The sequence below is a fragment of the Camarhynchus parvulus genome, chromosome 9 (assembly GCF_901933205.1).
Source record: "Camarhynchus parvulus chromosome 9, STF_HiC, whole genome shotgun sequence".
Classification (NCBI taxonomy): Eukaryota; Metazoa; Chordata; class Aves; order Passeriformes; family Thraupidae; genus Camarhynchus; species Camarhynchus parvulus.
Window position 1 is genome coordinate 10,948,650 of NC_044579.1, and position 141,982 is coordinate 11,090,631.

Genomic DNA, 141,982 nt, shown 5'->3' on the forward strand with positions numbered 1-141,982 from the left:
CTCTGAGCATTTGGTATGAGCAGGACCGACACCAGTGGCATTGCCCAGGAGTGTCTGTGTGCAGCCAGACACGGCAGCACCCAGGGCAGGGGTTCTGCCCCATGGGAGGAGCAGAGATGAGTAACCTGTGGCAGCGTGCCAGGTCTGTCACTCCTTCAGTAGCAGCCTTAGTAGCCTTGTGGTATTTATCATGTACTTTTATTATATCTTATTTTATTGCAGATCTTGCAAAAAAGATCAACCACTTCCTCGATGTTTACCTTAAGCACATCTGATGTTCAAAGCTTCCATACTCTCCCAATGCCATTTTTTTCTCAAAGACATCCAGGCTTTGCTGTGGCAAGGCTGGGCTGTGCAAATGTAGATGCTTCAGCTCCCAGAAGGATCCTCTTATAATGCAACATCCCAGCTTGTGTTACATGACTTAGTTCAGTACCCAGCTCCAGATCCTCTGACTAGTCACTGCAGTTGTGTGCCTGATGGCAATGTGCTTGATTTGGGGCTGTGAGACAGGGATTGGGGTGCTTAGTCAGCGTTACCTGTTCCATCTCACTCCTCTGGTTGGTTAGTTCCAAATGTATTTTGGATACCTATTAATTCCAAAATAAATGTCTAGAAGAACATCAGGAACCCGTCCTAAGTATATAAATGACTATGTTCATGAGACTGAGCTCCTGTGGCTGAGATTGCAAATCATTTTCAGATGCCATCAGCATCTTTTTTTTTGTGCTTTGTCTCTGTCCTCCCGTGACCATTGCTTGGAGAGCTGGGTATACACTCAAAGGAGTTGCTTTGAGGGGAGGGCTCAAATATCAAAGTGGAAAAAAAGCATTCAAACTTAAAAGCTGACCATAAAGCCCAGCACATCATTTTCAGGAGCAGAACATTATTGTTACTCTGCTGACAAACTCCTTTTGAGGGCAGCAGCACGGTCCAGCACCATTTCAGAGTTGTCTCGAAGCCGCACGTAACCAAAACAAATATATGGTTACATAAGGAACTATATTATATTGCTGCTCCCTGCTTCCAAGTGTAATTGTAAAGTAAGCACAAATGCAGTGTGCCTGCCTTTGTGGAGGTAGAGGGCAAACCTCCTTCCACACACAATTCCGTGGATTAACACCCGGGATTAATTAATGAGGCAAGCAAGTGCAGGGGAGGTGGGTTTGTCCCCTCTTCTCAGGTCCTTGTAAAAGATGTGGAGGTCTCCTGTGGAGAAGACAAGGGACAGGTAGGGAGAGGCACCAAGCAGGCTCCAGGGAGCAGCCACGTTGCAGGGAGGGCAGAGCGTGGCTTTGGGACACTGCCCAGCTTGGTGTGAGTAACAGAAGCCCAGAGGATTCCACAGCTCACATGAATCTCTGGTGATTTATGCAGCTGGTTCACATGGTTTACTGTGGCAGTGGCTGAAAAATGAACAGGCTGCCCAGAGAGGTTGTGGAGAGCACTGGCAAAAAGCTGCTTTTGTTGACCCTTCTCTGAGGAGGGGTGTTGGACAAACCAATCTCCAGAGGTCCCTGCCAAGCTCCACCATGCTGTGATTCTGTAACAGAACATAGCTCTCCTGAATCCCAGAGTAATGCTTGAACTGTAATGTTCACTGGATCCTGCTCTATTTTGATTAAATACTGCCGACAGCAGTGTGTGATCAGGCTGCACATGCACAGGTGGTGTGTGCACATGCATGGGTACCTGCAGAGTCCCTCCATATGCAGGAAAACCAGCACATCCAGCCAGCCTGTCAGAAGAAAATGTAAAAGATTGCTAAATTCCAACTAGACAGAATTTCCAGCTGGAAAAAAAAAGAGGAAGGATGTGTCTGGGGCAACCTGGCCATGTGCTATTTCTGCCTCCAGGATCTTATGTTAAATCTCTGTACAGAGCAGTTTCTCCTTAAGACTCACCTAATCAAAGAGGGCCTTTGCCCACCAGGAGCAGTAGATTCATCACTTGATTTTGTGGTAGGTTACTTGCTATTCATGACTCTTTGTATTCTTCTCTTTAAAGCTCCCAAGCTATTCCAGACAAGGGGAAGTGAGTGTGTAGCTGTACAGAAGGGCTTGCTGCTTTTCTCATGCAGCACATCCAGCTCATGTGGGCACACTCAATTCTTGCAGCTGTGCCACTGGTTTAGTTTATACACATTGCTTGTGAAAAAAAATAAGCTGTAACAAGAGTTTAGTCTGGCAGTTACTTGTACTGCTTTTTACCGTAGCTGTGTGTTAACGGTTCTCTGTGCGTCTCTCCTCTCTGCGTGGCGCAATGCAAAATGCACGAAGGGGAAACGCTGCCAGCGGGGTGAGCTCGGAGCCGGACAGGGAAGGAGTAAGGGAGGAGCTGGGAATCAGGGCTCAGTCCTTTGTACCTGTAGGAATACCTGGGTCTATTCAAACCGGCCAACACCTCCCTCCTGCTGCTGCCGGGGCTGAGGGATGGCTCGGGGGCAGCGCAGCCGCAGGCACGGCCGCCCCTAGAGGGCGGTGACCGACTGGAGAACGCTCTGCTGGACCGGAGGGATCCTGGCACATCCCGGGCCGATCCAGCTGCTCCGGGAGTGCAGCTCGCCTGCAGCAAGGTGCAGAGTCAGGTCTCTGTCCAGCTGGAGTGATAGAGCAGCTGAAGTGGACAAGTAATGTACCAGAATTTGGCTCAAGTGTTAGGACGAATTTACAAACCGTTGTGAGACGGGTAATTCTGAGAAATACCACAGACCTTCATTTCTGTAATGAAGGTTTGCTATTTCCCTTGTTTGCTGGTTCCCTTGAAAGAACCAATCCATAGGCACATTTATACTAGAGCAAAGCAGGAAAAAAAAATCAAATCAGCCAGCACGAATTGCTCTGAACTCCTGGGTTGACACTAACAGCATGCTGTGTTTGGATTCCAGCACAGCATAGTCCCATCCCAGGGGTGGACTTACCAAGAATGAGAGGACAGAACGTTCCTTATCAATACCATTTGGTGCAGGAACTGTTTCCATGGAGAAACAGCTTCCCAGCCTCACCTTTCACATGAATTCCTTTACCTGCATGCCAGGTAGGAAGCAGGTGGTGGGATTTCCTGCAGCATCCTGTGATGCTGTGAGTGGTCCACATGGCTCTGCCCAGCTTCCACGCCTCTGCATCTGACTGGAGAATATCTATCCTTCCTCTTTTTCCCCAGTCTGTTGGGATCATTTTGCTGGTTAGCTGCTTTCTTTGCTTCTTCTGCACCTCTCGTCCTGGTGCCAATAAACAAAACTCTGCTGCACTTCTCAATTCTGCAAGAAAATGATGAAAAGTTGTTTGAAATAATGTTTGAGGTGAGGACAGCTTCAGGGCAGACACATTTTTTCTTCTTTGAGCACATCTAAACCTGAGCTGCTGCAGCACATTCAGGGCTGTGCTGCATGGCCCCATTTGTAGCTGGCTCTGGAGCTGCAGTGTGTGCTGTGCAGGTGCACACTTTGCTGTCCTGTGCTTTGTGTGCTGTGGCACCAGGGTTCACGGGCCACAAAGAGCTTGTTTCAGAGGCAGGGCATCAGCACACGTGTCTTTGACAAAGCAGGCAGTGAAACATCAACACTTTTGCCTCCTAGCACAGAGAGATGAGGCTGGTTCCCAGTTTGTTATCTTAATATTTAGCATTGACTCCAAGGAGCATAGGTATAAGGGATGGAAATACAATCTACTAATTTTCATTTCTGTGTTGCCAGTTGAGTCAGGACCAGGCTGACACTGTCCCAGAACTATTACTGTTTCTTTGGTACATTGAGACGTGTGTGTGTTTTTGTTAGCCCTTGTCCATTAGCTCATGGACCACTATGTCCATAGCACAAAAGGTCCTGTTGCTTTTCTTGGCCATCTTCCCTCCTCACGTCCATCTCGGGCTGGGAGCCAATGGCGTGGGCACCAGAGATAAAACATCTTTTATTTCCAAACACAACCTTCTGCATCAGAGCTTGCCTTGCCTTTCAAGAAGCTGTCCTTTTGGGGACTTTTGCTTTGTTTTTTGGGAGCTTTTCATTGATTCATACATGTCCTGACCCAGCACCTATGGCAAGCACATGATTCCAGCAAAAGGACTTAAAAAAAGTACATATATAGAAACTTCTGGTAAGAAGCCTAACATTCCTAAAAAATGTTACTGTCTTCAGTGCTATTTTCTACCTTCACTTGGTGGGTTTTGTTTCTCCAACTTTATCTAGCTGCAAGGATTCATCTTAAATGGAAGTGACACAGCAAAGCCTACTTTGATAGTTTGCAGATTTAAAAATAGCTGTCTTAACATAGGTTTTCCTTCCAAGGTAGAATGTACCTTCTATTGGAAAACATTCATGCACATTGTTAATGCAGGGTCTCTTTTCCATAGTCTGGCTTACAGTGAGTCATCTGCTCTCTGGCTCTCTGTATCAACATGCAAATAAGTGGGAATTAGCTTGGTTTCTGAAATTCTCTCTTTTGTATTGACTAAAAATCTGGGGTGGTTATTTTTAAATATTTCCCTTTCTCCAGACAAGATATGAATGTAAATGCAACAAAAGTAATCTTGGATGTTCTCCCTGTACCAACAATGTAGCTGTAAAATGCTGTGTTTTTATTAATCTGGTGGAATGCTATTCCTTTTTTAGACTGGTGTCAGAATTGGGCCAATTTTATCTGAAGAGTTTATTGTCTCAAGAAGTAAAAATAAATTGAAGTCACTGTAATTTGGAATATCTCAGTTTTTTATCTCAGAGCTGTATGAATCAGTATCAGCTGAGCACCTGGCTCATGAAAATCAGCTCTTTATTTTAAAGAATATAGTTTTTAATTTGAAAAGGAAAAAAAGCACTTGGATTCTTGCTTAGAATCTTGGGGCAAACCTTGCACATCTGGAAAAGTGTCCGCTTCTGCTAACTTCAGTGTGGTGTTGTTTTTCCACGTTAAACTGAGAACTGGACTGTTCCTGATGACACACTCAGTGCTCAGTGAAAATATGTATAATATGTATGATCATAAGTAATCAGAATGCCTCAGGTCACAAGCCTTTACTCCATGCCAGATCAATCCAAAATTCCTGAGGACAGGTCTTTTGCTTTGGCCATAGCACCTGCTGGACCCTCACTGTTCACACTGATTTATGGGCTGTGATGTTGTGTGAGGAACCAGTGGCTGCTGGAAAGGGTTGCACCCTCTGAAGAGGCTGGAAGGTGAAATTCCCATGGGACAACTCAGTGACAGAACAAGGAGACGCCTGTGGCTCAGATCCCAGGGATGTAACAGCACTGCTGCACGTTTTAGTGGGAAAGGGAAGCACTGAAAATGCAGGAATATCAAGCATTGTATTCATGTGCCATTCCCACGCCTTTACAGACAAGGCCTGACAACCCCAAATATAGTTTCCACAGGCAAGGGTGCTGAAGAGCCAGATTGCTCAACACTTACACAAGTGAGCCCCTGCTAACTCCTGCTCTCTGAATCAGAGCTTGGCTACTTAAGGAAAACAGCCAGCTCAACTGATTTGCAAGCCAGTGTTGAAAGATTTATGGAAATTCTTGTGGGACTGTGAGGGCAGTAGGGAGGTTAGTTTGTCTTTCTCTTGGATGGTAACAAAAAGAGCTTCATGTCTTGTGTCCTTACCTCCTCCAATTTTCCTTTTTTTTTGGTCTTCATAGTTGAGAAAAACCACATTATATTTGTTTATTCATTTATTGTTAAGACAATAATGAGTCCTTCCAAACTCTTGGTTGCCCTAACTTAATTATATTGTAAGTATAATTAAACCACAGTGTTGCTGAGGATATCTGTTCCTTAGATGCTCTGCCAGCAGAGTAACCACCAAATACCTTTTTCATTTTCTGGGAAGCTTCCTTGGCAGTCTTCACTAGAAGGTGTCAAAAAAGTGTTAATAAATCACAGTCAATTTAGAGCAGGAAATTAAATGTTAACACTCTAACATGCTATTCACTTTTATTAGTAGTATTTCTTCTTTTGTTTTGTTTGTTTGCTTCTTGCTTGCTTTGTTTGTTGGTTGGTTTGTTGGAGTTTCTTTTTCCCCAGAGAGAAAACCCACATGTGTGCTGGTAGAATATGTTATGCTAAGGTCAGAAGCAGCCCATAAAGATGACAAATTACCTGGATCTGAGTCTTTCACACCTCCTAGTTGGAGTTGATGATAATTGTGTGTATCAGCAAACACTTCTGAAATCTTTTAGATTTTGTAGGAAGGATACAGCAATAAATTGTGAAATAGAAAATAACTTTTCTTAAAGGAAGACCCTCAACCTCAGACTAGGGCCATCACTGAGCCATTGAGAGGATAAAAGAAAATTTTGTTGCCAGTTCTTAGACATCCTCTTGGAGCCAAAGGAGGTGACACTATGGGTGCACTTCTCCTGCTGTTTTTTCTGCAGTCCTCCCTCCTCTCCCTCACTCTTGTGAGGTGCTGAGTTGTGGATGGCTGAGTCTCAGCTGTTCTCCAGACTTTCCCCTGTGTTGTGAAACACCAAAATGCCTTCACTGCCAGCACTCAGCTCTCTGTCATCAGCTTAGTCCCAGTGTCGCAGCCCAGTTCTCCTTCTCCACATCAACACCAAGCATGGTGGCAGAATGCAGTCCTGCAGAGATTCTGCTTGAAGACCAGGAGATAGACTCTGTAAGAACTCCCAAGAGGAGTAAATGAGTGAGTGCCACCTTGTGTCCTCCCAACAGAAGAAAGAAACCGTGCCTGGAGACACAGTAGCTGGTCAGCAGCACCTTGTGGTCATATGTCACTAAAGTAGCCCATAAAATAATACCTCATTGTTGGATTGTCATGATCTTTATTATTTTTTTCCCCTGAGATTCTGCTTGCTTGTTTTAGACACATTGTCAAGTACCACTGTGTCCTTGGACTTCCAGCAGCAAACCACCGCCTAAAAGCAGTAAAATGGACCTCAGTCCAGGTCTCTTTGTGCAGCAGCATTTTCAGCTGTGTTTCAGCAGTCTGGTGGTGTTTGGCTCTGCTCTTTTGATCCTCTTGCTCCTCCAGTACCCACAGAGCCCATTTGGACTTCTGCAGCTGCCATCACTGCTCTGTTGGACCCTGCAGTGGAGAAGAGTCTAAACCTGCCTGACCCCGGTGTGGCTGCTCCTGTGGCCAGCTCATCTGTGTGTTTCTGCAGGATTTCTGCAGATCTGCTCTAGGCCACGTTCCCATATTGGTCTGTACTGAGAGATGCTGTAGAAACACAGAACACCTTGGGTTGGAAGGGACCTTAAATATCACCTAGTGCCAACCCCCTGCCGTGGCAGGGACACCTTCCTCTAGACCAGGGTGCTCAGAGCCCCATCCAGCCTGGCCTGGAACATGTCCAGATATGGGGCAGGAGTCCTTGCTTTGCCTCAATATAACCAATACTTCACTTCGATCAAGAAAAATGAAATCAAAGTCTTTGCTTCCTGGCTGGCAATTTTTTCCCACATACTGCAAATTTCCTTTCACTGTCCATGGCTTGTAGGAACAGCTTTTGGCAAGTCAGAGTAAAAACTAATTTCAGAGTACTGTGCCTTTCTATTTAGGGAATAAAATTACTGTGAATTAACTCTTAAGGAGCCTGCACTGGTTAGAATTCTATACCCCGAAACAGGTATAAAATGCTCTGTGAATCTATTAAAATCTGAGATTTTTAAAAAGAGGCAAAAAGGAAGATAGAGTTATTCTAGGGAGCCAAACAGGGAAAGAAATAAGTCCTCTGGTACTGCCTAGGAAAGATAGGCATCTTCACAGCTCATGCTTTACAATTCAATAACTTAACAGTTCAATAACAGAAATGAAGAGTCTGAAAGACTTAAGTTCTTTTCACTTGCTTTACAAAGCACAATCCTTTTCTAATGCTTAACTTACAGCGGTGTTTGGTCTACTAAAAACATGGTAATTTCTTTCTGAAGCCAATACAGTTCTTCTGATGTCCCCAAGAAACAAAGTTTAAAAAAACCCACCCTGAGTAATGACTCAGGACATTGTGTTTCTGTACTTCAGTTTAAAAATGTGAGAGTTCAGAGGAATAGTGATGCTGCTGAAAGTCTTTCTACTCCCATGACTGTCTGAATCTTGAAATTAAATGAAAAAAGGGAAAAAAACAGAACAAACCCCTAGACCTTTAATCATAACCTAATCATTTTGATCACAGCAATAAATATAACAAATGCGAGGCAAGTATGTGTGTGAGAGTGCAGGACAGAGAAAGGTTTAGGGCAAGGATCAGTGGAAAATCTTTAGAAATGATGTAAGAGAAAGCAAAGGCAGTGATTGGAGTTTGTAGCCTACACCAGACACTATAAAAACTCTGAAAGAAAGCTGAACATTAAGGATAAGTTAAGGAGGAAGAACATAGCAGGACCATTAAGGTTGGAATTGCTTGCATCCAATGCAAGGTAAGAGGAGTGAGGGCAGAATGTGTTGGGGATGTTTTGTGTCTTCTGCTCTCTTTACAGAAGCATTCTGCCCTTCTGTGTTTTCCTCTTTTTGATATTTTCTTTTTTTTTTTTTTTTAATTAACAGACATGTAAAAGGTATAAAGATCTGATGGGAAAAGCATAAGTACTTTTTCCAGTACTTTTTACTTTGGAATTAAGATAATAAGGTGCCTATCACCTGGGATTTTTGGTAGTAAAACTGAGCTACAAATATTCAGTGGAAACTTATTTCCTTCAGTTAATCAGCCAATATTTAAACAGAATGTGTCAGTGCATTTTGCAACAGTGACAAATTACTTTTATGCTGTTGCAGTGCTTTGCAGTAAACTGCTGTCTTTGTATATTGTTATGGATTTTCCTTTTGTGTAAGTTATTGCCAAATGCATATTACTTCTTAAAATAAGCTGAAGAGCTGTGACAGAATAATTCTTTTGCATTACTAAATATCTTATGCGGTAGACAAGTTTGCTACATCTAATATATTGGAAAACATGAGATAAATTATTTAGGAAAAGGCTTTAATTTATGGATCTGCAAAAGGTTTTTACTATATCCCATATTAGACAAATGTTGATCCAGATTCTGCTGCATTCCTGCAAAAATAGAATAACTGCAAAAGCATTCCTACACTAACAGAGTAATTATAATTATCCAGTGATCTGGCTAGTTCAGTTTTGTATCCCTGTAACTGAAGGCAGACTCTGATTCTGTAAGAGTCACTGTAATTTCTCCATTCTGAGTTCAAAACTATTTCAGTGTTTTTTTTTTTTTTTTCCTCCCACACTGAAGTTGTACAAGTAAATACATGCAAATAACCTTTGGTTTAGATGCCCAGAGGCTACAATAAAGTTCAGAATCCACTAATTTTTGAAGCACTGGCATGCAGTGCCCTTAGCTTTCCTTACTTGGTCTTTCAATTTGCAATGATTGTTCTCTCGTGGGGAGTGCAGAGCTGAAACCTGAGGAGCTGAGAGGACATTTTGTGCCTCTGCCAACTGCTTAACTCAAGAAACCTCTTTATTGCATATATCTGTCTCTGTTCACCTGTATTCAAAATGCAGCTCAACCTACTTCTCCTGTAAAATACTTTGAATATTATGAGGAATAACAGGCAAAACTCCCCAGCTCAAACCAAGCAAATCTATGGTGTAAATGATGAGAAGACGGCAAAATATATCTGACTGGACCAGGCGTTCTTCATTTTTTATAAATACCTGCCAATCTGATTTCAGGAGATTAGGACTTTGTTTTCACTCTTGGAATGAATGACAAGTGCCTTTCTGGGCTTCTTGAATAGCCAATTAAAACACACAGCAGTTGTAGGAGCTCTGTTATTAGACTCTGACAAAGATTGCAAGCACTTGCAGCTTTCCTTCTCACTTAACTCAGAGAGATGGGTTGCTCTCTAATTTACATTTGCCATGCATCTCCCCCAAGACTTTTCTTCTTCACATAATAATACCCTTGATCAGAATGTTTAAGTGTTTTTCGAGTAAATCAGTATCAGTGTTTGAATCTTGTTCAGAAATTCCAATGCCATTCTTCTCTCTGAAAAGCTTATCTTGAGGGATATTTTTATTATACTTTAAATGGTCTGTTTTTCTATTGATAACCTATTTTGCTAATATGCTCTTTATACCTGGTGTGAAGATCTTCTACTTATCACTTCAATGCTGTTAGGAAAAAAATGATTTTCTAATATAGAAAACCACAATCTATTTCTTGATTTTTCTTGATGGAAAGATTTCTTATTTTTGCTTCAAATTCTGAAGATGGCACTCTAACAATGAAAAGTTTTTGGCTCTTGTGGAAAAGAAAGAAGAAAGCTGAACGCCAAACTGTTCTAAATGTTAAGAAAAGTTGGCATGTTTAGTCAGTACGTATATAAACAGTGAAGGGTTGAGAGTTTGTTGGCAATGAAGAACAGTCTAATAATGTTTTGTATTCCTTTGTACATACCAGGAATACTGCAGCTCAATCAATTATCTTTTGAGGAAAGGTGCAAATAGGTTTTTCCCAATAAGAGATATTTTTTAACACTTCATAGCATCCCTCTTTTTTAATAGCCCCTGAGCTTCTAGATGGGCCTCCTCACTTCTGTTTGTCTGTTGCTTCATGGTCTCCTACTTTTATGGTATATATGTGAGTTTGGGGTTTTTAACTTTTGAAATCTGTTGCTAAAAATGGATTGATTGAAAGTGTAATAGTGTAAATGTGTAGCCAGCTTTGCAGGATGTCCAACCTGTGTCCTTCCTGCCCATTCTAAAGAAATTTGTCCTCATTTTTTTCTGTATGGCCATTTGGTTTCATGCCCTGTTTGCAAAGGAAGAGATGAGAACCATGACTGTATTTTCACAAGTGTTTGCCCACCTCTGCCAGTTAATTTGTTCCTGAATCATGCTTGTGTCTGTTCAGCCAAGGTGCCCTGGCAGGGCAGTGTTCATTTACCCCCTTCTTGGGCTCCTCACGGGAATTAGAGGGTCACCTTCCATCCTTTCTTCATGTGATGTCAGTGCTGCTCCCACAGACGTTGTGTCCTGTGTGGGCAGGGTTCAGGTGAGCTCTGCAGCAGCTAAACCATGACTGAAACCATGGCATAAAACTCTGTTTTATCTGAATAAAAGTGCTAGGAACAGCTGTGCGTTCCAGAAACTTCTGCGGCAAAGCACAGCTGTCAAACAGGCAAAGGTGACTAACATGGTGATATGAGAACATGTCAGGACTGAACACCAGAAATCATGGAACAGGGAATGCAGTTACTGAAATCAAGGCTTTAGAAATCAGTCAAAAAATCTTGACTACCTTGAGAAACCTTGAAGGAACTTCATTTTCAGGAAGTGGAGCATGCTTGGCCTTGAAATACTGTCTGACAAAAAGATTCTTTTGGGACACAAAAATGCCTAGTTATCTCAAAATAACTAATCATAAGCCTCTTGCATAAGTCTATGAATTTCAAGCTCTCTCTGGTTCCACTGGATGAAACCTGCCTGCCTCTATATATCTATATAGTCATGAAACTGAAAATAGAAGGAAAAATACATTGTAGAAGTTGTCAGTGTCTGTACCATGTATAACAAAATATATGGCATTGTTTAAAAATCTATGCCTACTCCAGAAAACACATTATTAATAACATAAAGAGCCTGACACTGGCAGCTTACATTTCATTTTATCACTAAAGCCCCAAGTTTCAATGTGTGGCTTCAGTATCTTTTAGAAAGCAATATGTGAGAAATGCTCCATATCTCTGTGGGATGACAACAGGAACACCACTCTAATCTATTTTTGAGATCTGCTTTTTTTCTGAGGGTGGGATTTGTTTTGATTTTTATCCTTTTTCCTTGACATTTACATAACTACAAGATTGCACCTGAGACACACAGGGTCCTTCAGCAGTTCTGAAATCACTAGCACTGGTGGTAGGGGCAGTATTTTTGGCTTTGTGGTGATATATATGATCAGAGGATACCTTTTACAACTTTTAAAAGTAAGGAAAATTTGTTCCAGCAGAAGCAGACTTCTTAGAGCTTCACAAAAGCCATTTTAAGTTGTTCTTTTGGTAAGATAATCATCCATCATAATTTTTTTGGCCAAGGTACATTCCTATTGGGTCTGCAATGTAAGCATAGCAAGGTCAGTGTGAGTACTCAATTTGATTAATTAATTCCATTAAGAGAGGTAGCAGCAGTTAATATTCTATTTTGTGGTGCTGGAGCAGTAACAAAATAGCTCAGTAACTGGTTTGCAGACCTGATTTCCCCAGCTGGCCAGAATGTGCACAGTCCCAGACACCTTCCTGGCTAGCAGGTGATGAAGTTCATCACTTCCCAGTGCTGTCCCAGTGTTATAGAAGGAGCACTGGAGGCCAAAGAGGCACTGCCAGGAGCTTCCCAATGCCTGTGGACAGCCAAGCCTTGGCTCTGCACCGGGTCATTCTGGTGGCATCCAGGCAAAACCTCTAGGCTTGGCCACAAGGTGCTCATTGCAAGAGCAAGGTCCTGGTTTGCAGGTGACTGGGGCATGTTCCGTGCTGGAGTCACAGCCAAGAGCAGAGCACAGCACTGGAGTGAAGGATTGCAGAGCAAGGCATGATGTCTTGCCTCGGTTCTCTTGCTAACAGGCCAGTAAGAAAAATAAGTCCCTTGTGATTTATGCTTGCAGAGTAATCTCCACAGTAATGTGAAATATCGTGGTTCAAATGGGTAAGAACAATGATGGCTGTTACCGTTTTTGACAGGCAATGGGTTTGGAGCTTGGTGATGGATTGCATTCTGTCTGAGGTTTGTTCAGCCCACTTATCTTCAGGGTGTCATTTTGGGTTTTGTTTTTTTGTCTGTAAGAAAAACATCTTTTAAGTCCTCTGGTTTGATGTTGGAGACTTAACAGTTTCTGTTCAGTAAAGCGTTTTGCTTTCTTGTGATATTTTCTTGGAAAATGGCTCTGCACTGGTTCCTAAGTAAAAGTTTTGTATGTTTATCCTGCTTTGATAAGGTAGAATACTGTTCTTTCTTTTATCTTTAATTTTATTTTAATTGGACCTGCAACAAAGATACCTAATTATATAAGGAATTTTAGTTTTGACACATTTCAAGGTAAAGTATCACTAAGACACATAAATATGTCTGAATTTCAGACTTGCAATTACATTTAGAGAAGGGAAAACCATATTTTATGTCAGATAACACCAGACCCTGAGATAGTACAGACATGGAATTATACACCAATCCCTTGACCTAGCTCTGTGAAGTTGGTGGTGAAGAATTTTCTGGAAGGATACAATTTCAATACAATGAATTTCAAATTCAATTAAGGGTGCATCTTGAAAAGTTTGTCAGGGCTTTGCTTATTCTCCTTCAAGGACAAATACTGTCCAGCCTCTCTTAAAGCCTGTCTTGGAATGTGTCAAGGTAAAATATGGATGGGGTGAAGCAATAGCCAGTGCATGGCTGGGAAAATCCCTTTTTGGCCAGAGGGCTCTGCTTGGCCAGTTGCAACAAATAAGCTCAAGGAGAAATACCAATAACTTCTTTTAATAACTAAGGTCCTTTGACATGGCTGAAGGTGGTAAAACTAAATCCCAGACTGGCAAAAAAAAGTGTGATTTTAACTGTATTTACATAATCCTCACTGCATTATTAGTTTTGCAATTGCTTTTCTAAAGCCAAACCGTTCCACTACAATAACTCTGCTTTTTTCTCCTGCCTTGGTCCCATTGCTGCATGAAAATCAGTACAACAGGGTCTTGCTGGACTCAAGTTTTGCTCCCTTTTCAGCCAGTGACACCACCTCTTTAGATGCTTATTTCTTTGGGAAGTAGAGCCAAGCTTTAAGTCCTTAAAATTTCCTCCGCTTCTAATTTCACTGGCATCGAGTTCTGACCAGTTAATCAAATGTCTTTAGTGCTGCAGGTGCCTCACTGTTTATTTTCATTAGTGTACCAGTAGCTATTTTTAGCTCTTTAGTCTTTGGCTTGAATGAATACCAGCACAGATCTTAAACCATAATAAACATATGTTTTTAACCTTGCCCTTTATTTTTACATCTCTGTATCCAAATAATCAGGATGTGGTTATCTGTGAAGGTAGTAGACTGCTACTTCAAATTTCAATGCACACCCACATACAAAAATATACATTGTGGAGGGTTCCAGCTTTAAAAACACCCAGGCAGAACTCTGTGTTTATGTCAAGCAATGGCTGTTGCTGTAGGGCTCAGAGACAGTGGCACCAGGTGGCTTAGTGCTTTGACTTTGTCCTTTAAATCCAGTGAACTGTCTGCCTCACCCCTGCAGAGAAACTAGCAGCTTTCTTCCTAACTGCCCATCCCCTGTGGACAATAATAATAATAATAATTTATGTGCGTGTATATATATATATATTCATATACTCTTTGTGTTTCTGCTCTGCCAAGTGGAGACTCAGCAAAGAATGGCAGAATCAGACTTGAATTATACTCTGGGGCAGGATCTGGAGACAGAGAACACAGCAAATTAACAGATGCCTTTTGCAAAAGGCCCCAGCCCAGCTCTTCCTGACATCATCTGAAACACTCCCACCTGGGGAATTGAAGGCACATCAGGTTTTAAGATCTGGATCCAAACAAGGACTTAAACAATGTAGGCTAAACCTGTGTCCAGAGGTAACCAAGCACCTTCCCCATCCTGAGCCTCCCCAAACTCCCTGCACTATTTAAAGGCTTGGTGGGCACCTACAGTTCTGCAACTGTGGTCAGACCACCACCAGTCTCAGCAACACATCCCTCTGCAAGCTTATTGTGAATAAATTTATTGCAGGATGCCGTTGGAGGTTGTGGCTCCCACTAAATCATGTTGGAAACTAGCAAAATTCAGCCTTGCCTTCAAAATACTGCTGGAGGGGTACATGACTTCTGTCACAGCTTTAAGCACCTCTCCAGCATGTGGGGAGATCAGGGGCAGCCAAAGTCTCCCTGCTTACAAGAGAGCATGCAGTTCATCTGGTTTTGAGGCAGGTTTGCATTCCTCTCTGCTGCTGCTGCAAGGATTGCACCTCTGTGCAGAAGGGAATCAAAAGATTGGCAGGGCTGTGTAGGAAAGAGCAGAGGAGGGAGCTGATGCTGCATGCAAGGGAGAAGAGCATTCAGCTGGCATTATCTTTATGCAGTAACTCTGACAGATAAAACTTATTAACAGCTATGGGGAGAGTCTCCCTTTGGTTTTACTTCTTTAAGACCTATGGAGCAAGACTCCTCAGGGGATGCAGCTGTGGAGTAATTTATAGATTGTTCTCCTTTGCAGATGCTGCACTTCCAGCTGGTGGTGGTGCATTTGGCCCTGGTGATTGCCCTGCTGTGGTGGAACTCCAGCTCTGTGCTCCTTGCACAGGCAGCTCCAGAGGTAGGTGAAGGTTTCTGGTGGTTGTCCCATAACTGCTCTTCCTTGGGCATTCTTAGCCACAGAGCAGGAAACTGGAGTACCCAAACACTGTTGGAACGTGTAGGATCAGAATTGACTCTGTAAGGGCCAAGGAGGAGCCTCAAGAAGAGAGAGATGCAAATTGCATGGCTCTAGGGGAGCAGACTGAATGAGGCCTCACCCAAACTCTCACAGCCTCTCCCAAACACCTGGGGATTTCCTGTGTGTTAAAACATTGTCCAGTGGATAGAGAACTTCCTGAAGAGGGGAAGGAGGTGATGGAAAGGGGGAAAGCAAACTTCTCTAACACTGGAGGGAAAGTTCAATTCTTCTTCTTGCAGACAAATAATAGCATGAGAAAGCTGAAGCTTTCAGAAGCCATAAGGAGATCCATGGGAGAAGATCATCTGCACAAAAATTACAAATTAAAGGAGATGGACTAGGCCAGGAGGGGGAGGGAGCAAAGTCACCTGCCTAAGCTTGCAAAAGAAAGCAGCAGATGAAATGGATGAATTGTCTCATGTTTCACCCAGGATGATATGTAGGGGTTGCCCCTGAAAATACTTCTACTGCATTCCCTATTTTTATGTCATCTTAACATAAGGCAGATTTGGCAGAAAAGGTATTTATGTAATGGCTTCATGCTATAAAAAAAAAAAAGAAGTCAAATATCTAAAAGTTAACTCAAAGTAGCACTTTGCCTCTAGGGTTTTTACATAGGTTTTAAGACCAACTTAAACATTGGAGGCTACTGAAGAATACTGATGGATCCCTCTGCCTTGCTCTCTGTCTTCACACAAGCATGACCTGATTCTCCAAAAGTGCTGCAGCAGCTGCTGTTCTGGTGCCACAGACACCTGTATCCTGCCTCCATCAGTGATAGATTTTTGTGAGAAGAATATAAGAAGAGAAAATCTTTGCAGACTTCTAGATCTAGAGACCTGCACAGGACCAGGGCATGTTTTAGCTGCTGATGGGCCAGAATCTGTCTTTGAACCAGTTTAAAATCTCAGTATCCACAACTTTCTTTGCCAGTGCATTCCCTTCATCTGTGTGCTGTGTTTGAAAAGTAACTCTTTATTTTAAATCCACCATCTGGTAACTTCACTGGGTGGACTGGGAAGCTCTTTCTCTTGAGGAAAAAAATTACTAGTTTTTATTCATTTCATTGCTGTTCCTAAGTTTGCAAACCCTCCACTATACCACCTACACCCACTTGTCTCTGCTCATCTGTGAAATTGTACTTTTTTCAGTGGTTTACCAGAAGGAAACTGTTTTCTACTTCTGATTATCATTTTAGCTGTCACTTTACTTCTTACAATTCCATTATATCTTTTGAAGACAAAGTAAGTGGAGTTGCAAGGTATTCAAGAGCAGGGCCTCTTTTTGCCCTTCTAGTTTCAACTGTTATTGTAGATATTTATCCCCACTAACCAGAAGGAAGGGGTCAGTCTTTTTTGAAGGCATCATTCGGTTGCAAACCTCTATGAAATTTTTATAACCCTAAAAGAGAACAGAAAGGACTGTTCTGTGTACTTGGGGCTTACAAAAAGCAGAGTCAGGGGTCAATGTGAGATCCTTTATAAAGGTTTCACACCATTGGTGTGATCATTGTGGCCATGTGCTCCTCCCCATATGAAGGTCACAGTTTTATGTACTCCATCACTGCCTGGCACCCATCAGCAGTGGGGAACATCCCCCCCACAACTGGAGAAGACAAGGATAGTGCATCATCCATGTGCTGCCCTCCTTCACACGTGTACTAAACCCACTGTGCACGAATAACCACAAGAGTGGTGTGCTTCTAAAGAGAAAAAACCTGTTTGATGCTGTAAGCTGTAATGTTTCTGTCTAATTCTGTGAAGATCAAGTGAACAAGAACGTGCATTTCATTCAGAGAGACGATGATCTGAGTTTGCTTTTGTAGACTAACTGCTGCCCTGTATTTTTCTGTCACATGCAAAGCAACTATTTCACTTTGATTTATTTCATTTCTTTCTCGATAGACCCCAGTATTCTCAGCTATTCTTATAGCAAAGTTTGGTTTTGAAATGGTGTTAAGCCTAATGTTGGAATTAAGGTTCAAACTGCTGTGTCAATTCAAGAGCATTTTCTTTCCTTTTCTCCTCCCCATGTAGTGTTACTGCATAATTTCTTTCAATGCCAGGGCTGAGCAAGTTTTTTTGGGGGGCATTTTTTGCTTAACAATTAATTAATTTGTCAGATATGGATGGAAACTTCTGTAGAAGTTTTCATTACTACTTATGAGCATTCATTTTAAAAACAAAAATCAGTTTCTTGAAAATTATCAGAATGGATATTGGAGTTGGGCAATGGTGATTGTATTTTTCAGAATGATTAAATTAGTCGTGCTATAAATGTTACTAATCACAGTGCTGAGATAAGAATAGTGGGATGGCCTGCAGAAATAGGCTTTGTGAAGTAACAAATTTTAATATTTCTTGCAATAATAATGAAAGCAAGTTCAGTTCTATAAAAAAAAATTCCACACTTTGACAGCAAAATCCTGTCGATAGAAACAGGCCACATTTCAGAGAAGGAACTTTGTTTTAAAACATTGTCCCAATTTCAGTGAGTGTCCTGGTAGTTCTGTATTTACAGGACTACTCCTATGACACTGGTTGAATTTTGTTTTTCCTGGGACTTGAGCAGCCAGCAAACTGAGATTTTCCTGCTTTCTTCTGCAGCCTCTGGAGCCTCCTGCTGCTCTGGGTGTGGGAGACCATCCCATTGCCAGTGAAGAGAAGTCAGCCACCAACCTGGCAGCCAGACTGTTCCTTCTGGATGACTTGGTGTCTCTGGAGAACGAGGTGACTGAGACCAAGAAGAAAAGAAGCTTCCCAGGATTTGGCTCCCCCATTGACAGAATTTCTTCATCCTCTGTGGATGCTAAAGGCAAACAGAGGTAAACTCTTAGATGTTCCTGCCAGTGATAAAGTTGGAGGAAGGCTGTTGCTAGGTGCTCTGGACACTGATGGGTTATCTTTAAAATGTAGTTTAAAACTACATTTCTGACCATGAGCTTTGCTAAAGCAAGAAATGTGCCTGAGGTTCACAAGCAGAGGGGCAGGGCTGGGTGCTCCTGAGACTGGGAAGGAAAGAAGGTGCGGTGGAGTGGATGTTTTGAACAGAAAGATGAAGGACACATCATGAAAATGGGCAGGCAGAGAGCAGAATGAGCTTCAAGACCTCCATTAGCTTTGGATAAGTCAGGGTTTAAACAATGCAGCAATGTGTGTTTGAAGATAAACTTGTTTATAACAGGGCTGAGCAAAGAATGATGCTCGATGTGGCTGGGGAGAGACAGAGTTTGGGGCACAGCTTTGGGGGCTGTTCCCTGTGTCTGACAGAGCTTGCCTGTCTTGTTCTGCTCTTCTGGTAACTGTCTTCTCTCGGATGGAATCCCTAATGCCACAAAGTATTTAATAACAGGCTTAAAGCTTAATCTGGAAATGGAAAGTATTCATGAGAGCCAGTCAATATTACAAGTATTTTTTCAAACAAAGTTTTGCAATATTTTCTTGTTGTTTTTCCATTTATCCACCCAGTCTGCCACTAGGACTGTTTGGCTGCAGCCAAAAGTGATAAAATACAAAATTCTTAAAACCTTAAGTAGAATTATTCTGTTCTGTCTGCCTCTTCAAGATATCAAAATCATCTCACTCTTCATTTGCTTTTTAGCATGTTTTCCCTTTCCAGGCAAAGAAAAAAAAGGTAATTTTTGAAGCTGTAATTTTTTGCAAAGGTACATGATGTTCTCAATTTTTCTCTTTTTTTTTTTTTGATGGAAATCTTTCATTCTATATGCAATAAAAGGGAAAAAGTAAACAAAGAGACAAACAAAAAAATCCTCAAAACAACAGCAAAAAGCAAAGTACTGACCACCCTGTCACAGCAGCTCAGCCAGCAGATCACAGCTCATTCCTGTACCAGCTGAACCAGTCACCTTTGGAGATCAGGAAATTAATTTGTGAGAGCTGATAAACAGATTGAGCCCCCTGAATCAATGCAGTGTGTGCAGTGCCTGGCGCAAAGCAGATCAAATGTTTGTCCATTCATAGCTTGTCCTGACACCCACCGATGAACGGAGAGCCCAGATCCTGGTCTGGCATCAGCACCGGTTTGTAGCGCTTTGGAAAGCACGGGGAAAAGCGTGCAGGAGGCAGGAGAGAGAGAAAGATCCACAGGCAGACTGAGAGAAAACCTGCGGGGATCCTAGACAAGGCTGTTTTAAGCAGAAAAAGCCACTTTGTCCCTGGTACGCCACGGCACGGGGACACTGCGAGCGGAGCGCGGCGCGGCTGCGGTGGCGCGGGGCGGCCGCAAGAGGGGACAATGGGCTGCGCTGGGAAAAGCTCCGCATCCCTGCCCTGAGCACTGCCACAGCTCCGCATCCCTGCTCTGAGCACTGCCACAGCTCCGCATCCCTGCTCTGAGCACTGCTACAGCTCCGCATCCCTGCTCTGAGCACTGCCACAGCTCCGCATCCCTGCTCTGAGCACTGCTACAGCTCCGCATCCCTGCTCTGAGCACTGCCACAGCTCCGCATCCCTGCTCTGAGCACTGCCACAGCTCCGCATCCCTGCTCTGAGCACAGCGTGGCACTGCTACAGCTCCGCATCCCTGCTCTGAGCACTGCTACAGCTCCGCATCCCTGCTCTGAGCACTGCTACAGCTCCTCATCCCTGCTCTGAACACAGCATGGCACTGCTACAGCCCCTCATCCCTGCCCTGAGCACGGACCCCGCTCCCCATCCCTGCTCTGAGCACCGAGCAAGGCGCTGGCGCCGCTCACGGGCAGAAACACCGCCCCGCCCCACCTTCGCCGTCCCCTTCCATTCCGGGGAGTTCACTCCCCTTTTCTCCAGGCAGGCTCGGCATGGTTCTGACAGCCCAAGGGTCCCGCCTGTGCCTCGCCACCCGCGGGAAAGCAGCTCTTCCCTCGAGGTGACAGGCTGAGCATCCTGGCTTTCCTTCCCTTCGCCGTCCCTGGGGCTCGGGGCAGCAGTGCTGGATGCCTGAGGAAGGCACAGGCCAAACAAAAGCTCCCCTTCCTTTGGGATGTTCTCTAGCTGCTCCAGCACTGATGTGGTTCTCCCCTCATAGGGGATACAACACCAATTCCCAGTCCCTGCGCTGATGTGGAAAGCAGCTGGGACAGAGCCAGCAGGGCTGTGGATGCTGGAATGGTGCATGGGGCTGGAATGGTGCATGGGGCTGGAATGGTGCATTGGATGCAGGCCCTGCCCCAGAGGTGTGAGGAAGGAGCCTGCCCAGTGAGCCCCAGGGCTGCACAGCTCTGGGTGGGCTGTGCACAGCCCCAAAGCCCCAGGGTGAGGCAGCTCAACAGTGCTGGCACCAAGTTAGCCTCGAGTGCACCACAGCATTCTCTCCTGTGTGTTACTTTGCAGTTGCCAGCTTACAGAACAAAATTTATTTTTATTTATCTTCCTCAACAAGGACCGATAAAGAATGAATCTTCCAGGGCTTCTCTTGGACTTGCATTTCACTGACAAGTATTTCTGAGGGCAAAAGTTGAGGTTGTTCTCAGCTGCAGGAATTCTTGCCATTTCCACAACTAATTAAAATAAAACTTCTGCTGGTGGAAAAAATGCTCCAAAAATGCTGAATTAAGATGGGAAAACGTATTATTTTATATAAAAAAACCTGCAAAATAATGTTGCTCTGTATAAGTTCTTTCACACATTCCTCATGCACTAATTCATCAAATTGTCAGGACATTTACCATATACAGGAAAAAAAAATCAACCCCTAAATCTTCCCATTTTCAGTCTCATCAAAGGATTGCTGCTATACAATTTTGATGAACACTACCTTGCCAAAGAACCTATAGAAAAACCTTGTTAGACCATCTCTGACTTGTCCCCTCTATTACAGCGCAAAACTTTCTATCTCCTTGCTAATCTTAGCCCCAGCTGGCCCTGGAGCTTTCAGAGACCCAGGTGATGGGTCACTGCAGTGTGTGCTACTGTGCAGGAAACAATTCCCCTTTATAAATGCAGTGTATCACCTTTCTTTTATGAATAGCAGTTAACCTGTGAAGTTAGTTTGCTGCCAAATAAAAATAGGGGTAGTGGATCAAGCTCAGCCAGTCTGTAAAACAGCTGCAACGGCAGCCTTTTGTAAAGCAAGTGCAGCATCTTATTTTTAAACCCTCACATCTTTGGCTGCTCCTGCACACTGTTGTTCTGTCTGAACAATAAGGTGTTAGTGGGATGAATGCAGGAATCAAACATGTAGTAACACCTTGATTATTCATAAATGTCTTTTCCCATTTGTTTCCCTCCCTCTCTGATCGTTTTCCTCATGCAGGAAAGTGCTGGAGCTGCCTAAGAGAAGGTTTGGAGTTCCTCTGGACCGGATTGGAGTGAGCCACCTCGGTGACACCAGGGGTTAGCAGCTCCCACAGGTAAACCAAAGCATCCCAGCTGTGGACAGCTTGGAGAACCCAGGCGTCCTCTGCTGCTGGAGGTACTCAGTCATGTCAGCAGGCTCAGGGAATGATGGCTTCTAATAACATGGAACACCCTAATTTCCCACTGAGTACCTCTCTACAAGCAAATTTTCCTAACATTTTAATCTCCTCCACTCTACCTTACAGACTGTTTGCCCAAGACTTGCATTTCTGACATTGGAAAATGTAATGTTTACTGCTTTTTTTTTTTTTTTGCCTACAGATGCTTCTATTCTGAATGAGTGATGCTGAATTGGAAACATTACGGAGTTTTGGAAGATGTCTCACAGCGTGTCTTGTCTTTGCCTAATGATACAGCACTCAAGGAATTGACCTCCTGCAAAATCTGTTTCAAGTTGCATTTTACAAATGTTGCATTTAGAAATAATAACATGTTTAGTTCATCAGGTCAGAATGCTCTCACAGTTGTGCACAGTGCCACTGGTAGGAGGGAACAGAGAAAATGTATATATTTTTATTGCATGGCATTAATCTGTTAAACTTGCAGAATTTTATTATCCCAGGCCAGACTGAGATTTTTTGGATTGAAAATAAAACTTCCAAAGATGCCAACAGCAGCCCATGAAAAGCAGAGAGTTTGTTTTGCACATTTCTTTCTGGAGGGGAGCTGATCAGTAGATGAAGGGAGGATATAGCAGTTATGGGACAAAGCTAGAATGCTTTTGATCTGCTGTTTGGGAGATGTTTCCTGCCCTCACTAGGAGTTAGTCTGAATAAGAAGAGTGACAAGACCTCAGTATTTGTCCTGCTGTTTTGAGTAGTCTCTCTCTTATCTCTGCACCATATTTAGACATGTTTTCATCCTATGGCAGATCCTGAAATGTGGTGAGACTTTTAGTTGATGAATACATTTCTCTCCTCCCTATGCATAACATAGGATAGTGTCCAAATATGAGGTCATCCCTTTTCAAGGCCATCTGCATCTTATACCTTATTTTAGCCTCTTGATGTGTGCACCGGGCATGGTCAGAATCCAGCTCTAAAAGTTCAAGTATTTCTCACTCTGGTAAAATGTAAACATGTCCTCTCCACTTCATTTCAGGGTAAAACAGGTTATCTTAAATCCTCTTTCATCCTTTTCACTTCTTTCCAGATTATAAAATACAGCTGAGAAGAGCTCTCTGCTGGCATCTCAATGCTCAGATTCCTTGCTGATGTTTTCTAAACTTCACACTCTCTCTCCTTCTTGGACTTCAGTCCATATCAGCTAAATTCCTCAGATTGTTATTCTGGAGTATAAATCATCCTTAGCATTGCAAAAGAAGATCCATTAAGAAAGGGATTATGCAGGATTAAGAAAAAAAATGTTATTCTTGCCAAACACCCTGAGTTAGGCAGGAAGCAATGCTGGAAATGCGAATTAAGTGTTAATTTCCTGATCTTGTATGAGGCACTAAGCACCTGGCCATAAGCTATCAAAAACAAAATACATATATATACTTAAAATGTTGTGAGGATTGGGAGTTTTGGACAGTTGCCCTGGTTCAGCCATGGTGAGAGATGAGGCTTCCATTCTCCCATTCAGAAGGGCAGGTAACATCTAATTCGTGTGCTCAGACACAGCAGGGGCCTTTTCCATTTTCCTCCTTGCCTACAGCCCTGCCCAGAGACCAAGACTGGCCCAGAAAATTTGCAAGAAACGTCACTTTTGTTGATATTTCTAATATAGGCTGATGCTGCTGAGAGCAGCAGCACAAACCAGTGACTCACATCCAGAGGTGTCCCTGTCTTTGCCATCTGCCAGAGCACTGCAGCTGAGTTAGGAGATATTCCCCCTTTGGTGGCTGAGCTGTCCATGCTTGTGTGTGAGCTGAAGCACTGCAGATGCTTTCCAGACCAAGCTCTCAAAGGCCAGAGAGAAAAAGAAGGCCTGTAAGTCCATATGTGATGATCTTGGGTTTTTGCTTCCTGCTTTTCTCCTGGTCATGCTGCTAATTTTCTGCCTTTAAGCCTCCAGGTGAAGGGTCTGAGAGCTGGGCTTGGTGGGTGCACGTAGACTGACCGACTCAAGAGTTTCAGCCCATGCTAGGAGCAAGCCAGCAAATGCAGTGCCAGGCAGCCAGTCCTCTGCAGTGCATTGCCAGCATCCATCCTCAGCCTGCCTTGCAGTTTAGGGAGTATTTATCTTCTTGCACTGAGCTCATCCAGACAGGCTGCAGATAATCTGCTTGCAGGGCAGCCATATGTATGGGCATGGGCAGATTATGGAAGTGGTGACCTGACCACTCAAACAGCTGCCAGTCAAAAGAGCCATGGACAGAGTCAGTGCCTGACATGTTTTTGGAGTCTGAGAGCAGAGGAATCTAGTGCAAATACAGCAGCTTTGCAAAGACACTGCTGGATCATAGAAGTATTTAATAATTGGCAGGTATTAGCTGGGGCTTCCAAAAAAAAGCAGAGTTTTAAAGGCTGAAAGTTGTGTGCAGAAATGGCTTCATCTGAGGGGAAATGTGAAAGCAAAGCAGGACAGAGGGGTCTCTGGCAGTGTTGGTAGAACTGAGAGCTGGAAGCTTCGGTCCTGCTCCCACCCACTGTGTGGATTACCTGGGAGAAAGCAACAGTCCTTCTGTTCTTCTGCCTTGTCCATCACTGAGCACACTGAGACTTCCTATGGCTCAAGAAGCACTGTTTAAAATCTCTAAATTGGCAAGTGCTGTTTCAAATACGATCGTGTCTGAAAGGCCAAACACCACAATTTGGTTTTCTAGACAATGTTGGATGGCTCCAGCCCTAGTGCACATCATGGAGATCAGGAAATGTGAAATAAGGATTAATTGCAGCATCCATTGCACACTAGACTTGCCCTGTACTGCCTGGATTTGCAAATCTATTCAGATGTCTGTGAGGATTTTCTCCTAATAAATCCACATGATCTACTGGAATGTCTCAGGGAAATCCCTTTAATTATTGCCTGTGGGTCATTAACTTTAGCAAGAGTGACTGCCCAAGCATGGGTAGGGTGTGAGCAGCCACTCTGTGGAGGATAAGGGTTTCTGCTCTGTGTGTTCAGGAGAAAGGACAGGACCCTCACACTGCCATGCAGAGGGTAAGCCTGGGGGAACAACACCACCTCTGCTTCTAATTAGTTAATAAATTGCATTCAATACATGCTGATGTCTGCAGCACAAGCAGCTAATACAGCAGCATAGAGTGCCTGTCAGGAAATAGGGGATAGTTTGAGTACCATGAGCACTTAAATAACCACACTGATAGGATGTAGCAGAAAATCACTACTAAGCAGCATGATGCATTGCACTCCAGGGAACTCCTGTCCAGGGTCAGAGCAAGCTGTTAAATATCTGCAGACACAGTATTCATTTTTCTGACTTGCTGTTGAGCTGTCACACTGGCTCAGGAAGGCATGGCTACAGCAAGCAGGTGGCAGATGGAGCCTGCTGCTCTGGCCTTTCCTCACACTGGGATTTCCTGCAAGCTGAAATCACCTGAGCTCAACACCACCTTGGGGCACTCAGTGCAACTCTTGGAACACACCTGCCTTTCAGCTGGAGCACCAAACTTTTAAAGAAAGAGAGAGACTATTCCTGTCCATAGGTTATAATTTTTTCCTGGATTTGGTGCCAGTGTGAGGGTATGTGAAAGTGTGTTCCCACATACCTTTTCACTCACACAAAAGTAACAAAGAACAAATGGGAAATGGGTTCTGAATCACCAGTAAAGAAATAAAAAAACAACTAATGGTAACAGGAAACTGTATTTTGCATGTCATTAGACTTCACTGATATAATCAAGCAAGCTGGCCCAATTCCCTAGATGCTGGCTTTATCCTGCAACAGGATGAATAGGTCTCCATTTAATGAAGTGCATGCAAGGTACTGCTGTGGTAAGCGTGTGCTTCTTGCCAGAGCCCAAGGCAACGAGTGTAGGATGGCAATTACAGCTTTGGGAGAGGTAGTTTTGGAAGAATATGTAATATGCAAGCTGCAGTTAAATCACATGGCTCAACAGAGCTGGAGAGACAGTTCAATGCTAGTCAAAATCATTCCACACATTCACAGTGGCTACCAGATCCTGCTCTCATTTAGGTTGTTGGAAAACTCAAAGTTAACATTGGGATTTATTTTGAATTTACATTTTCAGGAATGAGGTCCTTTGCTTCTGCAAATAAATGTGGGTAATGTGACTTGAGATTAATATATGTAGGAATCACTAATGGATTGTGATCTTTCCTTTTGAACAGGGCCAGATATAATTCTGTGGTAGAAAAGGCCAGCTAGCACCTGCATTGACCAGCCAGATTAACCAAAAATCTCTGCTCAAAACATCTCTTTGGGGTGAGTAGGTAGAGACCATTGGGTCTGGTCCAGTCCAATGAGGACAGTATCCCATAAATAGCTATGAAAAAGACCCAGCTCTCATTCCTGATCCTGGCCAAAAGGAAGTGTCTGTTTCTCAGGCCCATTAAACCCCTAGGTGTTTAATGGGAGCCTTTCTTCCATTGTGAACTCCACATGAACCATTAAGGTAACAGGAGCCAACATCAAGGCAAATGTGCTGCACTTTGGGTCCCTGCAGGGGCTGAGAAAGCAAACACTGAGAAACACATGCTTCTGTGCAACAGAAAATCTTTATTGGAATGGTATCCAAAGGATCCAGAGCTCACTGCCTGCCCTTCCCTGTGCACACTGTGGGACACGGCGAGGAGCAGCCCTGGCTCAGCAACCCAGCCCTGAGCCCCCCACATCACACCCAGCCTGCCTTCATGTCCCAGCAGCGGCCACCCGGGCAGCACAGAGCTGCTCAGGAGGGGACAGGAAACCCAGACACCGCTGAGAGCAGCGTCTGCAGGTGTGGTAGAGCCCCAAGCCCGGGAAGCTGAGTTAATGCTCAGTGCCTCAGGGGACCTGGTGAGGAGGGGGAGAGTACAGTGACAGCAGCCTGAATGGCACACACAGGACAGCACAGAAAGTTGGGAAGCATCTTCTGAGTAGAAGATCATGGCAGGTTAAACCTGGAAGAAAGGAACAGCAGCGAGTGGCAGTGGGCTGCCAGCTCCTGCCACGGCCCCTGGTGGACTTGGCTGTGGGGCAGTCACGGAGGATGGCTTCCAGAGTAGCAGCACGATGAGGGAACAGAACAAACTCTTAACGTGTTAATACCCAGCAAGGCAGTTTGGGGAAGGGCTCATCTTCATCCTCCAGTCCCTGACAAGCCTTCAGATGCAGTATTTCCAAAAGCAGGCTGTGAAGGGATACGAAAGGAAGATGTCAGCACACAAGGGACTTTTTCCAGCTTCCCACTCTAGCCCTGGAGAAAGTCAATAACATCTCAATAACCAGCTCTGAGTTCATATAACACTTTTAGAAGGTGTTTCTTTTAGCTGCTCATAGTGTAAACGTGGGGTCTAAAAATTGTCTTCATGTTGCTTGATTTGAAAGGTTTCCTTTTCTCGTACTTCAGCAATGTCAGGAACTAGCTTTTTCTTTCCTGTCTGCTGGTCAGCAGTTTTGCTGCTTCAGAGGTGTGTGCAGGGCTTTGCACCTGTGGCTGACTGGAAGAACAGGATACTGACTTGGACAGATTAGATCTGGTTCTTAATTTTTTAAAACCCAGTCACTACCACTCTGTTATCAGCCATCTTACAAACAACACGGATTTCTGTAGAATCTTCTAAGAAGACTAAATTAGGTAAGGATGTATATTTTGGTGATGGAAAAAGTAACTGTATCACAACCAGCATGAATCCCATGTGAGTTTCCTGTTTCACCAAGAATGAGAAAAGATTTACACCTGGTTTTTGAAAGCAGGATCTTGGAAGAAAACTCCTACTGAATCAACAGTGCTCATGCTGAGACATGAGCTCCTCCCAGACTGGAAGGACTTTAGATGAAGGCAAAGATTCCCTGCTTTCATTTCTGTCAGAATCTGATTTAAACCTGGCACCGGGAAGTAGCTTTATCTACACTAAACCTTCCAGACTGGTGGGGGCATGAATTACATTAGCCAAATTAATTACAGCCTCCAGGGGTGCTTACAAATTGCATGTTGCCTAAGGATCACCTAAGCATCTAAGCAAGCCTTGCACAAAGGGATTTTCTCTTGGCTCTCTGGCAGCTCTCAGCTTCCACGTGCACAGAGCACGTGGGCTAAGGGCAGAACCAGCTCTTTTGGTTTTAGGCCAGATCTGCCATCAGTGACTTCTGGTTCACAGCTGCTACAGCTTTGTGGAGGAATCCATTGAAAGCCAGCATGAGCCGCATTGTCCATGTGCTTGTCAGGGGCAGCTTCACAGGAGTACTCGTGCAAAATTCTCCCGAGCCACTGGATACAGACCGGACAAACAAAGCTGGGAGACCAACTGAGGGACATACCAGATCTTAGTTCCCTGCATTCTTGGTTGATTTCCACATCCTTTTTAGCTGTTTTTCAGCAGCAGACAAGCGCTCCTTTTTTCTCTGTGGGGAGGCACTGACCTTGGCAGAGGGAATGCCTGCAGTCCACATGCCTCATTATGCCTCCCCCAGCAGTTGATTTGAGGCCAGAGCAAAGGAGGGGTGCACTGTGGGGACGTGTTCATGCAGAACTGCCCCCCTCCAGGGCAGGCACTCGTGGCTCATATAACCCCACAGTCCTCTGTGAAAAGCAGGATGTGACACTGCCTGCCTCCATGAGGTCCTGGGTGTGCAGACCTGGTGTATCTGCCTCCACAGCAGACAGGGCTGGGGGACACAATCCTCCTCAGCAGCTGCTAAACCAGCCAGCCATAAGAGAGGGCCAGGACTGCTTGAAAAGCTGCCAGCCAGCTGCTTTTCTGCATATTTGGGGCATGTTTACTGTGACTGCCTTTGTTGCCCAAAGGAAGCCCTGGAAATGAGGGTGGACAGGATGGCTGCAAGGCTCAAACTCAAAACCTACCGCGCTTTTTGGGCTGGGATGCTGAGAGACTTTCCAAGGCATAGGCCACCTCTGACCCATCCTCAGCTGAGAGCTGATCCTTCAACTTCTCCAGCTGCTCAAACAGAAACACAGCAGTCAACAAGGGCCCCATCATGAGGAGCTCCACAGAGTGCTGGGAAATGCAGGGCAAAGGAGCTACATGTAGATTGGCTGGCAGCCTCACTGGGAAGGATAGAGTGTTCCCTGGAGCAGGACCATCCCCAGAGGATCTGCCTTTGGAGCACTCACACCTCCTCATGCCCTCCTTCATTAAGCTGCTTGTTTGGTGGCAGTGGTGTGGGCACTCCATGCTCCTTCCCCCCAGCCTAGGTGTAAGGCCCTGTGGAAGGGAGGCTGTGTAGAAGGATATTGCAGCATTAAGAGTCAGGACAGTGCTGGGACAGGACAGTGCTCTCCAGGCATCCAGACCCTGCAGCAGAGGACATTGCTTCTCCATTGCCCTGGGCTGTCCCTCCTGTCCCTCCCTCACAGTTCTTACTACCTTCCCTTGGTTATAATGTGGACAGTCTTCTGCCTTTCTTCATCTTTAGCTACTCTCTTCTTGTGGGCTGGGAACATCTACAGGCACCATCCTGACTTTTGCTCTGGCAGAGCTGTTCTCAAACAGTCTGAGCTTATGTCCCTCAGCACTGGAGTGAGAGGCTGGTGGAGGACCTGGCAGCCTCCTGTCTGGCGTGACGCACTGGGATTTTTCAGTCTGAAATTAAAGTGCCATGTGGAACTCAGCAGGACCTCCAGCACCCATGCAAACAGCTGGAACAGCTGGACCTGGCCTGAGAAGGGGAAAAAGCACTTCCACTGCTTGTAGGGCTTGGGGCACAATGGGAGCCATGCCAAGGTTGCTGCAGACCTTTCCCTGTTCCTGGGCAGTGGGTTAGGGTAAGGATGGGGGCTCTATTTGTATTTGTGTGCTCTGATAGCTCAGCAGGGCTCTTACCTTGAGTAGGGCCACTCTTACAAGGAGAGTCCAACAAGAATTCTGGCTTAGGCAGGCAGTGACTTTCCCTCCAAGCTGTTACCTGATGCAGCCAGCTCATACAAGGCAGCATGACCTCCTCTTCCCAATCCCTTTTCTCCTATGGAGATTTCATTTGGTACTTAATTCTTTCCTGGTTTGACCTCCACTGGCCTTTCAGTGGTGACAGAGGCAGGAACTGCTCAGCTTTTATTGCACCAGTCTACAGCCCTGTTCTCTTTTTATCTTTTCTAGCTTGTGCAGCTGCTTAGCCAGGTTCTGCTTTTCCCTTTTCTTGATCCATGCTTATGTTATAGCAGCAGGTGGAAGCGTGGCAGGATGCAAAGATGGAAGGATAGGGCATAAAGACAGCTTACACAATGGTTTAACTACCCATGCAAGAACATGCATCTATGTGTCTGTGCATTTGCTCCTCTCACCTCCTCAAGTTCTTCAAATTTCTTTGCCAGCTCCCAGTCTGCAAGAGGGAAAAGAGTGACATCAGTATCTATATTGCTTCCTGAAGCTCAAATTAAAAAACATTTCTTCATCTGCCCTCTCCAGAGGTCAACAAGCAAAGACCTAGTTATCATTTAACTCCTATTAGTGATCATCAAATGAATAACGGCAGAAACAGAGAGAAAAGTGGGTTTTCTCTGCTGAATCCTATGGGACCTTATCCTAATTCTCCATTATGAGGGAGGCTTCTTCACTGTTCACCAGGCCATAGGGGAATTGGCCCAATGAGGTCACTTACTGTGTGATACCAATTCAGGTGAAACTCTTTGCCGCTTTTTAATTTTTATCCTGCTAACTGCAAATCTCTAATGCTGGCTTTTTTTTTTTTTGTCACTGGCTTTTATATGAAATCCCACTGCTTTCTTTAAGGCTTGTTTATCCTCACATCAACCATGCAGGCAGAAGTCAGAAGACACAAATTTAGCCTAGCATAACTTACTGATTTATAAGTCAGCAAAGATCCAGGCTGGCAGAGTGGAGCAACAGGAAAAGTCACATAGCAGTAAGTGCACAGATTCCAGACTTCTAAACCTTAGGGAAGCATGAGGAGCTGGGGCAAAGCCTCACAGATCAGACTTAAAGATCTCAAGGCAAGTCAGTACTGTACTGCTGTCAAAAAGCTGTACAGGTGGATGAATGAACTGCCCATGCAGAAAGAGAGGAGAGTTAGGTGCCTAAGAACAGGATTTGAAACATCCAGCTGAACTGAGAAGAGCCTGGAATAGCAACAGGGAAAGCTGCAGAGGTGGGAATTTTCAATCTCACTGCTCTTGAGGACTGAGGTACCTTATTCCAGACCCAAACTGATGTCAAAACCAGAATTTTTTAATAAGACAGATTAGTTCAGTCAAAGCTGAGTGACTGGCTACAGTAGTTCTCCTGGAAGGGGACTGCAAAGTGATCAGCTGGTTTTAAGTGCTAGTTCAGTGAAAAAATGCAGTAAAATAAGCAGAAGAGCCAAGAAAGGGCTAAAGAGTGTTTTTGCTGGGCCCCACAAGCAAACCAAAAAAGCAGCCCTGGAGCTGCCTCTTTTCTCTGTTCCTAATGTGGCAGCAGGCATTGGTCTGGATCATCAGGGGGATTTAAGACATAATTCCCCTTGATTTCAGATTTCAGATAAGACTTCAGCACACAGACACATTGCCAGACTTGGGCTTTTTTTTTTTTTTGCGTTTGAAACTGAGCAGGAGGGTGCCAAGAAAGAGCTGACTGCCTTCTTGGTTCCTCCTTCAAGAAAGGAACAGTTTTGTTGAAAAATCCTGAATATTTTCTGATATTCATCCAACAGTAAAAGCAGCAGTTCCTAAGCAAATCCGTTACATCAGGATTCAATTTGAGAGATGAGATGAGGATGGGGATGGAATCAGAAGGTGTGGGCTCTGTTCCTGGCACTATCAGCAATGACCTCAGGCAGACTCCTCCTAAGTATGTCTTTTACATACCCATAAGGTAGAGACAGACAGACCCTGGCATAACTATAAGTCAAAAGTGTCACTTAAGAATTATTATTATTAACATTTTTAACCTCTTTCAGAGTTTCAAGTGCCTGTTTTGGCTTGATTTTCTGCAAACTCTAAGTTTGGCCAATGGCTGCTATGAATACAAAATGAACAGCAGTTGAAATTTGGAACAGATTATCTCAGACAGGGAGAAGGAAGTTAATTCATGGATGAAGCTTTGAGAAACTGCCTGCTGTAAATCCCTTGTCTGTGCTCTGCTCAGAGATTCATTATATTCAATTGTCTGGCATAAAATGCAGCCTTTCCTCTAGGACTAATAAGTGCAATAATCCATAAACTTATCATAAAAATGTTATTTCTTGAATGCATCCCCTTTGCAAGAAGAATGCCTTTGTTAGTATAAGGGCTTGATTTATTTATGTTTATTTATTTGTCCCAAGCTTGTTTAACCACTGCCTTGCTGCATTAACAAGGGTCTGGGGAAGAGCACTGAGTGAGTTTGATAAATAGATTTTCATAAGAAGGATTTTGCTGGGCCCCCTCTCAGCAGTTTTTACAGGGAAGGGCAACTTCCTGCTCTGAGACCACCACATCCATCCCAAGCCCTCCCCTGGCTGCAGTGGCCGTGGGAATAGCTGACCTCTGTAATTCATTTGGTGCTTGTGATGCTGTGCCTCATGTCAGGAAAGCCCAAGTTTCTCTTCAGCAGGTCTGACTTTAGCCACAGATGGGTGGCTTTTAAATTTGGTGTCTGTTCACAGAGCACAGGCAGGAAGAGCCTCTCCCTGGCCCCTCTTTGGTGGCTGGGTGGGAAAAGCCAGTTGTCTCAACCTCCTCCAGCAGCAGCAGGGGCTTAGGCCCAGGCAGGAGCTCCCCCTGCCCTTGTCCCAAACTACACCTGACCGCAACGGGTCTCACTGGAAAATCTTGGTGAAATCCCCCTGTCCCAAATGGTAACAAGATGCTGCTGTCTCTCAAAAGCACACGGGGCTGTGTGGGGTGTGGGCAGAGAGGTGACTCCCAAAGCTGGTCCATGCCCCAGGCAAGGCACACAACATCTATGGGATAGTAGGGCTACAGGGATTCAGCAGAAAATTTTCTTATTTTCCCTTAGGTACACACACGTTCCCAGCAAAGTCTTGAGTGTCTGAGGATCTAGGGTACATGGGTTTTGGTGGCTTTACTTTGCATTGCAAAAGCAGGTCCCAGAGCCCCATGATGGAGAGCATCTGACATTAATCACATGTAGGCATCATACTGGGTGCTGCTTCCACTTTCTGAGCAGTTGGTATTTCTTAAGAACCTGAGAAGCAGGTTCCTTGCATTCATGCAAACACAAATTCAAGAAGCAGAGGTCTCCCCTCCCCTTCACTTACCAATATTTTCTGGCCTCCGCCATGCAAATTTCTTATTAAGAAGCAGAGTCAGCAATGTGTTCTCATGATTTGTGTCTTCTCTCTCTGGAAGCACTCGGTTCTCTGCAGCACATAAAACACATCTTTCTCAATCTCATCAAATTAAGAATCAATTAATCAATTGATGCAATTAATCTCTTAATTAAATTAAGAAGGATGAGAAGTAGAAGGAAAATGTCTCCTGTCAGCACTCATCAGGGCGGAAGGAGCTTGGTGGACAACGAAGGTGTGTGAGCACAGAACAAAATGTCCAGGCAGTGAGGGCTGTGCAGGGGCAGGGTGTGGGACGCAGAGCCCTCCCTGCCAGCCCTGGGCTGCTGGCCAGTTCCACTGCAGCCTCATCAGCACGACAGGCTGCAGAGAGCTGGAGCCATCGTCTTGATTTACACAGTCCCGAGCTCTTCTGCAAGGCGGGTGGAGCGGGCGCCTCTGCAAAGCCACAACATCCTCTCTTCTCAAAAGTGCAGGAGTTCCCCTGCTCACTCCATGCACTTTCCCAGGGCTGACAGAGGTGGGAAGTCCCTCCTCACTGGGCTGAGGTGTGGGTACCACTGCTGAAAAGCCCTGCAGCCCCACAGCCCTTTCTTGAGCTCACTCAGCCTTGGGGCTGCTCTGATTGCCGGCGAAGGATTCTTCCTGAACAGAGTTCAAGTGTGGAGGAATTTAAGCAAGACCACGCAGATTTTTTCCAGGAAAAACCTCCCCAAGCTGCTGTCCTAAAGCAATTTGGAGCTCTCTAAGAGGCCCCTTTAGGGCACTTTCTTAGTGGTTTTACTTTAGTGGTTGTGGCTGTGGCCTCAAATGAATGGTTGTGAAGGTCAAGGGTTCAGTAGAAACCAACAGACAGGGGATGGGGCTGCTCAGTGCCCTGAAGGCTCTGAGACCCTCCCAGCTCTGCTCAACAGATTTCCAGAGTCATCTGAACTGAATGTTGTACTAATTTTTGAGAATGACAGAATAGGAGCCAGACTTTATAGGGAGACTGAGCATTCAAAAAAATCTTTGGTCTGAACAGCCTTATACCACACCCAGACCCTACAAAGCCCTAGAAGATGCCTACAGAATTCCATGGAAAATACTAAGAAATTATATAGAAAGGCTTTTTTTTTCTCTTCTTCTAGAATCTTTAGGACTTATCCTCAATGCAGTTTCATATGGTTATCAGCCCCTCTGAGGGGATGCATGCAATTATTCTCGGTACACATGAAACAAAACGTTGTACCATACAGAGCCTGAAGGATGCTCAAGAGCATGGGGGAATCAGCTCCATTAGCTAATGTCACATAAACCTGCAGAAGCTCAGGGATGCTGGCCAAAGGGATGCTGGCCAAAGGGATGCTCCAAGTACTTGGCCAGGCTCAACCCTGCCTCATGCTGCGGCTGAAGCCGCTGGTCCCGATTGTAATCTCTGGAAATAAACCCCAGGGAACGAGCACAGCGACCTGCAGTTAGCATGGAGTGCCATAAACCTCATTCCTAAGCATGAAGGACAGTTATAATTTTAAAATAGCTACTTTAAGTTTTTTGGGGGATTTGCTACAGGGAAAAAAACCCCAATGCTATAAACACTTCAGTGAAAGCTAAACAGAAGTAGGATTTAGATAGAGTGGCCTGGGGAATGTTTTGGTTGTAATTCCAAAAATAAATAGGTGATATTAGAGGAAAAATAATTTGAAAAGCAATGTTATTGTCAAGCCTATACTTAGCGGCTCTTTCTTTTTTTCCACTGCCAAGCCTCTTTAAGAAAGAGCACTAATGATTGACATTTCACTGCAGTATAAACTCAAGCTAACATTAATTTAAATTATGGGAGAAATACATGTAAAAAGAAGTTCTGTGAAGAAAAAAAGTTCAGCATTGCTGTACTACTGACATTTATGAGCTGTCAAATCTCGTATGGTACATACTGGAATTGCTACTCTCAGATATTCTAATTTTTTTTTAAATTTTCTTATGGGAGAGAAAGACCTAGCCTTGCCAGATTTCACCAGATTTGATATTTTCACTGATTAGCAGAAGGTGTCATACAGCCAGCTGCTGAGCAGAAGGACAGCTTTGGCTCATGATGATATGAACAAGCCTCTCGCTAGCACCCATGTTAACAGACAGTACAGCTCGAGGTTCATTTTGTTTTCTTTCCCAGAGAAGAGAGTGTTGCATTGGCCATGGCAAGCAGCAAAGCAAAAAGATAACCACTTACCTGTGTCATATAGCCTGTATTCCAGCTTACCTTGGAGTAAAAAAGGGTCTCCATGCGTTGACGGGACACACAGAGCCATGGTGAGGATGGTCAGCACTCCCAGACACAGCTGGGCAGACCACATCTTCTCCACGTTCCCAGAGCCCAAAAGCATCCTTCCTTCAGGCACAGTGGAGGACTTCAATGCAACCAGCGCCAGATGAGCTCACTTTTAAGAGGCAGTGGATGTGCCGTGATTGCAAATGGCCTTTGGAGGAGGGGAGAAAAATATCTCTTGAGATATAATTCAACCTGTCAATATGATTCACTCCGCTGGGAGTGGACAGAACAGCCCAGTAACATAAGTCAGATGGAACCTGTTCAATATATCTCATATCAGACTGATCTAATGAATTCTGATGTTCCCACAGGCGTGCACTGTTCACGCACGTTGATATACATTCCATACATACGCACATTAAAAATACTTTTTCAGGGCTGTTGCTTTAACAGAGTTCAGGCATGAGGACTCCCACGTTAGCAAGGAAGATTTGTCTAATGTACAAGCTGCCATATTTTACCAGTTTGGACAGAATCGGGTTAATGGGGTTTTGTAATTTATCATCTCACTTCCTAGTGCCTATATTAATTAATGTGAGATATAATGAGTGCTGAAGTGGTGGGAAACAGAGGGGGAAGAGCTCTCTTCATTTAATTGATTGGAGAATGTTGAGTGTGTCTTGCTTGCTGTGACTTATGGCTTTGTCAACGGGAAAGGCATCACACCCTATTTTGGGATTATGTCTGAGTGGGGGAGTGCAGCTTTGGCAGTAGGTATGGAATACGTCAAGGATGGGCAAGAGTCTCCAGTTTTTTTCTTGGGAAAAAAAAGAAGTGGAAGGTCAGATGCTGGTTCTGGCTACACAGCCTTGTTTTATAATTTTAGAGCAAAGTACTGAGACAGTGCATATATTCTACATCTTCTCAGGCCATGACTACATTTTGGTTTGACTTCCATTTGTTGTCTATCCATCAGTATTGATCAGGGACCTGCTACTACTTTTCCACAACAACCTTACCAAGAAAAATACTGTAATAGTAACAGTGCTAGGCTTTGTTCTTCACTTCCTGCAGAACTGAATCATCTGTACTTGTCGTGGTTTAAGCCCAGCCAGGAGCTAAGCACCACAGAGCTGCCAGCTCACTCCCCCCGTGGTGGGATGGGGGAGAGGATCAGGGCAAGCTCTGATTTGTACATACACTCCTAGTGACTCACTGTGTGTGCTTTTTTGACACCACATCATGCCAGATTACCCAAGATAGCTTCATCTGATGGTACCTCTCAACTAAAAGACAGTATCATTTCCATGTTTGGGCTTTTGGCTTCAGGTCCTCAGCTCACCATACAACTTGTTCTGTGCCTTGGATAGGTATTGAATTACAAGCCTTTTAATAACCTGTGTAATATTTTATAATTTAATATATTATTAACAAAAATGGAGTGGGAGAGGCTAAGATTTTTTTGTGGGAAATGCCTATAAAAATGAATGTGATGTTTTCATTAATGAAGAGTTCTCTACTGAGAAACATTCTGTCACAGACATTTCTTTTATGAAAAATCCTCTCTCAGAATTTTTCCTGCTGAAGCTGAGAAGTTCAGCAACAAGATGTAAACAATAGGTTATCTGCTGCTGTGGAATGCAAGAGGTCCATCTGGATTGGCCCAGCTTGGATGTTTGTGGTTGATGGCCAATCCGGGGAGGGAACTCTCAGACAGAGTTGGAGAGAGCGGCCTTGTTATCATTCTTTACTTTTCTATTCTTAGCTTAGCAAGCTTCTGAAAAGCTCTCCTGCTTTTTCTTTGTAGTATAGTTATAATGTAGTATATATATATGATAAAATAATAAATCAAGACTTCTGATAATGGAGTCAACCTTCTCGTCTCTTCCTTCACCCAAAAACCCTTGTGGCAACCGTCACAACATTCCAAAATTTTCCCTGGAGATATAATATGTACAAATTAACCAAACTCATAGTTTTTCTCAGACTTGTGAACTAGTGAACAGCTATCTGAAGTGCTCTCCTTCTTCACAAAGTTCTGTTTGGACTGAGGGACACATATGTCCTACTGGAACGCTTTTCCAGCCACCTCCATCTCCCGAAGATGCCAGTTTCAAACTAGTCAGAGGTGAGCATCTCTCATGAAGCAGAGGCCATAACTTGATGAGCACCACTTTGCACAGATGTCCAGTCTGGAAAACAGCAGCTCTGGCTCAAAACTATACCCCTAAGGGAAGGTCAAGTCTATTTTAATTTAGTGCTAAATGGCTTAATCTCAATCTGTCTTGAGATCTGCTGTGAAATTGACTTTGCCTGGATACAGAAGGTGAGTTTCTCCATCTCATGTAATTTTATGAGAAATCCACAGACCTCTGACTGTTTCTCCCTACCTTTGGATACAAGATCTCATGGGCTGTTGGCAGCCTCTTTCAGGAAGTTGAGCTATTCCTGGGATTTCCTCTTTCACTGCAGAGAATCTTCAGTTCTGGATCATTGCAACTGTTCAACCCCCAAAGCAATTCATGTAGAGAGTGTGCCAGACCTTTCAAGTGATGGCTGTGGTGAAGGTGTGGAAATGCCATGATACATTTCGGTATGAGAAGGAAGATGACTGGATGCTGTGAGGAGTAGATGCTTTCAGGGGATGGGTTGGTGGAGAGAAGCCTTGCAGTTGCTGCCAGGCACTAGTGGAATTTTTTTATTTTTTGAAGTTAGGGGATAATTGTCCTGTTGGGCTTCCCTAAGGCTCCCACCTGGAAAATTCCTTTGCTTTTACCCCATTTGTCCAGGTGTTGGAAATAATATTACATTTTATTGTTCTTATTTTATTCTCCATAGGAAAACAATGCAGTCTCCACAGTCTTTCTATTACTTCACTCATTGATAATGTCTGATAACTGATAATGTCATTGATAATCATCCATTTGTGTCTGGAGTTCAAGGATAATGAGAACATGAAGATGTGAGCTCCACCCCTACTTCCCATGATCCCAGTCTGTCCCTTCATGTAGAAGTTTCTCTTTCCACAAAGTTACTCAGACTTCAGGTAACACAACACAACCAAACGGGAAAATTGACAAGGATCAACAGCCCAGAGGGCAGGAATAGAGAAGCCTTGGTTCAAGCAGTGCCACCAAATGCAGCTGCACCAGCTCTCAGTGTGAGATGAACTGGAGTGTCAGTGCCTCGAGGGTGTTAATGGTCCTGAGTGTCCTCAGGTGGGGCCTCACCACCTCTCTGCCCATCAGCTCATGAGACCCATTTAATCTCAGCCTGCTCTCCTGTTATTCCCAGAGCTGTGCTGGAGGAATTCTGGTCTGGAGCTCAGCTGTGTTTGCCTGCCCATGGTCCCTATTGATCTGGACCCAGACCTGCAAGTGGGCTTCCCTGCTTGGCTGTGGATGTGTCCCATCTCTGTGGACCTGTCTGGTGCTCACTGAGCTGTGTTTGTCTCTGACTGCTGTCATCAGGCCTGATGCTGACCAGTGTATTGACTTCCATCTTGACCTGGGATCTGCCTCATCTTCATGTGCTTCCCTGAGCACTGGGGCTCTTGACTGAACCTGGCTGCAATCTCTGATCCTCACCTGCTTGCCCTTGGGTCCCTGTCCTGCTGCACTTGGCTCCCTGCTCCTTAGGGAACAGCTGGCCCTTTCTGCTCTCTGACATCATCTTCCTCAAAATGTTCAGCTTCTCTCTGTGCATGGACTCCTCTTCCCTGCCAGGTGGATGGGTAGATCTTGCTGCAATTAAGATTTTCAGGTACGTTATATAAAATTCCAGTTCCTCTGAAGTTGCTTTGGACTTTGCAGTTCTCTCTAATGACGGTAGGGCTGCAGCCTCCAAATAACCTAACCTGAGTTTAATCTCAAAGCAGTAACCCCTGCTGTTCCCCAGCAAGCCTCAGGCAGGTGGAATTCAGTGGGAGGGTGAGTGAGTTGATGCAGGAGGCAGTGTCGAGCTGCTGAAAAGGGCTATTTCCCAGAGCCAGCTTGCAGTGGCAGGTTTCCAGACCACTTTGTACACTGTACATTTGGGGTTTGGAGGAAAAAAACCCACAATATTCTGTCTTTTTTCAGAGCTTCCTGAGAACACATAAAACATCACATGCACCATGTATTTCAGCTGAACCTCATGAGCATCCACAGACTTTGTCATGGTCTTATGGACTCCACTTAACCATAGCTTGTTTCATCCCAAAGCAAGCAACCTGCTGAGGAAGGACCTATCAGGGAAGTGCCTTTACCAAAGGTGCTTAAGAAAGCACATATGAACAGCACTGAGTGTGGGACTATGCTGTGAGTCAGAAGCCTCAGCTGGTAGAGACAGGACTTCTTTCTGTGTGGTACGCATGGAGAGATTCATGTATCACTGTTTTCTTGCCTGGAATGATCCTAAGAAGAGGATGAGGATAAGGAACACCAAAGAAATTTGGAAATGGGGAGTGGACATGCCTTGTAGAGGGAAAAACAGAATGGGGGATTAACACTGCCAACAAATTAGGGAGAAGTTCGTAAGCATTTAGCAGGCAAGAAAAGAGAGCTGCCCTCATGGCAGGGGTGAAGTGAGCTTTGTGCACAATGTCAGAAAGACAAGAGTTATCCTGCTCTCCATGCTGGGCAGTGGGTTAGTGTTCCCACCTGTCCCACCACATGCTTTCATCCCCTCAGTCTATTCACATGCACAACAAACTTTCCATCTTCTGTAGCCAAGTCCTTCCTTTCTCCCATGGGGTCTGCCTTTCTTGCCTGTATCTCCACTGTACACTTATTACTATTTATCTCTTCTGTCTACGTTCCTATTGCATGTCTGCTCCTCTGAGTCTCCAGACTCTCTAAAGCTGTGCTTTATCTGGTAGGAATCAGAGGAGCAGATACTGAAATGCACCCTGTGCTATTCAGCTTTCATCTCTTACACATTCAATGTCTGATTTCTCCTCTAACCAAATCACTTCTATGCTGGAGCCAACTTGAGAGAACAAAGCCCATTCCAGAATGTTTATTTAAAGCACCACTGGAAGGTGCTCAGATATCCTCCTGATGTGTGGTGCAAAGTCCCAGCCAGAGCAACTTGACTACAGAGAAGAATTAAAATATTGTGCTCATAAGCCAGGAGACTAACTCCCCTTGCAGCTTCCTGAGAGGAGGGAGTGCATAATGGGGAGGGAGATGTAGTTTCTATGATTCTATGGGAACAGAGATTCTCTGTTCCTTAGGGGACTGTTAAAACCAGTCAATATTTATTAAGCTTTTAGTCTGACTCATGCAATTTGTTCCCCCTTCTATGTGCTTGTCTTTGGGGCTCAGCTGTTGCTTGGCCTGTTACTGATAAAAAATTAGATGCTGTGGTTCATCTGTATCCTTGCTTGGAGAAAGAAAAGGGAAAGGTCCAAGGCAGTGTAGAGCAGCTCAGCTGCCACCTCACTGCAGGCAACCAAGGATCACACACAGAGGGGAGCATCACGAGCTCACATCGTACTAAAGAGAGCCAGTTCCTTGAGGGTTGGGCTGGAGAGGGTAAGGAGTGAAGCTGGAATGCCTGTCTGACTTTTAATTCTAGCCCAGGGTTTGCCAGGAAACCATGTCACTTCTCAGAACAAGGCAGCTCCAAGGTGTTGCCCTGGAGTGAGGGGCTGAAAGAGTAAATCAGGCCTCTGAACGTGTTGGATGTGGGATGAGGCCGCCTAGGGAGAAAACACCGAGCAGAGGCTTTCATGCCTCAGTTCTCACTTGTCTTAATCCTCAGCTGAAGCACCTCCTCCAGAATCAGCCTCCCTACTGACCAGGGTGACTTGGCTGAAGTTCCTGGTGAGGAGAGGAAGGCAATATGGAAACCTCTTCTGCTTTGAAATGTGCTGTGACCTTCTGGTCTCAAAGACACTTCCAGTGATGCTCCTGAATGGTAAATATTGGTGTGCCTGTGTAGGACTAATCTGACCTCCATGCCAGGACAGTGTCCTGAAGAGGCATGATCTGGTATGACCCAGTTAAATCACCAGATTTACCCTGAGCTTGACCCCTCTCTCTTCTGACTTGCCTTCTCCAACCCCCAAGTTCATCTTGGATGATGAATGTAGCTTGTGCATGTATTAGTTTGAGTAAAGACAAGGCTGGGGAATTTCCTGCTAAAAATATCAGTAAGGGCACTTTTAAGGTTGTGGAGGTCAGCTCTATCTGCTAACAGTGCCAATTTTCACTGTCATTCCCCTTTCCCTCTCTTCCCTCTCAGTTACCATCTGGTCTTTTGGTTTATTGATAAATGTTGCCCATTTTTATTTTTTTGGAAAACTGTCACTACAAGTCACCCAAGGGATGACTTGAAGCATGCACAGAGGTGTAGTGTTTTGGTGAAACTTGTGCAGATAATCATAAACTTTGCTTTTTGGAGAGCCTGTCTTCTAACCTAGCTTTTCATTTGCACCCTATTCTACTGAGACTCTGTGAGAGCTCTGCACATGCAAAAGGGCGTTTTGTTGAATGAACACCAATATTTTATGGCTGTAGACCTGCACATACAAAGTAACTTGAAATGTGGGCTCTAGCTGAGGTTATAGGACATATTCATGCCTTACCACCCTGCAGCTTGGGAAGCAAAGCTGGCACAAGTGATAACACAGGAAAATTTTAATTTTTTTAATCCAGAAGAGGAGGGCAGGTGCAATCATATTAGGTGATTTAATTTTTTTTTTTTACGTAGACATAGAAATTTTTCTGAGTGGAATATAGCAAAGTCACTGCTAGGCAAGAACTGCACTGATTTCAGCCCTCATCAAATTCCATCTTGCAACATCAGTGTGTTGAGGTTTCATCCAGGTAGTAGTGGCTGTAAATATCTGAGAATGACCAAGGTGCTTCATCACTAGCTGCCACATTTGTTATGCTTCTTATGCCTCGATTGTGTGGGCTTGCTTGCAGCTCCCTGCAGTGCACTAAGTGAATAATGTATTATTCTGGTGGGTTCTGTTCTTCTGACATAAGAGTAAGGAATGACACATTTAGCTACTTTCTTCTTCTCTCATCTACTATGTAACACTTTTAATAATACTTTCCCTAAGTGAGATTTTTGGAAGGCATATCTCACTTCAGATTGCACATGTTTACTCTCCAACTTGACAGTCAAAAAACCCCCTTGTTCTGTTGTGGCATGGCTCATGATTTTCCTAGTGCTCCTCATTGTTACATGTAAGCACAAGTTATGTTTCCTCTGCTCATTCTTTGCAATCACCCCATTCATTACCCCTGGTGAGCTTTATAATACCTTAATCCTTGCAGGCTTCTGCTCTCCTTGTTCTTCAGGGAGCCTGAATTCCCAAAGGCACCATTCAGCTACCTACGGAAATTACACACCTGCTTCTTGGCGCTCCTTGCCAATGCTGTAATGTTAGCTTCCTCTCCTCCACCCCTTCTGGCACAGGACTTCAAACCTCTCTTGAAGTGTCTTAGCTTAGAAATGCAGGGAGGTTGATGTATGAAGTGTTATTTTTTCTTTCCCCTGTCTGTTTTTATCCCTGCATCACTACATCACCTGTCTCCCTCCCTGGGAGGCCCTGCAATATCCTTGCTCTGGGCTGGGGGCAGGCTCTATTCTTGATTTTTATTTAAAATAAGGGGGAAACAATGCACTCACATCCTTCATGCTTCCTGCAGATTGAATGGTGTCCTGCACTGGGCTTTATAGCTTTATACAGGAATTTGACTTTGGAGAGAAAAACCAGAGCCTATGTCCCCAGAAGGAAGTTCCCTGGCATTAATCACCTCTGAAATACTAATTTTGGATATGGGTTTGTGCAATGCCTCATAGCATGAGAGACCTAGAACCGTTTTCCCCATTCCTTTGCATTAAGCATTAATGGTTGCACAAGTTCCTGCCTGTAGGATTATTATTCTCTGTGTCTATTCAGACAGCAGCCCCATCAGTTGGAAGTGAGCTTTGCCATCATTAAGGAGACTTTAACAAAGACTGTTCTGTCAAAAGTGAACATCTTGATGAGACTTAATTTATTTCACAGTTGTTGTTATCCTGTTGACCTAAAATGACAGCAGGAGACTTGGAGAGGTGCCCAGTTTATTTAAGAAGCAAGCACAAAACAGTCTCTGCCTGCCTGGAGAAAGATCTTAGCAGCATAAAGCAATCCTAGCTCCTAGTCCCAAAGCTCTGTCTGGCAGCTCTTGCTTATCAAAGCTCACTGTGACTTTTCTGAGGGCCAGTCCAGATTGTGTTGCTTTTTTTCCTGCTTTTAAGTATCCCAACTTCTCCTTTGTGCATCCTCTCAGGAGTGTTTTCAGCACTGTGAAAATTGGGAAAGTGTTGTGTGGTGTACCAGCATAACAGTCTGGATTTACTCCAGTGTTTAAGGGCAGAGCAGATGCCTGGATGCAGGTAGGCAAAGTGCCCAGTGCTGGAGCTCCCTGGTGTTTAATATCTGTGTGGTGGCACAGTCCAGCTGCAGTGCCATGTCTGAGCCCCTGCCCCAGCTGTCTGGTGGAGCGCATCCCTCACAGATGTGCCTGGTATATGTGGTCTGCCATGGAGAGGGGCAGCTGGAAAGCAGAGCCAAGCTGGGCACACAGTGCAAGGACCAGGGTCCACATTTGCAGGCTGCAGCCAGGAGAAGTCCACCAAGACACAAGAAGAAAAATCATAGTGGGAGGTGGTGTGATCTTTAGCCTTGGAGATTTTCAAACCTCACCTGGGGAAGGCACTGAGCAACCTCATCAGATTTTGAAGCCAGTCCTGCTTTGAGCAGGGGGCTGGAGTAGTGCCCTGCAAAATCTCTTCTGAATTAAATTACTCCATGAGAGAAGAGTTAAAGTCAGATCGAATTCTGCTTTTTTCATGGGAAACAATATGGATTTTTCTTCCAACAGAAGGTTGTGTGAGAATAAGTACCTGCTTTTATAAAAGAGTGAAGGTCACTGTCTTGTTATCTTCAATAACAGGAAGTGGTTACTTTTCCCAGCTTTATTGGGATTCACCTACCCACTGCAACATGTACTACTTGTCAAGGTAGGTGCTGTACAATTTGCACAGGAAAAGCTGATGACAGACTCTCAGAACAAACACCTTTCATGCTTTTTGCCTAGAAGCTGCAGCTTGCAGACACAAGTGAGAGTTGGGAGGGTGATTTGAGATCGACCACACTGAGGAGCCCTTTGATGGAGCCTAAGATGCGATGCTGCTGCACTGCTAGCATTACATCAGGAGCTCATTCCCTGATTCCTGTGGTCATTTTTGGATCTTCTATAATCAAGTGATAAATGCCATCTTCCAATTTCAGAGACTTCATCTGAATAATCTCTCAAAAATCAAGCTAAAATGAGAGAGAAAACTGATTTCAAGAAGGCAAAGAAAATATTTGGTGTATAATACACTGCCTTAGGGAACAGGCTGACAATGTTGACAGGGTTTTGCCTGCATTACCCTTCCCAGGACCCTGCTCCAGCCTTTCTGTGCTCTGACAGCTGGAGATGTTCCCTGCATTTCCACATTTCCAGCAGCATGAACAAAATGTGATTTACTTTGTGTTCCTGTAGCTTCTTAAGGTTCTAGCAGAGCACCGTTCAAGCTTCAGCAAACCTTGCAAGATGAATAAATATAGCTACAGGAAGGCATTAGGAGCCCATAATTTGTGTATTAGAAACCTGAAATCAGGAACTGCTCTGCTGTGACTTTGAGCACTGGGTACCAGATCTTACTTTAGTGAAATTAAACACATGCAGGAAGACAGTTCATTCATAACAACAGCCAAAGCCACATCATCCCAACAATGGAATCTCCTGAATACAGTGCAGATTTATGACTAATTTATGTTGCTGGTTTTGGCCCTAGACAGACAACTTAATATGATATAAATCCATTACTGAAGGCTAGAGCAAAAAGCTGTGTGTGTGGAGTAAAGTGCATGACCATTGGGATGGACAGCTTTAAAGCTTTGTTCATAAATGCAGGGCCATAAAGTGGCTCTGTTGCATTAAAGCTGCTGCGTAAATGTGAATGCTCCAGGATTTCAGCTTCTGCTGCTCTGACTTGAATACTTCATAATGAGAGAAGGACAGGAGAAAACCATACTCTGGGCTTGGAAAGGTGTGACCTGTGTCAGATCAGTACATTCATTGCCACTTCTGCTGTATAGTCCTGGTTGCTTGGCCTTTTCTTTTGTCCTCACTTTTGTCCGATAAAAATCTTATTAAGTGATCAAAAAGCTTGATCATGAAAAAGGTGAAGGATGTCCAGAGGAATATCTGAGTTCAGAAAAACTCTAATTTAGGAGAAACTAGGAATGGATTTTATACCTGTCATTAGCCCAGAGCTGGCTGAAACCATGGGGATTATTTGCAATTCCAGTTTTACTGCTTGTGTGGATGGCAGGGGGATTAGAAGGAGGAGCTGGGCAGAGCTGAGACTGTGACAGGAGATAATCAGTGTGAGCTGCCCCTTGGAGGGGCAAGACCCTGTGACTAATCCCCATCTGTGTGATCATATGGAGAACCTGTGGAGTGGGGCTCAGCTGTGCACTGCTCACCTCTCTGTAAGTGGGTCCCACATCCCTCTAGGCAGGAGGCCCATCAGCTCTGAGAGCGTGCCAGCACGCAGGAGAGGTGTACTAGGTGTGTGCAATGTGAGAAGGGATCACAAATACACACAACTCCATGGCTTTTTCTGTGCAGGAGGCTAAGTTGAAGGGAAGGTGAAGGCAGTCAGATTGAATTGAGTCTATGCATACCCACATTGGGTTTGGTGAAGTATTGTTTGAAAGGGGCAGAATTTGGGACAGACAGTTCCTGAGTTTCAGGAAACAGGACTAGAAAATTCAGGAGTAGCACAAGGCTAACCTTCTGGAAATAATTTTTTTTGTAATTTTTTTCAATGCTTTTGCTTTTTGTTGTTGTTCCCTTTGATGTTTTATTCTGACATCTGACATCCTGCTCTGTCTCCCTCTCAGCTCACATCCCATTCACCCACAGGGCAGAGCTTTCCAGAGCCTGTTGGAGAGGGGGAGCAGGAAACGGGCTCAGCCTCTGTATCCCCTGCTCACCGGTGGCACAGGAGCCATGGGTCATTGGAACAGATGCTGGGAGTAACTCATTTTGAATGTGGGAATATTAACTTCTTCTTCTGCTTGCACAGTCCTCAGTGTCACGCATTACGACCAAACGTAACAGCTGACATGAGTGACTGGTTGTGCTGAGCACAGCCCAGAGAAGCTCAGACATCCCTAAACCCCAAATCCTCTTCCTCTTATCTTCTCCCCTTTACCCACGGAACATCATCGCGTTCTGTTTCTGTGCTGCCGGCAAACCAAGGTGGGCAGCAGCTGTAAATCCTCCATCTCCGCCGAGAGCCGGCAGCACCCGTGTGTGGCCGAGCACGGCCGGGGTCCGCAGGCCTCACAGTGCTCGTGTTCGGGAATCTCTCGCCTCTCCTCGGGAGGTGCCCGTGCCAACACCGCCCCCGCCCTGAGGGACAAGGTGCGGGGCCGTGGCACCGCCGGGCAGCGGCTCCGAGGCTCCCCGGGACACGTCTGCTTCTGCCAGGCCGGCGGAACAGTGCGAGCAGGGGGTGGGCTGGTTCGGGGATGAGGGGCACAGGCAGCCGGACCCGGTACGGGAGAGCGCCGGGGGAGCGGAGCTGTCCGAGCGCTCTGACAGCCGCCCCGGCCTCCCGGCGTGGCCTCAAAGCAGCTAACACCCCGCCAAACAATAAAATAATAATAATAAAAAATTAAAACCCCAAATGTATAAATAACTGCCCTCGGAAGCTGCCCGTCCCGCTGAGCTGCTGCCCGAGCCCCGCCGGCGAAGGGGAGGGGGAAGCAGCCCGGGACGCCCCCGTCCGCCTCCCCGAAGGGGGGCGAGGGGCGGTGAGGCGGCCCCGCTCCGCCCCGCCCGGCGCTTTCTGTCCGCTCTCCCGCGCCGTACGGCCCGGCCGCGCCGGCTCCATCCGCTCCCAACTTTGTGGTGCGGGGCGCGGGCGGCACCGCCGCGCTGCCCTCAGCGGGGCCGCCCTCAGCGGGGCGCGGGCCCGGCCATGGCCGGCATCGGCATCGACCACTCCAAGCTGCCCGGAGTCAAGGAAGGTGCGGCTCACCCCGGCGCGGGGAGGAGGGGGCGCTGGACGGGACGGGGCGGTGTGGGGGAAATGGGAGCGAGGCAAGGAGGGAAACTGTTGGTTTGGGGTGGTTTTTCTTAAACGTTATCATTTTACAATTTCCAGGCGCCGCTGCGGTTCGCGCCGCTGGCGGGGAGCCGGGTCAGCGGGAGGGGACGGGGCGGTCCGTGCTCCGGCCGTGGCCCCGCGATTCCCGGGGCTGTCCCGCTGCTGGTGCGGGGTGTCCGGCGGGTGGCGGGAGGGGACGAGAGGCGGAGGCCGGCGGCGGAGCAGCGGCAGTGGCTGGACAGAGCCGCTGTCGCTGGACAGAGAGCCGTGGCCGCTGTGCTGGCCTCGCTTCCGGCTCCCCTCCCCGGCAGAGCGGCGGGGGTCGGGCTGGCAGCGCAGCTGCTCCCCGGCAGGAGCGAGCGAGGAGCGGCGCTGCGGGAGGGAGGGCGCAGCCCTTTGTCTGCGCCGGGGCCGAGGCTGCTGCCGGCGCCGCCGCCGCGCTCCCCCCGCCGCGCCCGGGCAGCCGGGCTGGGGGCACCGGCCGGGGCTGCGCTCCCGCGGGGGCTGAGGCAGCCGGGGCGCCCTGCGGGAGATAAACGAGCAGCGATGTCTGTCCGTCTGTCTGTCTGTCTGTCCCTGGCAGTCACTGCTCGGCCAGGGTCGGAGGCTCCGCTCGGGCCGTTGGAAAAATGGGAGCAGAACTGTGAATATCCATAGATTTGGCGATTTGAGGGGGACTGGTGATTTTGAGGCCCCGGTTACAAACAATTAACCTACTGGTTTTTATGAAGACTGGCCTGCATTGGGCTTGGAGCCCCAAGCAGCCGCTCCCGCCCCGCAGACCCCCCGTGCCCCCCTCGCTTCCAGGGGTCCCGCTGGCTTGGCCTGTGCTCAGAGCACGGATTCACCTTCTGCCAGGCCTCGGCTTCCCTGTTAGCACAGTGTCTGCCTCACACGTGTGCCTTTGAGCTCAATTAAATGTGCCCTGGAGCTGCTTTGGGTTTAGAAAGCTTTGTAGGAGATAGTTTGTTCTTTCTGACAGTGATTTGTGATATAAACCAGTAGAAGCTCTGTCATAATCAAGTTAGTTTAGATTTACTCTCTAGTAATAGAGAGCAATGGTTTCCTGCCTAAAAAAAACGAACTTCCTTAAACTTGTTTCTCTTGCCACTGGTCATTTTTTTTTCCAAATTTCAATTCTTACAAAATAGCAGTTGTGAATTTGATGGTTTAGCTGGCCAAGAGTAGAAAACCTATTTCTGTGCAGGCAGCTGGGGTTTCCTTTTGACCTCCTGTCATCCTTTAATGCTTCACTCAGTGTTACTGGAACAAAAGCTGAAGTTGATGTTTTAGGGGTTAATATTCCTCCTGTTAAGTCATTAGCGGAACTGTTATTGGCCATTTTAGTGTGGTAAAGATCTCATCCTTAGTGTCTGTCCACACATGGTTGGTAACTCAAGAAAATGAATCCAATTAACCTTTCCAGTGGGTTGATTAAAGTGAATTAAGTCCTTGTGTAGATGCTTATAGTCACAATTTAAGTAGGCCGGATTTGATTTGCCTTTATTAGTTTTTTGAGTTGAACTAACTGGGCTGAGCTGAGGTCGTTTACACTCTGAATGAAAGTACATGTAACTCAAGCAGTCCCTGGGAAATTTGCACCTATGCTATAGTGTGGATTAAACTTCAAGAGTGTCCTGTTACTACGATCTGTTGTTACTTGATAGCAATGGGATTAAAGTAGTGTGCCAGAGCAACGTGCAAAGTAGATGAGGTTTGAGCCATGTTCTGCAAAGCCTCAGGCATGTGTCACACTTTTAGTTTAATGGCATCACTTGTTTTTGTTTTGGAAAGTGTTGAGACTGAGCTATGGTTTCGATTAGGTCTTTTCGTGCTCTGTGTCAATGCCAGCCAAGGAAAGAAAAGCATTGCCTGCCATACCGAGGGAAATATTTATTGTTCCTGATAGAGAAATCACTGTTGATCTTTCTGGAAAAGGCCTTCCCTTTCTTTGTGTAGGGTAAAGGTCGGCTGAGTCATTCATTAACAATGAAGAACCTTTTGGTTTGAGTACTTTGTTCTTCACCAGCTCTGCTTCAGGAGGGGAGGTGTTGGGGTTCTCCCTTTCAGGACTGCTGAAAGACAGTGTCATCCTCCTCTTCTGGAGTGATCTCAAAAGCTCTTCTAAAAGTGGGATCATTTCAGTGCAGCGATGGCAGTGAAAATCTGATAACTCTAGCTAGGTGCTGCAGGAGGTCTTGCTTCTTGTGTTTACTTTCCTCCTCTTTTATCTCTAAACACATATCAGCTCAAGGCCTGAGGTGGATGGCATTTTGCTGGTGAAAACCACTTCAGGTGGTCCAGTTTATTTTGTGGGCAGGGGTTTACTGGTGTAAAATACACCCTCAAAACCCACTTTTCCTAGTATGAACTACACCTTGCTGCTGCAGCCTGCTGTTACAGACCCATTTTTCCGTGAGTAGTAGAGTGGATCTGACCTCTGTGGTCACTAAACCTCATGTAAGTTATTTGTTTTGGTGTTAGTTGCAATCTGTGGCCTGTGCTTTTCTGCCTGCATTTCTGTTCATCTCCCAAGTGTCTGTGACATACTTGCTTTTCACAAAACAGCCTTTGCTGTTTGCTCTTTTGACCTACCTTAGCAGATTGCTCAGCTTTGTGTGTGTAGATCTTTTTTACTAGAGGTCTTATTTGTGAGCTTTTTGGTGATAAAAACATCCTAGAAACATTATTTTGATTAGCTACTTATAAAGCAAATAAAATTGTCTTGGGCTCTGCTTGATCTCTTAACTGCCTCCTGTCTCTTGTGACCTGATGCATTCCTAGGAGCTGTTTGGGAAGGGCTCCACCCTCTTTTGGCTGCCTGCAGTGAGTGAGCCCTTGGACTTGAGAGGCATTTCTGGCTGCATGCAGGCAGGCTGAACTGCAAGGGAGGTGTTTAGGAGCTGTGCAAACCATACCCCTCTCTGGAGGATGTACCTGTGGTCCTGTCTGCTCTTGCCTTTCCAAAGGTCTGAGGCAACGTCTTTGTGAAGGGAATGCCTGTCTGCTCAGGCTGAGGCTCAGTCCTTCATCCATTGCAGTCTCCAAGAGCCATCAGTTGGCAGCAGCCGAAAAAACCCAGGTCTGGCCATTCTCCCAGGGGCTCCTCATCTTCCTGCTAGTTTGAATTCTCTGTGAGGAGAGAAAAGGGAGAGGTCGGGAGGGGGGGGGGACTCTAAACTCTGCCCCAGTAGTGTGCAGCTCTGGAGAACTATGGAAATTTGCAGTGGGTGAAGTGTTTTTATTGAATTTTATTTTTAGTAGTACCGTAAAGAAATGCACGGGTGGTATGTCTGGGCTGATGATTAGAACTGACCCTGCCACTCCTGGCTGAAGCTCCAGCCTTGACAAAGGCTGATTGTGGTACCTGTGCATGGAGAGATACAACAGTGCTCACGCTGCTTTCCACTCTTTGTTCTGCACCTGATTTGACTTTTGGGAGCTGTACATTCAAATGCTGCTGGTTGCAATCTGCTGCCCAAGAGGCCAGTATCCAAAACATGGTAGTAAAAGATACAGCTCTGACTGTGACCTTGGGGAAACAGGAAGAGCTTGAATGTTTTCTGTCTTGGCAAGGTGTTCTCTGGGGCAGGCAGTCTGGCTGGCTCTCTTTTGCCTTAGCATAAATTGAATAAAAGTTTGCTGTTAGCATCAGTCTTCCTCTTCCTCCCAGCTACAGACCTTTCTGCTGACCTCTGCAGCTTAACATGACCTCTGCTGAGACTCCTGCAATAAAAACCTCCTGGCTATTGACCCTCTCAGTGACTGGGGAGGGGGATAAGGTCTGAGGTGCAATGTGTCAGGCTTCCATGGAGCAGACTGAGGTTATTGGCTAATAATGAGGCCTTTGGTGCCTGTCTGTGCTCAGCAGCATGAGAATGGACAGGAGAAATTTGATGTCTGTCAGAGGTGGAAGAGGATTGAGGAAGTGTGAATGGCTGGCACAGTGTCTGATGAGGAAGGATTCTGCTTAGGGGTTTTTCAGGGGAATGGTTTTGAGGGATGAGCTGTCAGCTGTATTCATCTGAAGGAAGCATTGGCCTTTAACTGGATTAGTATAATCAGGGCAACAATTTTGAGAGCAGCTGAGGGTCAGCTGGGTCATTGTGAAGCCACCTGCCTCATGCCCTTTGGCTCCAGCTGGGATTTTTCTTTGCAGCATCATGATTTTCTGCTTTGTGACTTCCTTTAAGGTTTAAGGGCTCTGAGAAATTCAGGCAAGATGGATGGCTTGAGGGCAGTGGGGAGGTGGAGAGTGATGGGACATAGACACGGGTCACTGGCTCACATCCAGCTCTTCTGGGTAATAGGAGATCTGTTTTTCCAGCATGCATGAGTTCTGTAGCTGAGGCTGTGGCACTCATTTCACTTCTGGTTAAAGCTGGGTGAAAGTTTTATTTTGCATTCAGTGGTTCTGGGTCTGCAGTGCTTGGCAGAGATGGGCAGGATTAGCATATTTCATGCTCTTGGCTCTGAAAGGCAGCTGAACAAGCAGGTCTGCCTCCTCCCATCCCTAAATCCTTAACATTTCTGTGAGCTGCTCTGGAGGTTGTACTGAGGCAAAAAGATTGCTCAAAAAGCTTTGGCAGAAAGACACCCCAAGACTTCCATTGATGCTTTTTGCAGAGATGTTTCCTTGGCTCCTGGCAGATTTTTGGATGGGGGTAAGAGGGGACACAGCCTGTTTTTGCACTGATTCCTGGGGATACAGGGATAGCAGCAGGGGGTTTTCTACCGTTTACGACACGACATCGTAACTTGGTCCATCACCCATTGCTGGTCTCTGAGGAATGCTCCCAGCTGAGCAGTGTGTTTATGGTCACCACGGGCCTCTGTTTAATCTTTCATTTCCTGTGGCCATGGGAAACGTCAGAGGATGCCAGGCAGGAGTTGGAGATGGCTGCTGCAAGGAGCAGGAAAGGCCAGTTCTACTCTCTCTGGTGCAAGAAAAACCCCACTTGGAAAAACAATGGGATATGCCTTGGAGCTGTGTGAAACTTCTGTTTTGCTGGAATAAGCTTTCTTTTTCTTGCTCAGAGTTATCCAGTTCACATAAATGTGCTGATTTATAGGACAAAGCGACAAGTTCCTTGCCTGTTTCCTTCTCCCCTTTCCAGAATGTCCCCAGCTGGTTGGCTTCCTGCTCCTTCACTGCTACTCCTGTGTAGTGCTACTTTGAAGGCTGAAGGGCTGAGGGAGGAGGTTGGTCTGTTGGTGAAATTGCCTTAAAACTTGAGAAGCTTTAGGTCCTTTTTCTGGCGTGACACTCACTGCTGGCTTGACCTTCAGCTGTTCTCCCAGAAAGTGATAAGGACAGCTGCTGTTCACTGCTGGTTGGCTGCATTGCAGGGAGCAAAGGGCATGCTTGCTGGACATTTCCACCAGGAAAGCTGCACTCTCCCTGGAGGCTGACGTGTGTCAATGATGCTCTCTGTTCACCTTACAGCACTGGCTTTTCCACAGAACATGTATAGGACTTTGTGAAGGTCCCTTGATGCTTCATTTATACTTATTTTTTGAGAAGTAGAAATTGGAGCCTTCCTGCTGTTTTCTTTCTCAGTACTTGAAAAGATACCACACAGCTCACTGAGTGAGTGTTGTGTGGCCTTGACACTGCATGGCTGCTGGGATGGATGTTTTAGCTGGTCTGGGAAGAGAACAGGAGAGTGCAGCATCAGGCTGGCTGTGTAAGGGGTGCAAGGCAGTGCTGTTGTGAGCTTTACCTTGAGCAAAGGGGATCAGTCAGGCCTTAGTGCTCATAAAATTTACCCTGTAACCCCAGGCACCCTGTGAATTAAGCTTGCCAGAAGTGTTACTCTTCGTGGGGAGAAAGGTATAGATGAAAGCCTGCTCAGAGCCTAGCACAGCTCATCTGCACCTGCCCAATTATTTTGTGTCAGGCTCCTGAAGCTCAACTGATGGTTATTTTCATTGCACACCAACCCACGATGTCACCGCCACAATGCTCTGTCGGCCAAAATAGGGAGATCCTTTTGTCTTTGGCCTGGCTTGGTAGAGGTTTGGTTTGTGTGCACTTGGTAGCTCTACCCTGCATTATGTGCTCTTCAGGACAGAAAGTCAAAGTGAGTTTGTGAGTGAGTCACTTTTCTTCACTTCCCTTTTCAAAAGAGGTGTGACAAGCCACGTGCAGTGAAACTGAGTTCCTGTGTGCATTTTTGTTCATCCTTTCCTGAGCCCTTTTGCTGAACCAGAACTTGGTAACCAGAGGAGTCAGCTCTAAGGGGAAATGTTATGTGGGCTCAGTATGTGGTGTTCAATAAGTGATGACAAAGGGGAAAAGGACCTAAGTGAGGAAATATTTGAAACACTGGGACACAGACATTCCATAAAGACACTGACAGGAGTGACATGAGAAGTAATGGGGCAAAAGGGAGGGAGGAAGGAAGTTTATGCAAACAGGAGTATTTCCTGGCAGTGAGAAGGCAGGGGTTTAAATTCCTTTCTGCATTATGTGTGTAGCATTGGCTCCTTACATCCAGACAGGACAAGAGGCTGGAGTGTGCTCTGGCTGGAAATGCTCCTCGCAGAGGGACTGTTGCCACTGACTTGGCACATGGCTTGGGGTAATGCTGGTCTGGCTCAGGGAAGCCTCTTCTGGAGGGGATGGAAAGCTTCTCCATCTCTGCACAGCACAATGATTTTGCACTGCAAAAGCAGCTTATTATATCTATCTGTTCTGGTTACAGCAAGCATTACTTGTAGCATCCTGGTGCAAAGAAATGGCCTCTCCTCCTGCACTGGTATTAGTTTTATTATTGAGGTGCTGGCTGGTGGCCTGGGAAGGATTTATGACCTGAATTCAGCAGCAGCTCCTGGAGCCTTTGGCAATGCTGCTGAGGTGAGGTGGTGGAGCAGAGCACGGAGAAGGCCTGGGAATTTTCCAAGGCACCAGGGTGTTGGCTGTTTTCATGGCAGGCAGAGAGCTCTGCTGTTCTCAGGGCTGTGCTCTCCTGCAGGCCATCTGCCTGGCGCCAGGTTTCCAAAGGAAGTTGATGTTGGGAAGAGGCTGAGCTCTCCTGACCTTAATTGCAGGGCTGGAAGGACTGAGTCCTTGGCTAGGGCTGCACAGCCCTGCCTGGATTCCGCACATCCCTGATGCAAGGTGGAAAAAGCAGGTTTGTCTCCAGCTCAGTGCTCAGTTACCTGGTATTCCAGGCAGCTGGCATTGCCCACAGCACCAACTCTGGGTGTGTAACAGGTGAACTTAACTTGGTCCTGATTTAACTGTTCTTTTTTTTACTTTTTCTTGTTTTTAAGAAGCTGAGAGTATGCAATATCACCTGAAGGTGATGCAGTTCCCAAAGCAAAAAAAAAATACCTTTACTGACCTGGAGCTCATTTAGTGCTCTCAGAGAGGAGAAAAGGCTGCCAGCCTGCTTCTTCCTCATACTTTGCAATGTGTATGAACTGTGGGCTCAGATGCCACAAAGCAGTTTGCTTCAAAATGATGCAGGGAGCTCTGCCTCCCTGTCCATCTGGTCTCAGAAGCCAGAGACTTATTCTTACCCTTGTATGCCAGGGTTTTAAATCTGTAGTTTGCACTTAGGGCAGTGTGCCAACACAAGGTTGTGACAGGAAAGGGAACATGTATTGTTAGTGCTCTAGCTTTACTGATTTGTTACTTGTAGATGGATGTGGAATTTTGACTGATCTGGGGCCAGCTTTGGTACTTTGTGTTCCCCAGAGCTGACTAATAAACCTGGAGAACTTAAACACAGGAAGCAACAGGGAGAGGCAAGAGTTCCCGTGAGGAGCTAGCGGAGCAAAGGAAAAGGGTTTTGGAACAAACCAACAGCCTCGGTTGGTTGGGTAGAGGATAGTTGTTCTTGCAGAGCAGCTTTGCAGTGCTGGCAGCAGCTGAACGGGTGGCTGACAGGAGTCTTTGCTTGCATCCTAGCAGCCACCTTTCTAGGGAAAAGGAAGCTGATAGGAATCTGTGCAAGAATTGGAGCTGACTGCAGGGTTAGTTCAGATACCTTCTGGTTCGAATGCAGCAGCTGGCAGGGGAGGCTGCTCAGAGGCCCATCCTGCTGGAGCTTTGCTTCTCTTAGTATGTGATCTGGAGGAATAAAACCTGGCTGGTTTGAATGTGCACTGCCACTGTGGTGTGTCCTTTCAGATGCAGCTCTGGTGCAGCTACAAGCCATGGAGCAGTCTCAGGCTTGGCTCTAGTCATCCAAAGGCTGAAGAGAAGGTGGCATCTCTGGGGACTCTTTATTCTGCTTGTTTTTTCCAGAGGTTATTGTTTCTCTGTACAACTGCAGGTCACTGTCACGTAAAAGCACATTGTGGGGTTAGAGAGGAACTTGAACCTTTTTTTGGCACTTGGCAGCTTCTGTGTGGGTGTGAGGTTTCCAGCAGTCAGCCTTTTGTAAAGCAGTCACTAAACTGAGTCAGGGCATGAAGCTGCACCAGAGGGGTGTTCAAACCTCCCTTTTTGCATCCTGTCTCCCTTGTATTTTTCTGCATTATCTTTCAGGATTAAGCTAGAGGAGAGCCCTGTGAGAGCTGACACTTTGCATTATCTCTGCTCCCAGTTGCCTCTTTGGAGCTGCTGTGTGAGGTTATTCACCACAGCCTGAGGGCTGAGAAATGCTGGTGAAATATCTGCAATCCAGGGTGACATGGCTCCTGAAAGCCATCCTGAACCACAAAGTGGGCCTGCCAGCTCTCTACAGAGAAACTGCTGAACTGAACGAGGGGTTTGGCTGTGCATTCATCAGAGAATGGGAGTTTTGCCTATCTGGGAAACTTAGTGTGTGTAAGAGAACAGAAATTTTGCTTATCTAGGAAACACAGTGTGTCCTTCCGGAAGTTTTTTGTGGTGTAAAATTAGTTAAAATGCTGAAATAAGAGCTGAATTAAACAGATAAAACAACAGAATACAGTGATTGCTGTTGGAGATGGGTGTGGGGTAAGGGAGTGTACATACAGTGCAAATCTCTTGAGATGCAAGCTCCATGCCCCAGCAGTTTTCTGAGTGGGTGGCTGTTTTGAGTTGCACTTGACAAGAGACTGGTGTAAGGGAGGGGTAATAGAAAAACAATTTAAATGAGTGGTGTTGGGTTTAAAGCTAAAGGTACCAGGTACCATGACATTCTGTCTGCAAAAGAAACCAAAAAACCTTCCAGAAAAGGGGTATTGTGATCCAGGGGGCACAGCTACAGGCGTGTCTTACAGTTACAGTGGTGCTCATGGGGCCTGTGTGGGCCAGAGATTTTGACCTCTCCTGGTGAAGGCAACTCCAGCCGTGCTCTCCAGTGATGTGTTTGGTAGTTTGCCTTTGGGGTAAAGGGTAAAGCACAGCTGTTGGACTCAAGTGTTGTTTGTTTTGCTGTGGTCCATGGTTGGGAGGTAGTGGTTAAAACTGACTTCTAGGAAAACTCCCTGCCTTTATTGTTGGTTGTTCCTTTTGCATGTGTGGTATTAGCTGAGTCAACTGAAGCTGTGTCCAATGCCGGACAGGATGAACTACACAAACAGCTTTTGTTCTTGCTGATGGTTGAGATTATCTTCTTCAATACACAGACTCAGTTACAATCTCAGATGTTGTGAGTGAAGTGTTTGGCTGCCTGAGGTCTGCTGTTTCACTGTGGTGTCAAGCCAGTCAAACAGCCATCCCTGACAAATACACCTACCTTGAAGTTTTTGTAGTAGAGACCCACCTGGGTGTTACTGGTGGGTCCACAATGCAATGGCCGAGCTCACTGGTGGTTTTTTGGGTGTAGGCAGTCCTGGACAGGTAGATGGACATTGGGGCAGTCAAGAAATTTCTACAGAGATGAGTGTTCTGAGCCTGGCAGGTAATGACTTGCAGACATTAACACATATCATATCATCTATCTGCTCTCCGCTTTAAAGTGTTAATATATTCTGTGTGTTGAGCCCCTGCAGTAGAAAGCGGCCGCTGTAACAGCAATGTTGGCTGTAGGACTTGGGAGTATTGGACAGCTCTTGTGACTCAGGGTACTCTGTGTCTGGGGACCCAACTGGACATGGCTGAAAAAGGTGAATTTTCAAAGCATGGATGTCATTACTTCTTAAGGCTCAATGCCATTTTTAGGTACATTTGAAAGTCTTGGCACAGACTGGCTGGAAGGCTGCCCAGTGGAAAAGGGCCTGGGGGTGCTGGTCAGTAACCTGCTAAACATGAGCCAGTGTGTGCCCAGGTGGCCAAGAAGGCCAGTGCCATCCTGGCCTGGGTCAGCAATGGAGTGGCCGGTGACCGTCACCCTGTTCCGGGCATTGGTGAGGCCGCACCTCAAATCCTGTGCTCAGTTCTGGGCCCCTCACTACAGCACAGACACTGAGGTGCTCAATGAGTCCAGAGGACGGCAGTGAAACTGGGAAGGGTCTGGAGCACAAGTCCTTGAGGAGCTGGGGGTGTTTAGCTTGGAGAAGAGGAGGCTCAAGGTTGACCTTATTGCTCTCTACAAGTCCCTGGCAGGAGGTTGCAGGCGGCCACTGGCATCTTCTTCCAAGTACCAAGTGATGGAACAAGAGGAACTGGCCCAAGTTCTGTCAGGGGAAGTTTATATGGGATGTTAATAAAAACCATCTTCAGCATAAGAATGACCAGTGGTTGAAACAGGAAAGTATTTGGGTCACCATTCTAGGAGATGCTAAAAAGATGTGTATATGTGGCACTAAGGGATATGCTTTAGTGGTGAGCTTGGCAGTGCCAGATCAGTGCTTGTACTTGATGACTTCATGTTTTTTTTCAACATAAGTTATTCTAGGATTTTGTGATTGAAATGCACCAACTCAGCATTTTCTTCTGGAAGGCAAAGAGATGGTCTATATTATTCTCACCCTATGGGTTGTGTTTTAAGCTTTGGGAATAAGAAGACTTGCTCTTATTTAAAAACATTGCAGATGAAACCAGGTAGGGTGGAATTATCCAGTGATGAAAAACATGGCAACCTTCTGTACAAAAGCAGAATGATAAATCTTACCAAATTTTGTGGCTGGGGCTTGCTCAAAGGATAACATTTTGAGGTGCCTTGTGCTATTTTTCCACTATCTTGAGTATCTCCAGCTTCCTGTTTACGCTGCAAGCACATCACCTTCTGCTTTGAGGTCTTCAGCAGATGCTCTCTCAGCTTTGGGACTGGTCTGTGGTACAGTGTGCAGGCTTCTTTACAGAAGTGAGACTGTCAAACTAGTAGCCTCGGAGAAGGCACTTTGTGAATGTTGATGATTTCTGTCTCAAGGCAGGTCAAAAAAATATAATGAAGTTCTGAGGGTTTGATTCCAAAATGCAGAGTCTTCCTTCTTAAAGCACTGTTAGGCAGGTGAGAGCTTAATGTTGGAGAATGGTGCAGACAGAGCACAAAAATCTCATGGCCTTGACCTCAAGGCATTTAGCTTAGAGCAGAGAGAATAACCTCCTTCCCAAATCCCAAGATGTTCTTAGCTTCCAGGCCAAGACTGCTAGTAAAAAAAACCATTGTGGTTTGGTGATTTATTTATTTTTAATTATTATTATTTTGAATGTTTACATTTTTGAGATTTAGGCTGAGACCCCTCAGTTTGGTTCCCCATGGAGTCACGCAGTCTCCTTGTGCTGCCTCATAGCTCCCAGCTATGTGTGATGCTCTGATGCTGTGGCTGAGGAGCAGAAATTGTTCCCTTTCTCAGACTGCCCAGACCTGCCCTCTGTCTGGGATCCACCTTTTCCCTGCATGATTTTCTGATTTCCTTGGCATGATGAGGCCTGGTGAGCAAGGCCCTAGGAATGTCAGCTGTGTAACTGCAGCAGCCAGACATGTCCTAGCCAGCCTCTGTCAGCACCCATGTGTGGCAGCAGGAGTCCTGCTGTGATAGGAGAGGCAGGGCAGAAATGGGAATTGCTGAGGCTGGGCCATGTATCTCATAGAGCAGCTTTGCTAGGGCTGGGAAGAAAACATCCCAGTCAGGGCAGCCCTTCACTTCCAGCTGGGTGGCTGCTTGGTCAGGCTGGATTTGTTCCAAGGAAATAATTCCCAGATTTTGAAGGTTTATCTGGCTTGGAGTGGCCTGACCAGTCCCTGATGGTAAGAGTCTCTAAGAGGTCCTAACTTTGTTTCTAATCTGCAGGAATCTACAGAACTCAGGCATCCTTCTGAGACTGCTGGCTTGTAAAAGGCTGCATTTGATACTTGCCATTAATTTATCAGCTCTGTAGGCCCTAAAACTGATTTTTAGCTGATCATACTGCTTTTTCATGTTACTTTTGTCTTTCCTCTCCCTCCCGTCCTTTAGATTAGAACTCAAGAACTGCAGATGCTCTAAACTAAGCATGACTCACACCTAGTTTATTTTGTGAATTACCCAGCACACAGTGATGTCAGGAAAATGCTGGGAGTGGAGGGGGTGGGGAGCAAGAGATGGTTTTTAAGACCCAAAAGGAAATGCTTGGACCATGCATCTGTGGTCCCTGGGTTATTGAACTGGCATGGATCCTGGACACGTCACATGGGCCACGTGAACTAAGGGGGCCCTTGGGACCCACAGTGGATGTCAAAACATGATCTAAGACTTCAGGCAGAAGTGATGGGAGCTGTTTTGCTGTGAACCTTGCTTTAAAAGCCAGTAGGGCCTGACCTCTTGTTGAGACAGTGCACCACAGCACCCATTTCTGGGTGTTACCTACCTCTTTTTCACCCACCTGAGTGTCACTAGCAACATCTAAGGCTGCCTTTACTCCTCTTGTGTGGTTTTCTTGATCTGTTTGAGACAGTTTGGGGTGTTAAAAATGCTGAGCTGTGGAGCTGAGGTAATGCTGGAGAAAGTTAGTTATATGGGTGGCAGAATATAAAATGGAAGAGGTTATTTGATGAAATTTTGCTGAGCTGTTGTACCTAGGGACTTTCTTATGTCAGCCATGAAGGCAGGGCTGCAGCCACATTTTCAAGCGCCTCAGATGCACCAATGCACAAAAAGGCAATGGGAGCTACCAGACGAGAAGATCTGTGCTTGGAGCTTGCAGAGAAGCTCTCGGGGATTCCTCAAGACAAGTGAGCTCTCTCTTCCATGCGTGGATTTTGGATCCTATCACTGTTAAGGGTGATGCTTCTGCCCTCATCCACCCCAGCTGGCACGGCTGCTGGCCATAGCAGCCATGGGGATTCCTGGGCAGGCATTTCTTTATTGACAGCTGTGCCAGAGTGTTTTCCTGGTCTGCTCCCTGCTGTGCCAAGGTAGATTGGCTCAATCAGACTTGGTAAACCTGTTGTGAATGTTCCATGCTTCGCTGGACTTGCCAGTTGTAGCTGCTCTCATTGCACCCCTGCTGCTTGTTTGACTGCCTGGTGGCTCCCAGCCAGGGCCCAGGGACGGGAAGTCAAGTTAATTTGCAACAGTGAAGGTAATATTAATCTCACCTTTCATTTTTTAGACATACAGTTAGGGAGTAAGGAAATGGATTTCTTTTCCCTTAAATACAAAGTCTCTCAGAGAGGAGGAATTAAGTCTGTTGTCCTTGGGGCCATCCTATTTCTCAGCACAAACCCAGTGTACATAGAACCTAGTAATGATTGTGCTGTACCCTGCTGAGACTGGGCAGGGAATGAGAACTAGTGCTGATGAAACTTCATTTCAGACCATGCCTGGCCTGTCCACATCTCCAGTAATTTCATAGTTGCCTCATTGTTGCATGTGAGTCTTCAAGGATTGGTTTCCTTGGCCTCACTTGCAGCTGTTGTCATGCTTGGCTCGGTGACATGGGTACTGGGTCTAATTGTGAGGGAATGTTCTGCACTGCCATCAGCCCCAAATCTGCTAGGGAGGTGCAGGTGTCCCCATCCTTTGCCACCTGGCTGTCTGACAGTGCTTCGTTGTGTTCCTAATGGGATGTTCTCATCTTCCTTAGCACGTTGTTCTCAGGCTGATGGGACTTGAGGATAATGTGCTCAGATGAGTTGGAGGCAGCCAGCCCAGCCAAGTTCCTGACAGTGACGAAAGGTTTTCTTGTGCTGCCTGCCCTGCCAGCAGCCACAGCAGCACAAAGAGAGGGCTGTGTGCTCAAGCTGTCTGCTTGGGTTTGTAACAGGAGAGTGTGTGCAGCCAAATGGCTTCTTCAGCAATGCTCAGATGATTCCAAACATGTGAACAAACCCAAGGCTTTCTGCTGCCCCACCAGTCTGCTCCATGCTGTGTCTGTCCACTGTGAGATGGGAGCACCGGGGAACCCAGACATGGAGAAGTTTCCAGTGTGCATATCACTGGTAACTGTCCTGCTTCCCTCTCTCTGTACTGGTGGGTCAATATCACTGGTTTAAGACCCAGCCCCTTTATTCATGTCCAAGCCCTGCAACTTGGTGGCTCATCCCAGGGCAGCATTCCCACTTGCTTTGTCAGTGTTGTGTGGATGTGGGACAGGCCGGTGGCAGGGCACAGCCCCAGGTCTGGGTGCTGTGTGGCCATCTTAGAGATGGCACTGGACCTAGGTGGCTTTGGGTCAGGAACTGGAAGCTGTACCAGGGAAGGGGGTACTCTGGCCTATATGTGCTTCTTGGCTCAGTCACTGAGCTTCAAAACAACCTAAACAGGAGACTTTGTCCCTGCTTTATGTCTGTTACATCCAGCAGCTCTGAACTGTAGCCTGTAAGAACTGAGAATTTGAGGACTTTGTTTTGCTTGCTTGTTTGGACACCCATGGATTACTTCCAGCATTTCTCTGGAGGAGCAGCTAGAAGAAGCAGGTCTGTCTATGCAACACAAGTCTGTGTGGACTTTGCCTTTTTATTTTGAACCCATGCTTTCTTTAGGAAGTCATCAGTGGCCTGTCAATCCAAAATGGTTAAACAATCATTGCTGCATTGTAGGAATAAAACTCAGTGATAGAGGTGAGACTTTTCTGGGGTTGGTGCAAGACTGTCAAAAGACAAGGAGCAGTGTCCTACCATGGCCCTCCCACTTCTTGCCCATGTGCCAGGCATGTTTCTGTAATGTGTACTTTTGCAAACAGAGAAGTGTGTCTGGGTGTGGGTAGAATGCAGTAAAAAGAAACAAAAACAAAGCTAAAGTCCTGCTATGCTTGTGTGCCTCTGTGGGGAGGATGGAGCAAAGTTCTGCCAGTGCTGTCAGCACCGTGCCTGACTGACAAGTCAGAGCTCTTGAATACCACAGGGATCAGAGCGGTGTGTGAGCCTGTGCAGGATGGCTTTGGGAAGGGCTAGGATGTACTTTTTAAAGATTTCTTGTAGCAGTGATCCTTATGCAAAAAAATGTGTAGCTCTGAAATGTTCATCCTTGCTCCTGTGCTGCGTGCCTTGTCTTGCTGGTACAGCTGTTCAAGCAGCTGCGCTGTGGACTTGCTCAGAGACCTGTTGCAGTTAAAAGTAACACTTCCCTCCCATCCTACCATTCTCTTTTTTGTTTGTTTGTTTGTTTTTTAAACAGTCAAGAGCAACTGCTGCTTCTTGAATACATGGCAGTAATAACAGCCCTAGATTTGGGCAGACTGGCTCTGTGCTGACGTGTCTTTAATCAGCTCTGAACTCGTGGTAGGGCTCAAACCTCTGAGTTGGATGTGTTGGAGGGTTCTTCCAGCAAGCCAGATGATGCTTCTTGTGACCAGAAGGTGGCTGTTCCACAATCGTTCTAGGAAGCTGAAGCAGTATTAGGGATCACAGAATTAGTCTCTAGGGCAAGATTCCCTTGCCCTATCCTGTAAAAAGCAGGTATTGGTGACCACCAGGCACTCTGTGTTTGTCACCTGTGAATAGTACTGCTGCCTGTGACTCAGCTGTGGCTTTTCCAGATCTGTGGCTCAAGGCAACACTTCTTTCTTTGTTCAGAAATGGCCACTGGAAGCATTTCAATGCTATTGAGTTTCATATCATCTTTCCTTTTTTTAAAAGAAGTTGCAATGAAAAAAAAAGCAACGGCAAAACCTTAATTACACCATCCAGATTTATTCATGCTTAAAGTGGGCTGCTGTGGGATCATATAAGTGTAACCTTTGTCCTCATCTCCACCCTGCTGCATGTCACTGTCTTTCCCTGAATTGTTGCTCTGGCTGTTAGGAGCTTTTGTCATCTTAAAACACCTTTCAGTGCAGACTGAACCAAAAACTCCATTGAATATGGTAAAGCATTATCTCATCTCTTGGTACAGACAACTAGAAACTCTTCCAGATATTTGGTGAGGATACCTGGGTGTGGAGTAATGTCTTGATGCTTCTCTAGTGGAGCATGTGCATCTGTGAGAAAAGGGAAGGCTTGTGGGATCATGGCTTAGGAAATGCAGCTACTTCCTCATTTCCTTTGTGGCATTGGAAATGTTTTATCTTTTCTGACTCTGAACCCTTTCACAAACAGGATCCTCATAAATTCCCCTTGTACTTTTGATGCATTCTGGGGGTTTTGGGGTTATTTTCAGTTTATCTTTTAGGCTGTACCTGTGCTCTGCTAAAGAGAAATCTTGGTCTTCCCCAGAGGTTTTGCCAGCGGAGTGCAGCAGGAGTTTGTACTTCCTCTGTGGCTTCAGAAGCACCTTGTAGTTCTCAGCTTTGTGATGTGTTTCAAGTGGGAGATAATTCCCCTCTGTGGGTGCTGTTAAGCTTCTTAGCTTGTCACATTGAGGGAAAAATAAATGACAGACCTCTCTAATGTATATTTTTTGATGCCACTGCCTAAAACTCCCCTCAAAGCAGGCAGAAACCCCAGGTCTGGCAGATCTGTGAAAAAGGGCCCCATTCTGCAGTCTGGGGGGACAGGTCACTGTCTGTCTTTGGTTCACAGAGAAGCTGATGTGAACCTGCCACCAAAAGGCTGAGCATGATGCTTTGTGTCTGTTCCTGTCCCAGTATGTATGTGGCTTCTGTTTTGTTGCCCTACTGCCTATCATAACAAGTTAAAAATATACTCTGGTGTTTATCTACAGTGTAGGTAGAGCATTCCTTTGAAAGTTCAAGTGGGAAAGTGATAGGCATTGAAAAAAATCTGCTGCTTTTAAACTAGTGCCAAAGGGAGTTAATCTGTTTCCCATTTCACTTGTCTCAAGGTCATTTTCAGCATCTTTTGAAGAAGCTGTAGTTATCCCTGCCCTTAATGCTGTGACTGATCCCATATCTGGGTTCTAGGTGCAAATCCAGCATCTGCCTTTAGACAGTCAGTGAAGCTTACAAGAAACACCTGAAAATGATACCTGAGCTGGTAGAAATGCCTTGAGAGAAATGCAGAGAGAGCCATGGAGCTCAGTCTGCTCAGCTTTGGAGAGGTGCCAGTGTGCACCTACCCTTTGTGCCATGAAAATACTATTCTCAGACTCTTTAACCTGGCACAGAAAGTCACAGTAAAAACAAATGCTTGCCCTTGGTTTTAGCTGAATGCAGTCAGTGTGGGCATTGGTAAAGATATATAATATATATTCTGTTTGCATGGAATGCAGGGGTTTGTGCATAAGGTCTGATCCAGTGCTAGCATGGACTATTCTGTTCTTGAAGTGGAGGTTGAGGGGAGAGTGAAGAAGGCATTTTATGCCAACAAGGACAAAGAAATAAACACACACAAAAATAGACATGATGATAGGAGGGGGGGAAAAACCACAATTCCAGACCTTGGCTAGTAGAAACTGTCAGAAGTTCATATGCTCCCTTGACTGCCATAGCTTGTTTGTTTTTGGTTTTTCTGGTGCTAATTCTCTTTACTTTGTTTCCCTCTTCAGTGTGTCGAGACTTCGCTATTCTGGAAGATCATACCTTGGCCCATAATTTACAGGAACAAGAGAGTAAGTAGCAACAATCTTCAGAGCAAACTGAAGCAAGCTTGTCCCAGCAGATATCTGGCTTTATTTGATTTTGCTAAGAAAAATGCTTCCTGCTTTTATTTAATTTTTTTCCTTTTAATGGAATATAGTTTATTATTGCTGTCTTTGCTATCCTGTAACACTACACTTCACTCTGCTCTAGCTCACATTGTACCCCAGAGATAGTTGCATTTTATATTTCAATTTTGAGCTGTCTTTTAGAGTTGAGCTTGTTTATGCCGTTTATGATAAAATTGCATGTAGGAGTGCACTTGGGGTTTTGTTGCTGTGCAAGGTTTTTAGAAATGACTAGCAATTTTGGAAGCTTCAAGTTTTATAGTCTGACCTAAAGTACAACCAGAAGAGGTCTGTTTGTTTACTTATTTCAGAATTACCAGTGTCTGCGTTTTGAAAAGAGCCTTCCTTTTCAGACATTTTGAGGTAGGGCAGCTGTACACTAGAAGAGTTTATAAAGGAGGAAAAAAAGAACAGCCAGAAACTTCAGAGTGACTGGTGCTTTTTTTTTTAATGATTTTTTTTACATGCTTATCTGTTAGTTTGGGTATGTTTATGTTGTAGTTTCAGGTGTGGTGGCCTCTCTAATCAGCTTCTCATGGATTGGTATCTGCCAGTACCAGGTGCTAATGCCATTCCTGCTGCTCCACCAAGGGTGCAGCTGCTCATGCCCTTGGCGCTGGAACCTGAGACCATTGAATTAAAGAGGACTCTGGGCTGCAGCTCATGTAGCCATTTTTTCTGGCAGGCAATATCCATGTATGGTAAAGGACTCGCTGGAGCACTAAGTTGCTCTGTTGCTAAATATAAAGGTAGGGAGATTTTTGGAACTGATTCTGCTGAGAGTGAGAGGAGTTTTCTTCTGTAGAGGTTATTGAAAACAAATCAGAAAAGTATCCATAATAAGTGGTTTAGGTTCAGCTCATCCTCACTGGCCTCTGGTGGTCCCTCCCAGACCCACTTCATTTGTCTGTGGTGATTTTCTGTGGTCAGAGAATGAAATTCAAAGCCTAAAAACCATTCCCTATAAACCTGGATGTGTTTAAGATACGCAGAACTTGTTTTGGTATCAGACCCGTATACAGCCCCCTCAGTGCTGAAAAGAGGCAATCTCAAGCTGCTAGCATAATTTCAGTTCAGGACTTTCCCACCTTTAGAGAGATTGCTTGGTGTTTCCCTGCCAAGATCTGTCTTCCTTTCTGGGCTGGAATCTCCCTCCCACTTGGTTTATCTTGTTCACTCAGTGAAGTTCTGCAGCCTGATTTGAGGGTTCTTGTCTGTGTTTATTTCCAGTTGAGCATCACTTGGCCACAAATGTTCAGCGTAATCGCCTGGTGCAACATGACTTGCAGATGGCCAAGCAACTGCAAGAGGAGGAGGATAAGAAAGCCCGTGCTCAAATCCAGAAACACCAAAAAGACTTGTGAGTTTGTGCTGGAGATCTTGGAATGGGAATGCTAGTCCCATTTGGTCAGAGCACTAATATCAGCTGCTTTGAGCTGACAGTGTGGGGGGTTCATAAGCCTTTTGCTGTTGTTTCTTTTTTTCTTTGGCTGTCTACTGCTGTAGAAGTAGTGATACCAGGCTCTGGCATAGAGGAATGAGAGCAGTGTGGGAGCAGGTGGTCTTGGAGCTCATCCTGCCTTAGATACTGTTGCCTGGCCATGGGAAGGAGCCTTCCTTCCTAATTCTACTGCTTGTTGTGAAAATGGGCTAACTTGCCACTTGTGTCGACCTTGTCCCTGGCTGAAGTTTGAGAGTGAAGGAACTGTGCCACAGAAATACCCAGTGCTACAGGGACTCTCATGTGGAAATTGCAGATATTGGTGTGTTTGCCTTGTGCCTGGTGAATGCTTTTGAGGAGCTGGGTGTGATGTTTTTTGTGTCCTGCTGCACTGACAGCCCCTGTGTGTGCTTGCAGCTATTTATTCAGCGTGAAGTGACCTGGGAAGGAAATTGCTGCTCCAGGGTGGCTCAGTGGGGATGGATGTTGGGGGACAGGCCTTCTCTTGCAGTCACTGACTTCTGCAGTAACTGTGGGAGGATATTTAATGACTGATCCAGTTTGCTCTGCAGGTTTTCTCAGTCCCCACATGCCACATCATAACCCTGTGGTCTGTGGTTTGGCTCTCTGTGTGCCGTGACTCTCAGCTGTGGAGCTGGTTTAGAAGTGAAACATGGCAGCACAGGGCAAAACAAACTGTGCTTTCCAGTCCAGAGTGGACTTGCAGAGCCCTGGATGGTTCATGGGACAGGGCTCAGCCAGATCCCACTCATGAGAGGTGGGTGGATGGGGGTCCCTGCAAATACAAGGTCTGCAAGGCAGGATGCATCTCCCCGCAGCTGCGCTGCCTCCTGACTGTTGTTGAGTTCTGGAATGCCACCCACCAGTGCAGTTGGTGGTGGATCACAGAGCCTGGATGGCTCATCTGACAGGACCAGTGACAGAGCAGAAGAGCTCTGTGTTGCAGATGTGGGAGATGCAGGACTGGCTTCAAAGCAGCAGCTCATGAAAGCTTTGAAGCTGGGGCATGACAGATCAGCCACTGTTTTCAATGTTCTCTGTGTGTGTTTCATTTCAAATGAAACAGCACACTGGGACAGACCTTGTGTACATATGTATCTCTCAAGTCTGCTTTTTTTTCAATAGTTTTATTTCTTTATTACCAATTAGAGATGTGAGTGAGTAAATGACAACATAAAAATTGATTTTGTATGGCAGACATGATTCTTCTTTGTTACTTGCTGGGAGCTGCAAACAATTTTCTTGTTGTAGGACTCTGTAAAATGGGATTTACGAACTTTGTGAGCCAAAGCACAGGCAGAACTGCTGATGTAAAACGTTATGTCAGCAGCAGTTCTGCTTCTGAGAGCAGGAGCTCTTCTGCAAGAATAGTAAAAGAAGCTGGAGGCATCCTTTCGTAATTGGATCTTTCTTCCTTAATTCTTTGTACATTCCCACAGTCTCTTCCTTGTCCAAGAGTAGCATGTTCTGGCAACAAAATAATCCCTGTTGTTGTTGCTTTCTGTGTCATGAAGGACAGTTTGATGCTACAAGGTGATGGGAGGAGTAAGGGGGCAGAACTAAGGGGTCTTTAGAAACAGGAATCAAAAAAGCTCTTCAAATCTATTGGCTTTCTCCTCTCTTTCAAATCCTAATTTCTCTCAGAAAGACTTTGTGAAGATAAATGAGAGAACAGAAACATCTCTTTTTAAGAATTCAGGGAAGCATCAAACCTGATTTTCATGCTTCTTTAAAAGCATCTCTCACATCTAGCTGAGCAGCCTGCAGACTGCTAAGCATAGTAGCAAGATTACTAAAATAAAATAGTGTGAAAATATGTTCTTCCCCTGTTTTGCTCCCAGTGCTGTGAAAGTTCTGTTGCACTGATGTGAACAGTTCCTTTGAACAGTTCCCTTAAACAGTCCCTTTTTTTCTCCTCATCTGGCAACAACTAGTATCTGCAGTCACTGTGAATGGGAGGGAGGTTTCTGATCACACAAACTTTTAGGTTTTATTCTCTTTTTTGTAAACTGATGTAGAATTTTCCCGACTTTCTTAACACTCCTGGTTGCCCAGGAGTGAAGGACACACGAGTGGGATGTTCAGGAATGGTGATGTTTATGTTGCTCTGGCTGATTTCTGGGGTCTGATTGGCACTTGAGCTCACATTAAGGAAACTGAAGGGCAAGAAGGTCTGTCAAAGCTCTTGAACCTATTTTCTTCTGCTCACAAAGTTAATACATTAGTTTATGTTGACTAAGTAACCAAGTCTCAGTATTTAATTACTGCTGAGCAATAAACCTCCAAATCTAATCCTCTATAACTGTTGTTCTTAGGAATTGATGTGGTGTATTCCAGGATGTGTCATTAGAAAGAAGAAAATGCTTTTGTGTTTGCAATACTTCTGGTGTTCCTTGCTGGTAACGGAGCAATGACCTCGTTGCCTTGGCTCTGAAAGATGATTAGTTGTTTTTCTGTCCCGTTTGTTTTCAATAGGATGTATTTTAAGCATTTAGCAAGTCAGTTTGTGCTGATGAACTTGGCACCTTAGCTCTGCTCACAGGTGCCAGGGGAACTGGAGACGTGCAATGCCTTGATGTGTCTGACCTTTCTAACTTATTTTCTACCTACTTTCATGTCCTCAGAGCCTGGGGTTGTAAAGGATCCACTACCAGGCTCACTGACAGCCTGCTCCCTAGGATTTGCTTATTCAGATAGTGTTTTCCTGGGAGCTGTGGTTCTCTGCTGGTGCTAGGTTTGCCAAAGTCTCTTTTTAAAAAGCAAGTTCAAGAGCTAGATTTGCTGCTGTGTGAACTCTTGTGGCTTTGAACAGATCTGTCCCCAGAGTCAAATGAAACACACACAGGCACATGCAAAAATTGTCAGGTTTTATTACCTGGAAGAAAGAAACTTGTGTCCTGAACTGTTTGACCTATTGATAACTCCAGTCCAGAGGTCTGCTCCCAAGGAGCTGTTGACAGAAATCTTTTTTTCCTTCCTTCCGTGCATACCTTTTTGTTGCCTATGACAAATGAGTTGTTTCTTAGTGACATCTGTCCTCTAAAACCCTGTTGTTGCAATGTTCTTCCTCTCCACCCTTGCCACATATCCACCCCTCCTGCTTCTCTCCTTCTTTACTTTCTGTAAAAGAAGGTTCTGTTGTGCCACTGGCTGCTCCAGCCATGCCACATTTCTTGTTTTTGCGACAAAACGTGCTTGTCTGCACTTGAGTGTTTTAACTTCCTCTTCTCATGTCCTAGATTCTCTCCCAGTCCTTTGCCTCCAGATTCACTAGGTCATTTATGCCCAGATTCTTGCTCAAACCTAGAGCTAGTTGCTCCAGCCCACATAGCACAGCTTTGATATAGCTCAGTCTGCTTCAGTTATTTGCTTGTCTTCCACTCTTGGTAGTGTTTTAATCACCTATTTGATCATGGTCAGTGTATTCTTCAAAAGATTGTATTCTAATATGGCAGGCTCTGCTTGTTGCTGCTGACGCTGTTCTTCTCCTATGCCTTGCCTCTCAGTAGTTGCAGTTGTGGGGATTGACTTTCCTGACATGTTTAGAGCTGGTCTTTAGCTCAATCTCAACAGTGCTGAAAGAGAGAACTTTTCGTTTTTCTTTTCAGATCCCCCCAGCCCATTTTTGAATTGCCCTGAGGAATCCTTGGCCATTGTTCCAGCCTGTTTTGCTGGATATCAGAGCATGCTGCTGAATGTGGCACTGTTCTTGCAGATGCTTTTCAGCCTTCCTGGTCTGTCTGCACAGCCAGACTTCTCATATTTCAATTGCTCTGGTCTCTCCCAGTCCCCAGTTAATGCAGTCTTGTGTTCCTCCATCCACACTGGCACTGTGGCCGTGTCTTCTTGCCCCTTGTTTTGACACATGTTGCTCCCTTGCCTCTGGGCACTGGTCCTGCTTTTGTATCTTGTCCCACTTGGTGGCATTTCTCATTCATTCCTGGACTGCCACCTCCAGCCTCCACTTGGCTTATGTACCATATTCCTGCACTTTATTCTCCTTGGCTTACATGTGAAAGCCACTTCCCAGAAGTGCCTGCATTAACCATACCCCTGAACCACTCCTTAGATACCACATGGACAAAACCACAGCAGAATTAGGCTGTTTGCAGTCTCCTGAGCACTACCTTGGCCTGTCCTATTTTGTGGTACTTATCTCCTTTCTTAGCAATCTGCCCATGAATCTCTTTTACATTTTAGTCCATGGATGTTTTGGGAAGCATTTTCTAAATTTGGCCACCAGTAAGTACAGGGAGTCCTGGTCCCTGGTGAGGATTCATAGCTCTGCACTAACATTGAGTAATAATTCTTTTGTGTAAATTGGGTGGATTTTTTTTTAGCTCTTTTATCCCTTTCTCCAGGCTGACTGATGCCTGTGACTGCAGCTGCCTATAATCCCTGTCTCCTTGCCTTCTAGGGAACGCCAGGACTGCGAGATTGCTCAGGAAATCCAAGTGAAGCTCGCGTTTGAAGCGGAGGAGCGCCGCAGGCAAGAGGAAAAAGACGAGGTAACCTTTAAAGCTGCAGGGATGGATGGCAGGGCTATTTGTAGCAGCCTTTTCAGGGCAGACATTTCTTGGCCAGTAGCCACAGGAGTTGGCTTGCATGGTGGCAGTCCTTGTCATGACAGAGCTCTGTATGCACAGAGATTTTGGGGAGTCCTGTTACAGGAATAAGATACAGTCATAGTCCTCACACTCATGGGTCATAAGGGTTGTTGATGCCAGTGGCCTTGCTAATGAAGAGGTCAAGTAATAGGTAAGTCTTGCTGAGGTGTTTATTGCCCTGTTGTAGGAAGTTGTAATTGTTTATACACTCTTGAGACCTGCTTGCTTTCTCAAATGCAAGAAGACAGGTACTGCTCTTGGGAGGATCCTGGGCCATTATTTCTTCGTTTTTAGTGTGAAGATTTCAGTGGGACTGTTGGCCCAGCCATCTGTTTCTGGCTTCTTCATTTTTTCAATTTAGTATTTCTCAGCCTGAACACCCTGTTACAGTTTCTTGCTGTAAGGAATCTGTAAGCAGATTCCTTTGTGACTTCAGAATGTTTCTCTGCTCCTTTTGCTTGAGAGTGGGTGATGTGGTTTGTTCATAGTGTACAAAGGGTTTTGCTTATTGGTCACCTCAGTGGATCGGCCTGTCAGATTGAGTTTTCAAGAAACCCACAGAGCAGAGGAACACCTGGGAGAACCTGGAGTTTCAGATGGTTTTCTGAGAAGCCTGTGCTGTCTCGAGATGTTCAACAGGCACCTGGTGGCATTCTCTGTATTGGGAAGAGCTTGAACACAAGGCTGTATTTCCTGGGAGAGCCTGAAATAAGAATCTGCCCTTACCTGGCAGATGCATTAGGTTTTTTTGCAAGACTTCATTTTCTTCTTCTACCACCATTAATTCCAAGCAAGTACTGAAAGGCTGCCCAGACAGATGGGAAGGGCTTGGCTTCCCAGAGGAGCTTGTGCTAACGGAGTGGGAGGAACTTTGGCTATAGGATTTCTGCTTAAAAGGTAGTGATCTGTCATATTTTTATCAGGAAGGTGAAGGAGATGCAAAACTAATGTTGACTTGTGGAATTGCACCTTTCCTTCCTGCTTTATATAGAGAACTGCAGGGATGTCAGCAGTCTGACCACAGGTCCTTGCAGCCTGTCAAACCTGCCTGCTGACCATCTTGTGCATTGGGAGCAGGCTCCAGCTGACTGTGCCTTAAAGCAAGGAGAAGTCATAAATATTCTCTCTCTTCCTGCTGGTACATGGGAAGTTCCCAAGTGTGTCTGAAATGTAGCTGAGGACTGAGGCAGATCCTTTCTGGAGTGCAGGTATTTTAAATGAAGCACTAAGCCTGCCTGCCCTGCCTGCTGATGAATCCTGTTTGTAAGAAGTGGTTTGTGTGGATTTGCAAGTCCTGAGCTGTCTCAGTCCTGGAGATAATGTGCTTTAGCTCATATATTTATAGACTTACAGTACTTGCTAGAAAGGTTAACCTTGTCAGGGAAGGAGTTTGTGGAGGTTTAGTTTTTTGGGTTGTTTTTTTTTTTTTCCTGAAAGAGCCTGTGGCATCCCGAGATTTTCCACAGAGCTGGTTTCAGAGCAGATCTTACCTGAATCCTGAAATAATAGTTTGTACTTGAGCAGCCATCCAATGTCCTCCAGTGCTGGCTTGGCTCTGGAGGGTGTTGACTCTTAGTTTGCATTTCAGCCATGCCTTTCCTGCCTGCAGTGTCCACTTTACATGCATGGCTCTGTAAAGGTCCTGAGGATTAGGAAGGCTTAAATGAATAGCATCCCGAGAGGCAGCATGACCTGCTGGTATCTCCCAGCTTTGCTCCCTAGCTCCAGCCTGGCTTCACTGACTCACAAGCTCGTGGGCCTCAGAGGAGCAAGCCCCAGGGAGCTGTTTGTGGTTCCTAGGCCTTGTTGACCCATTAGTCATCTGGAAGGAAAACCAATTAGGAAAATGGAGTGCTCTTCTCTTTGGCATATCTACCAAAACTGTGACAGGAGACAAATGGCTGCAGTCCCCACTGTGCTCCTGCCTTGTGCCTAGTTTGCTCTTCCTAATGCCCTTTCGATTTTCTTTTCCTTCAAGTCTTTGTCTGTCAAACTGATGCATTTCCCTGCCTGGCATCCTGTAGTCCCTGCAAATTACAGCCAGTGTGAAGAGAGTTCATGGTTTACAGTCAGAAGTGCCTTTAGCTGGACAGTCTTTGCCTCTGTGCTTTTCTTTCCCTGGTAGAGTGCAGGGAGGAGATCCAGCCCACTCCCATTACTGGCTGTGCACTTCTGTGACTTCCTAGTCCTTGTGGAAAGCCTGAGGTTGCACATGCAGTCTCTTCTGCCCTGCTGTGACCATTAGGGCTTAGCAGGTTTGTGTGCAGGAGAGGCAGGAACCTGGGAGTTTGCCATGGTGTTGGAGTATCAGTACTGGGCTGAGTTGACTACTGGTTGCTGACATGGTCCCTTGTGTCACCCATTAATTTGAAAGCCTCGTCCAGTCCGGGGGTTGAATTTGAGTAACTGTTGTTGTGTCTGAAAAGTTAATTTTTTTTTTTGGTAAGGATTTTAATAATTGAATAAATACTTTGATCAAAAGGATCTGGAGATACTTTGTAGTGGTGATTTAATGTCTGTTTTCTTCCATCTCTGCAGGATATTGCCCGTCTCCTACAACAGCAGGAAGAAAAAAAGCACAAGAAGCACTACCCAGAGTCCCAGGGACACACAGGCTATGAAGAGAGCTATTATGCACAAAATGGAGGTATGTTTCTGCAAGATAAAAGGTCAGGATCATGGCAGTGTAGGTGAACCTGGTGGTCTGAGAGCTCTTTATCCCTCACACTCAACTTTATGCTACAGTCCTGCATTTAGCACTGTAGCATTACATCAGTTCTTGGGGTCAGAATCAGATTATTTTATAATCAGGAAGTATTTAGTAAGAAAAAAAAAGGAGAGAAGGCAATTTAATAGTTTTTATTGTCCTTGAAGGTGGCCTAAATGACAGGGATAGGTAATGTGGTTTGTGTATGTGCAAGTACAGCCACACATGCATGTTTTAGAAGTGCTTGTGGAAGAAGACAGTGGCTGATAAGGTAGTTACTGCTGTGTGACACCAAGGGTGTGGGGGAGAAATGCTGGTGAAATTCCAATGCTTGCATTTGAAGAGAGACAGTTCCATGTGCTTATTTGTGATGCTGGCACGGCTACGTGAAGGAATAAATGCTGGTTCATGGAGATGTTTCAAAAATAGCTCCTTGCAGGTATGTATCCAAGCTGTAAAATTAGCACAACTGCCTTGAATGACTTACTGAAGAACAAGGTCATCTCTACAGAATGTCTCTGCTGTAATTATCATCTGGGACTGTACAGTGTGGAAATGATTTGATCCACGGCGCTCTATTGCTTCCTTTTGGTCAGCTTCTGTGATTGAATACAGACCTTCTTTAAACTGGGAGGAGAGAATCAGGGTGTATTTAATTATGGAGCAATCTGGGGATGGCTTTGCTATGTGCTGGTGGTGGTTCCTGTGTTCTTTCTTCAAAAATGTGGTGGGGAAGATGGGTTGCTTTGAATTAACAGATTGTGAAGATGAAGATCAAACCTCATTTCTCATTTTAACATCAATGCCATTGGCGGTTTAAAGTCCTTTATTTGAACTTACTCAAAGTATTTTAGTTTCAATTTGGAAGAAGTTCAAAGATAGCCAAGAGAGTACAAAGCACAAAGTTCAAAAGTGCAAAACAGTAACCAAGTGGAAACTTCATGATCACAAGTCCTTCTACATGTACAAAGCTGGGAAAAATTGATCTTGGAGTCCTACAGCCAAGCCACTCTTCAGATTTTCAGAATTAAATGGGAGAAGTCTGAAAAAATACAACATAGGCAAAAGTGTGCATGCAGAGATTGTAGGACAGAATGGACTTCTGTAACCAATCAGCTGACAAAGCCTGTGACTTCCTGAAGTAAGACTGTGGTTTGGACTTGGAGGGTAGGATACCTTGTGGGTCTGTTTTCTTCCTGCAATAATCCATAATTTTGAATGTGAGGCAGGAGGTGTTTGCCTGACCAGTCATAGCAGTGCTGCTCTTGATCTGTGCTCCTTAAAGCTATAAAGTACTGGAGTGGATTTTGTGCCTGGATCATCTAGCTTGTTGTTCTGGGAACTCTTAATTACTTGAGCACCATTTGATTAGGCTTCAGCAGCCTTGGTTTGTATTGTCCTCATTAGTTGTGAATTGAAACAAATAAAAAGCCCTTGCTTTGTTTAAGATTTTTTTTTTGTTTTGGTGGGGGTGGAGTGTGTTTGGCTTTTTTTTTTATTGTTTGAGACTGAGGTAAAATTTATCCACATCCAGGAGGAATGTGGATTAGGCCTATTGCTCCAAAGCAACCTGAGCTCTTTAAAAGTGGAAAAATAAACACGAGAAAAGGCAGAGTTCCTCCCAGCAGTGCCTGTGCCATGAAAAACATTTTTGTATTCACTCAGTCACTTGCTGCTTCAGAGAGTAACACCAGGGTCTGTGGGGTGTTTACATGGCCCCCATGGAAGGTGCCACAGGAACCAGCACCTGTTGATGAATTAATCATTCTGAGATACTCCAAAAGCAAATTATCTGCTTGGGTTGTTTGGCATGGTTGTGTTACCTGCAGCAATCCTTTCCCAGCACAGCCAGGCTTTGTTCTTTTGTGTTTTCCTGCTCTCTGCTGTTGTATTTATTGAGCTTTCCTCAATGACAAAATTGAATTAATTTTTTCACCCTTGTGACTGTTGTTCAAAAACTGACTCTTGCTTTCAGGCTCTGGTCTCTGTTGTTCAGTAAGTCACTTGGATTGTTTGATTGGGTATTTGTTTTCTGTAAATCATATGTATGATCTAAAACTGAACAGAAAAATTCCAACCAGTTAGAGTGACCACAGCAGTTCCTGGACTTTTAAAAGTTACAGTTCTTGGACTTTTAAAAATACACCTGTCCTGGATAAAAGTCACACAGACTTGTTTTGAAGGTGGATTTTCTGTAGGCTCTATTTTTGCTGGCTCTGAAAAAGTTTTTTCTGAATAGAATGACTCGAAGGGAACATTCAGTTTTGGTGTGAGGTTTATTTTTCTCCTTTTGAAATCTAGATAGATTGTAAGTGAGACAGAGCTCTTCATTAAAACAGAATGCAATTCATGTGCAGTGAAATCTATTTTAAATATTTTGAGATACTGTAAAACAAACTCTGGACAGTTGAGGAAAGTCTGCTGTTGCAGGGTTTTTCTGGTGGGGAGTTGTGTGTGTAGTTCTGTTTCAAATCAATCTCTGCTTCAAGGCATTTTTTTTCATTTTGTAAAGCTGCTGTAGAGAGATAATAGTTCACTCAGTGCAATGATTTTTCTTAGCAAATAGGTTAGTTGAAAAAATAAATCAATTAGTAGATTGTTTGCAGGCAGATTGCTGCATCCTCATAGCTGTTTCAGGTTTATTACTGAAACTAAAAGCAGAGAAAAATTCTGTCTGCTTTCTGGAAAGCACAGAGGAAACAATCCCACTAAAATGCCAAGTAAGCAGCTTTTCTAGCTACAATGCTGAGGTCAGGAGCCTGGGTTTTCTGAAGTCTTAATCTGCCCTAAAATTTCTGTCCATAACTGCCTTCTCATTCAGAGCTGAAACCTCTTTTTGGACAATTAATAAGTGCAGGCCCTGAGACTTGTGGGTCTGCAAAAGAAACGTGACAGTCTGTGGTGGAGGGTGTTGGATGCTGCAGCTATCCTGTTCTTGCTTTTGAAGGAAAAGAAATCCTATCCTGCCTGTTTATTTCTTTTCTGCTTTGTGTGGGTCTTTCTCCCCAGTTAGGTTTTTTCTTAGGAAAAACCTTGTCCCTGAAGCCAGGGCAAGCTCTCCTGTGCTTATAAACCAAGATCCAACTTGACCACTCTGCTTGGCCCCTCCTGGCCTTATGCCCCTCATTGTCTCCCAACTTTTCCTGCATCTTGTGCCCTTCTTTGCAAATCTTTCTCAGGTGGTTTCAGGATCCTGCAGCAGTGATGTGTCATCAAGAGATGAGCTGCTCTCTTGGCAGTTTTCCAGCCCCAGTGGCATCATTAAAAGTCATTTGTCTCTGTATTGACTTGTCCTTGTCTAGGAAGTGCTCAGACACTTTTGGGTTGGACCTGTGCTTTCTGCTCCAACCTTGTTGCCTCCTGTGCTGCCCTGCTAGCAAGGCTGCCACTTCACTGTGTCCTCTCTTGTATCCTGGCAGCCTGTCCCTGTTATTACTCTTTCTTTCATCATGCTTTGCCTGCATTTTCAGCACCTTGTATCAAGCTCCTTCCTCTCCCTGCTGTGAGTCTGACTTTGAACCTCCATTAACCCCTGCACCACTAACCCCCTCCTTGTTTGTCCCCCCATTGCTCAGAGCAGCCCTGGGGTGATCCCAGAGAGCAGATTTCTGAACCTCCCAGAGCACACAGTCATGGCAGGGGCAGGCACCAGCAGAGAGAACACCGAGGACCCCCGTCACCTTTGGCCAGCCGTGCCCCCACACATGGGCACTCCAGCTCAGAGGGCTGTGGAAGGTCTCCTCAGCTGAGAGAGGCCAGAAATGGCCATCAGCTGGAGCAGAAGACAACCAGCCAGGGAAGATCCAGGAGACATCTCAGCCTTGACCTGGAAAGAGAGACTGAGCACCGTGCCTATGATCACAGCAATAGCTGGGAGCTGCAGGACAGGAGGACAGCTGGCAGGGAGAAGGAGAGGAGACTTCTCAGTCCAGACCTGTACTTGGAACATGGACTCACAGAGGAAGCACGGCACAGCAGAAAGCCACCAAAGCAAGACAGAGAAAAGCACCTTCCCCTCCTTGAGATGGAACTGGAGGCAGAGCAGGAGACCTGGCATCGGGGTGGCAGACAGCACCCTGAGAAACACAGATCTCACCACCAGGGCCACTCGTCACACAGGATGGCATGTGATGAGAAGCTCTATGATGCTGAATCTAGAGATGACCATAGGAGGGGTGAGGCAAGAGCCTACAAAAGGGCAGGACACAGGAGACACTCCCCCTCCCCTCATGCTGTGAGCCAGGGGAAGGTTGGAGACTGCCAGCGAGACCCAGGTAACCGAGTGATGGGGAAGGCGTGTGTATGTGTGGGGATGGACCTTTGCGTGCCCCATACTGGTGTCTGAGATATGTTTGGCTTCCTTGAAGATGCTTCTCTCCAGTATCTCCCTGCAACATGTACACAGGGAATCTTGCCCGGGTTTCTTCCTGATTTAGCAGGATTCTTCTTATCCATTAATGTTCTTGCTCTATATCCTGATGTTCCATGGCATTGGAGAGGATAAGTAAGAAGGTATTGTTGGAGGTGGTGCCCTTGGTGTCCTTTCATTTAAGAAAACAAATTTCTTCCCCTCACTAAAAAAAACCACCACACCATCCCAAAGAAAGACCCCCCAGAAAACTCCAACCACCACCCAGCTTTTGTTTTTGAGATACATTTTTGTGCAGTGGCCTCCTTGTACAGGAGAAAAAAAGGGAACAAAAAAGTTCAGTAGTGGCACTGGGCCTCCAACTGGGTTCTATTTGCAAGATTCTTGCCAAATTATGTGCGAGTGGAATTTTCTGGGAAATGTGTACCTGTGTAGTTCTTGCTCAACAAGCACTTGGCTTTAAAGATCCAGACTCGTCTTTCTACTTTTAAAGACACTGGGACAGTTATTCTTCTTCCTCATGGTACAAACACTTTCCTTAGAGAAATAGAAGGTTTAGCTTTGAAATAACAGAACTCTATACTCAAAACAAGAACTGAACATTATATGAACTTAAAAATGCTTCCTTTTCTGTTTTCTCATTGAATTGTAAAATTCATGGGTCATCCCAAGGAAGAAATTGTCTGAAAACTCATGTGAGGCTGTCCTGGGTAACCCTTGCAGCCCATGGTGCTACAGCAGTGTGTTCGGTCTCTGCTGTGCTCATTTCAAATGTTGGGCTGCTCTCTGCTGCCCAGTTTTGCCACTGTATCTGTATCAATGCAGAGTGACAAATTATAATTCTTTTGCCAGCACTGCTGTCACCAAAGACTACTTTAAGGGACATGGCCTGTTCTGCCCTGGAGTTGCATTTGTTATCTGAGACAGGGTGTGGCAGGTACACTGTGATGATCTCTGGTTCTCTTGAGTGGGGGGGTTTGCAGGTGGCTGAGGAGATGGTGGGGATTTCCTTACCAAAGGATTTGGAGAATGGTTGAGTTGATTGTTTTCTCTCAATTCTGTAGGCACTAATTTGAGGGGGAGGACACAAGCCATGTACGATGGGCCCCGGATGGAACAGGAGCTGTCTGATGCAGAGATTGCTCGGAAGCTGCAGGAGGAAGAGCTGCTGGTAAGTAGAGAGGGTGCATTGCTCAACTCAAAGGAACTAAGGCAACCAGCACAGACAACCTTACTTTGTAAACCTTTAATATATAAGTGACTGTAAGACCTAAGGTCTTGCTCCTGTGCATTCTGCTAATTACCTTTGTCTTCCATACACACAAATATGGAGTGACAGCTGGCTTCCAACTAATAAGCCCTATCTTTTGAAATAAACACCCAAAAATTATAGTACTGAAGCAAAGTGATATTAAATGAATGTTTCCAGGCAGGTGAAGATGGCATGTAGTCAATGTAAGCAGCTCAGAAGGAGACAGGCCATTGCCCATCTTTGAGAGCAAAGGCAGCAGAGTGGGAAAAGCATTGTGGTGTGGCCAGGCAGATACATGAGGGCAAAATTCAGCTGAAAAGCTGAAAGGGCAGATAGGAGTTGGGTTGTGAGGTAAGTATTGGGGTAGCTAAGTATATTTGGAGAGGAGGATGGTGTATTTGTATGGGCACATACTTGCCCTGCCCAGTATTTTGATGAATATGATTAATTCAGAGATGGTAATTTTTTGTCTCTGTTTTTCCTTCCCCACTTCCCCTCCCCCCCTCCAGGCTAATGAAGCAGATCAGAAGGCAGCTCAAGTAGCCCAAGATGAGGTGAGCAACACGTCAGATAGTTGTGGAATTCCTTTGCTTGCAGAAGCTGCTAAACAGCCCTTGTTTTCTCTGACCCTCTAGTTGTTAATTTCTCTCCTCGCAGGGGAAGCCTGGGGCTCCGGTAGGATTTTCTCCCAGATGGGTTTTGTGTATGGGCTGGCCAAGCAGAGAGTTGGACATGCTGCATGCTGGCAGTCTTAATTTTGCCCTGTCCCTTGATTTCTGCTCATAAATGGATGAAGTCCTGGATTTGCACCCTTCCCATTCAGCAGCTGTCCATGGAAAAGGGTTTGAATTTCTCAAACCCACAAGAGCAGTAAAATTGTCTGACAGAGTCTGTGTTTCCCTTCTAGGAAATTGCTCGTCTCTTGATGGCTGAGGAGAAGAAGGCTTTAAGGAAAGAGAAAGAAAGAGAAAAGTCTTCCTTTGAAAAGAGGAGGCATGATCAAGATTGGAAGGTATGCCAGGCTTCAGGAGGCACCACAGATAAGGTGCTATAACATTTTTCCTATTTTCAGTGGGATGTGAGTGTATGGTGAGAGCAAAAGGTGGTGATGCATCTGAAGGATCTTGCTGTCTGTTACTCAGCTGCTTCCCTAGCCTTTTGGAGCCACCTCCCTGCTTAGATGCTTTTGGCTTCAGCTTCAAGCAAGGTAGTCCTTGGGGCTCTGGCCTTGGAGGATGGCACTGGATGTCACAGCACCTTGTGGCCTCCCTGAAGCACTGTCAGTCCCTGGTGCAGGACCTTCCCTTTGCTGAAATCCTGACTGTAGCATTAAAAGCAGTAATCGGTTCTGTTTGTGTAAGGGCGATGCAGCTGCTTCAGTTGTCACTCTGCCTCATAACTGGCTCTGTAATGAAAGTCCCGAGTCTGTCATGCCTGGTTTTGGTAGGAGTAACACCAGAGAGACTTGGCTGGCCAGCATGGAAGGAGATAGGAAACAGATTTTTATGGTCAGCCCTGCTAAGATGCTAAAGGGGGATGTGGTGTTAATCTTGGGGCCAGATGGTGGCAGCTCTGGTGTTTTCAGCCTCTTTCCTGAGTTTCAGTGGTTGCAGAAGCACAGCTCCTGCAGCTGGTCCTTCCTGCTCAGCGCAGCCTTGTGCACTGTCATTACACCCAGACTGTGTTCAGCCCCAGCTTCAGAACTGTCCCTTACTGCTGTCACGTTTTAGCGCAGAAATTGAGTTTGGCTCAGCAAGGCTGGGTTTTTACTGAAAACGAGTCCTGATGCTGCTATTTGCATGTCTGGCTGTAGTTAATTTTTGTGTAAACCAAGCACAAAAGGGCTGCATGGAATTGTGGCAGTCCCAGTGTCCTGGCTGGTGTCTAGCAAGGCACACAGATGAGCTAATTTCCCTTCTTCCCATCAGCCTGATGCAGGCGAGTCCACGCGCTCAAGGTCAAGAGAAGGGCCCGAAACTCAGCGACACAGAAGTGACAGGCCTTCAAGGTGAGCTTGAACTGGCTGGCAAGAATGGGGAATGCAGTTGGGAAGCCGCTGAGGAGCTGAGTCCTAGGGAGGAGTGTGGGATGACCAGCCTGACCCACACAGAAGGGACTCGGTGGAGAGCAGGGTGATGGAGGGCACAGAGCTCATGAGGTGTTGGTGACTTGCGTCACTCACTGTGCTCGTGGCACTTGTCCATCTTGGTCCTCATGCCCAGTGCTGACAGAGATTGATGAGCTTGTGCAGTGACATTTGTTAAATGGCAGAGAAACACTGAGAGGGTTAAACAGCTTCGAGGGATGTGAAACTAAATGTCATTTCTGGGCAGGAAGGAGTAATCACCATGCATTTGCACAGCTGCTCCTTTGGTCCTTGCTCCCAGTTGAGCTCTGTGCACAGCTCCCATGCTGCATTTGAACACCACCCAGCAAGCAAAAGCACTGTGCTTTGGGGTGTCTCATCCCAAACTGGGAACATGCTGTAGCCCAGTGCTGCTTCTGAATCCCTTGATACTCTGGCTCAATGCTCTTCATGAGGTGAAGGACCCTGAAAGTGACCCCAGTGGCTTTGACTTCCATTCCAGAAATGAACCTAGAAATTCTTGTCGAACTTGCAAAAAGAAACAACAAATGGAGGTGCACATGGAGATTGAGAGAGATCATATTTAAATACTCTGGGGGTAAAACTGTGCAAGCATTAACCACTTTAAAATGCTGCCCTTTTGAGTGAAGTTTGCAGTAAACTTCATAATGGAAACTATTTCCTGATAACTGAAACCATTATTAAATGAAAGAGGTCCATGACAAGCTGCTTTTCTCACTGCAGAAACAGTAATGGGCTGTGCTCAGAGGAGCTGTTCTGCAGGTGGAAGGTTTGGGCCAGGCAAGGTTTGCATCAAACTGACAATAGCAGGCCAGACAGCTGAGATGTTGCTCTTGCTGCACTGTTGTGACTTTGAGTTCTTCCCCAACACTCCTTTGACACTGTGCTTGGCAGGTCACAGCCTCTCCTCGATGAACACTCTCGGTATTACACGAGCCAGCCCAGCCCCTTGCGCCACCACCCCAGACCTGAGCACTCTCCTAAAGGTAGGATCGACCCCAGGGCTGCCCAGCACTTGGGTTATTGTCAGCTCTTTTCCTAACACAAGGAGCCTGCAGGGGACAGAGTGATGGAAAGTGATGCAAATAAAGAAGGGGAATAATGCCCCAGCAGGCAAGTGATGCTGGGCAGTGTTTGAGTTGGACTTGCTGAGCACGTTGCAGGCTGTGAGACTAAAAAACTGGATTGGTTTGCCTGGAATTTGTCAAGGTGCTGTCTGTATGTCTTCTGTGATCTCTTAATGATGAATGACTGTAAATCCAAGTAGCAAATGACAAAGAAATGTCATGAAGACAACATTATGATGGATTTTAGGTGACTCACTATTCTCAAACAATCCAATACAAGACAGAACCTCACCTGTCTGGTGAGCAGATGGGATGATCAGAAACTTGTCCTGAGAGCAGGCTGGTTTTATTCCTGTAGCACCTCAGCACTGCTTTGTTGGTTTGTTTGCTGAAATCACTTGGCACAGAGTAGTGTGGGTAGGGTTGCCCCTGCAGTTGTTTAAAATCTGAATGCCCATTGTCTGAGTTATCTGTAGAGCCTGTGGGGAAGGAAGGGGGCAGTCTGAGTTTAACTCAATCTCAGATTTCTTCCAGCTCCAATAGTGAGACTTAAATGTGGATGCTTTCCTTTCCAAAATTTAGTTTGGTAAACTTGGGTTGTATCTTCATCAAGCAAGCTGGAAAGTTAATGGCACTTTATAGGGTCTGTTTGCTTTAGTGAGACTGTGCAATGGGGCTGCAGCACCATTCACACCCAGAAGAAATGCATATGTCTGCCTGTCTCATGGATCTGTGCTTCCTTTTGCTTGGAGTCATGTAACACATAGCTCCCATTTTGGCCTTTGACTTGACTAGTACCCTAGAAGTCAGACAGACAGACAAGAGGGCAGGCCAGGTAAAATACGACTGCAGGCAGTAATTTTTGCATCAGGATTTAGCCTCACAGACTGTTTCCTTTCTGTTTTGTGTTCCAGGTTCCCGTAGGAAGCAGTAAACTGTGCTAGCCTTTGCTTTGGTACTGACTCTTCTGTAGCAAACGTTACTGGAATTGCCAGGCAACTTTCTCCATCCCTGACCTGATGGGAGGCCCACCCTCCACTCCCAGGATCATCTCTTTAAGTGTCGTCATATTAAGGAAAATTGTTTGTTTCAATTTCTTATTCATCTGTGATGACTTGAGCAGTGCAGTATAATCTAGCTGCCACTGAGCTGTGCCAATCAACCAGCTGGCTCAACAGCTCCCTCATACATTCTTTTGAGGCTTTCTTTTTATTTTTAGGTTTGGCTGGAGCTCTGATGAATAGGACAACTTGAGATGTGTGTACAATGGAGGAAAATTGAAGAAATTAGTTGGGTTATGGCAATGCAGCAGAACACCAGAAGTACAAGTCCTTTTTACATTAGGATAACTTAGCAAAGAGAGCTATAAGAGGAATTTGGTTTCTTCCTGTGTTGGATAGGACAGCTGAGCCAACCTGACAGTCATATGAGCTTGCAGGAAGGAGAGAGCGTTGTCAAACATATACCAGCAAAAGCCAAATCCTGAAACTGGTGAGGCAGAAATGGCCTATGAAACAGAATTTTTTAACTGCTGTATTTCTTTCTAGGGTTTCCAACATTCTGAATAGAGAATATATATAGGCATTTAGCTCTAGGATATAGGATAGAACAGTTAAAAGGAAAGACAATTCCAACTGAAGTTAGACCTTGCGTGCATGACTTAGGATTTGCCAGGGAGTTCAAGAAGCTGTGAACTGTGGTTTGGGAAAACTCATACAAACAGATCTATGTGTCTGAAGGGACCTCTGTGGTCACCCACTTTGAGCTTCAGTGTGGTAGAAGCCAAGGAATTTCATTAAAGCCAAGTCAGATCTGCTGTAACTCTTAGCTCAGTTGCTGATGCACTTGAGTAACTTGTTTCTGAACTTGGATATGTCTTGTAAACATGGGGCTGATGGAGTGAGGGCCATATGGGCACTGAGCATGCAAATCTACAGTTACAGGCAACCTCAGCCAGACATGGAGTGCTGATCAATCCACACGATGTCTGTGCTGACTGCTTTTCCTCTCCACTACTCCATCCAGCACCCCAGGCAAGCTCCAGTCAGGAATAAAAAATCATTGCTCTCTAGGGCACAGCAGGGTCTGCAGGTTTGTTGTCTGTATATATTTTCCCATGCAGTGATTCCATCCTGGCTTGCTTTCCCTCCACTCTTTGAAAATAATTTTTCTCTTGCACAAAAAAGTAGCCTTTTCCCATGGCTTCCTCTCATTTAAATTCCTTAGTCTTTTTAATATTTTTTGCCATTATTTTCAGGTGTATTTTTAAACTACAAAGCTGAACATCTGGACACTGTCTTGGAGGGTGTTGAGCCAGGGCAGGCTGACTATCCATGGGCCAGCCCAGTTCATGGCAGAGAGCTTGGCTGCCTTGCCCCTGCAGCCCAGCCTTAGTGCCAGCACCAAGTCTGTCTCACCACTCTCTCTGTTGGCTCTGGCAGCTGCAGTCCTGCCTCTGGCTCTGCAGAGGAGGGGAGACACCTGTGTCTAGGGCAGGAAACATGGGCTTGTCCTCACCACTGATCTGCCTGGGAAAGGGGCCTTGGCAGCTCTCTGGAGCTTTGTGGGGAGAGCACCTCTAGGAAATAGGAAGAGAGCGTGGCTGTCTGCGGTTCCTCTAGTGCACAGCTCAAGCTCCAAGACAGCTGTAAGGCTTCAACCTTGGTTCTTCTTGGTTAGGATAATTACTGGGCCAGATCTCTGGGAAGACAGGGCAACTCCTTTTTCACATAAGTTGCAGGGGCAGGTTTAATACCACATAATAAGGCCATGTATTGCCTTGACCAGTAATTCAAAGACTTGCATCTCCTACTCCCACTGGCCCATTGGCAGCAGTTCAGTACCTGTGAAGAACCACATAACCTGGAGCAATGGATCTCTGCTCCAGGGATATCCTAACCAAAAACCTTGCCATGGAGGACTTCGTGTATGGGCAGAATCCTGCTACCTGCATACCCTTGCTTCCAGACTGTGGCTTACCTGCCTGCACGGGCTCCCAAGTGACTTGCAAGGTCTTGCTTGCTGCTGCTTCTCAGGAAATATCCCAGTCAGCAGCTAGATTTTACTGTCCTTGCCTTGTTCCCACTTCTCATTCTGTCTCTGTCCATTCAGAAGTGTCCATGTTGTTTAAAAGGTTTCAGAAAAAACCAACATAGATGCTATTTTTTCTTTCTTATTTGATAACTTGGCCCAGTGTGGCAACCTCATCTACCGAGGTTTTATTTTGTATGGATTTATTTTTGTATTTCATGTAACAGTCAAAATTTCTACTGCTGAAAATACCTTTTTTTTTTTTTTTCCTGTGGGCTTTTTCCTTCCATTGCCATCAGAGTAATTATTGTGAAATGGATGCCTGGTGGGTTTGTAAGAATTAATACTTCCTACAAACACCCTAGTCCAGGCGCTGCTGCTTGTACCACCTGGTGCACTTGTGAAAACTGGATGGAGAAAAGTCCTGCCAAATCAGAAAGAGGTTGAGCTTTGTACTGGCTTTGCTTGCGGAAAACTGGTGATTCTCTGCAGAAGGCATGGGGAAATCACCAGCTAGGAATTCAGCCCTCCATGGGCCTCTGTGTCTGGCTGTGATGGACTTTCTTGCACTGCAGTTGGCTGGTGTAGCTATTGTCTTAACCAACCTCGTCAGAGAAGTCATGAGCCCTCTGACATTCGAAGAACCTGTTGATTCAAGAGGGATGCTTGGGAGTATCCAAGTTGTTGGTATCAATGGTAGTGAGTAGGAATGTGAGGGAAAACTCTGGTAGAATTAGTTTGGAAGCTGGGTAGTCTGAAGAACACCTCAGTGCCTCCTCTGTGGAGCTGTAAGCTCTCCTTAGTGGCCAGTCAAGATCTCTGGCCAAGACACCAAGAGATAAGAGCCCAAGAGAAGGATCCCAGGAGCAGTTGCTGCTTTCTTGGATGCCTTTGGGGGGTGCTGAATGCTTTATGGGCTGTTTTGCTCTGTATCCTCCCTTAGTCCTCATCCTTTTTTCTTTCTGCCTACCTTTATTTATTTGCTGTTCTTGTAAGTGTTTCTCCTGTTTTATTACTCCATGGTCCTTGTGAAAAGGAGGTTCCTAAGGCTTTGCTAGAAAAGAGAGAGAAATGCTAGGAATGGCAGCTGAGGAAAGCAGGTAGTAAACGGGATAAGAACAGAGCAGTTGTTCATCTTATGCATGTTGGGGTCTTCATGCAGCCATGCAGGTTAGAGACCTCCTGAGGCAGACATTGCAACTGGACTTGCATCTTTAGTGGCCACTTTTGGAAAGGGATTCCATGGTCCCACTGAAGTCAACAAGAGCTGAGATTATGGATGAACAAAGAGCCACTTTCCTTGGGGCTCAACAGCCACACTTCTGCTGAGAGTCAAGAAGATGCAGTTTGTGTAGGTGAGATGCAAAGTCAGCACCTTGGACGTGTGTTCCTGGAAAGAGGCACAATGAAACTGATCTTTTAAAAAAACACTCAGCAATATTTCTTTTCTATGACAGAAAAATGTTTAAGTATCTTGGGTTTTTTACTTGTTTACTCTTGTCGAGTTTCAGTAGCTTTGCCTATGGGTTTGCTCTGGATTTAGTAGCATGTTGGAGCCCTTGCTGGGAGCCCTGCCCAGGTTGTTTGGGTCCTGCATCCCTTTCTGATTCTGTGCATTAACAAGGCATCCAGCACCATGTGGAAAATTCACCTCCTTGAAATCCTGGCACTTCCTGACCTTCCTAGCAAGCTCATCTCAGCAGCAAGAGTTCTCCCCACCTCCTCACCTCCATCCAAAGCACAATGGTCTGCAGAAGAGAGGTCGGGTGACCTGGTGGGATCGTGCCTTACACGCAGGGATATTCGATGTCTTCAGCAGGCTGACCTGAGTCACCTTGCTATGAAACTCTGTCTTAATGGGGACTGTGCAGCTTCCTGCAGCAAGAAGCAGTTCTCGTCACAGGGAGAGATCCAACAGGTTGATTTCATCTTTTTTTAAAGAACTTCATGGGTTTGAACTTGGTGGGGTGAGGAAATATCAGCTGTTAAGGGATAGATGAATTCTCATCATTGAATTTCTCCTCTTGGGGAAGAAGGATAGAAGTTACAGATGCTGCAGTCTGCTTCTCTCTCTATAAAAGGGATCTTGTATGTACAGTATTTTTATATCTCTGCATTCCCATCTATCAGGATTTGAATCAGGATTGGTAACATTCTCTACTTATGGAAAAAAATGGGTTGTTATTTTTACAGTGCTAGATGTCTGTTTGTTAATTTTGTGCCAAATTACAGCCACTGTTACATTCTAGTGTTTTCATTCAGTTTATTGCTGTTCATCAATGTGTATATTATATATTTTTATTATCAATGTTTTTATTTTAATTCATATTATCCTGTATGCAAACTAACTGTGGATTGCTAATTTATATATGTATAAAGGGGAGCACTTGGAGACAGTGTGAGGATTCCCCTGCTTAGTTTACACTCTTGTAATTGAGCACAGCCAGTCCATGAAACTCACTGTTTCCTTCAGAGAGCAATCTCCTGTGTGTTTGCAGGTGGCTCCTTCTGTCCCTCCTGGCAGCACTGGCACTGCAGGGCTGTGTGGGATGCAGTAGGAACTGAGGCAGAGCTCCCAGCACAGCCTGATGGGTGCCTGAGCTCAGGGCTGCCCTGTGCATGGCAGGAATGCCCTGCAGGGTGGTGGTGGCTGAGTTTTGCTCTTTATCTGTCCCCAGCCAATGCACACTTGGTTTTGCCCCACTCTCCCAAGGTGTTCAGGGCTTAGTTTTGCAGTGTCTTTGGGAGGTGGCTATGGGACATATCCCTTGCATGGAGCACACCATGGGTAGCTTGTCTTCTTTTTGTTGCAGAGGACAGGCACAAACCTGCAGAGATCCCAGTTTGCTGCACTCCAGCACATTTGTGGCTGTGCAGCACTGCTGGGGAGGGACTGGCTGTGCTGCACACAGGTGCCACTTGGACTGCCCTGCCCAGGACAGGCGGTGGGACATGGGTTTCATGTTCAGGAGGTGCCCAAGCCTCAGTTCCTGGGCTGGAGATACTATCTGCCACCTCCTCCCCATCAGTAGCACAGGGCAAGGCCTAGCTGGGCAGTTGGGCTCTTCAGGAGAGTCCCAGAGAGGACAGTGGCACACACAAATGAGTATTTTCTACTTCATGGGAAACAAGTTCCACTGTATCAGTGTTCACTCTAAGTAGACTCCATGGTCTGTCTCCAGCTGCATCTGTGCACTGCAATATAGTTAATTGCCTCAGATAAATAACTGCAGTTGTCTCATTTAGCTCTTCAGGGTAAACTTTCAGCCTGTTGAATCTAAATATTAGCCATGCAATGAGGTGGATTAGTCAGAAGGCTTAAATTCCTCAGAGCTGCAAGTGTATCCTGCATTGTAACAGCTAATCCTTAAATATGAATTGCACACTGACAATAATCTGTCTATGCAAGCCTATTCTTGGTTTTATTTTGACTGTTCACTCTATAATTTTACCAGGTTTGGCATAGGACTTCTGAATGGCATTTAACCAAAGTATCATGTCTGTGTGTGTGTGTGTATAGCATGTTTTGCTTCATACTCCTGAATTGTCATAGAATGTAAAGGGAACATTGCCTTGCCCCATTTTGTTCAATAAATCACTGTATTTTGTTATTCACCAATTCCTTCTGTCCCTCTGTGTGCTTTTCTGGAAACCTGAGTGGGTTACACAGAAGCAGGGGAAAATAAGACTTTGTTCCACCCTTTGTTCCTGAAACCTAGCTGCTTCTACCAACAGTTATGTTCTTCCACTGTAATAGATGTAGCAAACAAACAAATTTGTATTTAATTTGATTATTTTGTTGACAGACAGATGGAAAAAAGGCTATGTAATATCTTGGAAAAGATCTGGACTGTTTCATTTCCTGAGACTGTGATACTGAAAAATAAAGCAGTATGATTATTTGCAAGGATGGCATGCTCTTTCTTATTTCATTAACATAACTTTTAAGTTTGCAAAAAGCCTGCTTGAAGATTCCCTCAAACAACAGGTCCCTACAGTGGTGGGACAGAATGTAAGAAGGAAGAATGGCAAATGCCCTGGGACTGACTGCTGTCTTCAAAGGCATCAGCTGAGGATGCAGCCACATGCAGCTCAAACGTGAGCAGACCTGATCCCACTGTCATGTCAAAACTCACTTGGTGACTGAGCATTCTGACATAGAGAGGAGGTTACGCAATATAAATTCCAGATCTTGCATCTGGTCTGTAAACCTTTCTTAAATGCTTATTTACTCATTTCTCTCTGCTTGCCAAGACTAAGCCCTGCACAGGGGAGCAGAGAGCCCTTTGGCACCCCAGCACAGGGTGCACCAGGCTTTCCCTCTATGGGTCAGGGCCTTGGGCTGCACAAGTGAGTGCTCTGATTCCAACAGAGTTCACTTTGGGGCTGGACCTGTGTCACAGCACCGCCCCAGTGCCTCCAAGTGCCTCAATGTCATCTTTACCTTCCACCAGCTGCATCTCAGAGTCCCTTGGGTATTACCAGTGAGTGGAAGTAGGAGTCAGCAAAACACACATGGCTGGCAGGGGAAGAGCCTGGTTGTAAAAACAGGGCTTTTGGGAGTGCCAAGAGCTCTGCCAACTTACAACCCATTGCAGCCTCTTGTCTGCAGTGACTGGGTCAGCTTGTTTTCTCTGAAAGGCTTCTTTCATGCCAGGCTTGGCACTTGTTGAAGCACTAGGCTGTGGTGGGAGCAGGGCCAGCTGGAGCCCTGAGAAACATCTTCCACCTGGTGCAGTGATGTGCACATGGAACTGGGCGTGGGGACCACAAAAAGAACACTGAAGAGCCCCTGGGGACTTTTTTCTGTACCAGAAAACTTTGGTTTCTGAGTTTTCAGGTTGCATGCAGCTCCCAGGCTGTGGTTGTGCCATGATGGGTGGATCCAGTTTGCCACTGGTGATGGATCATGGTTTCCCATGTATCCTCCATCTGTGAAAAAAGTTAAGCCAGTGGAGATTGCTGAAAGTCAGCATGGCTGGGTGCCCAGCAGCCTGGCTGCCCCTTTGGCTGCTTCACACTGCCCTGCAAGGGGGGAGCTGCAGGTGGCAGCTGCAGCCTCCTGCCTGTGTGCATGGCCAGGCCCTCATCTCCCACCCAGCTCCATGCTGGTAGGGGTTCCCTACCTGGAACCCATGCTCCTTTGGTTCAGCAGGCAAATCACAGCTGCAGAGACCCAGAACATAAACCAGGTGAGCTATCTGAAGCACAAATGACTTGCTGTAGTACACATGGTAGGTATGCACCATTCCCAGTTCATTTTCCTGAGACCTGGTGGGTTACAATGTGGCTGGAGGTGGAGAACATCCCCTCTGCCATGTGAAACCTTGGTTTATTCCTGAAACTATTCCTTTTCAATTTATTGAACAAAGCTAATCCCTGCATTCTTTGCACCATCCTGCTAGCACACAAGTGATAGCTCCTGGCACCAGTCAGTTAACTCAGCTCTGAGGCACACGTGTCCATCACTCTGATTTCTTCTTTTAGAGACAGTGATCCTTGAACAGTGCCCTGAGTCGATCCTGAATCACTCTGGCCAGAATTCCTGTCACAGTTAATGGCAAAAATTAGATTTACTAAATGAGACCTGGGATCAGGCTGCAAACCAAGTTCAAAACAAGCGCAGAACTTGCGTCTGGCAGCTGGGTATTTGTTGAATGTCAGTGCTTCCCTGACCCCAGAGAGCCCCAGACAAGCACCCAAGCAGCTCTGCCAAAACCTGCTCCTGTTTCATGTTGTTCCTGGTGAATGGCAGCTCTGAGTACTGACACCAGTTTTCACAACATCTCCTTTCCCCTGGCACTGCTTTTGCTTAGTAATAGCTCCTACCCTGCCCTTCTCCCCAGACAGATCCCAACTCCAGGACTCACCTCGTGGCCATCTGAGGCCAGCCCAGGCCCAGCCCCTGGCTGGCACTGAGGGCTCCAGGCCATGCTACACATGATTCCTATTTATGTGTCAACAGCGTCATGCCACGTCACAGGACAGGCTTTTCCTGGCTATTTTCGACTTGAATGGTTTCTCATTTTACTGCAAATATGGTTCACATATGCAGGGTTTAATTGTGGGCCAGAGCCTGTGGGTGTCTCACTGCTGGGGTTTATACCCCGGGGGAGTAGAAGTGCACCAGCATCTTCTTCCCTTGCTTCCCTGGGCTGAGCTTGGAGCTGGGACAGGTCCTGACCCAAGAGTGCTCTACAGTGCTGCCTTCCTCCCCTCTTCATCCTCCCCAGGTGCAGACAGTGTCCAGAGAGTGATGACATGGCCATGTATGTGCATGACACCAGAGGGGGCTTGGGGGCTGTGAGCTTTGTCCCAGCCAAACTGAAAAGAAGCTTGAACAGGTGCTGGTACAGCAGTAGGAGGTTTACTAAGGGGAGGTGGAGTTTGGGGAGAGGATGAGATGTACTCAAGGTTTATTCCCACCACTGGCAATGGCCCCCAGTTACTGGCCACACAGCACAGTATCCCAAAAGGTTCTGCTCAGCCTGCCAAGGGACACATAAACCCCACCCAAGCCCCTCACTTGTGTATTTTTATTTAATTGTTAATTGCTGACAACTGATGAAGCACTGAAGGCCAGCCTGAAGGTGCCTGTTAATGTCCAGGAGCATCCCTCCCATCAGGCAGGTCTGGAGGAAGGGACTCCTTGCAGTGCCCTCTCCTCCAAAGGCAAAGGGAGGCACCAAGAACAAGGGTTTCCAAGTGACTTTTCCAGGCTGCCAGCAAACCTAGACACACTGTCCTACTGGAAAAGTCCCCAGCCTCAGGCTGTGAGTCCTGTGCACAGACAGGACTGTCACTGTTGCCACAGGGAACCTGGAAGAGTCAGTGCCAAGCATCCCACAGGAGGAGAGGGATGCATTGTTCTACACCTGGGGCAGAGAGGAGGGATGCATTGTTCTACACCTGAGGCAGAGAGGAGCATCCCACAGGAGGAGAGGGATGCATTGTTCTACACCTGAGGCAGAGAGGAGCATCCCACAGGAGGAGAGGGATGCATTGCTCCACACCTGGGGCAGAGAGGACCCACAGCTGCTCCAGGGTGGCCATGACTGCAGATCTGACAGCTGCTGTGTCCTGTTAGCATCCCCAGGGGATAACGGAGACCAGGAGCAGCAGTGCAGGCCTCTGGGGTGGGCAGGTCTGTGTCTGCTGGAGAAAACTGGAAAGGCCTAACAGCAACAGAAAGCCAGGTTCTGCAGGTACCTGCTCCACTGGGAAGCTAAGCCAGCTCTCCTGATGCCAGGAGTTAAACCAGCTGTGCAAAGGTGCATGTTAATGCCAGCTTGGCTCATCCACAGGGATGCTGGAACAGCCAGCCAAAGCTGACCGTCCTGGCCCTGCTGTTTTCTGCTTTTAGCTGTGGAAGTACCAGAGACCCCGTGGGCCCAGACTGATAGCAGAGGCTCCTGTTGGAAGCAGGTAAGCCAAGAAGGGGTGGTTTGCTTTTCTGTGGGACACAGTGGTAGCTGGGCTTGGGAAGGTGTCTGCTTGAAGTCAGGATGTCCTACTTGACAGGACCCCAGCACCAGCTGTAATTTAGAAGTCACTTTGTGCTCAGTTGAAAACTTTTGTTTCTTTATATATTCTCATAATTTCATGCAGTTCAGCTGTGCAAATAGAGCACATGTTCCCTGGGAGAGAAGGAGAGGAAGTCCCCAGGATCAAGAGAAAAATGTCACCATATGGATGGCCAAACCCTGTGACCCAGTCCAGCCCACCTGAATTTTGAACAGAAAACACTCAAAATGAGCTACTAAACCTAAAAATCAGTGTTGGCAGTTCTTGCAGAAATAAAACAACAAATTTAAGTATGGTCACCATTTTAGTGGGTTCCTGGACTATTTATAAAAGCAGTACAAAGCCAGGCAAGAAGATGGAGGCTTTATTCCTTAAATTGTATTCCTTGGTCCCACAGAGCCCAGACTGAAGTCTGTGCCGATCACCTCGAGGTGTGCAGAGCATTGCTCTGTGCAGGTTTGGAGTCAGTCCCAAAGTGGGAGCTGTGTGAGCAGAGCTCAGGGCTGCAGCATTCCAACCCAGCCTGGCAGCAAGGCAAACACTCAAGTATTGTGTGGCAAAAAAAAAAAAAGATTTTCCCTTCAGATAAAACTCCACCAGAGCTCACACGGATACCTCTGCACTCCCAAACTCCCATGGAAATGCTTTGATACCTCTACCCCACACTTATTGGGTGTATTAACAACCTTGGCATTTCTCACGTGAGTGAACTTTACTCAGTTTTAGTGCCAGCCATGGTGTGCAGTCCATTCTTTCCTGGTGAGATTTTTTTTCTCCCAAATATCCTTAAAAAGGGATATTCGTCAGTTTAATCCAGCTCTCCTTTGAGAAAGAAGAAATTAAGAGCTAATTAAAACCAAAGGCTTGAAATATAACTTGGATTAACAAATATAAAATTTAACATTTTTTGGGAAAAAAAAAAGGAAGGCAGAAAAATGCTTTATTCTGCTTTTAAGTGATTATTTTTGCCCGGGATGCTCCAGCAGCATCCAGTTCTATCCCAGGGCTCTCTCTAGTGGCCAGAAAGGAAAGGCTGGGAAGGAGCTCAGCGGAGGCAGTGCTGCACCGGCACCCGGGGACAGGCACCTGTTTGTGGGTTTAGGGACAGACACCCATGTGTGCACCCAGGGGCTGGGATTTTGGGTGCTGCAGCCCCAGCACACAGATCTGTGCTCCCCCACAGGCTCCTCTCCCGCGGATGTGCCTCCTAATGGGACCAGAGTGGCACAGGGAAATGCAGCCCACACTTTTGGGGTGTGCAGAGAGAGGAATAAATCAAGAACAGACAGGTTGATGGTGCTTTAGCTCTGTAAATTCCTCAGGGTAACAAAAAAAGTGCAAGGGGTTTGTGTTGGATGAAGGCATTTGAACCCCCCAGAAGTGGAACCCTGCAGGGCTGAGCGTCCCTTGAGCAGCTGGACGGGGCAGTTGTTCCCCCAGGGCTGAGCCAGGCTGCTCACAGACACAGCTCAGGCTGGGCTGCCACTCTGCCTTTCCACACCCTGCAGCTGGGAACTGACAGCAGAGACGGTTCCTCCTTGGAGCCCTGTGTTCCTTTAAATTTGTTTTGTATATAACATTTGGCAGCATGGGTGGTAGCAGCCATTGGCACCTAAAGTATTGAGAGCTTGCAGGGCAGTATTTAGGCAATTTTCTTATTTGCAGTATTGAACAGTACAATACAACAAACACCTTCTGTTTAGTTCATTACAGAAACTGTGCAGGAAAATGGGGATTTTAATACTGTTGAATATGTGGCAAAGCCAAACACCCAAAAACTTTTAAAAAGTTAGCAGAATGGAAGTAATAGAAGCCCCTTTGCCAATACACAGTGTAATCCAGGGAAGATGAGGGGCAGAATTTTCCCTGGGCTGCTGCCTCAGGCCCAGGGCAGGCTCACAGTGTGATGAGCTGTGAGTAGAGATGCCATGACCTCAGGCCTGGGGTGGCAGCCACAGGAATGCTGCTCACCACCAATACAACACATCAGCTACTAGGACATTATGGGAAAAAAAAAAAAAAAAAGAAAATTTGACAAGTTTTAAAGCATTACGTGAAGTCAAAATCCCCAAAGAACAGGGAGTTCTGCTTGACAAATACACAGCCACTCACACCCAGCTCCAGCTGGGAGCCAGTCTCCACCAGTGATCCCTCCCTTTTATCACCAGCCCTTCCCAGCTTGCTCTCCTGGGAATAGCCTTTTTCACACTTGGAAAGACTTTTCCCATCCTTCTGACGGATTTAAAATTTCTGTCCTTTTGTTGTGAAGTGTTTTGGTTTACTCTTCAGAGGATTCAAAATTGACTCTTATATGCTAAAATTAATTCCCTAGCTTACCTCCCCCACATTTTTTGTAACTTTTGGTGTGAAATTCTTCAGCCTGTGGTTCAAAGGCAGTAAAAGGTGTTCTTGGACTTGCAGTGCTTTCTGTTTTGAAGACACTTATCATACCGTGGTGTGAATCCCAGAGAAACCTGTGGCTGCAGCTTTGAAGCTTGCAGTGACTTTTGGATGTGTGGCACCTCTGTAGGGCTGTACTGGGTCCCCATGTGCCAAGCACTCTGTCTGAGAACTTGGCCTGGCAGCCTCCCCTGCGAAGGGGACAGGAGTGGCTGTCCTGCAGTGCAGGAGGGTCATGGGCTGGGACATGGCTGCTGTAGTAACTTCCTAGTAAGTATTTTAAATGTCATACTGAGCTACCATAACCTGTGGAAGAGTGATGTTCTGTAGCAAAACCACCACCTAGCGCTGTGAATGACGGGAAAAAGCACTGAAGGAAACCTGTTTCTTACTCACCCATTCCCTTTTTGCTGAGCATGTAGGCAGGAAAAGCATCACTGGGAAATTCCCTTCAAAATACCCATCCCACTGAGCTGGTGCTCTACAAACCTGAAACAGCAAAGCAATCCTTACCTCAAATTGCTTGAGGTGCACATGTATGGAAGAGGAAATCTAGCTATAGAATAGCATCTTAATAACCCCAGATTTTTCTTCTGTTCTGATTCTGTTTGCTGTCTTTAATGGCTCTTCAGGAGCACAGCTGTATCTATATGCCAGAGTCTTGTGGACTTAGGCACATCACTATTCCTGCATCTAGATTCCTGCATCTAGTCCTTCTTCAGCTTTTTTTGTATGTCAGTTTTTATCCTGTACAGCTTAATTGGGTTCTGTGTTACTGAAAGCTGCTTACTACTTAAAGAGCATTGGAGAGTTGCACTGAAATATTTATGTCCAGTGCATTACTTCATTAAGGAAATGATCTAAAATGAATGGAGATTGAATTATGCCCAAAATGCCTATAAAACTGGATGCTGACTGATTATTTAATGGTTCTCCTGATACGTGATGCATTAGAGGTCTCTGTTGCCTTTAATTTTTCATGGGCTGAGCTCAGGCTTGCAGCAACCCCAGACTACTGGTAAATGGCATTTCCTTGTAACTAAGCATCTTGCTCCTTTTTTTTTTTTTTTCTTGACATAAATGGTGTTTCCATGACATGTGAATTGAAGTGTCAAAGTATGTTTTGTGCCTGAGAATGTATTTGGGGTCACTGAAGGGATTACTCCTGTTTCAGTGCTCGGAAGCCAGCCTGCTCTGGAAATCCTGCAGCAGCCCAGGAGAGTCCTTGTGATGGGTTTTGCCTTAAGCCATTTGGAGTTAACTGTCTCTGTACACTGGCTGTGGTAAGAAAATGGTTCTGTGGTTAAAGCGAAAGAGCTTAATCTGATGCTAATCATTCAGGAGCATGTTTGGACAGCAGAGAGCTTTTACCAAACCCTTGTTTTCAGGGTTTATAGAAAGCTCAATTTGGTCTTAATAGAGAATGAGTTCTAGCTGTGCTCAGGTAAGGCAAGCAGCAATGCAAATGTTACAAGATACAAAGGAGCACTATTACAGGTCTTGCAGACATTGCTGTCCTCACCTGGAAGAATATTGCATACTCCATTCTCCTCCTGAGTCTTCCTTCCATCTGTTTCATTCCTCAGGATAATCATGGTGTGCTCCCATGGAGATGCTCCAGCCTGGGCGGGCTGGGCCGGGCTCAGAGTGAACCTGGGGACAGCAGAGCCTGCAACAGTGAGTGGGACCTGGCTGCTCTGCCTGGTTTGTAACTTGGCCAGCATCATTCCTGCTTCTCAGGGCCTGCAGGACCAGCCTGGACAAGCTGAGCTTTTCAGGACCTGTGCAGTGCCTATTCCAACACCTGGGAGGGATTTATTCACCTACAGACAGTGCTGGCCTGGCCTTCTGCAGGGCAGGAGTCCTTTGAACCTTCACTTGCACAAAGGAAAATGTCCAGGATTTAACAAAAATGCCTTTTTATAACAGAAGTTTCAGCTCTGTTTCCCTTTTGGCCTGTCCCTTAATCTGTCTCATGCACTAGGGAAATCCAATCCTTGCAAAGTTAATTTTATTAACTGATGCTTATTGGATTATCTTTGAAATCAAATAAGCTTTAGCTGGGTAAGCTGGAAATAAAGAACATGCAGGGACTTAGAGGCAATTCAATTCATTAGTATCCCTCTGCTAGTAAAAAGTAGCTCCTGAAGAGCCCAGTTTTCTGAAACACTGGGGATTCCTCTACAGGAAGGACATTGGTAGCAGAAAATGGGAGATCTGGGGCCATCTTCCAGTTCAGTGGAAGTGCAGTGTTGGCAAGGTTGAGGGTACCAGTGAGAGGTGCCTGGTGCTGAGCAAGGTGTGTGAAACACATTGTCCACAGCAGACCTGTCCTGGGGAAATGTGGGGTTTCAGAAGCATAACTTAGGAGGTCAGTGCATTGACACACTTTGGACTATTGCTCAGGAAAGGTGTGTGGGATGTGCCTGGCTCAGGCTGACATCAGCTCCCATGGCTCCAGGAGATCCGGACACGCTCCAGGCAGCACCCTCAGCATCAGCACAGCAGCATTCTGCAGCCAGGAAGGAGTGGCTGGCCAGCTGAAAAGCTGGGGTTTCTTCTGCCTGTGCCATGTCTCCACTGAGCCAGGAGAGTGTGCTGGCTACACAGGATTGCTCTGAGAACACTCTGCTCTCCAGGCCCTGCTGCTTTTGGATGAGCTGAGCTCCCAGGCCAAGCGAGATGGTGCAAGGGGGAGCCTTGGTGTCCCTTGGGAAGAAGGGAGCCCTGGCTCTGTCCTGCCTCTGCAGTGACCCAGGCATTGACAGAGTCACTGGATTAAATCCTGACATGTCCAGGCTGGAGGAGCCAAGCTCAGCACTGGCTGGACGCGTAGTCCAACCTTCAGCACGTGGATGGAGTTGGTGCTTGTGAGGGTTCCAAGGATGTTCTGGGAGCTGTGTCCCTCTGGGTGATGGCAAGGAGAGAGCCTGGGGGCCAAATGCAGCAGCCAGCCAGCAAACAATTGTGTGGATAAATAATCAGAGGGAGATGCAGGGAAATGAGGATTACCATGGAGTGGGGCATGGGGGGAAAGGCCACAAATGCAAAGGAAAGAAAAAAGAGCATTTTTATTGTGTTTTTTTCTAGAAGAAACTGGAGGGGTGTTCTTTGCCTTCCTGGGGAAAAGGGAATATCTTACTTAAAATACTGCCTGTCTCACAATGCAATGAAAACCCAAAGCAAATCTTCTGACTCCTGACAGCGTGAGGTTTTTAACACAGTACATAAACCAAGATGTTTTCTAAAGCCAAAAAAAGGACCTGTGGTTTGTGACCAAAGTTATTAATAAGAAGTGTTCTCTTGGGCAGTCAATTCAGAGGCTGCCTCATCAGACAGGCATTACCAGCACAGCACCACCATTCCTGAGACAACTGAAATGTAGCCTCCTGACAAAAAATTGATTTTGAAGATTAATTGTCCCCTATAGCACAGTTTTAGACCAATCTGAAACACAGGGAGGACAACTGTCCTTTGGGTTTAATAGAGTTGTCTGTTTGACACGCACAGAGCTGGAGCAGCTCTGTGCAGTTCTGTCCTGCCTTACAGACAGCAGGGGCAGTTTCAGAGAGGTGCCACTGCCAGAAGGGGGAACACCCTTGGGTGATGTCTATCCCAGCTGCACTCCTGGAACTTGTGCTGAGCCGAGGGTAATGGCAAACAAACTTTGCATTGTAAATTGGAATTTCCTTGTGCAGCTCAGACTGCAGCAATGTCAGTACTTACAGACTGCACAGCTCCTAAACCTGAATTGGAAAGACAAATCCAGCTGGAAAGAGTTGATCTGGATGTTATTTTCAAACATGGATGAAAGGGCAGTGCTGGGAGCCCTGGGGAGCTCTGGTCTCCCCAGAGAGGATATCTAAAGTGCAGAAAAACCAGCTGTGCTCTGCCAAACACAGTTATTGTCTAGCTACTGAGGAGGTGCTGGTTTGAGCTGGAGGAACTCTTCTCTGTGGAAATTCTCTTGGGATATACCTTTTCCTTGCCTGGCTTCCTGTGGTTTGAGCTGAAACTCAGTGCTCCTCTATCCTTTGAACATACAACAGGGGAGCTTTAGTGAAATTGGGCAGAGGCATCTTAGGCATTGCTGTGGGTGCTCAACAGGAGAATCCACAGTGGAGCTTGTGAGGGAAAATTGGTTTTCATGTTCTGCTCTCAGGAAGCAATGCACATTTGATTGTCCCCAGAGTCAGGCAGCTGAATTTGAGTTGGGTATTAAACCTCCAGAGGTAACAGTGGGAGAAGGAGAGTGAAGGTGTGTCTTAGGGGGAAATTTGTCATGATTTAATGTTTCAGGACTGCAAGGGCTGCTGGTTCAAACGAGTGCCTGAACCTCAGTGTGAAACACGGGTCTCTTGGCAGGTTTAACCCAGGTTTTCTGTAACAATCCCATCACACATACTTTCTTCGTTCACTGGCAAGCTTGCAGCAGCAGGGAGACTGAGAGCTGACCCAGCCATGTCCTTGGTGGGTCCTGGTGCATGGCTTCTCCTCTGCTCTGTGGCTGGGGACAGATTTCCTCAGCCTTCAGCCTGGCCTCTCTGCTCAAGAGCTCTGTCAAGTGTCTCTGTCCCAGGACTCTTCCTTCTTGTTCCTTCTAGGAAATTGAAAACTTGTTCCAAGCAGGAGGGATTGACTGTGCATCTAATTAAGATGGTTCCTGAGGAAGCTGAAGACCTGGAGGCATGAGCATGGTCTCAGCTCTTTTGCAGACTGTGATGCTTGGGAGTGGGAAAGCAAAAGTCTCTTCTGAAACAGCACTGCTGGGGGCAGAGACCCTGCTGTGGTGTTTCAGAGTTGAAGCACAGGAAACCTGTAAGGCTGGCTTGCAACAGCTGTGACTGTGTCCTTCCCCTCTGACACCTGCACAGGACACTTGTCCCATAAATTCCTCACCCTCTTAAGTTCTGGTGTGAGATTGAAGCAACTGATTTAATACAAGATATAGCAAGATTGGTTCCCAGAGGTTCCCAGAGGGCACTGGCAGGCTCCTGACAGCACCATCAGCTGGGGGTGGTACCTATCAGCACCTCTGGGGCTCCTGGACTTCCTGCCGAGGTCCCCAGCCACAGTCTGTCACCATCAGAGGGGAAGGTGTAGAAAGGAGCAAGTGATGTGAGTTTTGGTCTAGGATTAGCTTTGAAATGTTTTTTTTTTCCCCAGTCTCTGAGAGAAAGATATCTCCCCTCTATTCTGTTCTGCTTTGTGTTGCTTCTAATATCACAGCAGGGATTCAGGGGGAAAAACCCCAAACAACCCCCCCCAAAAATAGTAGGCAATTTACTTTATACAGGAAGAAGGAGAGGGAGATCAGACTCCAGGAAATAAATTTGCACAACCTTTATTTACTGTGATGCCTCTCTTGCCTGAGCACAGGCCCCAGTGCCAGGGGCAGATTGCTGTGTTGAGGGCTTTTGTCACACACCCTGCAAGGGCAGTGTCTGTGTGGACTGGTGGGTGTATACACTCAGTACCCAGGGATCACCCACTTTCTTTTCTATTTGTTTTTTCCCATGGGTTTTTGGTTTTTTGTGGGGTTTTTTGGTGGTTTTATTTAGGTTTTTGTTTGTTTGTTTGTTTGTTTTTTGGCATGTTTTTACTGGGCTTATAACCAAAAGAGAGAAAGGAAAAATAAAAAGAAATAATGTTGAGTAAAAATGGGGAGAAAATAATCCTTGCTGGACTGGCCAATGAACCAGGCCAGTGAATGGCCCAGCTTGGCTTAAGCTCAGATGTTCCACTCTCCTCCCAAAGCTTTCTCAGAAGTCTGCAGTCTGCTCAGTATGTGCAACTGGATTCTTTGGCCACTTGATGTCTCTGTGGGTTGTGGAGAACTGTGGTAAATGATAGAGGTCATGCTGGAGCTGGATGGAAGCAGTAGCAGTGATGGGTTTGCTTCTCAGAGATGAGCCTCTGATAGAGCACTGTGCCATTCCCCTTCCCTGCTCGCTCCTGGTAATGAGCTGCAGACTTGCAGACAATTGCAAAACCAGGAAGATTTGGGTAGCCAGTTTCCACAGGGAGCCGATGAGGCTCTGTGCCCACCAGTGCCGTAGGTCTGGAACCTTCCACAGAAATCTGGGACAGGGAGTCTTGGCCAGCCCCATCTCTCTCTGCTTTCCCCCAGAAATGCAGTGGCAGAAGGGGCCAAGATGTCCCAGACTGTTGTGGTGTCTCCCTAGAGAAGATGAGGCTTAGCAGACATGAGGCCAAAATCCTCACCAGTGCCTGGTGGGGTTTGCATGGAGGAATTGCTGTGTGCTGCCACAAAGAGGAAACCCAGCTCTGTGTGGGAGTGGGTCATGAGGAGACCTGAGGTGTTCCTGAGGCTTTGCAGGGGTGCCAGTCTGTCCTCTGGGACGGATCACCCATGACACTGGCTCAGACTGAGAACTCAGGTGGGACAGGAATGCCCCTTCCAGTCTGACACCATCGCGGTCCTAAAAAAACATTTGCCACAAGTCTTTAGTTTATGTCTTATTAAAATCTAGATTACCTTTGCTGTGGTATCAGCCAGACTGTGCTATCTCTGTGCCTTTGGCTGTGGAGACATGGATGGGCCTGAGATTGCTTCAGGCACTTTATAGATAAAAATGTGATTACAGCCATGGTTCCACATGGAAGTGCCTCAGGAAAAGAAGTTTCCCATACTTCTTTCTGCCCATGGTGATAAACTTCACTGTGATAGTGGCTGGAGGATCCAGCTCTCCTGTGGTACATGTGTGCACAGATGGCTCTTTCAAATCCTTCTAGTCCTAAGGAATTCAAAGCTTCTTGTCTGCAAAGCCAGATCTGCCTAGATACAGGCTTTTCCTCATGGTGATTCAGCAGGACTGTTGCTGTTCCCTAGGAATGTACAGAACCTTTTTAGGCACAATTAAAACAAGTCCAATGACCTTTTTTACAACTCAGTAAGAAGTTCTGAGATGTTTTTCTCAAACAAGCAGTTTTTGCTCACTGTTTTCAGTTTGGGCCATTTACAAATCTTCTGCCTGCAGCGTATCCATCACTTTTCCCAGAGCCACTTCAGAGGGAGAAGAGCTTTGTATTGGAAAGATGGTGCCTGGGAAAGTTCTCATCTCCAGAAAAACAGCTTCCCTGAGCCACTTCCCAGCCTCAGGGCACTCCAGCAAAATTGCACCCAGGGCTCACACTACAATTTGCTGTTACTTGTGTGGGAAGATAAACTTGAACATCTCAATCTATCTGCTAAACTGCAATTTATGAGCTACAAATGGCTGAGTCTTGGAGGGGAATAACAGATTTAAACCAAAACTCTGCCATTCTGTCCCCGGAGGCAGAGAGAGACCAGTCAAAACACTGCCTTGAGTGCAGCATATGGATTTACAGAGGTGACAAAGCCTCTCAGGAGGTGTCAGCAGTGCCATGGGCTCTCTGCTGCAGATCAAAGCACTTGGGGCTTACAAGTGATGGGCTTAAAGTGAGTGGCAAAGGCTTGATGAGGAAACGGTCTGGGAAATCCAGAGAAATAGCAAAGGCTTCCCTGTTCACATACTCTGTTCCTGTACAGCTCACAGGAGAAAAAGGGGGACTTTGTTTATTAAACAGCTTTCTGTGTCTTATTAATTCCATTCATCTGAGGATAGAGCAGCTCCCTCCAGAGTGCTCGTTATGGCTTGCCTGGAAATCAGTCAGGGTCTGTCCATGAAATAATGCTCTGGTTGAAACTCCTTGTTCTGTCAGTAATTTATGCAATTGCTAGGAGACTGATCAGATGGCTAAATGACTTCTATTAACACAACTTTAATTCTGTACTTTTAACAGAAATAATTTATGCTTTCTGTTTCTTCAGGACCCATTATTAGGCTTCAAGTCCAACTTCTGGGGAGAGATCAAGGCTTTGTCATTTCACCAGTGATTGCCTCAAGTTTTCTTTGAGGCTTGAAGCTGCTTGAATTTTCTCAGTAGCCAGACTGCGAATATGGAACAGGTCTTGGCAGGTATCAGTTCCTAAAGCCTCTTATCTTCTCTCAGCGAAGTGTTTGTCAGGACTTAGTCACACAGATAATTATGGTCAGGTTGGTATCCCCAAGTGGGTGCTGGTGCTTGCAAACCTAATCAATGCTTCTAGCAAATGTCTGAGGTTTTGACTGCACTTATCTACTGAAGAATATAGAAATTCTACTGATGTTTGGTGCAACAGCTTCTCTAATAGCTGCTGTGGTCTCTCTCATTAAGTCTGATAGCTGTGATTTCCTGCAATAGCTGCACCAGCTGGTGCCCTGCCATGTCTCCATTTTTTCCCAATTAGAAGCTGAGCCAGTCCCCCATGGTAGATTATGGCCTGCCCGTGGGATCTAGGCAGGAAGAGAAAGGGCTCTGAGAATTTAGGACAGAAAGTACCATAGAGGAGATTTAGCAAGAGGTTCCTATTAATTATAAAGGTGGTATAAATTCCTAATCTACAAACTGTTTTATTAATGGTGACCATCATTAATACAAAACACAGCTAAATGTTGCATGAGCCATGGAGCAACAGATGGGAGATGCAGTTCTTGCTTTGTGTTAAACAAAACCACATGAGCACACAACTGGCAATGTGGGGAAATTCCTGAAAACTTGCTTCTTCCAAAATCTCAGAGGAGATGGTTTTATTTGAAAATAGGCACCATATGTGGAAGAATCCAGTTGGAGTCCTTCAGCTGGATTACTTTGTAATGCAAAAGGGGGAAAAGTCTATCTCAAATTATGACAATATATTTTGCCAGCCTGCACTGATGGAGTGTTGCCAGGGAAACTCTCTAATCATCAAAGAACACATTAGTGTTAATGTGATTTTTGTAGGTCTCCTAAGAGAATGGCTTATGTCCTTCCAGGAGAAAGGCACTGCTGAATAAATCATGCAGCATTCCTTACCACTGAGACCCTCCTAAGTCTACTGAACAAATGAGGATTATTCTCCTGAAAGAAGACATGGTTCTCCTCTGAGCAGCACACCAGGCATGCTGGCAGCAGCTGCTTGAAGGCATGTGCTTACAGGGATTTTTTCTTGGGCGATGCTGCCCAGAGAGCCCCTCAAGTTAGCAGGGTGGCTGGTGGGACAGCAGAAACACCCTGCAAGCAGGTCATTAGCTCTTTTGGGGGGTAATGGAACCCAGTGGCAGACAATTCTAGAGATGAAGCTGTCCTGTGCTGCTTTTTTCTCCAGGCATCCTTGCATCTGGCTACTGAGCTTTCTCTGCCCCTGCCACCCAAGGGCTCTCCTCCTCCTTGGTACTGCTGCAGAATTGTATCCAGACAAGCTGCAGGAGCTTTTCCTGACCTGTGGGGAGCTGTGCCTGGGGCAGCAGCCACAATCTCTCCCTAAGACTGCACTGAGCTGCTTTTCTCTGCAGCAGGCAGGAGGTGAGCTGCCATTTGTTGGAGTTTATAACTAACCAAATCTTTCCAGGGATATGTTGCTTTGGGTCTGGACTTTTGAGGTAGATCACAGCAGCCCAGAAACTATTTAATAGACTCTTCCATCCTGTGGGAGTTAGAGCTGGGAGGTTTCCCCTGACTTCAGGGGTTAATAGGTCCATGATTGGTTTAGGATTTTGGGTGCTGGTTATGGTGCTCCCCTGCATGGGACACATGGTACCATGCCACTGCAGGTCCCAGGTAATGATTAGCATTGGCTCCATGATTCTCAGAAGGCTGATCAATCACTTTATTATCCTACATTTATTAAGAAACTCATTGCCCTTACAGACAATTAGAATATAGGTGGACCCAACTGGTCCTTCAATCCAAACACCATCACCATTGGCTAATAAGAAATCACCCTTTGGTAAACAAATCTCCATAACACATTCCACATGTTCACAAAAATAGGTGCAGCAAGTTAAGATAAGAATTGTTTATCATTCTTTTCTCTGATCTTCTCTCAGCCTTGCCCAGGAACTGCCTGGGAAGTTGTGCACTGGAGCTGCTGCCACAGCACCAGGGTGCCACCTAAGCCCCAGCAGGACCCCTCACAGATCCTCTGCTGGTTTTCCCTCTTATTCAGTGCCTCACATGAAGGTGGGAAGAAATTTGTGCTCCTGTGCATTGAGTGCCTGCTGAGGACACAGCCCAGCCCAGGTGCTCAGCAGCCTGTCACAGGTAAGCTCTCTTGCTTCATCATATTTTATTAAGTTTTCAGGAGGTGAAGGGGGAAGCACATTCCTTGCCCTGTTTTGGTTGAAAGACTCACCTTGAGGTCAGGCAGACTGTTTTATTCTATGTTTGTAGACAGCCAAATTGATTTCTAGGGCTGTTTAGTGGGAGCATAAGGTTTACCAGTGTGTTGTCCTGGAAAGCTCTTCTAATGCAAACTTTCATCAATTATACTGCCCTGCATCAATTACACTGTCTAGAGAAGCCTTCCCAAAGACTTTGCTCTGCCCCTTCTCTCCAGCTTTGTATAAAATGAGCTACCTTGGCAAAAGCCAGAGAAACACAATCTTTCTGGCTGTCTGCCCACAAATATTCCCTGCTTATCCTCTGAGTGTTGGGGAGGGCTAGTGAAAGCACATGGGGCACCTTTGGCTGCCTCTGGCTCAGGGTCCATCCCTCCCTGAGGTGATGCCTGCAGAGCAGACTCTCAGCCCTGGGGCTCTGTGGATTTGGATGGGTTTGGGGCTGTGGGGTCTGAGCTGTCTCAGCACAGCCCAGGGAGCAGTGGAGGCAACTCTGACCAAGCTACCAGCGGCAGACTGTGCTAGAAAGCTCTAAGAGCTCTTTTTCTTCATTCATGCTGCCAGGCAGGTCTCCAAGTACACAGACAGCGCCCAAGAGTGGAAATCACTGAGAGGAGGAAGGAGGAGAAGGAAGATGTGTGTAGGGGTTGCAGCAGAATGTTTGAGCATTGGTGATTTCTGCCCTGAAGCCAGAGACGAGCTGAGCCCCAGTGCTCAGCTCAGGGATTTGCTGGGTGCCATGGAAATGGGTGGGAGCATTAGAAAAAGTTGTGTTCTACATTTAGCTGGAGACCACTAGGAATTCTTCAAACACTGTTCTGCCCTTGGGCCATGCTGCCCCCTCTTGGTGCTTGTCCAGTGACTCTGGATAACTTTGGCCAGTCATGTTATGTGGCACTGTCCCAGTGGAGACAGAACTAGAGAATTTGGCCCATTTTACTTTTACCTGAAAAGCAACAACTGAATAATCAGATTTTAACTAATGTGTGGCTAGTTTCACACTGCAGATAACACTGATGACAAGCCATGCATGATTTTGAGGTGTTCATTAAATGTTAGATGTAATGTTCTGTATCTCTTCATCTCCTCTCCTTTCTTCCAAAGCACAGTTCATGTTTAGATAGATTTCACATTTTTTAGATATCTCTGCGAACATTAACTAATTAATCCTCTCAGCCCACTATACATATGCTTCAATTAATTAGCACTCATTTACTTAACTCGCACTGTCTCATTAAATATAAATTGAATATATGTTTGTGAACTTTCACTGGAAACATTAGTGGAGATTTATTCAAAGAATGAATGCAAAATATGTTAATAGTAGCTGGAGGCAGCAAAATTCAAATACTAAGGTATTTAGTGAAAAATCTGTTGTGGTGTCAGTGAGCAGAGTCAGACAATTAGCTGTTCCTACAAGATGCATATGTTGTCATGACCTTGAAGTCATCATTCACTCCCTGTTGTTACCATAGTAATCCTGATAATTTGCTTCCCATCATGTCTGCCTATACACTTTGTTCTGTCAGTGGAATTTTTCGGGCTCTCAGAAGCTGGGCTGGCAGCTTGCTGGGAGTTACTCAGAGCTGGAGTGTGCTGACACAGACAGGGCAATGCTAATGCTCAGACTTGCTGTGGACACTGGGGTGGCTTTCTGCACTGTCACCCACCCTGCAGGGCTGCCCTGAAACTCTCCCTGCCATGATTGTCCCAACAGCTCTGTCTGGAGGCTGCTGTTGGCAGGAGGAGTAAAACAGAAAGTGTCTCAAGTTCCCATTGCCCAGCACCACTGCTGGAGAGGACAGGGCATTCACTGCTGCACGCTGACAAACCCTGCTTGGAGCAACTGCACTGCCCCAGCTCCCTGCAGTTATTTAGGGCCACGCTGCCACGGGTGTCAGTGAGAGTTAGAGCCAAAGTGCTCCTGGGGATTTGGGCTGCTTTGCCCAGGTATAATTCTCTTGGCTCTGTCTCGTCTGGTTGCATCCCCGAGCACTGAGCAGTTTAAGTGCTGCCTGCCACCCAAGAGGCAATCACAGCTCAGTGATGACTGAAGTGTTCTCCTATGAATAAATTTGAAAATCAGAAGAGGAAGAGTTGAGGGTTTTTATAGGGTTGTGAGTGTCATTTATGTTGCAGACATGTGGTTAGAAATTAAGTATTATTTGGACACCTTAGATTTGGGTTAAGTCTTCTAAATCCCACAGTAGTTATAAAAAAATATCATTTGAAGTCTCATGGATTATTTAACTTTTTCCATCTTCCCACACCTTGGAGAAATAGTAGGCCAGAATTTTGACTTGTTGCCAAGAGCCATATCCGAATGTAAATGAACCTTTCCTTGATATGAAATTGAGAGATCCTTAGTTTTGTTGCCAAATGGTAGAATTGTTTTATTTCCCTTTGTTTTTAATGCCTCATGAAGAGCTCACACTCTGTGTGTGAGACCCAGTGATGAGCAGTGAGGGATGGAGTTCCTGCTCATCCCACAGAGTCCTGTTCTTCTAGAAAGAGCAGCATCAGGCCCACTTCAGCTTTGATAACATTTGTACATGCCATTGCAAACCTGAACATGCTTTTATATAAGAAAGAACTTTCTATGCACAAAAAAAATCTCTTAGTGATGCCTGATCTTATAACTAGAAATATATTTCCTTACAAGTTTTGTGCTAGCTTGTTATCCCAAAGACATACCAGGGATCTGGGAGCTGTCCCAGTCTCCTCCTCCTTGTGACTTACCTGTATCAATGAAATCCTTGCAGAATTCTGAATGCAAACTCCTTATGCAACATCTGACCCCTTCAGGAAGGCTTTCCCTGGATACTCAACTGTGTCTCTGTGATCAGTGTTCTTGGTGACACACAGAAAAGGGCAAAGCTCTTCAATTTTAGGGCAAGCAGGAATTAGGAGGAGCAGAAATGTGTTCTGTTGCTCAAGCCAGCAGATTCGTGTGAGAACACACATAAAGAGCATTTTGAATGGCACAGTAACACTTCAAAGCAAGCTGCACTCAAAACTGTAATGAGGAGCACGTGGCATGACACCAAGGCTACTACTGGAACAAGAAGCATGATTGCATTTTGGAAAAAACATTGTAGGCACCGTTTTCCATTGAAGTTTCTGGAAAAGTAATACTTCTTTCTCTCCCATTTTAGCAGAATACTGAAAGCATTCAGTGCCATTATTTCCTAACCTTGTTTTTCCTCCCAGCAATCTTTTGCCTCATTCAGAAAACTCTCATAAGGATGTAAGAATAAACATACTGGATCTATCCCAGTGTCTCAGTTACAGCAGCATACAAGTACAGTGGCAGTTTTCTAAACAGTCTTGCTTCCAGCAGGGCTTTTGTACAGCAAATGCAATGCCTGTCTTTGTACTTCATTCTTCAGAGAAATATTCCAATTTTTAGCCTGTGTCAACTTGTGTCATCCACAACATTCAGAGCAATGAGCTCCTTGTCTGCAATACATATTAATGTAGAATCACCTCCTTTAGATTGTTTTGAAGCTGTTCTTATGGTTTTGTCTGATAGCCCTTAGTTCTGACTTGGAGCCAGCGCATGTGCAGCTTGTACCTGTTCCCTGTTCCATGCCACTCCAGATTTATAGATATTTTTATACTTCTCTTAGTTTACTTTCTTTTCAGGATTGAAGAAACCTAATCTTTTTAGATTAGGAACCATTTCAACTATCTTTGACTGCTTTCTCAGGATGAAGGTATGGGTATGTGGAGCTGTCATTCAAATAAACTCACTGGCCCGTCCTTAACCTGTGGGAATAGGTTCACTGAAATCAGTGCCACTCTCAGAAAATGAAGCTTTGGGTAACAGGGAGTCAGACTATTCAGACCAGTCTGAGGGCACATGAATAAGGTGACCTTGCAGGATTTTTTTTTTGGTGCTGTTTTTGTACCTGATGAGTATGGGGGAAAGAGCAAAAATAGTTTTCCTATTTTAAGGTTTTTCTGGTAGATTGCAAGTGCGCAACACCACAGCTATAAGTAAAGGCTACTTGGAACAGTGAAAAGAATGTAGGAGGGGATTGATTACACTGCCCTGTTCAGAATGATAATATGGGTTTGGAAGAAATTTGGAATGTGTTAAGATGTTAGTCAAGTCTTACTGATGCTTTTTAATTTTCATTTGGATAGCTAAGGGTAATTTATTTTGTTCCAGCTGGGAACATGTCTACTGAAAAGGATAAAAAGTTGAATTAAAATCTCCTAAGGCAGTTGCAAGGAGAATAAGCATTGTCTCAGAGGATGTACATTGTTGGCCAGCTCTGAGAGAGTTGCCTGTCCTGTGATCCTAGAACCCTGGAATTGTTTGGATTGAAAAGGACCTGAGGGAACACCTTGTTCCAACCCCCTGGACAGGGCAAGGACTTCTTCCCCTGGACCAGGTTGCTCTAAGCCCCACTCAATCTGGCCCTATAAGGGATGGGACAGCTACAACTTCTCTGGGCAACCTGTGCCAGTGTGTCACTACCTTCACACTAAAGAAAACCTTGGATATTGTGTTTAAACTCCTTCCTTGTCATCCATCAGCTCATCACAAATTTTCCTATATCAGACGTTATTCAATTCTCTTGAATAAAGCTCCTCTAGTGCTTCCCTGAGGACTCTTGTCTCAGGTGTGTCACTCACCCATCTGGGCAGCTATGGCAGCTCAGAGTCCTCAGGAAAACCTGCAAAGGGATTTCTTGGGGCCTTTCCTCTAATAACTTATTTCTTAAGTGGCAGCACTTTTTTTCCCCCTGTGGCCTTTATTAGAAAGCCTTTATTAGTGAGAGGGAAACAAGAGGAGTGCTTGGTGTGCTCTGGTCCTTGGAATTCCCTGGGTCCTGCTCTCTGGGACACTGTGAGATCCCAGCCTGGGTGGGTGTCTATCAAGTGACAAGGCCTCTTCAGCACTTGTACCAAAACCCTCTGGAAAGAGGGACCCAGTGAATTAGGGGTGATGGAAAATCCTCTGGATTTGTCTGGACCAAGGCAGGCTCTATTTTGTGACTGATTTCCCTGAGAGCTGGTGCTCTTTTGGGGGGGGTTTGCCAAGGAATGAGAAGACCAGGTGAAGTTTGACAGCTTCACCCCTCAAAACATGGGTGGGAGGAGAAAAATGTTACAGCCCAAGACTCTGCCTAGCACAGAAAATACTGGGATTGATGACTGGGGACTGTGCTTGCATGTGAGTTTTCAATATCTTCCAGAGTCATGAATTTTGTTGGGAGCAGTTTAAAAGAGAGATGGCAGATGAAATTTCATGTGGCTTTCCAGTTTTATTCCTATTTTTTTTTCCTGTTATAGTTCCATTTGCCTCATTTAGTGCTTTTGTTTCTTGCCAGAATTCTCAGATCAATATTTGCAAAAAGGATTTTATGTGGGATCAGCTAGATACAAAATGCACAATTGTAAATGTGTATGTGTGTATGCAAAAGTTTATAATCATTCTTCTTGGCCAGCTGCAGAATGGAGACACAAAGTCAATGTCTGCTTAGAGTTTGTATGATTAAATTTCAGAATTACTTCAGTATGATCCCACAGAAAAGCCTCATCTCTTGGTTTCCTCTAGGAAAATCTGGCCCCCAATTTTAATTTGGCAACTCTTTTTTTGGAATGAAGACATACAATATGAAACCCCCTAACTTGTTGCAAACCAGCATAAATGTAAAAAGCTTGAATAATCCATTTGAAGCTGCTACTTAAGAGGTTTTTTCTGGAGCCAGTTTTGTGGCCTTCAGAAATACCTGGGCTGAATTCACCTGAGAAGGAAATTACTTTCTGCTCAGCTAAATCCACCCCCACACCCCTGCCACGGCTGTCCCTGGTTACAGGAGTCTGCTGCACTTCAAAGCCTTCCCCAATTTGCAGTGCTGCTCTGGGCTGTTAAGCACACAGGACCTTGTCCTTCTCCAATGTTAGCACCACTGATATCTTGATGAGTTCAGAGATAAACGCCTCCATAAAGCCTGTCTGCTGCTTCTCCATTCACCTCTTTATTTTTCAGTGGGGAAAAGAACTATTTTAGTTCTTTTCATTTCAATAAAAAAGCAATATTGCTTTTTTTAATGGATCTGGGTTTTTTTCCTCTCTGCAAAAACCTCATGGGAGAATGTGGTTAGGAACAGATGACTTAAATGTTTTTCTGTTTTGTGGGAGATGTACCGGAGGTGAATGGAGAAGATTCCAATTAAAATTCCTTTTTTTCCTTGCTCTGTCTTTGGCAAAGTATGTTTGAGGAAGATGAGAAACTGCTCCATTTTAGCAGGACAAGTACTAACAATAGAAGTCACAGGAGTTAGAGAAAATTGGGTTGGAAAGGCCATAAGTCTGTGCCTTTCCTTCTGTTTAAAGACAGGATTGACTCACCTTGCTGTGCCTCTGAAAGTTCCTTTTCTAAACTGTTCATGTAAGATTTTTATGTCTGGAGCATCCAGATCTCTCAACCACAAGAATTTCCAGTCCTTCTCCATTTTTTTTCCTTGGCTAAATATTAAGAATACTTTTGGAATATCCCCTCCTGCAGTGCAAGCCCTTCCCTTCTTGCCCAGATCACCACAGACAAACTTGTAACTTTATTTTCTCTAGTAACCTTTTGTTTGCAGAGCACTGAGTGCTTCCCCTCCTGTTTTTCTAAGCCAAACAGTTCCTGTTTCATCCTTTTCTAATTTACTGGATTTTCTGTGCCTCTGAACATTTCAGCCCACATTTCATCCCCATGTTTCTGACCTGTGGTTCCAGGCAGCGCTGGGTAAAGAGGAAGAGTTTCTAACTTCTGAGAAGCAGAGGGATTTCTTCACCCTGGAGGGTTTTTGGCTTTCCAGCAGCTGTCTAACCTCCCTGTCTCATGATCCTACCTGCCCCAACCAGCTGCTCTCCAGTTTGCCTTGCTGTCAGTGAACTATTCCAGGTGAAATTCAGACGCTGTGTGTTTGTCCTTTATTGAACTGCACTTCATTGAATCTTTTCGCCATAATTTGTCACAACTATTTTGAATTGTTTCGCATCCCACAATGTGCTTATGTCTTTTCCCAGTGTAGCAGTGTCTACAGATGGAGTAACCACGTTTGTCCCTCCCCTGTCCCCTCCTGTGCTGGAAGTGTTCAACAGTAGCAGACCAGGGCTGCTGCCTGCTGCCTTTTGGTCAGTCAGCAAGCCAATGGAAATGGCTTCTGGAGTCTGTGTGGGTCCTCTTGGAGGTCAGAACAGTGATAACACAGCCAAAGGGCTTTGATTACCTAGAATAGAAGTGTTTTCTACAAGAATGACTTAATTTGACTTGCTTTTAAGGAGTGGCAGACTAGCTTTACCAATCCGTGGAAATATTTCCTATTCTTTCACAATCCCATGCAGCTGCTCTTTTTTCCTAGGCAGCTGTTTTTGTGCATGTGTCAGAGGGATTTGTCCTGCTTTATTGGTTGTATTTATTTTCTTTCCAAAGCAAAACTGCAACTGATGTAAGTGAGCACCTCATATTTCTTTTGGGCTAGAGCGATCTCAGAGCTGGGGCTGAGCAGCTGCTGCTGTGCCATGTCACAGAAATCACAGCCCTGTGTTTGCAGCTAGCCAGATGAAATCTCTGGCAAATTAAATCAGCCCCAAACTCTTTATACAGCTGCTGCACAGCCAGGGACCATTAGATAATGAAATGGGGAGAATAATGGGCTTGATCAGAGGTATTCCCCACACCATCAAAATCCCACTGCTGAGATGAGCCTGGGAGTGGCAGCGTGCAGCTCTGCAGCTCTGCCTGTCAGCACCAGGGATCCCTGTGAGCTGGGCTCTGCCTGCAGGGAGGGTGTTCCTGAGGGCAGCACCACTCCTCTGCTTGTCCTTTATGATCATTTTCCCCTGCTGGGTCATGGGGATCACACAGAGCTGCCTGTGGTCTGGAGGGAGTGATGGACCTGTCTGGACCTGTGCCTGAATGTGCACTGCCATCCTAGAGGTCTTGTCCCCCTGGGAGGGAGGTGCAGCTGTCACTGACGGTGGCACTCATGTCCTGGCTGGAGATGGAGCTGAGCAGAACTGATGGCTCTCAGGCAGATCTGTAAACTGAGTGCTGGACTAAACTTGTTTCAATCAGTAACATAAATACATAACGTGCTTGGCCCTGGGAAGGTGGGAATTGTGTGGAAGAATAGGCATTAAGGTTATTTGTTGTCACATTGCCCAGAGATAAAATATTGGGTTTCCCCAGCAGCTTAAAGCACATTTAAAGCCACTTTTGAAAACTAATTAAACTGGGATAAATATATTTGAACACCCATGCTTTGCAGTAAAAAGGACTTATCCTTCACCACGGAATTGATAGTGCTTTGGTTACCTTAACACCAAGGCCAAATTTGCTTGGTAATCAGGCATGCATTACATTGCAAAACCATAACACATCTTCTGATTTGTGCCCTGTATTATTGAGATACCCAGGGAAGGGAGGAGTCCTGCAGCAGCAGCAGGCACTGAGTGCAAACAAAGCCTTGCCTGGGTCACTGATCACACCTGCCTGGAGAGGATTCTGGAACTGAAATTACAGCAGATGACACTGGCAGCTTTCACTGGGGAAGCCTCACACTTGAATTGCAGAACTTGCAGCAAGAATAAATCCTGAGGTGTCTTTGTTCCCCAGCACCTTGGAATGCAGAGATTGCTCACCTAACTCTCCAGTGGTGCTGCTTCTCTCCTTGTCCCATGCTGATGTAACAGCTGGGCTGGAAAAGGAAATTTCCCTGCTACTTAAATTTATTTTCTTTCCTGTTTTCCTACAATGCCATAATTTTCCTACTGCTTACTGTTGCTCACCCCACTTCATTCCTTCCTGTCCAGGCAATCCCAAATATCCTGACTCCTCTCTGAGGCAGCAATTACCTCCAAGAGTCAAAACTTTGCAGGGAGGAAGGAAGCTTTACCTTCTCTTGCCCTCTTATAAGGACTCAAGGTCTTTCCTTCCTTGGCTGAGACTTGCAGCTGAAATACCTGGTAGTCCAGTTTGTTTATCTGGCTGCTGGCCTTTGAAGGATGTGCTGCCACAGAGTTGTCATGGGAGCTGCTGGCTGGAGCAAATGAGAACAAATGAGAGGCAGAGAGATTATGGCCTGAGCAGCAGCAGCCCTGCCAAAACCTGGCCCCATGTCCAATAGCTCTTAAACTGTCTAAAAATTCAGGATCAAGGAGGTGCCTCACAAGAGGTGCTGGCAAACAGCGGCTCTGCCTGATTCACCTTCCAAGGGCAGCTCTACAAGGTGCACTTGTGAGGAGCTGCAGGCTCTGAGCAGCACAGCAAAGCCATGCCCTGCTCCTGCCCCATGCCCAGGGCAAAGGTGGCACCTGCAGGGGCTGGGATGGGGATAAGGGCAGGATGGTGGCACCTGCAGGGGCTGGGATGGGGACAGGGGCAGGATGGTGGCACCTGCAGGGGCTGGGATAAGGGCAGGATGGTGACACCTGCAGGGGCTGGGATGGGGACAGGGGCAGGATGGTGGCACCTGCAGGGGCTGGGATAAGGGCAGGATGGTGACACCTGCAGGGGCTGGGATAAGGGCAGGATGGTGACACCTGCAGGGGCTGGGATAAGGGCAGGATGGTGGCACCTGCAGGGAAGGATACACCTCGCAGGCTGGGAAGCAGGTGGTGGCACTGCAGGGGCTGGGATAAGGGCAGGATGGTGACACCTGCAGGGGCTGGGATGGGGACAGGGGCAGGATGGTGGCACCTGCAGGGGCTGGGATAAGGGCAGGATGGTGGCACCTGCAGGGGCTGGGATAAGGGCAGGATGGTGGCACCTCCACCCCTCCTGCACGGGGTCCTGAGCAGGGGGAAGGGCAGGGTGTCCTCAGCAGCTCCCACTCAGCCTTCTGCCCCAGAACTCAGCTTCAGGAGAGGTGCTGCCTCTTTTTCTGAGCCCTTTCTGAGCAAGGGGAAGGGCAGGCAAAGCCTGCAGAGGAGGAATGATGGTGGGATCAAAGCCTGGAAGCAAGAGCAGGGATCAGCTTCCCAAAGGCAAAGCAAAGCCACAAAGCCAGGCTCTGTGGAGAGGGATATTTACAAAAGGTGTTTCTGAAAACATCTGAGGGCATTATCAGAAGTTAATGCCAATCTTTGCCATAAATTTATTGTCTTGCTGAAACTGAGAATTACAGTGATGTGGATAAAACCAAGGGGAAAGAGGAAGGGCTCATCCAGGGTCACACGGCAGTGTTGAACCAGGGCTTGGTTTCCTCCCAGTGCCCTGAGTGACCAAGATGCTGTGGGGCTCTCGTTGCAGTCCATGGAAAGATTCAGTTTACTAACTGTATTTCTGCAATAGAGAGTGGGACTGGCTGTGTCTCTTTGATGTCTTTCACATGTTTTAAAATAAGAAAAACTATTTATAATTCAACCATAAAACCAGAATTCCCTGAGCAAGATAGGAAGCTCAGGCTTTTATCTGCTGTTTTAGAGGCTGTTTCTCCACAAAGTAGGACATCAAGTGAGTTGGCCTCAGAAAATATCTTTTTTTTTTTTTTTTTAAGTTCTATTGTCTTTCAAATTCACTTCCCCTCCCAGTGTGAGGGGATCAAAGGGACACAGTTGGGTAAGTGTCTGAAATGGATGAGTTCAGGTAGGTTGAAAAATGTTTAAATGCCTCATTATTTTAGTATAAGCCCTCAAAGCAACTCAAGGAAAGCAAGAGGAAACTCACATCAACCCTCAAAGCTTGATGGAATTGAACACAGCAGATTATTCATTGGCTTCTTATAGACACAAAGGGAAACAAATTAGGCTGTTCACAGCAAAATCTCCTATTTGGTTAGTAAGCCAAAATATCCTTCCTGCCTCTTCCTCAGCCTGGAGGTTACAGCTGTGCCACTGAACATGGGATGTCAGGGACAACAGCCTTTCTTGAGTATGACAGAGAGATTCTAGAGGGAAAGAGGAAACAGAGGAATTATCAATCTCTGCTGTATCAATGAACCAGTTCTTTATATTTTCATGGTACATACTGAAAATCAGTATGTACTAAGAATTTTTTTAAGTTTTCCCACAGCACCCTTCTTCTGTATTTAAGGAAAAAAATATTAGAAAAGAACAGAATGAGGAGTTGTAACTTCATCAGGTTGTCTGATCATAGGTGGCAGTGGTAAAATATTTAATAAACAGTTCAGGAGACTTCATCAGGAGCAAATGTCCAATAACTTTTAACTCCAATATTTTTGAAATGCACACCTGTATTAGTCTTCCCCACCCTGGTTTACTCTTCATATGCCAGTCAAGTCTCAGAGAATTTAGGGAATGGTCAGGAAAAGGAAAGAAATATGAAAGTTCTGGGGTTTTTTTGCTGGTCAGTGATCACTTCTCATTGTCACCCTACAAATGTGCCATCTGTTTAAAGCTAGTTCACTGTTCACTTGTTGGTGTTGCTTAGAAACTAATTTTCTAAAATCCCACGTTTTTCAGTGTGCTGGCAGATAAACACAAGGGTAACTAATAAGTCTGTGAACCCTACTGGCAAAGAAGGGGTAGGGTGCACCAATGTATGATGATGCAATTCCTGATGAGCTGAAATTTTGGGGATCTTGTTTGATGTGGGATGTACAGATCCTAATAGCCTTGATGCTTTTCAATATTTGAGTCTTCCCTTCCTGACTGAAGATGGTCTCCATCAGAAATACATGTAAATTGGGAATGCAGGAGCAATACTGATGTTTGCTGTGCATTCCCCAGTGCAGCAGGGTGGTGACAAAGCTGGAGGCCAGGTTCCCTCTGTAAGGCTGTGGGGTGCCTGGGCTGTGAGCAGGCAGCAACCCAGGGCTGCAGGATGGCTCCAGGGGCCAGGGGATGGATGTGCTCAGCTGGAAGCTGGCTTTCCAAATGGTTTGCCACATAAAAATAAAGAAAGAAAGAAACCAAGCAAGCAAGGAAGCATGTGAGGACAGATGAGGTTCCTGATTTGCTTGAATGGCCAATGTGTGTGTGAAAAATCTGTGTGCAATTTTAGCACCACAGAAGCACCAGAAAAGGCAATCTTTATGCTTTCTGTCTGACTCCTATTGCCTTGGGGACTCTCATTCTACACTTGCCAAGCAAACCATTTGATTAAGTGCTAAACTTGAAAAAAGTAAATAGCCTATTTAAACATGTTGAGCACAACCTGTCACCTACTTAGATGCTAGTTAAACACAACCTATTTAAATATGCCTTCACCTAAGTCCATGTGCATCTTGTTTCATGCCACATACCTTGTAAATGAAATGGCTTATAATAACAAAAATGAGGTGATAAAATACAAGTACCACCAGGTTTGCTTAAAAAATGCAATGAACACTCATGGGGTTTCAAATATGTTGTACTGCCAGTCTGTGGCATCCATTAACATCTGAGAGAAAAGGAAATTCATTAACAGAGCTCCACAGCTGGCACCTGTACTGCACTATCATCACTGCTCTTTGTCAGAGACTTTAAAATCTTTGCACATCTCCTTCATTTCACCAGGCACCTGAATTTGTCTTCTGTATTTTCTGTTGAGTTCAGAATCTGTCTGAAAAAGGAAGCAGCGACTGGATGTAGCTCATCTTTATCACTTCCCATCTTCTTGCCATGTGTTCCTGTACAATCTTTGTGCTGGCTAACAGGATAATCCCATTCTGCACCCCCTTGCAGAGGCAGGGACTGTTCCATACGCCCCCTCACACCTTGTTATGGGTCTAAGTCCAGGAAAGCTGATGAGCTTTGCTGTCCTGGGGCTGGCCAGCTGTGGGTTTGTATGATGTGTCCAGCTCTGATGTGGCCTCACACTGGGATTTCAGTCAACCATTTGACATGGGTTTTCCCACTCCCACCCTGCTCTTTACACTGAGATAATAAGTTTTTTATACTCCTGCTTGGGTCTGTGAGAGTGTGGAGCGCAGTGGCTCTGCCCAGAGCAGTGACACGCTGCTACAATGTACATAGCTAGCAATGCCACACAGAAGATTCCACCTGCATCTCCTCCAGGACAGGAGTGAAAGAGGCTTGGCATAGGAGTTTTAGTCATGCTGTGGATTAAAAATTGAGGTTTGTGTGCAGAAGATGATTTTTCCCCTTATCTTACGGTTCTTGTTGGGAGTCCAGAGAGGCAGATGGTTTTTGCTTGCTGTAACTGTCTTTATGAGCAGCTGAATGGTGATTTATTACCATTTCCATTAACTGCTCCTAATGCAAAGAGGAAATGTTAGAAGTCACTCCTCCCTGGAGGAGAGGTGATGCTTGACCTTCTCTTGAAAGAGGGAAGGGAGGAGGAGAAATGCTAAGAGAGGATGCTCTGCTGGGATGCTGTCACTGGTAACAGCAGTGACCTTTTCCCTGCGGTCAGCAGGTGGCATCATGAAGATAAATTGCTTCAACTTGCAAGTTAAAAGATCTTTGTGCCGAGCAAGAAAATGAAAAAAAAAACCTTTCCAAAAGTCAAACAGTGTTGCAACTTCAGTTCATATTTTCTAATTCTTTTATGGAAATGGTTGCTGTGCATGGAAATGTGAGGCATCTATTGTAATTTGACAACTAAAACTGACTGGTGATGGATGTCTTGTAGAAGATTTTACTTGCCAGGTTGCACCAAACTCCTCTGTCATTCTAGTGAGAATGAGAAATACTTGGAGGATCCAGGCACTCCTGTCCTTAGGGGTCACTGCCACTAAAAAAAGCAGGGTTTTTTCCCCCATTGAATCTCAAAGTCTCTTCAGGAAAGGTAATCAGAGAAGTACATATGGTTCCACTCCATCCATACCCATTTTCACTTCTAGCACCATCCACTCAGTAGTACCTTAAGGTCAATATAAAATAGAGCCTGCAGAGTTGCCGTGGTGATAGCTGCAATTCCTCCCTTGTGGTTCCAAGGGATCTGGAAGGGCAGCTCTGACAGGTACTTTCTAATTTACTGCTCAACCTCATTTTCTGCCAATGGCGTTTATAGGGAAGGTCACTCATCACATCTCATTTCTTTAACATTGTCCTTATTCTCTTTATTACAAAGCAAAAGTGGGATCAAATGATCAGTCAATGTATGAGGAGAGGGAAGAGCAAAAATTTTGGAGCAGCAATGTTTTAGATGTTGGTATTCAATGCCTGTTAGATTTCTGCAGGAATGTGGACAAAGACATGGGAAGTAGGACATGCGCTCAAAGGATGTGCACATGGAGCACTCAATTCTGTTGCAAACCAGAGCAGTCCCTGCCACTGGCAGCTGAGCAGCTGCCTTTGGTGTCTGGAGAACAATATTCCTGCTGGTAATTAAACTGTGGGGTGTGCAGGCTGTCACTGGCGCGGGGCAGATCACCGTGGAGGGCACCAGACCCATCCTAGCTGAGAGTGCAGCTGCAGGGAGCTCAGAGCACAGACCTGCACCACCCTCCCTGCAAACGGGGCCAGCCAAGGTCTCAAGGCTCAGCCCTGGGCTGCTCGGTGCTCACTGGGATGTGGTGGGAGCCTCCCAGGGAATGCCCAATCTCTGGTGGCTCAGCCGGTGGGATGAGAGTGCTGTCAGTGCATCTCCAGGCTCATTCTCCTCAGGCACTCCCTGTAGAAATCACCCTGTTAATTCACCACTGGGAATCAGGAGCAAGAGCTGCAGTTCCCAGGTTAGGGGACTGGGACGCAGATTTCAAATACTGCCGTGTTTGTTGGTCTGGGGACTTGAAAAGAAGGGCTGGACCTTTCTTGGGAAGGGAGGGGATCAATCTTGCTTGGAATAGGTTTCAAAAGAATCCTGGAGGGGCTTCATGCTAATTTCCTTACCTCTGTAGCCTCCCACATCTTGCCCTCGGTATTACACATTTTTGCATTTCTGGGCTTATTAGAATGAGTTGCCTAAATATTAAAATACTTTCCAGAGCTGAAGGAGTTAACTGCTTACCCTGAGGACAGCTCTCTCCTTTTTATTTTATTTTTTTATATTTTAAATGACACTGAGAGAGCCACAGAGCTGATATTTAGCTGGTCCTAAGCAGTGAGACTTAGAAAGCCTCCAGAGCCGGGGGCCATCAGTGACATTGCAAGGGCTGCAGTGGGAGATGGATTTGGTTCTTTGAGGGGAGGCACAGGTGATTTGCATCCTAATAGAACAAAACACATGGAAAAGGAGTGCTTAAAGGGCTTTCATATGAGGAGTAACAGCCCCAACAGGATGGTCTGGCTGGCCACAATGAGGATGAGGTGCTCTCCACACCGGGCACTGGTCAGGAGCACTGCCCATCTCTGTGCTGTGCAGACATGTCATTTAGGGAACATCCTGGAGCTGAAAAGCAGGCAAAGGTGGATTATGTTAGACTTCATCGCTGAGTTGCCTCCCCCAGCCCAGGGAATTATTTTTCTTATAGATAATAACCAATCATTCCCAAATGCATCACTTGAAAGGTCTTTAGGCTGCATGCCAGGATTCTGGAGCTAATAGGGAGCCCCGGGATGGGGATGGATGGGCTTGGTTGCAGCCTGGAGATATTTATGTGTGTGTACACACCGTATTTCAGACAGCCAAAGCAGCGTGCTCAGACTCAAATTTACCATGGAAAGGCTCTAAACCCATTTTCAAAGCGGCAACATAATTTAAAAGGCCTTGCAGTGCCTGAGATGACTGAAGCAGAAGCCCTCCCTCCCCCTTCCCCGTGTCACTCACATCTCACCTTGACTGCAGGTGGCGGGATGTGACGGAGCGGGGAGGAAGGGACAGCAGGGGCTGGCGGCTGTGACAGCGAGGGGACAGCGCTGGAAAACGGGAGGGGCTGCAGCCCCGAGGCTCCGGAGAGCTCGGCACGGCTCAGAGGGGCAGGGTGGGCTGCCGGGGACGGGGGGCTGGCAGGGCTGGCACCTTGCTAGGGGCTGTCCCTGCCGGGGGTGTCCCTGCCGGGGTGCCAGCCGTGCCCCTGCCATCAGCCGGGGATGTCTCCTTGCTGGGGCTGTCCCCTGCCCTGCCGGGCTGTCCCTCTCGGGCTGTCCCCTCTCGGGTCCCAGCCATGTCCCCGCCATCAGCCGGGCTGTCCCTCTCGGGCTGTCCCTCTCGGGCTGTCCCTCTCGGGTCCCAGCCATGTCCCCGCCATCAGCCAGGCTGTCCCTCTCGGGCTGTCCCCTCTCGGGTCCCAGTGTCCCCGCCATCAGCCGGGGCCGCTCCCGGCGCTCCCAAGTTTCCGTCCAGGAGCGCTCGAGCTCCGCTGAGGGGAGAAGCGATTTCTGTGCAAACCCGTGAGGCGTCTGAGGGACTGGTTCTATGGGAAGCATCTCCTGGCGCTGCAGAAAGTGGGACAGTCTTCCTTCTCCCGTTAGGTTTTTACTGTGAATGGATTGTGAAGACAAAAGCTGTAAGTCAGCCCTTTTTTCTTTCCTGTTTAATATATAAAATCTCTGCTGTGTGCGAGCCTGGTCTGTGCAGGATCCATTCCAGCGAAGGGAACTTGGCACACATACTGCAGTATCATCCCCCTTCTGCAGTAGATGTGCTGTAACAAAATGAAATTCATTGTCTGCTCCCAGCAGGAGCCCGTCCATCCATCTGCTACCTATCATTGTCTGTCTGTCTTAGGAATTTAAGCAGCCACCTTCCTCTGCGCCTGTCACAAGGAGGCAGTAATAATAGCAGCCTTTGACACGTCCAACCCTTTTCTCTCTCCCTTTTCAAGTCTTTGTTGAAAGCAGGGATTTTCTGTGGGGAGAAAGAGAACAGACAGAAACAGTGTTCATATTTTAAATGACTTCAGGGAGAAGGTTTTTCACACAGGAGAAAGACATCCAAGGGACCTGGTTTTCTCCGAGGGGTCAGCTCCCACTGGGCCCACTGGCTGGATAAACCCTTCTCCCAGCTGCAGGGGCCTTGGGGTCTGCCCCAGAGCTGCTGTGTGCGCACAGGGTGTGTTTTGCAGGGGGAAATGAAGGCATGGATACAGCCACAGCTCCATCTGTGGATTTATTTGGAGAATGGGCCTCCATTTCAGAGTGGTGACAGAGAAGGGGCCTTATTCCCAGCCCGGGTGTGCTCAGGGCTGCCCAATTCATGGAGTTGTCAGACAGCTGTGCCTCCCACCAGCGGCTGCTCATGTGTCACAGCTGGGCTGCAGCCACAGCCTGCAGGAGATGGCTGCAGTGACCTGACTGCAAGGGACAGCTTGCAGCTAACTTGAAGCCACCAAGAAGTCACAGCCTTAATGGGAAAAGGGTGTTCAGCTGCCATCACCCGAGGCAGGGTGAGCCTGCACCTCACCTGTGTGCTTCCCCAGACAGGCACCATCTCCCACTCCACTGCTTGCTGGTGGGATATGGGAGGACTGGACTGCAGGGGTGCAGTGGGGAGTGTCAGGGGTGCCAAGGCATATAAAAGATCTAGGAGACCAGAATTTAGAACTGAGGAAAAGCAAATGTCTTCTTGTCATTCCCCAGTCTCTGTGGCAAACCCTCTTCTGGGTATGAATGGGGTTTTTTGCATTCTCATCTAAGGGAACAGGAAGGTGGCGCTGCAAAGGCACAGGTCAGAAACCAAGGCTTTCAAAAGCTCGTTGCTCTCAGCGGGGATTCCTTCTGTGCCTCAGTGCTCCTTGGTACCCTGAGCCATGTGGGCTGTGAGCTTTGGAGGAGAAAAGGAGAAACTGTCCTGGCTGTGTCTCTGGAACATGACCTGCTCCTGAGTGCCATTGCTTCAGCTTGCAGGGGGTCACCCTCAGCAGCTATTCTTGATCTGAAAGTTAATTTCCTGGGTTGTTCTGACATTTCAGAGCTGGCTGTGTCACTTGAAAGTGAGTCTTGTTGCTGAATTTCACAGGCACAGAGCCTGCAGCGTGCTCTGCCCTGCTCCAAGCAGAGACCTGCAGGGAGGCAGGGGCAGCACGGACACCCTTGGGAGGGGACAGACGAGCCCTTCCTGTGTGGCCTGAACCTTCAGAAACCTTGCAGACACCATGCTGGCAACAAAGCCTGCTAAAAATGTGGCATCCTAGAAGCATTGCCAGCTCCATGGGGAGGCTGATGGCAAAATGAATCTCTTGGGTTTGACTGCTGTGCTCTTGGAGCTTAAGACGCAGAACAAGACTCAGAACTCCTGGGTTTAAGTCCTGTAAAATTTGGCTGCCTTTTGGCCTCATAAGAGACATTTAGTAACTTTTTGCCAGTTAAAAATTAAATATATGAGTTATAAGAAGTCCTAGTAGAAATTATGATGGCGGCTATTAAGTAAGCACTTCATCTTGAAAACTGGAGCTTGAAAAGGTTGGAGAAACTTAGTCTGGAAGTGAACATATATGATAAATATTGGCCATATGATAAAAAATAATCCTAGCCTAAAAATCATAGTAAAACTAAAGACATTTATATGGAGGTTTGCTTCCATTGTGAGGTGGTTGATCCTTAGGGCTGCTAAATGGTACTACATCAAACTAAAAGGTCTAGGCAGTTTGAAAAGACCACTCCAAAGAATCCAAGAACAGTGTAGAATAATGCTAGTATTTTTCAGCCTGCTTTATAGAGATATACATCACTTAAATACTGCATTGTGGCAAACTGACAGTCAGAATGGGTACCAGAAGGGACAAAAAACACACTAAGCCCAGATAATGCTCTCAGTTTGGTGAGGTCTTTCCCTACAGATATTTCACTTAGTCCCTCTGAGGAACAGCTCATCAATAAACAAGTTGGCAGCTTGGGTCCAGTTTTCAGAAGGCTCCTGAGATGGTTCTGGAAGAACTGGGCTTGAGGACTTGCACAGCACAAGCAGCTGTGCAGTGAACACCTCATGGCAGGTCAGGCTGTGGTGAAGCTGTGCTGCAGCTGGATGCCCTCCTGGGCATTGCTTTGTGTCCTGGAGAAAAGCTCTGTACTGAGCCAGGCTTGCAGGGGTTCAGCCCTCTTTGGAGTTCTGGAGCCAAGAACTTCACTGCTTGTGGTGTCCCAGATTTCACTGCTCAAGAAATGCGTGGCTTTCTCCACAAGGCCTTGATTCTCTCACTCCTCCTTATCTTTAGAAGATGCAGTTCCCTCCATGACAGATTCTAGGCCAGCTCTTGGCCAAAGCTGGAAACCTTTTGCAAGACCAAGCCATCCTTCATGAGACCCTTTGGACATGTTCAATTCCCAGGATACTAAACGTGTGCAGTGACCCTCTCCATAGCAACCAGTGAAAATGTCAATAATCTCTGTGATAGGAAACCATGGGAAATTCACCTAGGAGTGAACACAGATTTCACTGGCTTAAGCACTAAGACAAAAGCTTTTCAAGGATCAGCCATTTCACTGCCAAATGAAAACAGCTTGAAAAATATATTAAGGACATTTGAAGAGTTTTAGTAATAAAATAAAACATTTAATAAAGAATACTTTGCACTTCTGTATTGTCTTTCAGCAGTGATTTACCATCAGGGTGCTGCCTGGATATTGCAAAGAAAGGTTTACTAGGAATACAATAGATAATAAATTAAAGAGATTAAATCTCATCCCCGTGTATATGTGTTAATAAAAGATCCCCATAATACTTCTGGAATACAGGAAGTATAAAAGACAACAGTGAAAGTATAAAGTGGAAATAGAATGTTGTGGGTGACTAAACTAATCAGTGGATTAATGGACAGCCAGTGTGAGCACAGTCCTGCTGGCAGCTCACACAGATCTCAGCAAAGCTCACTGTTGTATGTGGAGAATGAAACTGACCTTGGTATGAAGGGCTGCAAAATGTCTGAATGCACTTCCCTGAAATGCTGTGCATAAAATTAATTCCATCATTAATAACTGACCCATGCTTTCCATTCTGAGGAATCCAATTCACCTTCTGGCAACCCACTGACCAAGCAGCAGGATACCTTCTGGAACAGGAGGGGAAGTAGAACTGCATTATATGTGCCTGTTCTCTCAATACAGGGGGAGTAGGGGTAGATCTACAGCAACATCAGTCTTTCAGGGGAATTTGCCATCAGAAGAAGTTTGGATACCTTAGTACCTGCAGAAACCTAGTTCAAATGTGTTGTCCAAGTTAGTTGTTAGAGGGTAGAAAGCTCATGCTTTGGCCTCTGACAGCCTTTAACCCTTGCTTTTTGATTCCTCACACAATAAGTCAACTGGAAATTGCTCTGCTTGTCTCTGACAACACTTTCTTAGCAGCCTGGTTTTTTGGGGCTTTCAGGCATTTGTGAATTGCTTCTATTCTTAACATTGCAATATATAGAACTGGAATGGGTGTCTTCCCAAATTAATCTTTGAAAGCACTGCTGTGTTTTTCTTCATTTTCATCTATGTCCTTTTGGATAGATCGTGTCTGAAAAGATTGGCATGTGCACATGTACGTGTACACATGTATGTACAGACTCACAGACACATATTTAACACCCAATCTGTCCAAATGCAACTTTTGAAAAATATCAAATCTATTACTCAGAGATCATAAGAGGATTGAAATTATAAGGCTTTTTTAAATATATGTTATTTTGAGTTCAATGTATACTTGCTTCAAGCTGCTCTGTGCAACCATGGAGATGAGAAAAGTACTTTCAGAAAATGAAAGCTGGAAATTTTTGAACAGGATAATTCTAGTAGCTGGGGCTGTAAGTGGCTTATTAAGAAGTCTTGGAACTTTGACTGATGTGGCAAATTTGACAACAGTGAATAAGAAACAGATTTGCAGAGTGCAGTTGTGTGACCCTGGTTACCTGTCAGCTGGCAGGATGCAAATTCCCCTGTACAGCTACGAGCTGGCTTCATTTCTTATGTCTCGTTCTCCTGTTCATTACCTTCTACTCCTTAGATAATGGAAAAGATGAAAGCTGGCACATTTTCTCCTTTTGAAAGACTCATGTGCAAGAGTAATTCACTGGTGAATGAAGGAGGATAACCTGGAAAAAAACAGGACCAAAGCCCTGGTATTTCACTGGGGTCTGACTGCAGACGCCTCGTTATATCAACCACTCCAGGGTATGCCGGGCTAGGAAAATTGCACAAACATAAGTTACAAAACTCAAGGAGAGGGATGGGATTTTAAAGAAAGGGTGTCTAGAATTAACATCAGAGTCTGTCAAACACTGGAGAAATCTAATCAAGCATGTGGAGAGAGAGAGAGGCTGAGCTTTAGCATTTAAGGGGCTGTTTTGCTTTGACTGTTGGGAGAGGATCATGGTGCTCTGTGGAATGCTCACATCAATCCAGAGGGCATCCCCACTGCAGCAAGGAAGGCAAAGCACAGACATTCATGAAGTGTGTCTTACCTTGAATTGTTCTTTTTACTTAGTGCCAGGCAATGAGGAATTGTGTTTAGAAACCCGCAAGTTACAGGTTCCTGAATAGTTATGCTCTGAAGTTCAGGAGGAAAAGGATCTAGCAAAATGTAACCTTCAGCCAGTAGTGAGTTGGAGGAGTCAGGGTGTGTTTCAGGCTGTCTAGTCCTGTTTCTGCTAATCAAGGAGAGCAGTCTCCAGAAAACATTCCCAAGAGAACAGGTTGGGGCTTCTCAAGGAAGGAAAGCAAACCCATGTCCCTACCAAGACCAAGGTGGCATCTTGGGCTCCCAGCCAGTGCTGACAGCTCTGTGGGTGACTTGGTGGCTGTGCCAGCTCCACACTGGCTCTACTGGCTCAACGCTGCTGCTGGGAAGGCTCCTGCAGAGTCAGAGTGCAATGGTGCTGAAAGCACCAGCTCGCTATGAATATATAAGTACCTCACTGCATTCAATTAGCAGAAAATTTGGTTTGTCTCATTGCTGAACAATTGCAATGTGGAGAAATTTAATTTTATGGTGACTGAGATCCTTTTGTATGAAATGACAAACTAAGGAAGCTCCAGCAGTACAGTTATCTATCATTAAGCTATTTTACAATTCCTTCTACTATATAAATGGCATAGAGAAAAAAATCCCTTATTAGTTTCGACAGCAACAGTTCTCTTTCATTAACATTAAAGGATTGAAATTAGTAGTACAGTCCTTTCACTGCCTGGTCATGATGGAAAGTCTTCCTCTCAATTAATAGCAGATAATTTCACCAAAAGCCACTTTTCCACATGTTGGGATCATCAGGCACTTCCTGGCCCCTCTTCATGGCAAAAAGAAGGATGGAAGTTGCATCCAGTCTCTGTTTCCATGATGTTGACTGGGAGAGCTTCAGTTTCAGTGGAAGAATTATGAAATGAAAGGCCTCAGGTGGGGCAGATTGGCTGTGGGAGCTGCAGATGCCATAAAATTTTCTCATTCTTCTGGTTCAGCTGTTCTGTCTCTGGAAAGTACTTTGCTTCAGCCCTGTAGTTCTGGAAGAAAATATACCCTTTTGCTTCAGGGCTTCAGCAAATGTATGAAAAAACAGCTTTCAGTGCAGTTCATTCCATTAATGCTTCTTCTAAAGTGATTGGTGCTGACTACCTTCCTCAGCACTTACATTTGTTGTTGTTAAAGACAGGATAATGTTTCGTGGTTATCTTTTTCAATACTATTACAGTGAATGTGGTGCACCCAGGCAGGGGGAATGATGAGGAGACAGGAAGATTTTCCCAGCACCTTGTAAGTTGTTTTTATAAGTAAGAGGTATTACCCCGGGTATCAGCATCTGAAAGGCGAAATTTCATTTTTATTCACTTGTAGCTCTGTGAACAGTAAACAGCTCTGATCACCACTAATGGCTTCTCCTTTCTGAAAATCTTATCTTTAAAAAGAGGTCATGGACATCAGTCCAGGCTGAAAACTTTGGATCTAAAGTCTGCTCTCTGTGTCATAAGTTCTGGCTTTTTTTCTTATCCTCAATGGACCAGCCTCAAAGTTTGTCCTCAGAAGCTGCTGCAGATCTCAGCTTCCCCTGGCAGCAGCAGTCGTGCAGAGCTGGTGTCCATCCACAACCAGAGAAAGGACAGAGGATCAAAAGGCTGTGCCCTGGAGGTCACATTTGCAGGAGAGGGGGAAAGACATCAGAAAAGCTCTGTGGGGTGTATCTGTGTAGGTGGAGTTTGTTCTTGCTCTGATATCCAGCATTTAGAAACACCATTCCAAAGACAGCTGGTGCAGAAATACAAGCAAGGCGAAACCTGCCTTGAGCTAAAACTTTTCAAAAAAAGAGGTCAGAGGTGATGTTCTCAGAGTTCAAATGGGAAAGAGATTTTTTGAGAACAAAGGCATCACTATCTGAACAGATGTAATATTTGGTGACTGGAAGCTGAAGACATAAATTCCTGGTTAAATGAAAAATGTAAGCTCATCAGGGAGGCTAATTCAAAATTTATCTGAAGATGAGGGGAGCCTTAAGTATTGGAAGTTTTACATGAGCACAATTATGAGACAGTGTCTGGTCATGGCTATTCTGGGTGATTTTCCCTTTTGCTGGGCTGCACATTGGGGAAGGTGACTACAACAACAATTTCTGTTGGGGGACTTGTGCTAGTGTTTTTTATGGTGCAACAGCTCTGTGAAGAAATCTTTGAGTCACTATGCTCTTGACAGAGCTCTTCTGCCAAGCAGGGAATGCACTTTAAATGTGCACTGAAGAACAATGAAGGTGCCTTGTTGGCAGTGCCTGATATATTAGTCTTTGATAAGGGATGCAGATCCCTTAAATTATTTAGATGAAGAGGGACGTTTAGTTTGTCTGAATGTCAAATCTCCCGGGTGAGAGCAGATTCGTTTATAAAAAGAACTGCACTTAGTGTGTCTGGAGGGAATATTGATTAAAGGAAATGTTGGGAAGGAGATACAACACAGGACAGGGTGGGAGATGACCGACAGATTAACACAGGTTAATTCTGAAAGGGAACAAGAGATGTGCTCCAAATAATGAGCAGGGATGGAGGAAAAGAGGGAAAGCTTGCAGAGCTGCTAAATATGTCATTCATGTCTTGGACCTGTTTTCCTTCAGAGATGTGACACCACTGAGAAATTAACTGGAAAATTCCAGAATTGTGAGGACTTTTTGAGAAGAAGCCACAAGGGCCTTCCTAAACTAGGCTTGAGTCCGTATGGTAAGACCTGTTCTTGGAAGCCAAGATGTGGTGAAGTATAGGGTTGAGTGCAAGAGAAAGGAAAATGTGAGGATGCAGAATATATGCCATGGTATTTTTGAGAAACTGAGCTAGTCTGTAAATCTAACTTGCATAATTCTATTAAATGCAAGCTCAAAAGACCTCAAAAGTTCCCCTGTTTATCCTTCCCACACTTTCCTGGCAGGCTGGGAAGTGCTGGCAAACTGGAGGTGGGCAGCTGTGGTGTAAAGTGTTTTAACCCATGTCACCCAGCTGATGATTTTCTGAGCTCTGAGTTAGAACCCAGACAATCCATGCAGACACTGGTGCTGTTGACTTCTGAGAAAGGGGAATTTCTGCTGGTTCCAGGTGTGCTTTTGGACAACACTGGTTTATTACCTTTTTCCAAAGAAGGCCATATGGCTCATCTGTGACATGCAGGACAGGACAACAGGCTCTGTATGCTTGTTTGGTTTTTCTTTCCCATGTTTCATGATCTCTGAAATTTTAGAGCTCTAAGGAGTTTGTTTCTTAATAGTTGGATGGAAGTCTCTATTTCCAAGCAACGCTACAGATGATCAAACTAAGAAATTTTAAATAGTTGAAATTTAAAATTTTTAGTGGAGGAGGGACATTTTCCCTCTGGAATTCCCTGTTTAGTTTTCCTTCGAGCCATTTCTAGGCATTCCTAAATTTTCAGTGCATGGAGGATATATTTGTAAAAGTATTCCTATGTGAATAGGGACCATGGGAATTAACCCTAGGCAAAGGGAAATAACCCTTTCCTCTCTGAGCACTCCATACTGTGATGTCACAAAGATGCGAAGGGAAGTCTGAACCTTCAGTTCCCTGCAGGAATAACTGCAAGGCTGAGACATTATCTTTTAGCCAGCACAAGTTTGATCTCTGTTGTCTTTTCTGTGGGTTTGTGGACGTGGATGTTTTTGTGATCCTGTGTATCATTTGTGCAGTTTTACAGTAAGAATGTATTTTACTTCTTCTGCAGAGCAGCACCTGTCCCTGCATGTCAGGAGAGAGTAACCTTTTTGTGAATTACTTTGGAGATTTTCAAGCTGTGGTCCATGGAACCCTGTCGATCTAAAGATTAGGTTTTACAAGCCCATGGAAAATAACTTGGGAAGACAAAAGCTTCCCATCTGTAGACTCAAATTTGTGGCCCCAGGGGGCCACATTTCCAGCTGAACATTTGTAGGAGTTTACAGATGTACAGAATTTGGAAACTTCTCATGCAGAGCGATCAAAATGAAAGTTTGCAGAAACTGCTTTAGGGTTGTAGGAGACTTGCTAGAAAACCCTTAAACCCCAAGCTCTGAAAAGTTCTGGTTTACTTTTTTGGTGAAACCAGGATGGCTGTTGTGTACCAGTGGCCTAATGAGTAAAAGCACAAACACAGGAACCAAAATGCCCTCGAAGGTCTATTCAAGGAATTAAAGACCTCTTGATAAATATGAATGATGGATAAAAGAGCTTCTGAGATCAAGGTCTGTTTGAACAGAATATGTGGTCAATTCTAAATCCCTTCTGTTAAAAAAGTCAAACAGGTTGCCTCAAATAAAAGGAAAACTTGCAACATTTTGTTGCTACTTAGAATCATTTACTCAACTGGGTTGTTGGTTACAGTGAGGGTTGTTGGTTACTGTGGGTAAAGTAAGATCACTGATCTACGTTTAAGGGACTAGCTCTTAAAATGTAAAAAAAAAAAAAAAAAATCCACCAAAACCCGCAGCAGAGCTGAAAGAATTTTCCAGAACCTTTTTCACCTTCCAGAACAGCAGCTCGAGGAAGGTCATGTCACCAGTGTTTGAGCATGATGGGGAAGAGGTGTTCAGCTGTGCTGTCAGGATTGTCTTTGTTGTGGGGTGCACTCCCAGTGCATGAAACATCATTACTGGAGGATCTTGGTGATGGAATATAGGTACTTGCCCTCCTGTGGAACAATGCATTGCTCACAGCTGTACCTTTAGGGATTGAGGTGTGAGATGTAATGTCTGTATGTGCATCATCCCTCTGTTTTTGTGAACAGACAAATATTCTGGTCTTTGCATTCTGATTTTTCATATACGTTAGCATAAATCTTCAATAACTCAAGAGATCTAATGCTTATCTTTGTGATGAAGTGTGGATTTGCTCTATAGATATTTATGAAGTTAGTTTGTTTTTACATCATTTTGACAAAGGAATCAATTACAGTGAAATTGCTTTTTGTGTGTTTCTTGTTACCTGCAGGGTGTATTTTCAGGGAGTAATATCACATCCTAACTAGGTGGATAAGCAGACAAGCATATTTCTAAACAGGATAAATGAGCCCTGGTGAAGCACTGAACTAACATTACATTCCTGCTTATATCCAGCTAATTCACTGCATCACACAATCTGTCTCTGGATGTATGATGAGATTTTTGGAGGCATACATAGAAGCAATTCAGTAGGCAATGTACACAAATTTTGAGCTGAGTCTTGGTGCTTAAGTGTTATTAAGACCTTTGAAAATTGCCTTTGATATTCTGAACAAAAAGTCAAAGAGGGTATTTTTACTTTTGATTAAAAATTGACTGAGCAGGTGTAAAGATATATTGCTAAGCTGAAGGGGAAACATTTTCTAGAAAAGCATACCAAGTCTTCCTTTGGTTTTTTATTTATTATTCATCTTAAAGGTTGCAAGAATAGATGGAAGAGGATGGATGGAATAGATGGATAGAGGAAGAATGCGGTTTTTTATTACCTGAATTTAAATAGATTGCCCCATTCTTCCCACCTTGAGGAAAGTCTATTAACTAGCAATGCCAGGAGGGGCCCTGGGACTTTTGCTCTTCTTTTCCTGAGTGTCTGTAACATAGTCCCTAAATGCCTGCTTCACTCATCACAAACCCCATGAAAACCAGCCTGATCAAAGCAGTGGGGGAAAGGCAGAGCAGGAAACACAGATTTTCTTATTTTGTCCTTCTGAGATAGCAGTTTCACATTGCCCTCCGCATCAGCCAGACAAGCCAACTGATTTGTGACTTCCAGGGACACCAGGAGGAGCTGGCAGCTGATCTGGAATATCATTAAAAGGGGGTTGTGTTGTGGCCTCACGTGAGGACGAGGGAGGATGACTTGGTGAGGGTGTCATTGACACAGAGGGGTTTGTGTGGCTCACATGGGGATGGCTGGGCTGCAGGAGGGACAGCTGCCACAGGCCGCACAGCCCCACCCTGTGAGGAGGGTTCCAGCCCCTCTGGTGGGAGAAAGCACACTCTCCTCAGAAGGTGTCACCCTTATGATGGTCTGAATCCCAGCATAAGAAGGTTTATGCCTCCAAAAACTCTTGTTTTACGACAACCATTAGAAGCCAGGTCTTCTTAGCATTGAAAATTTCCATCCTTGTTTGCATTTTGCCATGTTCTTGGATGTCACAGCTGTCATGGCACCTATGAAAACAGACTCATTCCTCCTCTAGAAAAACACACCAGAATATTTTGATCCCTCTCCACTTTGTCTCAGCCCCTGAGTCAGGGTCATTCTGGTTTTCTGTATCTGTCTCCCATCTGACTGTACTTCCCAACACACAATTTTCCCCTCACTAAACTATTCCCCAGGCACAATGTGCCACCTTCTCCCCCCATGCCTACGTGGTGAGATGAACTCCAAATCCAGCAAGGAGTCAAGGTCTTACCCAAGGCTTTTCTTATGTACAACTGCTTTATTCTTAGAAAGCACTAAGGCAGATATAAATGTGGTGTGTGAGGGAAATAACCAGTTTTAAACACAGTCCTCCACCCTGTCTCTGAATTGCATTTCCAGTTGTTGCCTATAGGTGCAGTTTTGTGATTCTTCCTGATTTTTCATCTGCCTGGTTTAACATTATTGTGTGTTAATGGCATGACTCAAACTAACTGTTTTTAAAGCTCTTTTTTTTTCCTCTCTGATCCTGCTATGTGCTTGCCTACAAAAACGAAATTTCAGCTGTCTCCTGTTTTTTGTGGAAGTGTGGGTGGCTGAGAAGCAAGTGGCTCCATCTCAGCACCTCAGGCATGCAAGAACCAGAGTAGGTGGATGGCAATGGCATTTGAACACAGATGAGTAGTGGCAGGTAGTCCCTGGTGTCTGTGTTTTGCCAGACTAGCATCATCCTTTAAGGACATGAAAATAAAAATCACACGCTCTACCTGCTCTCCAAATGTCAGCCAGAACCTAGCATGGACACAGGTGTGCCAGCAGGAAAGAGATTCCACCAGCTGCTGTGTGAGGAATCGGCCTAATTAATAAGTGGTGTGGTATTCCTGCAGAGGCTTAGCATCAGCAGTGCTGTGAAGGTGAGGGAACTGAGCAGAGGTCAGCCCAGGACAGGACTGATAACCCTGCAGAAGCAGGGAAATGGGGGTTTCTCCAGATTTTACCAGATCGTGTGGATATTTGAGGTAAGGCAATGCCTTATTCTCTTGAAACCTCAGTCCAGCCCTTACATCTAGTACTACATGAATATTTTAAAATCTTATTTTTGTTATAAATATGTAGTGTAAAGGTAAGAAGCTTCATCTTAGCTGCTCTTTACTACAGAAAAATAGGTTAGTGATCTCCTGAGAGGTCCCTGCTTGTCTCTTCTGCTCTTGACCAAGCAGTTCTCTTTTCTACTGAGCATGGTTGCAGCTGACAACACTTATCTGGAAAGGAATAAAGCGAGCCTGAAGGGACAGAGCAGGCAGTTCCCATCTGCCTTCTTCACAGCAGTCCCCTGCCTGATTTCTGTGCTGTGAAGGAAGGGAATAAACACTCAATACAACAGAAGTGAAGTGTGGCCTCTGCTCCCAAACCCTTCTCCCCACCTGATGAGAGAAAGTGTATTTCTTGAACCAACAGAAGAGCTTGGTCCTTCAAAAAATGTCTTACAGCTCTCATCAGAGCAATGGATTGCTGCAAAAACAAGCTGGAATTAGGTCCTCTGAGGATGTTTTATTTCTGTCAATTGGCACCTTCTGGTTTACATACAAATAAAGAAAATCCTAGGAAAATGGCATGGGACAGGAAAGCAGCTATTCTGCAGCCTCTAGAAAATTACTTCAGTTGTTTTGAGGTTTTGTCTTTGGTTGGTTTTGGTTTTTTTTTTTCTTTTGGTGTGGAAAAACTCTACAGCAGGAGGGATTTGAAGAAGAATATTAGAAGTTATGTTTAGTGATGGAGATACAGACTGATTTAAAATAAGATACAAGATGAGTAAAAAAATTAGAAAAGTCTGGCCAAGCCTTTTGGGAGGGTTTGGGGGAGGAGGTGAGAAGGAAAGGAGTCAGTCCTAGAGCAGGGATCAAAGATAGGGCACAATCAGGTGAACATTTCTTGTCCTCAAGGCTTAGCTGAAAACATCTCATAGGCGTGTATCCAGCTATATTCTTTCTTTATCTCTTGCATAGTAGGATTTAAAACAGGCCACCCTAAGGCAGTATGATCTAAAACTGGTCTGGGACCAAAGCAGGGCTGAGGCACCCTAGTTATTTGGTAGAAAACCTCATGTTGATGCCTTGAGCTTCTGTCTGTGTGCAGGAGTCATTTCATATCTGGAGGGTACCAGCACGGGCTGTCCCTGAACCCGTTCTGCTGCTGAAACAACAGTGTGTTCCTACATCCCAGGGTGCCACAGCAAAAAAAGGTAAAGCAAAGGGATAAAGCAGAGTGAGGCAATAAGGATAGGCAGCAAATAACACAGCAACATCCCACGGTGGGCATCCTCAGCACTGCCCCCAGGCTGACTCCCTGCTCCTCTCCAGATCCAGGGAGCAGCAGGACCAGGTGGGCCATGATATCCAGAAGGAGGTACAGGAAAAATCTTACAGCCAGAGCAGCAGCATGTCAGGACAGGGTGTGAAGATTAGAACAACAAAATGAATAGCAGGAAATTGAATGTTTTAAATAAACTTAGTTGTTTATGGCTAAATTAAGAGCCTCTCATTAATTCTCTAGTCTGCCAGCATATGAAAACTTAATGATTCCCTCTAAAAATACCCTATCCAAAACACAATTAAGAGGCTATTAGTAGGTATAGAGAACAATAAATAATAAAGGCTGTTGATTTTAATTCTTCATAATTGACAGCTGGAAATGGAGCATTTGCAAGCTGAGTAAACGGATACCTTTAAAAGAAAAGACATACATACCCCTGTGCAGATTAATTCCAGGCTATTTGCATATTTTACCTTGGAAAGTAATCTGGGCAGAGGCAAATACGATGCTCATTTCAAAGTCTTCTGAGGAAAAGGGGAGTGGGAAGGGTTGGCTGCTGCTGCTCCCTCTCACCCCCAGCAGCAACTGCAGAGCACCCTGCAGACCACATGCCCACAAATCTCCTGGCAGGTAATGAACGAGCTCTGTGCAACAGTGAGATGAGCAGATGTCTGCAGTGCTGAAGGAATTACACAAAGCTTAGATAAGGTGTCAGGAATAACTTTTTCACTCAATGTCTTGCAGATTGTAATTTTAGGCAAGTGGAGCATAATTACTGGACAAATGTTGCAAACTAAACTTCCAAAATTTTTTAATTTCAAAACATGACAACTGTAGGAATTTTTATGAACCTCCCATGTCCAAGTTCTGTTTTCCTGGCAATAAAGCTTTACTGACATAATTTTTTCAATAAAGTAAATTTTAGAGTTACATGTACTTCTGAACTGAAATGAAAATTTCCATGAGGGTAATTGTCATCCCATTTCCCCCAAAAAACAACCCATCCTGTGGGCAGTTCTGTCTCGATGCTACAAAGCAGCACATTAGAGTTTCATGGATTTTAAATCCCCAGTGTTACCTGCTTGCAAGACCATTATAAACCTCAAACCAAGAAATGAAATATTTTAGTAGATGCAATTTATAGAATTGAACAGTAATATATATCAAACAATTAAAATCAGATCACAAATATCCCCTGAGAAGGAAAAACAGAAAAACTCACACTATACACTAATTATTGCAAGTTATTTTTTGCTCAGCTTGTGAATGATTAACAAGGCTGTATTTTGGCCAAGACGTGATGGATTTATTTGTTTGTTAGAAGACTTGCAATGGTGATTATGGCTTGGGCACTGGAGTAAACTGGGTTGCTTAAATAACTGATGCTTTATCAAACTTATTCTTCAGTATTTCAAACGGCTTAATAATAATGAAAAAAAATATACAAGGCAGGTGATATGTTGCATCCAGAAGGTTATAAGGATAAAATCTCTTTCCTTGCCAAAGGTGCCAGTAAGCCCTTATTGATTACTAATCCCAGATAATCTGTTTATTATCTCATTTTCCCATTTACTTCCACACTCAGTGAGTTGAGTTGATATTTAGGGAACTACAGGTGAAGGATGGTGATAGAAAAGAGCAATGTGTGTAAATCTGATCCAACAAGGAAACATCCTTGGCAAAGCCCTATCTTATTTCATCATGAATGGTCAAAAATTAAAGCAAATTCTTAGCAGGAGAAAAAGCCTCATATGGGACAGGATTTTTCCTTTGTGTTAAAAAGAAGGAAATACAAAAGTCATTCAAAAAAGGATACCCTACATCAGAGAAGAAAAGGTTAAGTGGATTGTGGGACGTGTTTTCTAGTGATTTTCAGGAAAAACTGGCATCTATGAAGGTACTCCACTGAGGTATTCCAGCTGCAGGGTCCCCTCTATCCAGCACCAGGAGTGGTAAAACCCCATCCTTGCCTGGACTCAAGGATCCAAACATTTGCATTTCTTTCCACTGAAAAGCAAGGTATATTATCTGTTTATTTCAGATATCTGAATTTAAGTCAAAAGGATAGCAATCTAATAGTAGACACATTCACAGCCAGGAACAGGAGATGAAAGTGTTGCCCTTCTTTTTCCAGAAAACTCCAGTAAGAGAAAGATAATTGATTATAAAAGCTGCCAAAATGATTTGAAATGATGCAATTTCAAATCTGTTGAGCAATTCCTTTCTGAAAGACTGAGTAGGTCAGAATTACAGATGTGGGAATATCTTATCTCATTAAAGTCCTCCCTATTCTTCAAGACCCTGCATATGCACAATTATAGATTCGATTTGCAATTGAATTTAATTTACATGCTTAATGATCCAGAAACACAAGAACACAGTTAGAGGCGAATAGAAAGTTTGGCAACATTCTCAAAATAAAGAATGGTTAATCAATCAGATGCCTAGGTTATGAGAAGGAGGAAAGAAAACAAGGACAGGCTGAAACAGGAACAGAGCACAGACCACTCTGGGAGCAGATAATCAGCCAAAAGAATGAGTCCAAATAATGCCTGAAGAGTAATGTCAGGCTAAGACCTCACAACTGGTGCAGTGTAACAGTGACTCTGAGCCCTGCTGTGCCTCAGCTGCCCAATCTGAAACTGAAACAGCTGCATTATTTTGTTTATCTGAAGGGTGTCAAGCCTTAACTCAAGAGTTTTATAATTTGGTTGGTGTCTTTGAACCACAATATAAATATGGTTCAAACAACTTCATACAAAGCCTTGCACGAGTCTGTTGTTTTCTGGATAAATTTGAAATTATGTAGAGCAGAAGTTCCCCAGTGCCTCCAGTAGAAACCTTCCTGGGATGCATTGCTCGAGCCAGGGATCTGGGGGAATATGGGCTCTAAAGGAAGACCATGAGCAGGCTGCATCAATGCAGCAATCAGGGAGTGAGGAGTGAGAGCAAAACCTTCTCAGGGAGGGCTGCAGCAAGGGCTCACCCACAGAGCACATGCAGGAGAAGTAATGTGATTTTAATATGTTTAAGGAATCTCCAGAAATAAACCTAAGGAAGAAGAACCTTGGCTGGAGATTGAATCTGTTTACTAGATGGCTGCTGATGGTGCATGAGAATGTAGTATTGCCTACCATGGGAAGAAAATTTTTCTTTAATTTCACAGTTAACTATGGGAGGATTTAAGCTTTTGGTTAGTTTATAGCCTTCAAGATTTGGGAGTGAAGCTTTCAAAAGAGAGTACTAAAGGCTAAAAAGCCAGGAAAAGGTAAAAATTACCCAAGTGTTTACTGTTGTGACAACTTCAACCCCACTTCATGTACATTACAACATACATTTGGGATGTTTTAGGTTAGACAACCTTGCAAGAGCTGGAGTAAAGTTTTGTGGTACAAAAGTTCAGTCTCCCTCCAGCAATCTGTGGACCATTAGTGTCTTCCCCAGGAGAAGTAAGGCACCCAGGAAATGTGCAAACTCTGATGAGAAACTGAGCATGGGATGGCAAGTCCTTTAGTATTGAACCCTGAAGGGCAATACCAGGGCATAGGAAGAGAAGAGAGACTTGCACTTTATTGCTGCTTTCGCGTGCTAAATCAGACTTTCTTCTCTCTTATTGATTTCAGAAAATGAAGTCCTGATATACTGCAGGCTAAATGAGAATAATAATAAAAATGAGTATTTCCTACAGCTATGGAACTACTGTGCTGTACTATGCTGTAATTTTAGGACTGCCATTAAGTGTTTGATTGGTGGCATAAAGTTACTCTTTACTGCATCCATCATCAGAGTTTCTCATGCAGATGAATCGTCTTTGCTTAAAAAGTAGGGGGACTAGAGAGCAACAGGAAGGATCCAGACACCAGGCATAATTCTGTTGAGAACAGGTTGGAAGATTTATCCCAAGTTTACTTTTCCCTCCTTGTGAGCTGGACATCCGGCTCCAAACCTGGGCCAGGTTGCTGGGCACCACAGAAACTGCAGAGGAGCTTGGTGGAGTTCAGGCTCAAGAGACGGCTGGGTCACAAGACAGCACGACAGCTCCCGGGGTGGCAGCAATATTAAAAAAAGCTGAGAAGGTTTTAAAGAGACTTCCAAAACAAGAAAGTTTCAGAAATGGTCTGTGCAGGAAAATATTGGCTTTGCCAGACCTTAAAGCCAGACCTTAGAAGTTTCAGAGGACTGTGAGGAGCCTGCTTGTGTCAAGACTCCCACTGAGAAATTGTTTGATCTCCAGTGAACAAAGTGCGTTAATACCCTGCGTGCTCCTTGCGGGATCTCTTTGGCCCTGGAACACTTTGAATTTAGAAGGGATTTCTGGGCACTAGGCAGCACTCTCACTGCATCCAGCAGCAACAGTGACTTGCAAACAGTTCGACCAAAAGCTGAGGTGAGAAAGCAGCTTGTGTGATCCCATTCTCAATTTAGAAATTCAGCTGAAAGAAAACAAGTAGTTGGCAGATATGATTGAGTCTACATAGTAAACAGCTTCATAAAGCAGCCACTCATCTCACTTTTAAGTGACAGCTACATTTACCTCATTTAAAGTAAAGAGTTTGGGTTGAGGCACACCATTGGTCTTAAGAACAGTACAAATAACCTGCAAGCTCCCTTTCTCCAAAACTCAGATCATTTATTACTCTAGGTTGCTTGCAGTATGGTTGCTTAACTTCCCCTTCATTGTAGATTTTATTTTCCCCTTTTCTATATCCTATCATTCCAGGGGAGCAAGAAGTTAAAGGGAGCCAAAGGGAGAGATTTCAGTAAGATCACATCTGTTAGTGGGAGAAACATTGCTGGAATATTGTCTTGTCGTTTGCTGGATGGTGTTAATGAAAACATTATGCAAGTTGCTGTGGGATAAGAGAGGCTCATTGCAGATGCAAACAGATGTTTCAGTACCAAAGTAAAAATGCTGGGAATAATTTTAGCTGTAATTAACGTAGTGCATTTTGTAACAAATTTGTACCTTTAAGAGAGTCTTGAAGCTGTAACCTTGAATTATATGATTGTTTTATGACAGATGTCAGTGGAGCACTGCGGAAATTTTCTCTAGTAAGGATGAAGACACAACACTTTATGTGTCTTCAAAGGGGCTCCTGTGAATATTAGTGCAATTGCTCCTTTATAGGCATGGTCCCATTGCATGCTAAAAACCACCTCCCTCTGCTGTCTTCCCAGCTCCATGATCACTTCATTCCATAACTTCCTGCAATAATGCTATTGCTGAGGACAGATTCCTTCCTGCTCCCACTTGGTGATCAGCTCCTGCCCTGAGACCTTGGGACTGAATTAATAGTCCTTATAATTTCCATGCTGTCCAGCAGTAGTGGCTGTTTTCTAGGATATCTCAAATGTTGAGAGGGATGAGTAATGTCATTTATAGGCTTGTGCTGAGAATGAAGACATTAGGAACTGAGTCCTTTCCAATATATCATTTGCTCCACAAAGAATAATGGTCCCTGTGCTGTCCCTGAGCCTGTGGTGTGAGCATGGCTGTCCCCCATGTCAGAGTACTCCAGCCTCACCAAGGTCAGAGAGAGACCCCTGCATTAGTAACCCACAGGGATGTGCTCACTGTGCCAAAGCAAAAAGGATGTGCTTTTGCGCTAGGAAACCACAGCTGCCTGAGTTATTGTTGCAGAGGGTATATCCTTGTCAGCCTTAATAGTAATTTATATTCCCAGGTCAGGCATTTACAGGAAGTCAGCAGTGTCAGTAGGGGATGAATCAGCAGAAGCTGCTTTTTTGGAAAGTAACCTCTGGAGCAGGTCTGACAACCAGTCTCCCTCAAACAGTTATGGCTCCTGATGGGCTCAGAGATGTTCTGACAGCCACCGATGAGGATGGGACAAAATGGTCCCTGCAGCTTGTAGGAACAGGGCTGGGGGATTCCTGCTTGGCTCAGGTCCATGCAATCCCATGCAGATGGAAGTGCTGACAGCAGCAGCGTGGCTGGGAACAGACACAGGGGTGGATCTGCAGCAACACTCATCTGTGGGACTGCTCATGCAGGCCACACAGGGCAAAAGTGTAGAAAAACCAGGATTATGTATTGAGTCTGGGACTACTGAGTCCCACAGGAAAAGCATTCCTGTCCTCACCCAGGTGTGGAGATGCCAGCACTGGGATTTTTGGGAGCAGTTCAAGCCCTGACCCCAGAGCACTCCCAGAGCATTGCACTGCACAGGGTGATGCTGAGGCCATGGCATGACCAGCACAGCTGCTCCCTGTTCCTCAGTGAATCTGAAACTGCTGTCCTTTCTGACACTGCCTGTGCAATAAAAGCCTGAGCTTTATCCCAGCAACTGAAAACTTCTCTCCCTTTGTGTTGAGATGTGGG

At 45.5% G+C, this 141,982-nt stretch overlaps 3 protein-coding genes across 3 annotated transcripts; 2 read left to right on the forward strand and 1 right to left on the reverse strand.

Moving 5' to 3' along the window:
* Positions 1–8,321: 8,321 nt before the first annotated feature.
* Positions 8,322–22,384, forward strand: OSTN (osteocrin). The gene is made up of 5 exons (XM_030954684.1): positions 8,322–8,375; positions 15,193–15,291; positions 18,018–18,235; positions 21,664–21,760; positions 22,029–22,384. The coding sequence occupies exons 2-4, from the start codon at positions 15,193–15,195 to the stop codon at positions 21,746–21,748; spliced, it is 402 nt and encodes a 133-aa protein (XP_030810544.1). The 5' UTR covers positions 8,322–8,375; the 3' UTR covers positions 21,749–21,760; positions 22,029–22,384.
* A 4,399-nt stretch (positions 22,385–26,783) lies between these two features.
* Positions 26,784–35,453, reverse strand: UTS2B (urotensin 2B). The gene is made up of 6 exons (XM_030954692.1): positions 35,291–35,453; positions 33,052–33,153; positions 30,137–30,174; positions 28,700–28,793; positions 26,944–27,025; positions 26,784–26,795 (listed from the first exon to the last, which is right to left on the reverse strand). Exons 1-5 carry the CDS (start codon positions 35,442–35,444, stop codon positions 27,000–27,002), a joined length of 414 nt encoding a protein of 137 aa, XP_030810552.1. The 5' UTR covers positions 35,445–35,453; the 3' UTR covers positions 26,784–26,795; positions 26,944–26,999.
* An 11,767-nt stretch (positions 35,454–47,220) lies between these two features.
* On the forward strand, positions 47,221–89,826 carry CCDC50 (coiled-coil domain containing 50). The gene is made up of 11 exons (XM_030954292.1): positions 47,221–47,405; positions 65,159–65,221; positions 66,548–66,677; positions 71,197–71,287; positions 73,925–74,033; positions 79,527–79,633; positions 80,224–80,268; positions 80,622–80,726; positions 81,643–81,722; positions 82,716–82,807; positions 83,803–89,826. The coding sequence occupies exons 1-11, from the start codon at positions 47,357–47,359 to the stop codon at positions 83,820–83,822; spliced, it is 891 nt and encodes a 296-aa protein (XP_030810152.1). The 5' UTR covers positions 47,221–47,356; the 3' UTR covers positions 83,823–89,826.
* The last annotated feature ends 52,156 nt before the right edge of the window (positions 89,827–141,982 follow it).

What these genes read in the sequence shown, in the direction of transcription:
- UTS2B (XM_030954692.1), bottom strand. Translation starts at nt 35,444, where the DNA reads ATGCTTTTGGGCTCTGGGAACGTGGAGAAGATGTGGTCTGCCCAGCTG. An exon ending in GCGGAGGCCAGAAAATATTG is followed by an intron (nt 30,175 to 33,051) that starts GTAAGTGAAGGG and finishes TCCCTCTTGCAG; the next exon opens with ACTGGGAGCTGGCAAAGAAA. An exon ending in AATTTGAAGAACTTGAGGAG is followed by an intron (nt 28,794 to 30,136) that starts GTGAGAGGAGCA and finishes CTGTTTGAGCAG; the next exon opens with CTGGAGAAGTTGAAGGATCA.
- CCDC50 (XM_030954292.1), top strand. Translation starts at nt 47,357, where the DNA reads ATGGCCGGCATCGGCATCGACCACTCCAAGCTGCCCGGAGTCAAGGAA. An exon ending in TAATTTACAGGAACAAGAGA is followed by an intron (nt 65,222 to 66,547) that starts GTAAGTAGCAAC and finishes GTTTATTTCCAG; the next exon opens with TTGAGCATCACTTGGCCACA. An exon ending in CTATTATGCACAAAATGGAG is followed by an intron (nt 74,034 to 79,526) that starts GTATGTTTCTGC and finishes TCAATTCTGTAG; the next exon opens with GCACTAATTTGAGGGGGAGG.
- OSTN (XM_030954684.1), top strand. Translation starts at nt 15,193, where the DNA reads ATGCTGCACTTCCAGCTGGTGGTGGTGCATTTGGCCCTGGTGATTGCC. An exon ending in TTGCACAGGCAGCTCCAGAG is followed by an intron (nt 15,292 to 18,017) that starts GTAGGTGAAGGT and finishes TTTCTTCTGCAG; the next exon opens with CCTCTGGAGCCTCCTGCTGC. An exon ending in GATGCTAAAGGCAAACAGAG is followed by an intron (nt 18,236 to 21,663) that starts GTAAACTCTTAG and finishes TTCCTCATGCAG; the next exon opens with GAAAGTGCTGGAGCTGCCTA.